This window comes from Motacilla alba, chromosome 3 (genome assembly GCF_015832195.1).
Source record: "Motacilla alba alba isolate MOTALB_02 chromosome 3, Motacilla_alba_V1.0_pri, whole genome shotgun sequence".
Taxonomy (NCBI): Eukaryota; Metazoa; Chordata; class Aves; order Passeriformes; family Motacillidae; genus Motacilla; species Motacilla alba.
This window is the reverse complement of record NC_052018.1, coordinates 57,341,755-57,484,996: the sequence shown is the minus strand read 5'-3', so window position 1 is coordinate 57,484,996 and position 143,242 is coordinate 57,341,755. Positions and strand designations below refer to the sequence as shown.

The window sequence follows — 143,242 nt, the reverse complement described above, 5'->3', positions numbered from 1 at the left end:
ATAGCCATAGTAACAAGCTTGTGTGAAACATATTCTGTTCGATTTCCTGCTTCCAGGGACCCACTTTGTTTGGTATACTTAGACGCTCTGCATCTCCACTTGTCAGTCAAGCCACCATCTGCTCCTACTCCCTGTAACCCCTTCCAGGTTCCTATGTACCCCCATATATAGCTTCAAATCCCTTCTACTTCAAAGAGTTTCAACAACCTCTGATCCTTTCCCTTCTGCTTTGAGCATGTCCCAGCTCCACAGTATGTGGGCTGAGAAGTGCTGGCCTGTTAAAAGGTTATGTCTACATCCTATTTTGAAGACAGATGCAAGTTTGCTTCAAGCTGGTGGGAAGCGAGCCAGTTTGGATGCAGAGGCCACGTGACTGCATTATCAGCATAATGCTGAGCTTGATGCAGTAAGCCTGACAGAGAAACAGAATATATTAGCAGAGCTTCAGTCAGTGCAGAGCTCAGGCAAAGCAAGCTTACATCTGTCTGCAATCTGTCAGGCAGCTCCATATTGTGCCTGAATCGCATAATTCCCCCTTCAGTCTTAATAGCCCACACACAGACTGAAGCAGGGACAGAAAGCCATTCTGTTTGCTTTCTACAGATGAATTTGCTGATACCGGGCTTCTGTCAGAAATGGCACACCTGCATGGAGCTCTACTCTGCTGTGCTGCCATTCCTATCATAGGAACCAGGTCTACATTTGCCAGAAAGCTTTTATACTCCACATCTATATTTACATTTGCTCAGTTACCAGTAAGAGATTATTTTCTGCACTGCTACCTGTCTCCACCCACTGAGAACCAGCTTGAGAGCCGCAAAACATTTATTACAAAAAAAGATTTGCAATTCTCTTTCCATTTTCAATCTGTCCAAAAGCACAAGATTTCTGATAAAATAAGACTCACAAAAGCACTACTTGCTTTCAGTGGTCCAGCACTGCTAAGGATGAAACCCACAGTTAGCCATTTTGAAACATATCAATAGAAAATAAAGATACTATTAATCCTTATGACCATATGCCCCTGGGAGACCTTACATGCTACCTTTCCCAAAGTTCATTTTCAATGTTACATCTAGTGATCATAAAGACTGGACACTGTTATATGTCCAGCTGCCACATATTCTGGCCATGGAAAGCCTTTCTTTAATAAAACTTGAAGATTCCTGGCTCAGAGTTCTCTGTGCACAAGCATGTTCTCTTTTTTTTCTCCCCCCAAGGAATCCCTGATATAAAAATGACTTCTTCAAGGAGACACAACCCAAATGCTTGCAGCTCCCCGAAGTGACTGCCTAATACGTAGATTACTGCACCGATCATATGAAAGTCTTGATCCCTTTTTGAATGCTGTTCTTGAATATGTCTGTAAATTCCTCTCTCAAATCACAGAAATCATCTTGGAGAAATATTCATTACCCGTGCTGCTTTGTTCTGTAGGAAGTGCGGGTGTTCTACAACAAAGTGTCTAGCTTCTCACTGGAGCTATAGAGATTATTAACCCTTAAGTACTATCCAAATTCATTGAAATTAAGAAAATGAGAAGATGTAAACAGGTTTCCAAGAACAGGTACCCACTACAAAATCTAAGACACAGATTATCTCCCCATGCCTCCAGAAACATGCAGTTGAAGTTGGTCCAGGCTGGAGCAAACCACACAATCATCTTCAGGCTAAAGGAGAAGGCAACAGGACCAGCATGTCCATGGCTCAATGGTATGTGGTTGTCTTTTATAAATCCTGACCTCATTTATCCTTGTAACACAGAATTCATGACCTCTCTTGCAGGCATGTTCATCTGGCTTGACTGAATTTCCACTGTGTCAATCTGCTCCTCAAATCTTTCAGCCAGCAAAGAACACTGGTGATACCTGAGACGAAAATGACAAAAAATACTCTGGGCCATTTTCAGTGGGAAATTATTTCATATTGTGTTTTGTTCAGAAAGGTCTGAAAAAAGTCTACCCCAAGAAACTTCTCTGTCTTACACATCTCGCTAGTTAAACACAAATAGGTTAAGCATGAAATAATTGCAAATTTTTTTGTGTGTGAAATGCCTAGACATCTGAACACCTGTGTGTTATTGACAAAAAAGTCTGTTCTGTGTAACGCTTGGAGTGGAGACAGGCAGAATTGCTCTTGAACTATCATCCTGTGACTATACTCTAGTGTCTTGCAGCCAGCTTTTCAGGCTGGAGCACTTCTGCACTGCTTTCCCAGCTCCACAAGCCCTAGGAGAGCTCTGTGGTATTGCCTACACACTAAATGGGTTTTCAGGGATGACTGCTTATCCCTGCAGCTCCTACAGAGTGAGATGACACCTGTGTATGTATCCCCCACAGCTCCCCAGAGGCACCCACCAAATTTCCCAAGCATGGAGAGACACACCAGCATTCACCAGACACAATCTGTGGTGGGCATGAGGAGTAGGAAAGGTTCTCCTCAGGAGCAACAAGGAGATGAAGTACATGGATGCAGCCATAAGCTTTAATGCTCACAGGATTCAACCCAAAGTGTTTTGGCTCAGCAGAAAACCACACCTGTCTTCTGCTTGAGAACTGTGATACAGGCAATGAATCAGCACTGCCATGGTCACAATGCCCAGATGCTACAAAATTGTTCTCCCAACCCTGCTTGGGGTGTGCTGAGACAGCTGCTTGACCAGAAATGAATCCTGCTTCAGCAAACGCCTGGCCAGGAGCTCTGCTCTCAGTTGGGTTCAATCCCACCCCCAGCCAGGAGCAGCCCCAACCCTGGGCATCTCCCAGGGGATGGGCACAGGGCCTGGTTTGATGGGGCTCGTGGCTGCAGCATGGCTGGGGCAGAGGCTGACAGCCCTGGGGGCTGATGTGGGGTGCTGGGCTGTGGAGAGCCTTGGGGAGCTAGCAGTGACAGTCAGGGCTGGGGGTGCCCCTGGGGCCCTGCCACCAGATTTTTTGGTCAAATTTCTGTTCTCAGAGACTTTTCTCTCATCCTGACATGTTGATAGTCTTTTGCTCCTTCTCCCTCAGCATTCCCTGACATTGCTTGGCTGTAGGAACTCACTGTGGATCACACTTGCTCATTAGTGGCAGTAAAGCAGCCATCTCTTTGAGACACATATGTTTGGCTGCCTTATTGCACAGCCCCCCAGTCCTGCATTTGGAGAGACTGGTGCCACAGCAGGGAAGTGCACTGCATCATGCCTGCCTGCAGCTCCAGCAACAGGAATTCCCCACCTTTCCCCCCACAGGCTTCCAGCATCCTGATGACTACTTCCCTTGTGAAGCACAGACTCTGGATCAAGAAAATCCCCATACCCTGGGTTCAGCAGCAGTAGTCACTGCCCTTTCAGTGCTGCACCCGAGGGATAGCTGCTGTGGCTCCCTTTCTACCCACCATGCCCCTGAGCTGCCATGGCCTAGGAGGCCATTTCACAGCCATGCCACAGCTCCCTGCCTCAGCACTGTGCTGTCTTTGCTTTACAACCCACTTTTCAGCCATCAAGTTTTAGTCAAAATTTTATACTACAGGTTACAACAGCTTCTTCCAGATGCTGGCTCATTTACAAGAAGTGGGTTAGCCTTCACCGGCCTTACTCACTGTTAACCCTCCCTGACCCATGCTCTAGTTCAGGGAGTTCAATCCTGTCGTGCTCTGATGACATTTTATTTTAAGTGCATCAATATTTTGAGTGGAAGGACCTACTTTTAAGTTAGACAGAAAGAGAGGAGAAGTGAAGGTTCTTCCCAGCTAAAAAGCCAACTTTGATACGTCCAGGGATCAAAGAGATGAAGCCTATTCAGCCAAGGATCTTGAGGAATTGAAAGCACTCCCCATTTTTTAAAGTAAAAGATGAAATCAGATATAGAACATCTTTTTGTCAAGAAAAGGTTAAAAAAAAAAAGCCATTGCAAAGGAATACAGACTTCAGCGAATGAATAGGCAGATGAAAAATGTGGTTAGGACCAGGCAAGGAGACATGGGGTGGGTGGAGGGGAATAATCACTAGAGAAAGCTGTTTCACAGCATCTGTAGCAGAGTTGAAAAGACAGACCTGCCACTCCACAGTTGATTTAGTCCATGCTGAATCTGAACTCTAATGAAACTGTCATTTTGGCAATATCTTGTAGCAAGGAGTCCTGTGTGGCAGTTATGTATTTGCCCTTTAGTTTCACAATTCCCTATTTTTAAATATATTTTGTTGCTATTAGTTTGACCTTTGCTAACACTAAATCGCTGCCGCTCCGGCATTCAGTGCCGAAATGCCTTGTGAAATGTCTCACTCAGCAATTGCCCCCACTGCCCTTTCTTCCCAAGGCCATCATTACTGTTTGCCTCCCAGGTCTGCAAATCTGCCAGCAGCTCCCGAAGTTGTCTCCCAACCACACATTTCAGTGACCTCATCTCTGCAGGCCACAGTCTCTCTCACACTTGACATAAACTCAGATCAACAAATCCACCCCCTAAAGCACAGATAATTATACTGCTTTACTGCCAGGAAGCTCTAGTACATCCTAGTGAATCAAATGTGGAACAAACCTAGATCTTTGCCAACAGGTGCAATCTTTGTTTCTGTAGATGTTTACGCGCATCTTCAGTTGGAGTGTGAAAGTCCTTGGGTCTTGCATGTGCAGCAGATCGTCACAGGCACCCTTTCATGATCACTGGGAGAGAGAAAATTTTTTGAGTTGTGACAAAAAAGAGTGAGTTTGGTTCTGTCTCCATGGAGTCCCACTCAGTTGCTTTTGGATATAACTACGGTTCAAATTACTTTCAAAATTATTAAACTGCATTTTCAGTGGGACAAGTCTTACCTGAAAGTAAATAACTTATGCTGCAATGAGTTAAAAAGAATGTACTCTCATGGAGAAATAAATGGTTAAAGGATAGGACACAAAGGATAAAAGTCCTTGGAGGAAGATCACCAATGGACTCCCACTGGGCTGTATTACATGTTGTTATTATTATACATTATATACAGTGTATTCCCACAGGAATGCACTGATTGATCTAGTCCTAAGTGACCAGGAAAGTGGGATGAGATAAAGGAACAAAGTTTGCTGATAATAATGAGTTTTTCAAAGAAGTAAATTTAGAGCCAACTTGCTGAGAGCTGCAGAAGGATATCATAATGCAGAATGACTTGGAAATAAAAATGCAGTTGAATTCAATATTGATAAATGTAAAGTAATGCACATGGGAGGAAAAACCCAACTATACAAATGCAGTGATAGTCACCAAAGTAGCTGTTACTACCATGGAAAGCAATCTCAAGGTTATTATAGAGAGGCCTATGAAAATGTCAGCTCAGTGCTCAGTAGCATTTAAAAAAGCAAACCAAATATTAGGAAAGAAATTAAGACCAAATCAGAAAATAGCATGAAGTTGCTGTACAGGTTTACCGTGTGACTTCACTTAAATAGTGTAAGCTCTTCTGTCCCCATCCTCGTAGCTCAAAGTGTGTGAGGGAAAAAAAACAAAGATGCTGCAAAATCTGGAACAGTTTTGGTGTGAGAAATGGTCAGCAATGTCAGAAACCTTTGTCTGGAAGAAGAGAAAACCATGGAGGGCATATGATAAATGTCTAAATAATCTTAAGTACCTAGAAGGAAGCAGATGGAGAAAAAGTGTTCACTGTCTTCCAATACAGCATTAAATGGAATCAGTAGAGGTAGTTTCAAGTCAAGTAAAAGGAGGTAACTTTTCAAGCCACAGTTCAGCTGTGTAACTTATTGCCACAGGAGGCTGTGGGCACAAAAAATCTTTGTGGGCTTAAAAGACAAAGGAAAAAGGGAATCAGTTGAGAATTCCTGGATACAGAGACTCAGAGTTTTCCAAAGATGCAGACCCTGGGAGTGTGAAAGAGGGGTCTGGCAGCATGGCTTGCTCTGGCTGCATCCTTGCTCTATTTCTCTATCCCTTCTTCTGTTGTGCATCCATTATTGCCCAGTGCTGATGAGATGTGGTGGACCCACTATAAAAGTTCTGGTGTTTTATGGTTGTTCCCTTAAAGGATGACACTAAGTCCCAAAGCTCACTGTTTCCTCCTTGGAAGTGAGTGAGGCAAACTTAGCTCTGATGCCTATTTTATGCTGGAATAAAATATAGTTTGGTCTAAGTCAGAAGGGAGGTGTAAGCTGTGTGACTTGGATTAATTTGGCATTCAGTGGGTGTGTGAATGATGACATACCCACCAATGGAACAGATGGTCTGGGCAGAAGAAAAAATAACCAGATAGCTATAAAATAAAGCAAGCTGCTTCCAGGCAAGTTCTTATCTTCATTTCACCTAAATAAACCTGAAACAATTTCATCAAAAGGACACAGCTGTTTACCTCTTTCACTTGAGGTCTATCTTTTGTCTTTGCTTAATTTGGACTCATGCTGGGATTTACTTGCTGGAAATTCATCTTCTTTCTCCAGCTTGAAATTGGGTCCTTACGTTATCAAATCTCTTGTTGAATCTCTTATACAGTGTCTATGGGGCATTATCTAGACTGACCACCAGAAAGCTGAAATCAGTCTTACATGAATTTCTCCTCATCCCTGTGCATCCTGGAGGTGGCAGCTGGGATGAAGAGATCCTGAGGCTGATGAGACAGGAGTGATACTTATGTCTCTGCAGGCATTGCTTGGCACCATAGGCAAGCAGAAAGTCTGAAACCTCCTTTACTTAAGCTAAATCAATCCTGAACTTGTTGAACGACAGCAAAGATATCAGTCCTTAAACAAAAACTACAACCCCACACTGCAGTAAAAACACATCCCTGAGAGATGCATCCACTGTCTCTCCTTTTCTTCTCTGGCCCTTTCCACGCACCCCACATAGCTCTTTGTGCTGTGGCTGTACTGGTGTCAGAGGCAGACCACACAGGTAATAGCCAGTGTTGCATAAGGAATTTATCAGATATGTCCCAAAGCAATAAAAATTTAACATGCCCTTAAGGACAGCAAGATAAATAATGACAATGTGATAAACAAAAGTGTTCAGATCTTGAAGGTAATACCAGAACTGAGAGCTCCTTGTCAGAGCTTTATCCCAGAATAATATTTTCCACATTGCAGAAAACAGTTTTCTCTATTTTCATGTAATCTGATAAACACAGTTTCTGTTATCCTAAGCATGAGTGTTTGTCAATACCAACTTTAAGTAATAAGAGGCTGATTTGGTTGCAGGAAAAAAGAATGAGTCATCCAGCTGAACAAAAAACACACTACATTCTTGCAAATGCATCCTGTATATCTGTACACTAAAAGAAGCCTAAGATATGATGATGCTATATTGTTTCCAAGTAGAAACAGTACCCAGCTCTCTGTGTGGGTGGGTAAGTAGTGGGTGGATATAATAAAAACCTCTATGATGTATTGTACATATCCCTCTGTTGTTTTCAAATACGGTCCTGAATTATTAATACCTAAAAATGGAATTGTCCAGTTCTGCCCTTATGCATCATTGTTTACTTTAACAAACCTAAATTTAGCAGGAAATTGTGAATATTTAATTGTGCAGCATAAATAATGAAGATTCCCAACCATTCTGGAAAGTCCCTGTTTCAGAGATGGCAAGTGCTTGATTTTATGTTTTATTGCTGTACTCTGCTGCTTAAGTCTTCTGATTCATGACTCAGCCACTTGATATGCTGTGCTGAACTCCTCACTTTCAAAGGGGGAGAAAACAGAAGGGTCCCTCACTTTGTTCTTCATATCTAGGGCGTTGTTTACTAACCAGGTGCAAACAAGTACCCAAAGCCCTAACTTTGGCTTATCTTTTACTTTGGGACTCACTAGTGGAAGATGCTGAGTCTTTTGCTCATTGTTTCCTTGACTGGTTTGTGCAAACCAGGCCCCCTTTCCTGTCCCATCTGTGCTTTCTTTGGGTGCTGCCTGGAAGGAGGGCTGTGTACCTGTCCATGGGAGAGGCCCAGTGTGTTTTTGCTGGCATCCCAGACAGTGCAGGTATGGCTGCCTGTGCTGAGGACACACCCTCAAAGCCAGACATGAATTTCCTCAAGTGGTTTGTAGTGCAGGATCTGCCCAGCTTGTGAAGGCAAGTATTGACTGATAGGAGATGCACTGACAGAGGGACAGAGGCAATGTTGATTTCCTCCAGGTTTTGTCTTCACTGCTTTTCCTCATTTTTCTCTCTTTTCTTTTCTTTTTTTTTTTCCTTTTTTTTTTTTCTTTTTTTTTTTTTTTTTTGGCACTGGCACATGTCTGATGCCTCTCCTTCAATCTCTTTGATCTACACCTGAGTGTTTTGCAGTTATGAAAATCTGTGGTTAAGGCATAATTGGGCTGTTTCCTTACTCTAGATCTTCAAGAAGTCCATGGCCTTTTCCAAACTCCAAATGGGTTTCATAACACTGGATAACTCAAGGAAAATATAAAAATGTGGTTCATCTTGTTGTTGTCCAGCATGCAAATGTGCAGCTGGATGCAGTGGGGCTATGCTGGAGCAGCTAGATTTGTTGAAATCACAAAAACATCCTGGGAGAGTTGTAAAGCACCTCCAGCAAGCTCTGCTCTCCCCCACAGCACAGCAGCCTTTTGCTCTCTCCTAACATAAAGGTGTTCTGGGCTGGGCAGAGGTTTCATGGTCCCTGTCTGGCCCCAAATGCATCCCTAGAAACATCAGAATCCTTCGACACCTGCTGACACAGGAGCCTGTGCAGTACCTGCCCCTTTGGGGGATGCAGCCTAAACCTTCTCTGCATGCTCAGGTGTATACACCTCCCCCTGTGCATACACACATCTAGAGGGGACAGTGCCAGCTGATACCATGCAATCACAGTTTTTTAAATAAAATAGGGAGCTGAAGTTGGCCTCAGACCTCAGCGTGGTACTGCTCAGTCTGGAAAAGTAAATATAGTCCATATTTTGTGTGTCTAAGGAGAATCATCCCTATGAATGAAAGGGCTTCACCACTCATCTACTCCCTTTTCTGTATAGAGCTACATCTACCTCTGTGACTTTAGTCCTTCTTTGTTCACTTCCATGCACTCCACTAAGAACCAGAGAAAACTGCATGTTTATTAATCTTTTTAAGAAATTGCCTGTGTGCTGCTGTAGGAGTAAGCCGGCTGGCTCTGGTTGCAACCTCCTGTTCCCAAACCCACAGAATCACAGAATCACAGAATTTCTAGGTTGGAAGAGACCTTTAAGATCATCGAGTCCAACCCATGTTCCAAGACCTCAACTAGATCATGGCACCAAGTGCCACATCCAGTCTTTTTTTAAACACATCCAGGGATGGTGACTCCACCACCTCCCTGGGCAGATGATTCCAGTATTTGACCGGTCCTGGCTGTTTCTCTCTGTAACCTCCCTTGCCCGCCCCAGCATCCTTGCCAGCATGGCAGTAAGAAAAGCAAAAAAGGCCTTGGCTCTGTGTGAGCCCTGCTCAGCTCTAACAAAATCATCTCTGTATTACCAACCCTGTGTTCAGCACAAATCCAAACCGCAGCCCCATGCTAACACAAGTAGGTAAGTGGCCTAGTCTACAGAGAGCTTGGATGCTCTTAACTCATGTATAATACATAGTTCTGGCTTCATATAGGTTAATTACAATGCATGAGGGCAGATAGTATAGGAAACTATTCTTTTAATGTATTACAGTAATCTTTTCTCACTCTCGGGTAGTTTATGCCTCAAATGCAAACCTGGGTTTTTTGGGAGTTTTTTGGGGGGGTTTTTTGGTGTTTTTTTTATTTTTTTTTTAGGAATTCATTCAACTGATATTGAAGTCAATTTCAGCTTACTGATGGAGCTTGCTGATAACTTTTTTACTACTGGCAGCATCCCAGCTAATGATGGTTATCAAGGGCCTAGACTTTTAACGGTAATTCTGGGGGTTTTGATGTTGGACAGCAGGTGGGAGGAATAGCACACTTACTCATGCATTTGTATAGGACATAAAGAGTGCCATTAAAACTCCATTCCTAAGATAAAGTGACAATTTCCACTGTGAGGATAAAGCCCACCTAACAATATAATCTTCAGGACAGGGCCTCAGGCTAAGGAATGAACTCTTGCATCCACTGAGAACCACCTTAAATATTATCCTCCCTGCCTTTGAAAAGAGACATTCCTCTTGAGCCTTGCCTTCTTTGGAAAAAAAACCCCAAAACTTTAATTACATTTACATAGGTTTATACATGCAAATATACACATATTTGGTTTATTTATTTATACATAGAACAGAAACAAGATCCTATTAAAAGAAAACCAAAACCTATTTTAAAAAAGCAGTGCTCCAAATGCACAATTTTCCCCAAGAGAGCCATGAGGCTGAGCTGTTAGTGGCAAATAGCAGATCTATCACTTCAGACTCGTACTTGGATATTGCTATGAAGAAAATAAAATGAAAAGCCACATGGAGCATAATGGAGCACTCACTCTCCATGTGCCAGAATCACTGAATGTGTAAGAGAGAACACCTTTGTAAGTATAGAGAGGTGAGCACAACCCTGAGCTAGAGTTCCAGGCTGCCTGCAGGCTTCAGGTAACAACATGCTGGGGTGACAATGACAATGTGCTTCACCATGTCACAAACATGCAGATTATTTGCATCACTCAAATTGAGGAAGCATGGGGACCACAAGATTTTCCACTCTGAGAGAGTTCACTCATTTCCCTCTTTCCCTCATTCCCTCAGAGATGGGGTAACCTGCGTGCAAATGGGTTGGCAGAAAAAAAGTTGGAGCACAAAGACTCAAGACCTGGCTAAGCTTCTTCAGCTCCTTTCCTTCAGCTTCACAGCTGGAGATGGTCTGGCTTAACTGAAGTCTTCTTGAGCAACTCTCCACACCATGGCAAGCTTGATACACAAACAATTCAGGAAAAGGGATGCAGAAAACTCTGGTCTCAATCTATGTCTTTCTAGAGCAGACCAGGATAAAAGTGCCATGTTGTCATTCCCCAAAGGAATAACAAGATTTTTTTCAATAAAAGCTATGGAAAACTATCAAACAAAATTTCTAAATTCTTATCCCATTATTTTAATGTAGTCAAAGTTCAGAGAGATGCACAAACTTGTCTTAGCTACACAAAAAATAGTGCAACAGCTCTGGGACCTTACTAGTGGAAGGAGGCAAAACACAGTCTTTTCATGACCTTGGTGGATGTATTCCTTTACTTTCCACTGTACTCTGTATAATAAAGCCTTTACGCCCAAAAGTCCCTCTTCTCTTTTTGCATAACTAGAATAAATTAAATAAGGAGTTGGGGTTTTTTAATAGAATTAAACCCAGATCACATTTAGCTGGGAGAAAGTTACGGGCGTGGAAGGGAGACTAGAGGGACACAAGCATGGAGGTCTGGTTGGGAGAACTGGTCCCAAAGTGCAGAGGAGGGAAAAGGGCTGTAAGGGTCTGTCCTGTTGGTGGCATGTGCTATGGAAGATTGTGGGAGGCAGGGCAGGAGAAAAGGGAGTAATGTGGTTATGTCCTGCTTGGGAAAGTGAGGCATGATGCTGGCTAGTGTAGGGAAGGAGAGAAAACTCATACGGGCTGTTGCCTCTTTAAGAGAGACAGGTGACAAGACTATTCATTATACGAACATGGGGTGTAAGGAATGCAAATTTATTTCTAGTACAAATTAAAAAGTGCAGGGTCAGACTCTTCCAACAGATCCACTTAGTCAGTGTCCTGATCCAGAGACATCCTGGGATATCCTAGGGAAATAACTGCAAGACCAGCACTGAGGATTTTCTTCAAGATGTCAAAGGTATGGAAGGAATTCACTTAGAGAGAAAGTCATGCCATTTTTCAAAAACTGTTGAATGTGAAAGTTGTTTAAGCAGATTTTCCATTTATTCTTGTTGTCTAACAAGTATTGTATCCAATAATGCCAAAATAATAGAATCCCCTCAGATGAATAAACAAAAAAACAACATGCTATTTCTCAAATACTAAAGCTGAAATTGTTGTGTAGGCTTGATCCCGGTGCCTCTGGTTTTGGAAAGGCAGCCCAGATTAGCATTGGCTGCCTGGATGTTGAAAGGCCATGAGTTAGCTGGGACACAACAGGGTGATGGTTGGGCAATATATTGTGAGGATTTTGCAGCTTTGTTACAGGAGAAAATTATACTGGGTATTCGTGCAGGCTATTGCTAAACTCTTTAAAGCAATACACAGATTAAAAAATAATTGAAACAGCTTAAAGGAATAGGAGGATAAATTTGCTGTAATCAAGGGACACGGTGCAAAAGAAGGCAGGATCCCAAACTCCATTAAGAATAGGTGCATGACTAAGTGGTATCCAAACCAAAGGCAATGCCAGCCCATGGATAGGTGTGTTACAGTCACTGAACAGCCTACAAGTGCTTAAGCAATTTTTAAATGTGTAACACATCTGCCATTCCTTTGGCAGGCCAGTGGAGAGTCAAAGAGAGAATATCCAGAGGCCATGGAAGACCCAGACATCATGGAGTCAGATCCCAGAGTTTAAACAGTCTTTACCTTGAGATGATATTCCATCTCTTGACACACTGAATATGGAGTAACACCAAAGAAATTATCCTCAGACTTGAAGTTTCAACAACAACTCATGGAAAGTGAGTAAGCCAATCTGAAATGTCCTATTAATACCATGACTGACAAAACAACAGTAACGTCTTTCCCTCTTTGCTGCGCATGCTGTAACTAAAACATTAACTGGCTAATACCACTACTCTTGAAAAAAATATTGCAGTATTATTATTATTTTTGAGGAGGATGCTTCCTCACAAAAATTTTATTTCCACTAGCGAGAGGAGAATTTTGCTGCAGGAGGTAAAAATTTTTTCTATGAAGTATGGAAATTACCTAAATATATTTCACCCTGGTTTTTCTTGAAAATAGGAGTTGAGTAACAATTACATAAATAAAATATTATGACACTGTGGGTAAATTGCTAATTCATGTAAGCATTAAATTACATTATTCTTCTGATCCTTTTCTTGGAAAAAAAAAAGGCTAAACATATTGTTGTCTCCTCTGGATTGAAAAAGTAGATGATAAAAATGGAAAAGCTATAGAATTAGGAATTCTAAAGGAATTAGAGGAAAGGTTTTTTTAACAACATTAAATAAAGCATATAAACTTTCCTGAGAGCTGCTAAAAATACCAGAAAACCCTATAGCACATACCATTATCACTTTAATCTACCTCTCAAACAAACTGTCAATCCCACACACTATCCAAACTCTCCATACCATCTGGCAGGAAGTTTATACAGAACCTGAGAAAATTCCTCAGATTCCAGTCTGGATGGACCCAACAGTGTGATTTTTGAAGTTGATCTAACTAAGCAACACATTTGAATACTGTTCCACACATAGCCAAATTTCTTAGCCCTTGGAGAAGACTTTCACTTTTTATACAGAGAAAGGAGAATGGAAAAGAAAAAGAAAGCATTCCAGTATTTATCTAAGTATTAGGAATCTGAACACTTGTAGACTGTATATTGGCAGAGAGCAAGAGGTTGAGGTCTGGCCTGGCTGGAAGAGATCCAGCAAGATCTATTCTACACAGCATACTTAGATTAGAAAAACAAATAAATTCAGTAATTTTATCAAAATGAGCTATTGCAGTGTGTTCGTGCTTTACAATCAAACCATAGTAATGAGGACGTTCTACAGTCAAGTAGCTCCATAATATCCTATAGCAAAACCTCAGTAACTGCTGAATATGATATGAGTTCCAGTCAGGACTACGAGTTACCAGCAAAAGAATCTCACTCAGAGAGCTAACATTATACCAGTGACACAGGCTCAGGATTAGTCCTTTGGTTTTTCTGCAGCTGCTGGGGATGTAAAAATATGGGCAGGCTTTCAACTCCAGAAGTGCCAAGCACATATGCACTACACAATAACTTGACTGTGCAGGGAAAGCCTTTTAAAATGGCTTCATGATGCAAAACCAATACACTCTTACTGTGACTTGCACCACTTCTAATCACAGTTTCCCAGTTTCAGGTATAAATAACTTCTGTACAATATTAGCAATGGGAAAACCACCAAACTGAAAAGTATATTGCTTAATGCATTTAAACTGTGTTCTGTCACAGCCCTTTGCACTGGCTAAAGCACTGCCTGGTTTAAAAGTAGGAATGTAGTATCTTCATGACACAGAACCATAGAATCATAGAAAGGTTTGGGTTGGAAAGGACCCTGAAGTTCATCTGGTTCCAAACTCCCTACCATGGGCAGGAAGAACTTCCACAGACCAGGTTGCTCAAAATCCTATCCAACATGGCCTTGAAAACTGCCAGGGATGGTGCATCAGTAAGATCTCTGGGAAACCTGTTCCAGTGCTTCACCATCCTCACAGTAAGGAATTTCTTTCTAATATCCAACCTAAATTTCCCCTTTCAGTGTGAACCCATTACTCCTCATCCTATCACTGATGGAGGGGTGGTCCCTCTCCAGTTTCCCTGTAGGGCCCTTTCAGATACTGGAAGGCTGCTGTGAGGTCTCCATTCTGTTCTCCAATCTGAATAGCCCCAACTTTCTCAGCCTGTCGTCCATAGAGTAGTTGCACTAGTGCCCTTATCAACTTTGTGGCCCTCCTGTGGATTTGCTCCATGTCAAGAGAGTTCCATGTCTTTCTTATGCTGGGGGCACCGGAGCTGGATGCACTCCTACAGGTTTCATGAGAGTATAATCAAGGGAGAACATTTTCTCCTTTGACTTGCGAGCCACACTCCTTTTGATGCAGCCCAGGATATATATACGTGTACACAAACATGAAAAGTCAGTATTGCTCAAGTCCAAGTATTTTCTTTTTCTCTCTCTAAAAGAAACACAAGAAGGGACAAACTGGTTTGGTCAAACCATGAACCTGCTGGAACCTTCTTGTCTTGATGTAACTGAGCTTTTCTAGGGGTCTGAAATAAACAGTTTCCAGATTAGCTCAGATAAGAAGTGCAGAAACTCTGAGAAAATGGTTGTTATCTCAATATTTCAAGTCCACATTTGAAGTAATAAAGAATATTCGTGCACTTAAAACGTATTTTTAAATATTATTACCAGCCAGTTCTGGAAATTGTAATATGCAATAGGTTGCATATGTATTCAAGCTATGGGTTCTTATAAAATAATAATTAAATCTGAAGTGCTGGAAAAATTTTGAAACTTACACTCCCTGAAAAAAAGTCTATACCACATTTAGACCTTTTATGATTAATGCAACCACTGATCTTCATTGCAGAATTATGCTGGGTAATCTGTATCAAAATGCAGTATTCTCCCACCATAGTGTATATACTGTGAGAACACTTAAATTACAGATTACTAAGATAAAATTACTGGGATTTTTTTTATGCTGACATGCTGTGTGTTATTTGCCTAGCCAAGTTTGTCACCTGTGAGGAAACATATGCATCCTTGGAGGCACATACTGGAGAACAGCAAGAAGAACATTGGAGGATTATTTACATTCAAGTCATTTGGCCTCAAGCTTCAATACAAAATCTGTGATTTGCAGTCCAATTTAAAGAAAATCCCACTCTCTCATCTGTCTAAGTTAATTTAACAGCCCTCCTGCTTTGAAGTCCAGAATGACTTTTTTAATGAGGATAGAAGTAAAATGCTTGGGATAAAACTCATATAAGTGCTCCAATTAACATGCCAGTTATGACAAATCCCATTTCTCCACTGGTAGCAAAGCAGAAACACCACTACACCACACCACTGATTTCATCTGGAGAGATCCGTGTGTGTGTGTGTGACCTACAATGCAACTGTTAGAATTACACAGTCAGGGTGTTTAAGATATCCAAACACAGAAATCAAAAGCAAACACAGTCAGATCAACAGCAAAAGAGGAACTGAATTGTACTGAGAAAGCAGACAACAATATTTTTAACTGCATCACTTAATTATTCAATGCAATGATCTCAAAGTGTGTTATTAATATTAATTAATTTTTCTATTGCAACTCTTGATTTATAGATACCTATTAGTATTTCCAATTTGCATATAAGAGATGCAGGTTTTGAATCTGACCCAAAGACAACTAAAGCCAGCAAAATACTTTTGTCAGAGCTGGGAGGACAAGCTATGTGATCTGCTCTCCAAGACAGAGAGAGGAGCTACCCATCTTTTTTGTACACCTTAAGACTAAGAAAAACGTTGTGCTTCCAGCTATCATAGGTTCATTTTCTTATGCCTGCAACAGAAAAATACATTAGGTCCTACTTCTTTGACAAAATACTAGCTAGGCAAACCAACGTGGCAAGGCCATAAGCTATCGCTTCAATTTTTAAAAATGAAGTGAAAAGCTAATAATAGTCTTCTACTGTTCTTTAACAACAAGGTTCAGAATTTCTTTACATTAATTTTATCATCTTTTCACCTAATCATGGCTGTGTGCACTTAAGACAGCAGAAGGATAGGAAAGCATCAACTCAGGTGTCTGACTGAACCAAACTGCACATTTTCCCAGTGCTAGCTAATTTATTAAACCAGCCAATGCATTCTCAGTGTTAAGAGACAAAGCTGTATCCAAGAAATTGCTTTAGCAATGTCAGAGAGATCTATTAGCTGTAACACAATGGGTTAAAATTATATGCAATGATTGCTACACACATTACCATTATTCAACATCCCCAAGAAAACAGCAGAAAACAGAGGAGTCTGGAAGAAAATTGAAGTATATTTGAGCTTACAAGGAGTTTTGTCTTTTGCAATGGAAGTTAAAAGGAAGCCTTAAAAAGAGTGGAGTAGAGCAAGCTGACTCCTTTCAGTATAGATCAAGCTGTCCAGTCAGGTCATGATTTTTACTGTTGCCAGTAAAGTAAACATTATTTTCATTATATTCCTGTTTTCCTGTAAAAAAGATACAAAGGCTCTGCTGCCATTGCAAAACATTCTTGAAGAGTTTGGAAACTGCCAAAAAGGAAGAAGTGCTGAGAATTTCAAAACTATTCATGTAAAAGGAGCATGCGAAATTATAGAGTGCATAAATGAAGAATTCCATATAAAACTGCTTCCAGTGACCAACTCTTTGGCTTCTTTTTGTCCTTTCTATGAAAATCATGGGGGATCACTTACAGAAAAGGGTGTGTTGGTAGTTACATCCAATGTATTTGCTAATTCAGCGGCATCTGCAGAGCCTGCTATTATTTTGCAACCTGTTTCAAAATCTTGACATTATTGATCAATGTCAGGGCTGCCACCAGCTCCCATTGACTCACTAATCATGAGCATATTACCCAACTGATTTTTATCACCGTGCTGTGCTTCAGAAGAATCCATGGCTGAAATAGCAATCAGTAATTTTTTCAGCTAGCTATTTCTCTTCTGGGAAGTGATCCTTTGTAGTTTTATGCATATCAAAACTTCATGCATTTCAAAAAAAAAACCCTCAAAAAACGCAAGCATAAAGGATTTAGGCTGTCAGTTTCGTGTATTCAGAGAGTACATGAAATAGTTTTCCACACTTTCAATATGCAGTAGGATTTTTTTTTCAGTGACTAGTGGACACAGCTTATACAAATCTTTGTTTGGCTAACACCTTGGAGCACAAGTTGTTCTGCTACAGTACAAATACAGACAGAGACAATGTCTTCAAAGGTTATATTATGCTGACTGTAAAAAAAATGCATATTATTGATTCATCTTTCTTCTCTCAGTTGTTCCCCTCTTAATAATGCTGTTTACAAGGCAAATTAATTTTTCTGCTCCTAGCTTAACCTGGGCTCTGGCTGTAAAATTAGGTTTTTGCTGTTTTTAAATCATTGGTGTCCTGTTTCTACAGAACTGGCTGAAATTCTGGGTAAAAATCTGCAGCTCTAATCCTAACTAAACCTTTCCCAGAGAAGTATCTTTTTTTTAAATAACTGTCCTTCATCCCTCAGAATGTGTTTTTACAGGTTTAATGCCCAAAGAAGCGGCTGCCACTGCTGTTGCACTGACCAGAAGGATGCTGAAGGAGTATTTGGTGGATTCCAGTTGAAAAGAAGTATGTTTTTCAAAGATCCAGCAAAGATATGTGGTAAGAGTGGTATTATTCTGTAAGCAATACTAGGATTTATTTGCTTAGCTTTACTCTACCTCCCTTTTTACCCTGCCTGATTTTGATTTTGGTGAAACAGTCAGTTCATCCTAGTAATTTTCTTAGGAGTAGACAGCAAGGACCATGATGATTATGTGACCTCAGAGGAAATTTCACCTTACAGCAGTTAATAAACACTGCTAACTTCACTTTACAGAAGTGGCTCCCCTCTTCTCACCCCTACCCATCCTTGTTCTTTACAAGGAGGGTTTTTTGTTATTTTTTAGGAATATTTCTCTCAGTAGCAGAACCTCAGTGCCTTTGCAGTCAGAGTATCTGTGCTGATACCACGTGGTGCCTGGCTGATGCTGTGCAGTCAATTATGCAGTATCTGGGCAGAGAAGCAATCGCAGCACGTATGAACGTAACGTTAAAGCAATCACCTGATGCCTCAGCCCGAGCTTTACCTCTGCTGCTAGTGGGGAAGCGTCTCTGAAATGCAATCTCCTGCCTTTTTTTTTTTCATTCTCTGTCTCCTTCCCAGTTTTGTAGTAAAATACTTGCTCTGTGTTAGGCACAAATGCAGTCAGGCATATAGAAAGGAGGGGGGGTGTTAATAATATTTATCAATCAGGAGAGCTCTCATTTTTAGTACATTGGTATTTAATACAGCAGTAGAAAGACAAACACAATTGTACACACTCATACACATTCCAAAGATAGGGCATGGCTATTTTTCTCTCCTTTACAAGGGCAAGGAAAACAGGTTTACTACACTTGGACTAAAACCATCTCAAGCTGGAAGCAGTCATAGTTTTTTAATTTATATCATAATGGGATGTTCATAAAATCAATATTATATGAAGCATTTTCAGGATCACATTTACATTTTTCATTCTGGAATTTGAAAAATTATTCCTCTGCTGTTTTCATAGCACTGGTACCACAGCATTACACAATTTTTCTCGAGAGGGATGTGAAATATTAAAAAAGACAAAACACAAAACCTGATTTTAATACCTGAGTTAATTCCTTTACCTCCACTCTAACATTTAACACCCTATCTTCTGTTATTTATGCAGAACTCCTCTTACTCTCACGGTCAGAAACCTGAATTATCAAGCTGCAAAGAAAAGGTTATCACTTCAATTCATTCGTGGGCAAATTGCTCAAACTTAGCTGTCAATCAACAGTCCACTCCAGCATCTGAGCTGATTTGTATCTATCAGGGGTGTTTACTCGACAGATTCTCACCAGCAAACTGGAGCAGAGAAAATGTGTCTAATGATAACATCACACCAGCAACACATTTTCTGCAGATAACATTTGCATTATGTGTTTACTGTTTGCAGAGCGTCTGGAAGACATCAAATGAAAAGGACGATATGTTTCTTTTTCTGAGCACATATTCCAACCAAAAAAACCCCAAACAACCAAAAAAAAAAAAATCATGACTCCACAGGAAAGCACTTCAGATGAGGATGCCTAGATATAACTTTGCCTTTTCTTCCTGCTCCCTTTCTACATATTCCATTTCTTTTCATCCTACTCCATTGCCTTTCTGTCCCCACTTTTTTAATTATTATTATTCTGTTACTTTGGGAAAAATCAACTAAAGGAAGAGAAAAGCAGATGCACTCAGACTCTATTCTCATAGTTTCAGCTATTTTATGAATTTTGAATATGAATAGAGATTGAAACTAATCAACAGATGGTTGGAAACATGAATATTCATGAATTCTGAAATCCTGTATTACTTTGCCAGGTATTGTTTGGATGTAAAGAATATATGTGTAGTCTAATCTCCACTTTTGGAAAAGAAATCTAGCTGTCCCATGCCTGTTGAAGTGGACATTTTGGACAATAAACTGTGGTACATGCATGTATCATTTGAAAAGGAACAACAACAACAACAACAAAAAAGTAAAACCTGAAAAATATATTTATGAATTTCTAAGGCCCTCTGCATGAAAATCAGCCATCACAAAATTAGAATTTGATAAGAAACAGGAATAAAATATTTTTAGTGTTTCTATAACCTATTAGTTTTGATCTGCAACTCCAAAACCCAAAGAAAAGCTGAGGCATTCACAACAATGATCCAGTAAAGAAATGTGAAATTAGGTATAAGTAGTTATGAATCTATGATTTCCCTTAGGCAGACATTGATGTTTAGCAGCAATCTGTTTTATATAAGTAATAAGCTGCTGCCACCTTCTGAAAAAAGCTCAGCATGACTACAAATGCCATCTTTCTCACAAGGCCAGGGTAACAACATACACATTCTGAGCCAAGAAAATTGGGCAACAAAACAAGTTCTCCTCCAGCATCAATACAAAAAAAAAAAAATCTGCTGCACTTAGAAATTCTTGCTCAAGAAGCTAATCAGAGAGTGGTGTCAACACTTCCATGCAAAAATCTAAGCATGCCATTGTTATACTTACTTAGAATAAGGATCCTACTAACTTTCAAACTGGTAAATGTGACACTAAAGGAAGACAACAGGACTGTGACCTCCCAAATCCTTCTTTATCTTTTAAATGCTCACCTGCTTGAACAAGAGTCCACTTTCCTTGGAGATGCCTTGCAATCACAGCTTCCTCACTATAAAGTGTTAGAAAGTGATCATATTTCTTTGTGTTTTTTGCAAGAACCTGCCACTTCAGTGTCACCACCTCTGACAACCAGGGATCAACTTTCTGGGAGAACTGGCTGCAACAAGGATGGTGGGATGAGCAACACTGTTCCCTGTAAATGGGCTCCCACTAACCAATGTGTGCTGATCCAGAGGAGGGAGCTTCTGCTCAGACAGACAAGTTCCAAATCTTTGATCATTCTGAGAAGGGATGACTTGGTGTATTTTTTCCTCTGCCAGCTTCAATGTGCTCCATGCTGGCGTGAGCTTTATTTTAGTTTATATTCTGGAAGCAAAAATACTGTCAGAGGGTACAACAGCAGGGCAGCAGCAAACCAGTGTCATCTCCAGCAAATCAGTGCATCACAGTCAGTACCTCTGTTATGAATAGACTGATCATCACTCCAAAATATTCCTAAAAATAAAATTTTGGCATTTTAGCCTGATTTTCAAAGCAAATGAGGATATATCATCTGACTGTCTAGCTCCTCCATCTTCCTGTAATCGTTGAATGTATTGATCAGTTTCAACTAAAATTGATGGGAAATTGAAAGTGTCAAAAATATAATTTATAGAAATTTAGAAAACCCACAGAGCACATAGCCAGAAAAAAAATCAATCTTCAACAGTTGCACTGCTGACAGGCCAACATGCTTCAGTGAATCACTGAGCTACAGTTCTGTGCTTTGGGAGAGGAGAAAGAGAAATCATAATCCAAACTACAAGCTGCATGTGAATTTCCTGGGTAACATCCAAGGCTCCATGATAGCAGAATATTAAAGTGGATTTGTTTTGGAGGAAATTCTGAGTTATGCTGGAAACATGGACTAAAACGAGCCAAAAATACGAGGGAGTACAAAAAAGTCTTAAAACCATTCCTAATCATGTCTTTTTTCTGCTAGTTATTTTAAGCATCCTGACATAATGATATTTTTGATGCAACTATTAAGCTTTTCCCAGTAATTAAAGAGATGAATGAGTCTGCTTGAAGATGCTTGGAAGAATGAACCAAATGAAAATGAAAACAAAAAGCTATCACTTGACCAGTTATGACAGCCCTTAGTATGCAGCTCAAAATTCACCACCACCTCTCTACACGTACAGGCAAGCTGATGTTTTTCAGTGCTTGTAGACAGGTCTCAGTGTGTCATCCTAGCACTTTGAGGCTCCATGCATTTGACGAAAAATAACAAAGCAGCTGTTTTGAAGGATTGCTGATTTTCAGGGATAAGAGTTAATTTGTGTTACAGAATCAGCAATATTTTCATGACAAAACAGATGTTGTTGTGACAAATGTAAAACTGATTAATTTAATTGCAAGTATTTATCTGAAACTCATTTAGCAAAGACTTAAAAAACTTGCATGGGTAATTCTTTACCATTGTTTTGCATGGTTAAGATCCTATCTGGGATTTTTATTTGCAGGTCAGGAGGTCACAGTTTTGCACATTATGTTTTTGACTACTGGCTTTCTTTTCTTTTTTTTTTTTTTTGTAATTTTTGAATAGAAATGCCATGACTGGGATGGAGTCTTCTGCAATTTCTTTTTTTTGTCTCTTTTTTGTTTCCTCAGGTTCCCAGAACCACCAGCAGTTTCAGTGACCCCTACCCAACTCTGATTATTTGCAGGTGTCATCTCCCGTGTGGGGTCACAGAACCGTCGAATCACAGAATGTTAAGGGCTTCCACAGAACGGAAGGGACCTAAAGGTCATCTAATTCCAATCCCCCTTCCATGGGGAGGGACACCTTCAACTAGACTAGACTGTGCAAGGCCTTATTCAGTCTGGGATTGGGGATGGAGATGGGGCATCCACAGCTTCTCTGGTCAACCTGTTCCAGTGCCTCACCAGCCTCACAGTAAAGAATTTCTTTCTAACATACATCTTAAAACTCTCCTCTTTCAGTTTGAACCCCTCGCCCCTTCTCCTATCACCGCGGCTCCTGAAGGAATGTCGCTCTGGGGGGCGGTCCCGGGGCGGGGCCCGCCGGAGCTGTTCGGGGCGGCGGGTGCTGAGCGCGGCCGCTCCGCCTGGTGCAGCCGGGCGGGGCCGGCGCCTCCCCGCTGGGGCCGCGCTCGCTGGGGGAGCCCCGGGGGGAGCCGCTCCCGCCGCCCGGGGCCATGGCGGCGCTGGTGCTGGTGCTGCTGGCGGCGCTGGGCGGGCGGGCCGTGCTGCCGGGCGGGCGCTGCGCGGCGCCGCTGGCCGACCTGCGCTCGCAGATCTCGGGCGTGGAGACGCTGCTGGAGGAGTTCCGCCGGCAGCTGCAGCAGGAGGAGCCGGGACCGCCGGCGACAGCGGGCGGCGGAGGGGGCGGCGGGGAGCGGTGCGGCGGAAGCGGCGGCTTCTCCGCCAGGCCCGACTCCATCATCCGCACCAAGGACTCCATCGCGGCCGGCGCCACCTTCCTGCGGGCGCCCGGCGCCGTGTCGGGCTGGCGGCAGTGCCTGGACGCCTGCTGCGCCGAGCCGCGCTGCACGCTGGCCGTGGTGCAGGGGCCCGCCCGCCCGCGGGGCACGGCGGCCGAGCCGGGCTGCTACCTCTTCAACTGCACGCACCGCGGCCGGCCGGTCTGCCGCTTCGCCCCGCACCGCGGCTACAGCTCCTACAGCCGCCGGACCGCCGGCGTCGCCCCGCCGCCCACGGGTAAGCGGCCTGCGCGGCGGGAAAGGCGGCGGGGAGATGGCGGCGCTCGGCGCGGGGGCGGCAGGGCCGCGGAGCCGCCGCCGCCGGCGGGGAGCGGGCGCCGTCCGTGCGGCCGCCCCGGCGCCGGGAAGCCGCTCCCGGGCGGTGGGGCGTCGCCGGTGGGAGCACGGGAGGAGAGCCGGGCTGCGCCGTGCCGTTCGGCGGGGTTCCACGGGCCGGGTGAGGCGGCCCGGCCGTGCCCAAGGGAACCGTAGGAACGTGTATAAATATCTTAAGGGGAGGGGGTTCCAAGAGGGTGCTTCCAGGCTCTCCTTGTGGTGCCCAACAATAGGACAAGAGGCATTGGGCAGAAGCTGACCCACAGGAAGATCCCGCTGAGCATGAGGAAGAACTTCTTTACTGTGCGGGTGACCACGCACTGCAGCAGGTTGCCCAGAGAGAGTGTGGAGTCTCCCTCACTGGAGATACTCAAAAACCGTCTGGACACAATCCTGTGCCACGTGCTCTGGGACGACCCTGCTGGAGCAGGGAGGTTGGATCAAATGACCCACTGTGGTCCCTTCTGACCTGACCGCTTCTGTGAGGGCTTTGGGGGTGTTTCGGCTTGGGGAAACCCATCCCTCAACGCCTCCCCCTCTGCAGAGCCCTTGGTGGGGCACTGTGCCAGCCAGCTGGTGGCTGGGAGCCAGGCAGTGGGATGTGCATGTTCACTGGCCCCACGCTCACTGGGGAACCAGAGGAGTCCCAGCTCCCCAGGAAGTGTGCATATTGGGCACCTTCAAAAGCATGAAGTGCTTTTTTTCCAGCTATGCCATAACCCGGTTCATAGACTGAGAGCAAGCACATGCTGTTCTTGGGGGTGCTGTCCAAATGTCATTGCCTAAAACAGCTTCTTACTTACTTAAATCAAGATTTTTTTTATGCTTAAGAACTCAAGAGCTAGACTGAAGAAGACAAGGATACCTCACCAGTAGTTCAGACACAGGATGGACATTCTCGACAAGCACCTCTGGAAACTGGGCCACATCAAAAGCAGCTCTTTTTCAACTCTGAAGCATATTTAAGAGCAATGTTAGCCAGAGCAAGCAGCTGTAGATGAAAACAAATCCGGATTTCTAAATTTGGAGTCTGTTTCCTAGCACCTGATTCAAAGAATTTGTTTGCTTTCCCCCAGCTCCTGTTGTTACACAGTCTCCTCTTAACTAATTTTGACTTAATTTCATTATCTCTGTGGATGATACTTTCCCAAATGTCATCTGCATCTTACTCAGTGATAGATCTCATCTGAAGTAAATTATTCACTGCCTGCAACAGGAGGAAGACCTGGTGTTGGTGTGGGTGAAAACAGTGCCCAGATGTGCTTGCTGTTACTGCTCTCTTGGGAGGGGAGACATCAGGCTTGAGGTCCATTCAGTCCTGCACGTTTCATGAGAATATCAATGGGAATCCCCTGGAAATACGAGAGATTGTAGAGGCATTGATTTGTAGAGGCATTATGATTCCTGAATATTTTTTGCAAAGTGCACAGGCAGGTAGATCAGAGAGCTGTAAGGAAGGATCTTACAGCAATAGAGATGAAGCAAGCTTAAGGTACCAGAAAAACCCAAGGTGTGATTTTGACATTTTCACCAGGAGGAGTATTGTTCCACAGTATTATTTATGTAGCAGCTTTGTGGTAGTTGTATTTCATAAGCCTGTATGCAGTTGCATGATAAAAGGCTTAAGATGAGATTTTGCATCAAAGTTACACAGAATTTGGCTTCATTTTGAACTGCCTTAATTCTATTAAAACCTATTAGGAACTAATTTAGGGTGCAGTTATGGCACAATATAAATAATATATTGTACAAATGATGCTCTGTTAATTAGAAATCTTGAATTTCTTGAATTCCTTGAGTTCTTGAATTTTGGAGTTCTTAAATGCCTTTTTGGCAGCTTTTCTGACTATCAGCACTGGACTTGCAAGGCATTTTCAGTTCCTAGTCTGCAAATTGTTCTGTGTCCTGTTTGTTTTATTTAAAAGTCAGCCTTGTGGGTGATGGTGGTATTGGAAACAGGGGATTATGATTTCTTAATGCAATTACACTGGAGCTGAAACAAAGCCACAAAGGAGAATGAACTTTTATTTAAACATCTGTCAGATGTGACACAGACCAGGAGAGATAAAATTTGGATTGAATTATTTTGCTCTGATGTTTTGTTACCAATGCATTCTTGAATTACATTGAAAAACAATCTGGACAACAGGATGATGAATGCATATCGCTTTTCCCTTATGTCACCCCATGAATAAGTTTAAGAAATTTAGGAAAGAACTTTTCATTTCAAGATTTTTTTTCCATGAGGGGAATCACATTTTAGCTGTTCCTTTTTTTTTTTTTTTTTCCTTTCAGAGTACTTTTTTCTTGAGTCCTCCACTGTTTTCTTTCTGATAATACCAAACCAACATTTACCCACAGATGTGGTGCCCTCATAATTCCAGAATATCTCTGTGCATTGGGATACAATGATCTCTGAGATCACTAGGGGTGGGCAAGGGCAGGATTCAACATCAAGGTAAACTAATACCAAACACATTCAGGAGCTGGCAGTGAAATAACCTTTTATAACCAAGCCTTCTTGCAGAAAATTAATTGGAAGCTTCATTATTGGCAGGACTAGTGTGTATAAAAGATGGAGAGAGCAGAATAAATAAAAGCAGGATGAAAAAAAGCCTATTGTTTTGGCTCCCAAAGAAAAAAGTGTTTCACCCCATTTTCTAGAAAGCAGCCAGCTCCAGCATCTCAGAGGGTTGACCTGGTATTTCAGTTCCATACTGCTTATTTACGTTCAACTTAAATGCAAGTTGAAAGAATAAGTTAAGAGATGATTTTTTGCTGACCTGTGGCTGATAGTGCTTTATTCCCACGAGTGGTGGTTGCAAGTGGCTCCTTGGGAGTGTGGCTCCTTGGAGTATGCCTCCAATGAGTTTGTCTCCTTGGTTTTTTATGCTGACTTCCTATTTCCCAGATTTGGAGGTGTTTCGGTAAGGATCATGTATTCCAAAACTTTGCTGTGGCAAAAGAATCTTCAGCTCAATAGGCTGTCTCCTCCCATGCCATACGTCTCTATCAGGCCAGATTTTCCTTTCTGCCATAGATTTACCTTTCTGAAGATGATCTGGTGGCTTACAAGGAAAGGGTGGTGCCTCCATCCTTTGGGACCAGAGGTTTGTGTGGTCCCTCACTCATCTTTAACAAAGGGCTTGAACTTCTGTGACTGACTTAATGTGGTCCTTCCTTTGCAACTCATGCTGCTGAAGTATAAAGTTAGTGCAGGGAGAGAGTATCCTTATTGCTTAGGGGAAGTGGGGCTTGTCTCTGCCCCTACAGGGCATTGACAGAGTCATTTAAACAGGACAGGTGACATGAAACCCCTTTCCAAGGTAGAAGCAGAAGACTGGGCTGTGCTGTTTGAGACCCAGGTCAGTTTCTTTTTGACAGTTATTTGTAAAGTAAAGTGTGTGAAGACTGTACGTAACTCATTTATATTAAATAAAAGCTGCCCTGGCACCATAAGGAGGGTGTTTATTAACAATTAGTTTTGGGATTTTATTAACAGTGAGTTTTGGGGTTTTTTTTGCACCTGGATTTTTTTTTAAACAAAGTTGGTTTTGAGAAGTGAGTGTATACAAATTAGGCAAGGCTGCCTTTGTCATCGGATGAGTAAGAACCGTTTTATACTTTCTGTTATTATAGAAAGTAGTTATTGTATGTTTTCCTAACTTTAGACATTTACCCTGAAATTTTCTATGTCTGACCTACTGCTGAAAAAAACCAAGAAATAAGAATTTTGCTGTTTAGTCAGAGATAAATAGTTGTCCTACTGCTCCCATGAGCTCCAAGGCTTCAGGCATGTTCAAGATACTGTTGAAGAGCACGTGCAAGGAGTGTTCCCCACACTGATGGGAAAGCACCTTTCCTTGTGCAGCTCTGCCCACATGGAGTGCAGTTACAACCTTGATTTCAGTAATTGCTCTTCTGAGCATAACATCAATGTCCTTTGCAGGGTATCCTTTGCAGAAGTTGAAGAGCAGAGAACACCTTGGCACTTCAGGGTGCCCAGAGAAGGAATGACACTTGAGTGGGGAACTGTACAAAGATACAATCCTTGGGTTAGCCTTTTGTTAGTCTAACCCAAAAGCTTGTGGTCTGATTGGCAAAAGTACTTAGTACTCACAATTTTAATCAATAAAGATTGTACTTTGAATGTAGAAAAATACTATAAATAAATATTCTGAATATCCTAAATATTCTGAAAATTGAGCTTTCAATATCTTAAATGAGGCACTTAAAATTGGTGATGTCTGATGAATTTTAATCATCATGCACACTGCTTCATCAGGGTGCCCCCTTATGCTAAGTAAGTCTTTCATTCCTATAATGGTGTATTATAAATAGGGACTAAAAGCGTGTTGAGTAAAGCAGAGTACTATGAAAGGTATAAAAAAGGTGCTGTAACTGCCATCTGTGTGTAAGTCATATTTAAACCTATTTTCCTTAGTTCAGATTTAAAAAGTACACTGATGCTAGTAATCTTGTTTGTTGTAACGCTGAAACATTCAGGTACCTAGAGAGCTTTTCTGTGCCACGAGCTTCTAATGTTAATTCCGGAAGACATCACAGGACAATTAACTAAAACAGAAGCAGATACTACTTTGCTTAACAAAATATGCACTAATGAACATATTCCTCTTTCAGGAAGTTGCACAGATATGAAACAATACCTTAACCAAGAAAGAAAAGTGTTTTATAGAAATAATCACTCAGCCTCCCCTCATAAATAACTGCTCTACTCTTTTTTTGTTGAAGAAGAAGAAGAATACGATGAGCCTCCACAGTGTAGAGCAGGCCAAGACATTGTGCTGCAGTCGCCTGTGGACTGGGTGCTTTTGGATGGCCGGGAAAGCTCCGATGACCATGGAATTGTGCACTACGAGTGGACACTGCTGCAGGGTGACTCATCGGTTGAAATGCAGGTACGTGTGCAGCCCCCCCTGTGGCCAGTTACTTCCATATTGCTGTGTTCAAGCTTTAAATGTACAGCTAAAAATATGAAATATATTGAAATCTGTCTGCCAGGCACCAAAATTAGGATACCTGTACAACTTGGACATTTGTTTCACAGAAATGTAGAGCGGCCCAGGTTGGAATGGACCTCAAAAGATCATCTGGTCCAGCTGTTTGTGGGACAAGGAGCCTCAATGAGATTATCTTATCTGTCCAATCCCATCCTGAAGACCTCCAGTGAAGGAGACTGCACTGTGTCCCTGGGTAGTTCCAGTGATTATTTCTAGTGGCTTACACAGTTAATCCCTTTCCTGGGTGGCATGGGACAGCCAGCAGTAAACAAGTAGATAATAATACTCCACTGGATTTGAGCTCTGCTTTATTTGTGCTCGCTGCACTTGGTTTTCAGCTTCTGTCACCCCAGTTAGAGACCCCTCAGTAATTCAGTTACTAAAAATAATAATGGATTTTCACCAACATAAGCTCCTGTCAGTGCTTATGGAGAAGCTACAAAGAAACATGATGAAAACCTTATGAAATATTTTATCCATACATTTTCTGCTGCACTTTGATTTCAAATTAAAATTACCCATGAAGAGAGAAATTCTTCATTTTAGTCTTTTTGTGAATGCTGTAGGATCAGCAGAAAAAGAAAGAAAAAATGTCTCAAGTCCACAGACTCTACTCATAGTCTGTTCACAGCCCACAACATCCCAGACACACTGGGAACTCCACGTAGAGCAGGAAGGATATGTAGAGATGAGAGAATGTGAAGCAAAATGAAGCTTTAAGAATAGTTGCTAGATATCATCTGGATAAAAGGAACACTTTATTATCAAAGACTTGGTAATTGGACCCATTGCAGCATTATTTTCATTAAAGAGCAATTAAATACTTTTTAAATTAATCTGTGATTTAGTTACATAGAGTAAAACAAAAATTAGAATTAAGAAAAACATTTAAAGTTTATATTTTTAATATTACTCAAAGTAACTTTATAAAATACAGACAAGTTGTATATCCATTCAAAGTTGAAAAATTCACATTAACCTTGGTGGCTTTTTTATATTTGTTAACAGAAAATGAATTTGACACACATTTATGCTTAAATAAATACTTTTCCATTGTGTTCAAATGAGCAGGGATTTCTCCTACAGTTATGTACCCTGGTGATTAACCATGATAATTTAAATTTTAGAGTTGAATTAATAGCTGTGATTTTTTTTCATGCATTCTTCAGTTGATGTCTTTAGTGCTTTAGTTACTGCCCTGAAGTTACTGGATTTTGTGTCATTTATTCTTTGAGAATAATGTATGAATCCATAGCTACAAGGAAGAAGGGAGTGTGTTTAAATAAGATAAAAGGCAGCTGTTGCATTGCTTTTATGTAGCAAAGAATAAATAGAAGGCAGAGGAGGGGGAAGGACTGCTATAAAGAGATCTTATCATATTGTAGAAGGAAACCTTTTTTTTTCCTGTTGTGACTGATTATTGCTTTTTTAGGTAGTTTGTTTCTCTGATTGCTACCCCCACTCTGTAGCCACACAGCTCCTGGACACTTGGGGACAGTAATGAGTTGAGTTTTTATTTTTAATGCTGATTATTAAATTTCTGTGTAATCAGATACAGGCCAGCATTCTTCAGGGCAGCATGAAAATAAAAAGGAAAGCACAGAGGTCACCAGGAGGAGTGGTGGCATATTCAGAAGTCAGTGGCATTTCTCTGTCTCTGCACTGGGAAGAGACTTGGGCTCCATGGCTCATGAGTTTTAAATACCACGTTTGCTCTCCCAGCAGTCACAGTGAACAACAGCAGGTGTTTTTTAGAGCATAATAATTTCTTTAACGCATTAAAGAATAAAATTGTAAGGGGTCATACACTCCATCAGGACGTACTCAACAGTCTGATCAGATAACTGAGTGGATTCATAAATAGATAAGGAAAGAAATTTCAGGTAGGAAATTTTCTCAGTGAGAGAAAAAATGTGTTTATCAAAACACTCTTCTATAATGGAAGGTCTAGGACTCTGGCCATATTAATCAAAAATTCTTGTTCTCTTTCAGGCATGAAAATTTATTTCTGTGGATCCATGTTATATTGTCTACAGACTAACTTGAAAAAGAGCAAAAGGCCAATATTTTACTGTCTATCCTCTAAAATTACATTTCTAATTACTCAAAAATTGATTTAAATGTATGTGACCATTTGTTCTCCATTTGTGTGTTGAGATTCACAGTTCCAGGTAACTGAGTAGATAATGAAAACACTACCTGTACATTGTGGGTTTTTTACAAATGGATTAAAAAAAAAAAGAGATCAAATGTTGCATGCCGAAATACGTGCTTGAATAGGCTGACTAGACTGCAGGGAGTATTTAATGTGCATGATGAGCTCCTTATTCCTGGAAGGTCATGGATGGATTCATTGTGCCAGTATGCTTTTTTCTACTGTGTGCCTTTACTCAGGTACCACAGCCAGGAACACTGAAACTGTCCCACATTCAGGAAGGCGGGTATATTTTCCAGCTGACGGTGACAGACACTGCAGGTCAGCGGAGCTCTGACAACGTCTCTGTGACCATTCTGCCCATGGTTCATTCTGCAGCAGGTGAGAAAATGGCTGGAGCTGTTGCCTCTGAGACACCCAGGGTGTGGTGCTCAGAGCAGAGCAAGGGTCTTGATAAAGGTAAAAATGTTATTCTCCATTTTCAGTGTTTTATTTTGCTCTTGCTCATTACATAATGACATCTCTTTTAGCTTTGAATCGCTCTTTCAAAGTGAGGAAACAAGCAAGCATCACTTGCCTGTTAAAGAAATAATACTTTCAGGCACTGAGTATTTGTCCTTCTATTGCTAATGAGCGTGCAGGGTTGGAAGAGTGAAATATTGACACAGGTGCCAGGTGCATTGTAACAGTCAGATGATGTGGGCATCATGACAGGGCTTGTGCTATAGGGAAGACCCAGTTAAAATTACTTAATAGTATGTTTGAGGCAGACTAAGAATAATACTGACCTGCATCTGTGTCTGAAAGTTGACATGGCTTTTTGTTTTAATGCATGTAAGTTTTTCTTTCTGATTGTTGTTATTGAAGCCTTATGCTACTGGGGAAGATGAAACTGGAACTGACCCATCATTTTTAAACTCTGAGCTTCAGAAACATGTGAAAAGCATAAAAGGTAGAAAGTAAGTCAGATTTCAGTGGCTGTCAGTCCTGCTCTTAAATGTAATAACTTCTAATTACATTGTAATTAACAAGTTGCTAGTGCAGATCTGCTGCTCTGGCACAAAGTTAAATAGCATTATCACCATGTTTAGCAGAACCAGTGAAAATCTTGCTCTGCCTCAGCACAATATCTCTATGTGAGAGGGTAGTCCCTGTGGCAATAAGCTGTTATTACGAAAAAATCTGCTTAATAATGCCTCTGTTCCAGTAATGGATGATAGAGTTATGTTCATTAATATTTAATTCAGCTAAAGCAGACAGAGAGGTTTGCTGCTTTGTTTATTTGCTGGTGTGGGTATCTGGGGTATCTTTTGTATGGAGCGCATAGGGGATTTGCTGTCTTTTATATTTTTCTATTTCCCCAGCTACATTAGCAATTCAAGTGCTACTGCTGTAGCCAAACCAGTTCTTGATGCCTTAATACGTGCAAGATCGGTGCTATTACTAGTGCTGGAGTTTGGGAGATGCATCTTCAGATTTTAGGGGTTTTAAACAGTTGTCTGCATTCCTGGCATCCTTCCCTTAGCTGGTGCTTAGTTTGGTACACAGCAGGATAACAACCAAAGGCTATGCTCCCTTATGCAAATTGATTTGTTCTTACAACACCAATCAAGCACTGAACCCGATAGTGCTTTACAAAGTGATGAACTGCACTGCTGTTGGAAAGACAAAAGCACAGATGTAAACACTTGGTAATTACAGAATCAGAATGGCTGTCAGGAGAGCTTTGAGTATGCAAAATGGGACATCCAGGGATACTCTTCATTTCCAGGGGAATCTAAATGTTAAAGCAGGCAGCAGTCAGTTCTTTCTAGTGAAAGTAATTTGTGAGAGTGTGACCTAGTCCTATTTTGGTCTGTGCTGTATTGAAGTCACTGATTTGCTGATGTCAATAAATGACAAGCACTCTTTGAGTATTTTAATTACGTTGCAGAAAATATGCCATAAAAGAACCCATGTGGTCCAAATGTGTGCATGTAAAGCAACATATTGGTGTTGAATGCATATGTAGTAGGAATTACTACTAAAGGGAGGAAGGATGCAGTTACAGCCACAGAGATTTCATTTTTTCATTTTCAGGGCTGGTTCTGCATCTTTTAAGCCTAGGAAGGTCTCCTTTCAGCTTAGGCCAGCAGAATTCAAAGCACTGTAAGGGTGCTGCACAAGGTGTAAGGTGCAACAGCCTCCAGGTGGAGTATTCCTGTAATAAACAGGTTACCAGGCTAGTGATGAAGGTGCCAGGAACAGCTATTGCCTATATTTGCTTCTGAGCCAATATGATGTCACACAGCTGAGTCTGGACTTTGTGCCTTGTTCATGGTGCTTCTTGACACAGCGTGGTTTTACTTTTTCCCCCGTGCTGCAGATTTTAGTCACTGACTCAGTCACTGACTCAGTATTTACTACTTGGATTTCTCTTTTGGTAATTTGGGAATTGTTTCTCAACAGCCTGTGTTGGGGTTTGCTCTCGCTACCAGTTTATCTGTGATGATGGCTGCTGCATTGACATCACGTTTGCGTGTGATGGTGTGAGACAGTGTCCTGATGGATCAGATGAGACTTTCTGCCAGAATCGTAAGTGAAGTGTGCCAAGCCACAGTGGCACAGCAGACTGTGAAGGTAACCACAGCCTCAATGACCAAAGGGGGACAATGCCACTTCTGTGGCCTCTCTCCCTGTGTGCAAGCAGTTTGCTCCCAGTCTTTCATTGGAATTAGCACATGGGAAGGTTTAATATTTGCATACTCAGGTGCTCAGAAATTTTCTGCAAAGCATATTAAAACTGTCAAGGGTCCCTAAGTGACAGGTTTTGTGTTCAGCAGTTAAAAGATCAGTTTTGCACTTGCATGATGATTCTGGAAAGAAGAACTGTGGTCTCTGTGTGAAAGGGTGTTTCAGAGGTGTGCCCTTCACTGTGCTGTTAGCCACCTTGCAAGAATCTGAAACACTGTGCACATGCAAGGGAACCAGTTGATTCACCATCATGCTATTTGCTTTCGTTAGTCATCCCTCAGCATGTGCCCATGCTCAGCTAAGTGAGCAAAACCACCAGAGGGTGAATGGGCACAATGGCTAACCACTCTTTCACTTTTCAATTTTAGTTGCTGGATTTCACTGTAGGGGTCATGAGTGCACTCTTGTGAGCAAGTGTTCAGTATCTGTGACTCACATTTCATCATTTCATCATATGTGTGAACCTGAGGAAGTTGTTTACTCTGCCTCAAGGCCCATCTTGGACAGTCTTCCTTAAGAACACTTCCATTGCCTTGTTGTACAAACCTTTTTTTTTTGGACAACAAAAACATTGTACAAAAATATTTGTTTCTGTTAACAGTCAGCTCGGGTCGGAAGACAGTGACACATGCAGCTCTTGGCACTACCCAGCAAAGGACTGCAGGACTGACTGAAAACACAGAGGAAAACTCTGCAGTGAACACCCTGAAAGCCACTGCCAGAAATCAGCCACTTCTCTCAGTGGATGCAGACATGTCTAACCAATCGCTTTCTCAGGGACCAAAGAAACAAATCAGTGGATTTGTGCCAGGTAAGAATTGAATCAGTTTCAATAAATCCTTCTCCTTAAAGAAAGGAAGTGTCTTGCACCTTAAATTTAATTTGTCTTTTGCTGCCTGGCTAAGAGGGAAAAAAAATTCAAATGTAAATAAATACAAAAGAAACCTGTAATAATGAAGTTCCAAGTAGGTTTTGATTTATTATTGTTAAGTCTGTTTTATACTAGGTGCAAAAAGAAAGTGGAAATGTAGGAATGCTAGAGAAATAATACAGTGTAAGGAACAAAATGTGCAGTGAACTAAATAAATATTCTGCCACAGGTTCAGCTGTGTAGGCTGGTGTATGAAGGCTCTTTAAATCTGTAGGGGAGTACTTCAGGAGCACATAATAAAGTACTGTTCAGCTTGGGTGAGAGTAATTGCTTTTCTCCTGGTGCTGAGTATTACTTCTCTCTCTTTTTTTTTTTTTCCCTGAACTAATATCTTTACTGTTAAAGGCGTTTTTTTCCCCCTGAACTCTGTCCCCAGGGCAGGAGCAGTCTTTCATCATTGTAGAAAGGTCTCAGGCTTTGGTAACAAGCTACCTCAGGTGTCCGTATACAGGTCCCCAGTATTGTTCTGCACAGTGGCTGCAAGCCTGTAGTGAGTCACTGTGTGATGTTATAGGCACAGCCCCAGCCCTGGCCTTGGTAAAGCTCCAGAAGCTGCAGTGAAATTAATGTGTCTTTTAAAGTTCATGCTGATGAATTAAAATGATCTGAAATGGCAATTAAATTAAAGCAAAACTGTGTGCACTGAGCCTGTAATCGGTACAAACCCCCCACTTTTATTTCTTCATGGTTTAGACTGATTCCCGTGCCCCAAGACACAGCTTTATTTTCCAGTTGCAGCAGAGCAGTGCTCAGTGCCCTCTGCTGTCGGCTCCGGAAAAGGGCACTGCCCTGGTTGGCACCTGGGCGTTCCCTTCAAGGAGCTTGCACTTCATCTGTGGAGTGCAGAAGGCGTGAAAAACTCCTTAAAGGGAACACTCTGAACACTCGGCAATGGAGTGAAAACAATGTTGACAAGAATTTGATGGCCTCAGTGAATTTGTGGGGACTCACAGCAAAATCCTGTCCCAAATGTTTTCCCCTTTTCTGGCAGTATAGATGATCTCTAGATGACTCCTCACTGCTAGATTAAAATTCTGAAGCTGCTTCAAACCCTTCTCACTCACATAGTCTTGAGTGACACCTGATGTGGGACCACCCTAACTGAACATCAAACTTCTGAAGGGCTTTGCAGGCTCCAGTGGGAAATCAGCTGATAAGTAGGTCTCAAAAATCATTTGGCTTGTGAATCCAGGCATAAAACCAGAACTGAGGTCACCACCTTCAGCAACTGATAATCAAGGGTTATAACTGGAAGAACAATGCAGAGGCATTTTTGCATAATCGTTTTCTGTGTTTACCCATTGCACACTGACTTGCACCAGTTTTACTCTAAAGGTAGCCTTTTGCACAGCAGTACACAAGCAAAGAAAAAGATGCTTAGAAAACTAAAGCAGCATGATGGGACTTCAGTGATTAGTGTACTACCAGTTGTAATCTTCTAATTTTCAAAAGGCAAGATTTCAAGCTGGTTTCATTCTTGTGGGTTTAATATTTTTCTTTTTACAGGGCTCAGTCAAAATTTAATTTTAGATGCTTAATTATTTCCCTGTGGAATAAAAGGATCCAGTCTTTACTGACCAGGAGCCCAATACTTCTAACCACAAAAAGCAGCAAACAGCTCAGTGAGGTTTAAAATGGCCTACGGATCGATTCCAGTTAGGGTGCATGGGGTGGGACGTGAAGAGGTGTTGGGTACCTGCTAGGTACATGGGTCTGAAGGGCAGCTGCCAAAAACTGCTCTGAGCTGCTGTCTTCTCTTGCAGACACTGAACTTCATAGAGTCCCATGCTGAGCATTAATGATTCACAGAGGTCCAGAGAGGCCCAAGTCCTGCCCCAATGGGAAACACCACAGTCTTTATGGAGTTGAAGAGACAGGCATCTAACCTATTCTTTAAAATCCCCCCAGATCCATTAATTAGACTTCCCTCCACCACTCCCATCTCAGGGAGGTTACAGACCAAATCTAATAATTATATGATACAAAAATGAGAGGCACAGAAATGCTGGAGCAGCTCCATGAAGCTCATCTGGAAACATGTCCAGGAGGGAAATAATGCTAGGTGCATTTTTGAGAAGAGGTTAGCAATGCTGAGCAGAAATCATACCAGCAGCCTCAAAAGTTCAGCAATTCCACTGGCAGAAATCCTGTTCTGGGAGGGATTTTCTCCTGCTGCTGGTGCCAAGGTAGAACCTCTGCCTCTGAATCACTGTAAAGGTCTTTGTTGGACCGAGACAATCATGTTCTTGTTGGCCTGGAGCTGACATTGCAAACATCCTGGCTTCTTATATACTATTTTACATAAATTTTGAAAATAAGCTTTAGTGCTGTTAATGTCACTATGGTGAAAAGCTGTCTACTTAAGATACGTATTAGGGGATATGGCTTTACAGTGGCAGCACAGGTTCTGGCTTTTCACTTGCAAGTGCTCCATTCAGGGCCACATTTTTCTTAATTCTCAGCTGACAGTTTCAGATCATCATGGGAATACGATCCATGGAAAGGAAAACGTGATGCTCTTAAATCAGGTGACTGCAGGCAGAGTAAGTGAAGGTTTTACCTACTGGAGACAGCATGTGGCACATTGCAGCTGGCTGCTAGACTCTGTGCTTGATACAGGAGCTTTCTGTTGATTTTTAAACAAGAGAAGTTTCTCCCGAGACATTATAGGACTTGGGAGTTTCTTTGTTTTCTTTTTTACATTTGTTTTCTTATTAGTAGTGGCTGAAGTACCAATAAAGGCCTGTCCCTTCTGCTACTTACCTCTCCATAAACAGCTTTCATCTCTGAGAATTCAATAAAGATATCTAATAAAGGGACTTCCTTGTCAAGGACAACCAAATTTATCTTTTCTCCTTTTCTCCAAAGGAGCTGGGCTAAGTTGTGATGTTTTGGACTGTGAGATAGTTCCTGATAGCCCATATATGAGCTTTCTACCTGTGAGGGTGATACTTAAGGGAACTTCCTTCTAGAATCCATTTTCTCTTAATAGATTCTCTGTTCCAAATTTCTCTGTTCCAATAGATTCTCTGTTCCTTTAACCTTCCTTACAGTGGCCCTTCATGCTTAGCTCTGACTTGATACAAGCTTTTTAAGGATTTGCACTGAAGTATGAAAATATGCAAGTCCAAGTTAAGGACTGTTTAAGACTTCTGCCTGACCAAACAGGGGATCTATTCAAAGTAGAGTGAAAACAACCACAACCAACCAATACAAAACCCAAAAATCATTGGTTTTTTACAATGGGTAAATCTTGTTCTGCACTCCTGCCTTTTCAATGGGATTCTTTTACAGGCAGGCACGTCCAGGGGAACACCAAGTCTGGCTTTGAGATAACCCACTCAGGCACTCAGGGCACTGAATCTTCTGCAACAGACTCATGGTCTACTTTTGCCCAAGCTGAAGGCTGAACATTTTCTTTCAAAGTCGAGAGTGGATGGAGGAAGAGGCATTTGATGTCAATGAAAGGGTCCTTTCTCTCTCTGCAGACATGTTTCCATGGTAGTAAAGTTACCCAGACTGCATCTCCCGCAAAGGCCAGTGGAGCATTTCTGCATGGCTGCCTCCAAATAGCCCCAGTGTCCTTCTCCAGGGAAGTTGTTATGCCTAGCTGCATATTCTGGCACTCCTGAATTTGCAGATGAATATAGAAAACACTCAGTAGCAGCACAGCACTCTGGAGTGAGCAGGGGGCTGGTTTCTAAGCAGCAGTGGCCAGTAGCAAACAGGGTCATGCAGACGGATTGAATTCACAAGCAGCCTGAAGATTTGTACTCCCCAGCACAGCCAACCCAAGTGTATAAATCACCATAACAGCTTTGCATTCCCCTGGCACAGGGCCTCTGCCTGTCCCAGGCTGCCTGTGCAGTGCTCTTCGGGGCTGGCATTACAACATTTGACTGAGTGCCCAAGCCTTAGTCATGTTTTCACTGCAGAGGCACCCACAGCAGTAGCCCTAACCTAGATCTGTAATTTAGGGTCATTGGAAAGGGCTGTAAGTGGCAATTTTCCTTGGAGACTAGAAAATCAAGAGAAAGTGAAAACCAAATTAAAGCCATATAAAATGCTTTATCAGGCTCCTAAACTACTTAGGGGAAATTGCTTTTTGTGTTCTAGAGATAACAGATAAGACACTGAGCAGCATTTACTCTGATCGTCTCTCCAGTCACGTAAGAACAGCCACAAGTCCTAGCAAAACCCTACAAGCTTTATTGAAAGGATTCTATTCTTCTACCCTTCCAAAAATTTCCCACAAAACTTTTCTCCATATTTGCCAAATTTCTTTACAAGCAGTTGACTTAAATATTCCTTTTACTTAGATGGCAGGGAAACAAGTTTCTAAAACAGACATTTAGATGCAGGCTGGAGCAGCTCTTGAAAAGAGCTGATGTCTTTTGGGTACTTCCAAAATAAAGACAGCTATTCATTTAGTTTAATTTGGGAAAAATAGCTGCTAGTTTTGACGTCAGTTACATTCAGGTGGTCCTGCACATCTCTTGATACCATTTGAGTATTTTAAGGCCAGTACATTCACTGTTAGGATTTTTCCAAGCCCACTTTACCAGGACAACTTTACCCACTTTTGCCAGGACAGCATCAGGAGCCCAACGAGGAGAGGGCCGTGGCTTGTTTCTACAGCATTCCCTGTGGGTGAAGTCAGTGTTTATGCACCCCAGCCAAAATGGCAGAGCAATAAAGCCACAGCCTGGGAGGCTGCCTTCTGCCTTGGAGTGGGAGCATTAGCATAGACTTTCATGACAGTACCAATGAAACAATTTAAGCTTTAGTTAGCAGTCGTGTGCATTTGCTGCTGCCACTGCCAGGGACACCTGCAGCTCTTCAGAGCTGGTGGTGGTGGGCAGGACTTACACACAGTGCGTGTTCCAAGCTAATTGACTTAAACACTTCCTTAGGACCCACCACTACATGTAATTCCAATTACAACATTTCACATTCATACTCTGCAGATCTCGTAGCATGTGTGTTTCTGCTAGCTCTGTAACAGTTCTGAAGGCTGCCAGCAAATGTATCACAGCACAGTCAAAGTGCCCTTGCTTTTCGTTGAGATGCATTGTGGTCTGGGATGTAAAATTGAATTTAAATTTTAGCTTTATTTTCACGTTATTTCAAAAATTCAGGTTATACAGTCGAAGTCAGAAGTTCTTAAACTATTCTTTTGTTTGTTTTTTCCCCATAAGTTTAAGTGTTTCACATTATTTAATACTAGTATCCTGTGGATAAGATTTCCTGAGTCACTGAACTGCAGTATTTATTTATCTTGCTTGATTTTGTGCAGATAACAGTTCCTCAGGGAAAAGAACAGATGATAAAAATGGGGATGGCATAATGATGCCAAAGAGAGATCAGTTTGGAAGTGGTCACCCAGTCCCAGAAACAGGTAAGACCAACCATATGAATTCATTTTGAATTATGTCAGTTTTTCAGTCAGGTGCTATAGATACAGATAAAGTGGTCAAGAATTGAAGAATGTGTTTACATATTCTGAACTGTCCCTAACATGATCTTGCAGTTTAGTTTCATAGTATGAGTTGTTCCAATTACTAACGTCTAAGTGGTAGACTAGCTGTATTTTTAAAGAACAATTTCAGGTTTTTTCTACCAGCGTCTCACTGTGTTAAATAAAATGTAATTTCTCTTAACCTCATTGTAGGTGCTGTGTTACCCTTAGCCTTAGGCTTGGCAATCACTGCTTTGCTGCTGCTTATGGTTGCTTGCAGACTGCGCTTAGTGAAACAGAAGCTCAAAAAAGCTCGGCCCATTACATCTGAAGAGTCCGATTACCTCATCAATGGGATGTATCTCTAAAACCTGGATTTGGGTCAGTTGTTTTCTCCCCTTTCTCCTGTGTCCATGAATCTCTGCCTCTACAAAAGGACCAAAATCCTTAGTTTATTTTCAAGTGTAGAAGAAACCTGTGAGATGAAGAACATACTCTTCCCCTTTGGTGATAATATAAAAAGTGGGTAGATGACATTGCTCAGAAAATAAGAAACATTCAGGCTCTGGAGAGTAGCTCTGGTTGATTGTTGTGCAGAAGACACTGCAAGGTGGGGAGACCCCAGACTGGGTGTGGGGTGCCTGTGCCCTCCCCACAGCACATGGGGTGTCAGCCTGGGCTGAGTGCACCCCAGGGCCCGTGCACTGGAGCAGCCAAGGCTCCACAGCCCGGCTGTGTTGGCCAAGGTGTGGGGGGAAGCCTGTGCCATCTTGCTCTTCTCAGTGCTGCCGCCACTGTGGGGACCCGGATGCTCCAGTCAACACGTTCCTTCACGGTCCAGCAGAGACAGCTGGGTTCTTTCCACCTGTTGCACTGGGAGTATTTTCATTGAAGAATGTGTCTTGCTTTGTTAATTAAAAGCAGTTGCTATCCAGGCACCAGCTTTTGCAAAGAAAATTGGGATTTAAGGAAGAAAGCATGTGATTTTCCCTTGGTTTAAACCTCTGCGCTGCTAGCAGACAGCCATGCTTGCTAAATGCTGAAATGAAAATACGCACTTCCTCAGCAGATGAGCTTGGACTTCCCAGTGCTCAACAGCAGTCATGTACTGCTGCCTAAGGAAGCTGTGGATGCCCCATCGCTGGCAATGTCCAAGGCCAGGCTGGATGGAGCCCTGAGCAACCTGGTCTAGTGGAAGGTGTCCCTGGCCACGGCAGGAGGGTTGGAGCTAAGTGATCTTTAAGGTCCTTTCCAAGCCAAACCCCTCTATGATTCCATGTACAATCCCAGAGCTGTGTCTCTCCCTGGAGCTCAGGGCTTGTTCAGCCTTTTCCACATCCAGCCCACCACCCTCACACAGTGTGAGAACAGCACACAGCAGTTTCTACTCGAGATGACGGAGTGTAGGATTCCTGCTGGTTATCCCATAGCTCCCTGCAAAGCTTGAAAGCTTCAGTGATCTGCCCTCACCCCAGAAAAATTCTCATAGAATTAGAGCAAGTAATTGATATGTGTGAGTGAACTGCAGATGTGTTACCAGTAAAATGTGTACAGTACATGTTATATATACATACATATATATACACACACACTGTGCTGTCTGTCTTGTTTGGCTGTCCCAAGGATGTCACATTCCTCATGGGTCTCAATAAAACCAGAGTCAAATGAGGCATGCATTGTTTTGTATGTTGTCTTTTGTACTTCAGTAACTTTGAGTCAGCAAGAATATTGCCATGGTATACAAATAGTTCTTCAAGTAATTTGTTCTTGATTACTTTATGTAAAATAGCTCTAATAAACCAATTCTATTCTTATATTTATTGCATTGTCTTTCGTTTCCATTGCCAGCTAAATTCTGTGCTACTAGACTGCATCATGAGAACAGACAGAATTTCTCCTTTCTGTGAAACAGCCTAACAAGAAGCTGGAATGTGTATGGTGGGGGAAGTTGTTGAGGTACTTGTTTCAGGGAGACAGAGAAGGACAGGGTATCTGCCTGTGTGACCTGTCTCTTAAGCAGTGCTTGAGCTGAGCAGGACAGCAGTTGCAGAGCTGGCTGTGCCAGCCACTCAGGGGATCTGGTTGCCAGTGCTCCTTGCTTGTGCCACATGAGGCAAAGTCTGGTTGTTTGTACTTCAGTGTTACAGTGCGTCCAGGAGACCGTCTGCTGATGCTGCCCATTTCCAGTTTGGGAGTACAGCCTCTCTTCCATCCCAGCCCCCAGAAGACATGGCAAATAGCACAAGACCCAAAAGGCCACATTTTAAATACAGCCTTTTAGGGAAGACTCACTGCCCATTTGGTTGGGGTCTTATTTTTCTTTATTGAAATTTGCATTGGGTTTAATTAAATACATAAATGTCCTTCAGCACTTTACCAAAGCAGTAAGAAAAGTGATCTTTTCTCTCTGTGCCCTCCATGCTCCTATTACCAAAACCCATTACCCTGGCACACAGCCAGAAGCAGAAAAAAGGTTTGGTTTTGTTCTACCAGGCAGGACAACAGCAAGATCTGGCACAAAGCACAAGCCAGCCAGTGCAGCCACGGTGCAAGAGGCTGCTCAGCTTTCCAGTCACTCTACCCAACAGCAGGCTTTGTTTCTGTGCTGCTGCTAGTGAATAAACCTTCACAGATTTTGCATATGACAGCTGAGAATGAATGCCTGCAAGCAGAGAGCAGCTGACAGCAAGCAAGGTACAGGAGTCTGGCTAGTGCTGCCTTGGAGTGGCCAGTCTTCCCAGAGACTCTTCTTTCTGGGATGGGAGATGGTGACAGTTGCTGCCCTGTGGGCCACCAGCTTAAGGCCTGTTACTTCCCAGGTGACAGCAAACTCCATGGCTAGAGTGAAATAAAAGAGTTGTTTCACCTTACCAGAGAGCCTGGGGACATTGTCAGCTGGATGGAGAGCAAGACAAAGTTGGCAAAGTAACAGATTGGCTTGGCAGCTCCTGCAATTAACACACACACTGGTCTCAATACCATGTGTTTGCATTTAATGGCTTTCATGCTATTTCATTTTAAATAATTCATACTGAACTACTGAGCTAGAGCACACCTGGGAGTAGCAGAAAACACTGTCAACATGCTCAGGATGCTTTTCCCCTTCTCCCCAGGCAGCTCTCAGTCACTGCCTCCTGCTGACACCACTTCTGTAGCCCCTCCCCAGCCACTCCCAAGGTTGGGGCTCTCCCTCTGATGCCAAAGGAGTGCTCAGAGCAGGCAGTGCTTCCAGTCCGTCTTCATGGCGGCTTTACTAAAACTGCATTCGTGGCCTCTCGTGCAGACCCCAGAGCTGGGGAGTTTTACACAGTCACAGAATATTCTGTGTCAGAAGGGACCTACAAGTGTTTATCCTGTAGAAGACATGAGACATGCTGTGTGAAAGTCATCAGTATTTGAAGTCTGTCAGATCTGTTTTTCCTGTCCTAAACACTGATGTTTGTCTATCCACATATCTGTGAATATGCTTATTCCACCTATTCTTACCAGTATCTTAGGTAAGCAGAGAATATTGACTACCCTGACTGCATAGCCCTGTGGATGTTGCTTCTTTGTACATTAGGAGAGGTCATTAAAATTTATTTTGTCAGTGTATTTTAATGTTGATCAAGATTCTTATTTCACTTAGACTGTTTTTTAAAAACTGCTTTGCCCTTCAGACAGCTAAAGGATACAAATTACTTCAGAGTAGCAAACAATAGAACTTACCTAGGTTTGATCCATATTTAGAAGTAAGGGGTTTTTTCCCATAATATGGGCTGCTTGCTGCTCACTTTTGCAGGGGATGCCAGCCTGAACATCTCGCTGTAACCATTTCATAGCATTATAGGATAATAGCAGGGGCAGTTCCAAGAGCACATTTGCAAAACAAAAAGGCTGAAATAGGTCAGCGTGATGCTCCATTTGCTTTTCAAATCCTAGATAAAGCGTAAGAGTTTCAGTCCCAAGCTGCACAGAGCCAGCCAGAGGCATGAACCAATAGCAACGCAAACACGCCACCCCATAACAAAAGGAGAGCCTTTCTAGTAAGCCCTAACAGAATCCACAGTCATGCATCACTGAGGTCTGTGCTGGCTGTTTTCATGTGCATCAGGAATTGGGATTTTTCAGTTTCTAATGGCAAAAGCTAAAAGAGTAAGAGCAAAGGGAAAAGCTGTAGAAGATTCAGAGAGTGCTGATGGGCATAAAGACCAGACAGAGGCAATAAACACAGAGTAATTAATATGAAAAAGAGCCCATGACACAATTGGTCTGAGCTGAGTGACAGGGAAACATGCTGTAAACAAGGAATATTTAAAGGGGGGGAAATTGTGTAAAAGTAACTCTGCTCTATATTTTTCAAGAAATAGTTACTTAAAAAAACTGAGAAAGGGAGCTGCATTCTGCACTGGAGCCCTGAAACACAAAGAGAAATCTAGAGTGACTGGATCAGCACACTTCAGAAACAAGTTTTTAAACACACCTGCTAAAATTTTAATTTTTGCAGTTATAAGGCTCCTGACTGGCAATTATAAACCACTCATAAATCAATGAAAAGTGTATTTTGAGCAAGCCAACCAGACACGGCAGAAAGGTTCAGTGAACAACTGAGAGTTGCCACTTCCTTGGCCAACAGAAACGTAGAATCCTGTTCTAAAGAGGGCACAGCAAGACATTTTAACATAGTTCTTAAAACTACCAGATCCTAATGCATTAAAGAGATAAATTTAAGATTTCTACACTCAAAAACAAATTACTGGGCAAAACAGATACAGAGGGAGCAGGGAACTTGAATGAGTGCAGGACTGTAAAGGACTGAAAAGGAGGCAGCCCAGTGGAAGATTGGACCCATAGGGAAAGCATCCCTGAAGGCTAATTCCATGCCCAAGAGATGACTGTCCTGAGGCTGCCTCTATATCCAGAGGAGAGGAGCTTCTCTAGAACTCTGATCAGAGCATTAGCCTTGGCAGGTGCTCTGGATGACCCATTTTCCTAACCAGAGGCCTTCAGAAGTGTCCTCCTAGTCCACAAGGCACCTGCAATAAAAGTTACTGCTTTATCTGATGCCACTTCTACATTATAGCTGAAAAAGAATTAGGCAGAATACAATAAACAAGAAGCACGGCCTGTTAATAGTACAAACACATAATATGCAAACATGAGCCCAACCATGGTGCAAAAAGGACTTCAGCTTCTCAGAAGCACTAGGGAATGTTCTCAAGAGTATCTACCAGGTCAGTTGCTCAGAAGCATATGATGAAAATGGCTGGACTACAAAGAAACCTTAGAGAATCAAAGTGAGATCTCAGAGTAACTCCAACAACAGTCTTTATGAAAATAGTCTGTTGTTGCTAAAAAAGTTTTGCTAAAAGGCAGAGAATTGTCTCAAGTTCTAAGTTTGGTATGATGAGACACAAAGTGAGTTATTTTCATTTCTCCTTCTGAAGCTTTCAGGCAATTCTCAATGGGCAGCTGGATCTCCTCCATACATATTTCAGCAATAGCTATGTCCATTCAATTCATAATTTAAAGAAATACAGTTTTAGTTCCCAAGCACATCCTGCTGAGCATCTCATTAACACCCTGCCAAGAGCATGAGAGAACAGTAACAGCCTTTCACAGGAAAATTCAGAGTGCATCAGCTGCAGCATGAATTTGTGCTGTGTAAAAAACTACTACCTGGAGCAGAAAGGAGCCCTGTTTGCAAGCATGAAGTGTGGGAGGTAAATAGGCCAGGTAGAGGGAAGTTTACATCACCTCTGCCAGCATAAGGCCAAATCCATGCTTATTTCCTCAGACCTGGCTGAGGCGTGGAACCCCAAACCTTGCCAGCTGGGGGGTCTGAGCACACAAGTGTGTGTTATTTACAGTAAAGGCAAAGTGGGGTTATGATACCTCAAGTGTCTGTGACTTACCACAACTGGTCTGCAGTTCACAACCTTTCACAGTTAAAAGCAGATGGACAAAACTCAAATAGACTCAACAAAGGCAAAATGTATGAACCCACAAAACTAACTTAAACCCCATTCTTGAAGCCATCTATTGTATACCACAATACTTAAACTCTAATTTACCCTTCCTGATCTATGAAGTCTGAACATCCTGAAATGCAAAAGACCAATTTCAGACGTCATCATCTCCTGAGTCTCCCTGTGTCATCTGTGAGGCAACACTTCCCCTCTGAATTTTTTTGTTTGGTTCTGCACAATGTGCATGTGTGACCTCACCATCTGCCTTTTTTCTAACCAGGACCACCCCTTATCCACTTCAGCAGCATACCTCTTCCACATTGCTTGGGACAGGGATCAAGGTTCCATAAAGGTAACTATTCATCTTTTGAACTGTATCCTAATATGTTTAAAATCAGCGAAATAGAACCAAAGTTACAAATCATGAGCATCTTTTGTGTCGTGTCAAAGTTCAGAAGGAATTGTCTCATGTCTTCCTTCTGTGAACTGCATTTCAATCAAAAGCAGCACAACCTAGGGCACATTAATGAGTTGAAGGAAGAAAACACTGCTACTGTAAGAATGGGTTAACACCCTTCTTCCTGGCAGAAAGGAGAGTGCTAGTTCAGAATTTTCCTCTGAGTATTTTACTTCTTTGTGCTGAGGGGTAATTACAGAGTCCCTCCACACTCAAAAATCCTGGAGCTTGTCACCCTGTCACAAAAACACTGCACATGTGGAAAGAACTGCTGCCAGCTGCAAGCTCCAGAGGCTACCATGCAGAGCCCCCCTGGCTCCAGGCATTATTGCCTGTTTCAAACTCGATGACCACAAAACATTTCAGGAATCATCCAGGTGGCTTCATCAGCAGTGCTTTGTGCTGGTTTCCCTCCAGAAAAAGTCATGTTACGGGCTCTGTGGCCTCAAGCCAGCTGACCAGTCTGAACAAAAAAGGTACACAAGGTCATTCCTGTTCACCAAAACACACAGATGTGTGTTTCAGAAATTCCAAACAGACACCAAAAACCCCACTTACATGCCAGGTAGTATTAACAGGCTTTGTAACAAATGCAATACATTAATTGACTGAAAATGGACACATAGTTCTGGTCAGTTAGCAAACCAGTATTTTTTATACATGTGTTCTTTTGGATATGTGAAATCCTGTTGAAGGTTAAAAAACAACAAAACCAACCACAAAATCAGGCAGACACCTAGATACAGCTTCCTCTCAATTTGTTTTATTTGGCAAAGTAGCAATTCAGACAGTTCACACAGCATTTATTCAAGCTCTTCAAGTCTTCTGCATTTCAACTTGTCCTCGTCTCCAAGTTTTTACTTCAGAACCATTGCTCCATCATGGAGGAGTTTCCATTTTCGACTCCTAAATGCTACTCCTTTCTGGATACTCCTTTCTGTCCGAGTACCTTGACTGTCATCAACCCCTTCAGTGGAATGGGTGCACTATTCCCATCAGCCTTGGTCCCTGAAGCCTTATGCCTCCTGAAGTGGTTCTCCCCCAGGACGTTGTCATCGGGTCTCAGCTTTAACACCACTTCCAAGTCAGGCTAGCTTATTACACTGTGTCCAGAGACAGGAATTTGGATACAGTTGAGCTCATATCTTTCATTTAACTGATTAAATTAGTGAGAAGATGTAAATAAAGCTGAACTCAAAGTGAAAGATACAGCGACCAAAAGGTTGAACGTTAGCATGCATCAGTTATTTCACTTCAACACCAAGAACTAGAGTCACAGTTGATTGTGGGTTAGTACAAATTTGTCAGACGCAAGTGGATTTTTCTGGATTGTATTTTCTAGAATACGTACTATATTAATTTCTTTATAAGATTAATCTTGTGCATGTGCTCCCAGGCTGCAGTCAGATCAGGAGGTGGTACATTAACTTCCAAACATCTAAATAAATTAAGTCCTATAGTATCTTTCACAGAGGAACAAAATGGGGCTGGCCTTCAAAAGGCAGGTTATTTAAAATGTTCCTTTTCCATATTCAGAGGCCTTTGAATTATAACCTTTATGCTTTCAGAGATTAATCCTATCACAAAATTATTGCTCTTCCACCATAGGAAGTTGTTTTGGGTTTTTTTTCCAGAGATCACTATGAGTTGTTTTATTCTATAATCCTTCCTATCATAAAAATAAAAGGATAATATGCTGTTTACTTTAATTCTGGGTCACTCAAATATGAGCAAGATGACTGAAGACACACTTCCCCCCTGTCCCAAAGCAGCCCACCTAAGTGTACTGCTTTGCAATTTGCTGATGACATTTTACAGTACCAAAACACAAAACTTACGTCAGAAAAAAGGTTTATAGCCTTCCAACTATTCTTCTATACAAAAACTGAACAAGTGCATCTATGTGTACTTAGGGCTCCGGGATTCTTTCCGATGTGTTCCTTTTACAGCAATTTAGAATTCACTTTCTAAAAAGTCAGAATTTTTCCTGGGTGCCCGCAGTTATAAAAACAAGAATGTTAATACAGCAAATGGCTTTACCAAAAGGACTTTCCTTTAGAACCAAAGGGGGTTTTGGCTTTTAATAAAGAACCTAGCAAACCATATATCAGACTGCCTACACATCCTAATCTTCCACACAAGCACAAAACCCCCCTTTTGCTTTTAACTTTATTTTGGCAAAGCAGCATTGCGTAAATTGTTCAGTGATTGGAACACACCTCACCTCACATTTATGGAGTTAGCTCCATGTGTATCACACCAGCACTGAGCTATAAACCACAACAGAATTTCAATATTACATTAATCTATTTTAGAAAGAAAGGGAAAACCATGTTTGTTATGTCCAGCTTGAACAGCAATGTTTGATAAGAGCAGCCACCTACCTCTGATGTCTTGAAATTTAATATATACAAATGCCTGGTTTTAAGGTAAAAAAGCAGCTGATTGTATCTACTACATGCTAGTCTATGACACCATGTCAAAAGCTTAGAAAGGAAGTTCATCTCCTTTTAGTAGCATCTAGCAGACGTTGGAACACAGAAAACCTGGTTTTACCTACGTAGTGTCGTAAGGTGCACAGAAGCAGTTTTACCAAGGGACACAGGAGCCGACAGAAGTGAGTGTTCAAGTTCCCCCATCAAAATTAGAGTTCACAAGCTACAGGTCTTTATCTGCAGTTTTGCAGAAATTCACTTTGAACAGAAGAAAGTGAAATAAAGGCATGTTAAATAAAACAGTGCCCACATAAAACTTTCCACCATTTCTTTATCAGATTTGCCTTGAGCATCTAAAAAAATAAAACAAACACCACGCTTTTCCATGCTGATAACAACGGTATAACGAAGTCCAAAACAAGCTGCAATGCTGTTGGTTTTCAAAAAGCTTTTAGAACGGGAGATGAGCAGTCCACTGTAACACTATGTTTGGGTCAAGATGATGTAGCTTTTACAATTCATCCCTGTAGAAAGAAAACACATGCAGTTATGTTTCTTCTCCCCTTGGAAATGGTATTTGAAAAGTTTTGATATTGAAACAGGTTACATTTAAGTGCTCACGCACATCAGCAAAACTTTAGAAATCTCTTCAAGCATTTGAGCAAAAAAAACAAACACCAAAGGAAAGGCAACAGCAATCCCATATCATCTCATACTACACAGTGACTTATTGTGAAATATGGGTCCCTCTATTTTACATTTAATGGATCACTTGCTTTAAAGAAAGCCCCCACATTGCACAGCTATTAACACAGCTACCTGCCATCCGTATTCTGCTGGCTACACACTGGCAAGCAACTGAGCCAACTTACTAGCTAGAGTATTGGCAAAACCCATCCTCTGCAGCTGCCAAAAAGGCATGTTTAGCTTCAGCTGCAGTCTTTCAAGAAAGTGGGAACACAGTCTTGCCTCCCTGCTATGCAGTTTGTATCAGTTAGTTTATTTATTTCTCAGAGGAACTCTATTAGCTCCTGAAGGAGCTACGATAAATCAGGAGTAGGTTGTGGAAAGGCTGGGGGTGTGTGTGTGAGCTAAAAGGAGATCTAGTCAGGAGAAAGGATGAATCAAGAAGTCTCTCTAAATCACTGAAAGGAATCTAGAAAATGCAGAGGTTTGTTCCTGTAGGACATTTAAAACACATTGAAACAAGAAACCCATAGAACCTATATTCCAACCATAAAGTTATCATATAGTATGGATTTGTTTAAGTATTTCTAAAGCATTAATTTTAATGCAAAACACCCATCAAATCTGAAAGCTGTGCACTGTGCCACTCTGAGCACTGGAAAACTCAAAAAGAAGTGTTTTGCCTCTTTTTTTGACAAGGCACAAGCAATCTAAAAATTCAGAATGAATTTGCTGCGACTTTTCTTTTAGTAGGTGCATCAGCCTCATTAGCTGAAGCAAACAGCATCTGAATTAGAAAAAAACTCGGTAATGTGATTGCTGGCTCAATACACAATAGTATTTCCAGCTATCATGCAAACTAACCCACAAAAATATAGTTCTACATGCACATATACAAAACCCTTAAGTTCCAAAGACATTATTATGCTCCAGGAACCATACAGCATGGAATGACAGCATGCAAAACATTGTAAAAGCAACTGAAAAGGCTGTAGAAACTAGTGCTTAAATGACTAGTTTTCTATCTAATGCAGTTGGGATGCAAACATTGTGATTTGTAAGTGATAAATATTTGCATTCTTTGCACTTTGCACTGCCTCCTAATAGTAAAGTACTAATCACACAGCTTTAGAGCACTGCAGTAATTACACACAGCAGAAAAAAGCAGGAGGTGGAAGAACTCATCTAGGCAGGGATAAAGAAAAATCTGTTTATAGCTAAAGGTTTGGAAGCTCTCCATATTTGCCTATCTCACAGAATGGGTATTTGCTTACTTTAAACAGATAAAAAGAAATTAACATCTGATACCCAGTTTAAAATGCAGTGCCAGTGAATTCAGGACAAGTGCTTCATTCATCCCTAACACTTCCAGGAGCTGCATCATCATTAATTTTTCATCTTCAAGAAGTGTATGTAAGTAATGACTACTGCTGTTGCTGGCTTAGTCTCATATGCCTAATTGTGGGTGTGATTTTAATCCTGATTCCTACCACACACTCACAGCTTTATAAAACCCTGGTCTTTTACTGTGACAAGCAATTCGTAATCCTTCAAATACAAGGCAGATCCTCAAGAAACGGTACGCCTAAAAAACATTCTGTATTTACTTTGAAACTATTAAACACAATGATTCTACCCAGCCACAGATGTTAGCAGGGCTTTTGCATAACGTTGCTAATGCACTGAAGGTATTTCAAGCGTGGGTTTGTTTTTTCTTTTCCAAAATGATATTTCTACTTAAAACATGTAAGTATTATACAAATATTTAATTTAAAATAAATTATATTAGCATGGCAATGTTTTAATTGTTGGTATTTTTTATTACTTTAACATATTCCTGACTACTACATCCTGTAGGTGACATTCAAAATAAGGATTTTCATATTTTATTTTTTAGAACATTTACTGTATTAAGGAGATCAGCTTTCCTCAAGAGGCTTTCCAATTGCTCTTCACTACTCATTAATCTAACAACAGCATGCCAGCCCAAACCAATCCCCAATATAAGTGTTAAAATTACACAGCATTTATTTTCTACAGATAGGAGTTGAATCTGTATGTGCTTTATTGGAGTGTATGTATTAAAAAGTGCCAGAAAAGTCTCAGATCACCTGACAGGTAACAGTTGTCAGCTTTCTCCCTAATGTACCACAGCTTGCAGACATAAATACGTATTGCAAACCATCATCAGCTGACTTGAGCTGATCCTGTATGGATCGGAAGCTGCCAAGCTATGAAATCCACCAGGTTTCAGCGACTGGTAAGAATCAGGATACATTATCCTATCCTCCCAGTGGTACAACAAAATCTATCCTGCTTCAAAGCTTAAAGGAGACTCAAAAGATTGCTCTTTCCTTGTTAAAACTGTCCTGTTGTCCTCTAGAACCACAGGAAAGATCTACTGATTTGTATTCTTTCTGGCCATAGCTATTTACTGTGACTCTTACACAACTCACGTAATTTCTCTTCACCTTCATATATGCACTCCTTCCAATCTGCTTACCAGCTCCTGCTAGGCAAGCGATATATATATTTAGGGTTTAAGTCACCACAGTAGTCCTTCTCAGCCTCTTGTAATTGCAGCAAGAGAACCACTCATCTATCAAATGAGGCATCAAAGCAACTTTGTGAGCTCAAGTTAAAGCAAATTTCAGAAGTCATTAGCTCAAAGTTACAATTCTTTAAAAAAAGTAAGAAAGTTTGAAAAATTTTCGCTTGCTACTAGGGAAAACATATACATGAATATTCTACACTTCCCATTATGAATATCCAACAAAAAAACCAAGAAACATTCTCAGAAAAAAAATCTGATAAGCAGCTTTTCAGGTAAATTACAAACTATAAAGAATCAATAATCTTATCAACAATAAGTCTGGGATACAAATAAGTCATGCAGCTTTGCAATCCCTCACTGCCACTTTAGTGTAAAGCATTCAAATTAAATATTTGAACACACATTTATAAATCTATCTGAAGTCTGTATCTCACTCTTTTAGATCCACTTCAATTTTCTTGTCATTAGGCAGCATGTGACTTTCCCTTCTCAATACATCATTCACCTATGAAAAATATGTTGTCATTACTGAAAGTGAAATTCAGAGTGTAGCCTTTTATGAATTAGAAATACAGCATCTACTCAGTGTTTCAGCAGCCCATTATTTCTCATTTTATAACTTTAAAGATGCAATATTTAGACTTCAGCATTTTAATCTGGAAAGCTATTATAAAATATTTATTATTTTCTATGATCAATCATAAAATTGAGAATAAACTGAAATGATAAAGGAATTTTTTCTGTAATCTACTGTATGAGATATATCACATACACTTTTACATAACTGTATTGGGTTTGCCTGGCAAGGTTTTGGTAGTAGCAGGGGGAGTGCTGCAGGGGTGACTTCTGTGAGAAGCTGCCAGAAGCTTCCTCCATATTCTACAGAGCCAACACCAGCTGCCTCCTAGACAGATCCTCCACTGGCTAACACTGAGCCAGTCAGGAATGGAAGCAACATCTCTGTGGTAACACATTCAAGAAAAAAAGTTAGTCTGCAGAGAAGAGTGAGGTGAGAACATGTGAGAGGAAAAGCCCTGCAAACACCCAGATCAGGGGAAGAGGGGCAGGAGCTGCTCCAGGTCCTGGAGCAGAGATTCTGCTGCAGCCCCTGGTGCAGACCATGGTGAAGCAGCTGTGCCCCTGCAGCCCATGGAGGATCACAGGGATGCAGAGAACCCCTGCAGCCTGTGGAGGAGCCCATGCTGGAGCAGGTGGATGCCTGAGAGGAGACTGTAACCCTGTGGAAAATGTGCTGGAGCAGGCTCCAGGTAGGGGCCTGCAGGCCCATGGATAGAGGAGCCTATGCTGGAGCAGGTTCCTGGTAGGACTTGTCACCCTGTGCAGAACCTACACTGGAGCAGGCTGTGCCTGCAGGACTGCATCCCAAGAATAGTGACCCACCTTGGAGCAGTTCATGAAGAACTGTAGCCCACAGGAAGGACTGATGCTGGAGAAGTTCATGGGGAACTGTGTCTTGTGGGAGGGACCCCACATTGGAGCAGAGGAAGGACCTCTCTCCCTGAGCAGCAGCAGAAAGGACGTGTGACTGACTGACTGTAAACCCCATTCCTTACCTCCTTGCACTGCCAGGGAACAGGTCGTAGAGCTAGGATGGAGGCAGAAGGGGTGCAGGAAAGGTGTTCTTAAGGTTTGTTTTACCCCTCATTATCCTGCTTTGATTTTGCTTGGCAGTAATTTCAATTAATATTCCCAAGTCAAGTCTGTTGTACCCATGGTGGTACTTGGTGAGTGATCTCTGCCTGTCCTTAACTCACAAGCCTTCCGTTGTGTTCTCTCTCCTCTGTCCAGTTGTGGAGGGAGCAGCTTTGGTGAGCACCTGGCATTCAGTCAGGGTCAAACCACCCTGATACATAATTCATAATTCTTAAATTTAAGCTAAAATATTTTGTGCAGAGATTCTTTTCGCCAAAGTAAAATAAAAATTTAAACCATAATCATTACTCTGCTTGGCCTGAGGAATTCCAGCAAACAATACCTGCTAATTTCAAACTAAATTGGTCAACTAGCTCATCAGGGGCACTTGAAACACTGAATAAGAGTTTCTAAGTAGAAACATATTAAAATGTATCCTAATAAATACATTTTCCAAAAGGGTGTTAATCATGGGTTATGTAAAGATAAGTGGGATACAGTAACAGCCCCAGCTTAGTCACTGAAGTTTTTGTTCAGAAAATTTTGTCATTACAATTTTGTATTTTATCAGCAAACATAAATTCAGCATGACATTTATAAATAATTTCTATTAATACAATATATAAGATAAAAGTAGTCGTTAACATTTTTTAAAAGCTGCTGGTCTGGAAATCAAATCCAAAATGCAACAGAGACTCATTGCTGTAATTTACATTGTTATTCTCTTATGCCTCTGTATCAGCAGTAGTGTGGCCAGCAGGACAAGGTATCCCCTGAAAGTGTTTAAAAGATGGCTTGAAGTGGCCCTTGTGAATATGGTTTAGCAGTGGACTTGGCAGCACTAGGTTAACAGTCAGACTCAATGACCCTAAACGTGTTTTCTATCCTAAATAGATGCCATGATTATGTGACACTTAAAATTATCTTTCCCCATAAGTAGTAAGTGAAGTAGTAAGTTTTATTTCACAGAGAAATAAAACCAGAGAGATCCTAATTTATACAAGATCTGCCAAAAAGGTAGCCATCAAGCCATGTTCCCAACTGTGCAACACCAGAGGCCCTCTCTCCATCCTATTTTTCAGTAAAAAAAAAACCCAAAACAATTGAAGTTTTATGTGAAAGGATACTCTTATCAGTATAATCACATAACTGGGCATTGACTGCTGGATGTCTGGCACACTGCATTGTTTTGTTTTATACCAGAGATAGGGTTCCTGTGTATATTCTACTTCTAAATGTCCCAGGGAGTCACATTTGAGAGGATTCACACTAATATTGGGAGCTTAAAAAAATACTACTGCAACTGAACCAAAACTACAAAGTCATGGCCTAAATTTAAAGAAATTTAACAGTATTCACAAATAAGATGCTTTATTTAGCAATGTATTGAAATCCAAGGAATCTTTTCCTTCCAGCTAGTCCAGACTTCCTTTTGCTACAAGTTTTACATAGTGAAGCATGATACAAAATACCTTAAGATGAGGTTGACTTCAAACACCACTTAAGAGTGTTGTGCTGCTTTGCAAAAGCACCTTACGGCCCCATTAAAGAACATTCCAAAATGTGAATGGCTCAGCAAAAATTTAACAGCTTGTTTCCTACCAACTGGAGGGTCTGCTACCCTAGAAAAATGCTGCTGGCCTATCAATTGTATTCTGTGAAAGGACACCCATTCTTCATTGAATGTGATGAAAGAGTTACCTGCATTAGGAATGAAATCACATAATGTAAACTAAAAGAATGACAAACTAAACACACAGAATTGTGCTAATTTTAACATGATTGTTGTTTAATGAATTTGAGATTTACATCAACTAGTCTCCCATACACTATAGATTTTTATTACAGAAACACTTAGAGATGCTTTTTCAGAGGAGTCTCTAAACTGTGAACTCTGCTCACAGATCTTGAGCAATTTAGAAAAGAAAAAATAAAATCTAGGAAGTGAAGAAAAAACAGCTCTTTCATCTTTGATGCCAGCATAGATAGCAAATGCTGACTTATAATCAGGAATTTCCTTAGCAGCAGCTGCCTGATCATATACTTCATAGCCACCAACAAGGAAAAACAAAGAAAAGAAAGATGTGACCTCCTGTAAGGTCAGCAGTACACTGACAGTTATCCTAGAAAATTGAATGGGAATTTTCTTCAAATCACAAAAAGGATAATTAAAGAAATAGCAAATGTTACAAGAAGAGGACTTCTGAGATTTTCTTTAACAGAGAGTTCCAAGACTGAACAAAATTTAAATGCACATAGCAAGATACAGCCTCTCTGCCACTGCAGATGAACCCTTCAGGCTAAGCACTTATATTTTCTGATAACACCACTGTAAATTCTTAAATTAAAAATAAATAAAATAAAGAAGTGTTTCAGAAAAGCACAGAAACTGGTAAGAATTTCTGGGGAAAACAATCCTACAGTATGCATGACTGAAGAAGGCCCAAAGACAAGCTATTAGCTCTTTCCAAGCTAGAAAACAAACTGAAATACCAAACTGCACTGAAGAGATGCTAAAAACTCAGAATTCTAGTCCTTAACACAGTACCCCACCACCTCCACTTGTAGCAAGGGATAAACACTGTCATTCAGGAAATCCTTCTTAAAGTGTTTTATGAACACACACTACTATCCTTTTTTTGGGATACCAAAAAAATCCGAATTGCTACTATAATCAGATCAGGTGGAAATAAAAAAAAATCTATGAAACCTCTCTGAGAGAAGGAAGGTTTAAGAAGATGACTACTCTTTTTTTAGAGCAAGCGAAGCATGTATTCCAAATTTAAACTAAACATTTGCCAGAGGAGGAAACTGACCACAAAGGAAAGCTTCCAAAGCCTTACAAGAGGCAGGAAATCCCTGAGTACCACACTGAGGGAATACTGGCAATATTGGAGGCCAAAGCATTCATTTGCATAACAAATTCAAAACATTTGAATAACAAGCACGCTTCACAAGCTTTGAACTAAGCAGTATCTCACTGAAGCTGTTTTAAGAGTAATTTGTACGTGGTGGCTATATAGTAATCCAAGAAACACTGAAATGAGGTTTCGCTAAGCAACAATATGCAAACTGCTTTATTTGTACTTTTAATGAATATTTTGATAGGTTAGACTGAGTATTTGTGTATTCAAATCACAGGCTACACTCCAAAATATCAAGGGGAAAAAAGCCAAAAATCTAAATTTAGGTCATAAAACTCAAAAGTTGTTTTCAGAGCTCAATGCACATCTCTGCACTTCACTAATGCCAATAATACATTCACAAGCACTTTCTGCCAGGAAGCAAAACAGCACTGCTGCTTTGTTCATTCACATACTAGCATGGCTTAAGCTGACAGCTGCATTAAGTCTATTTATTTATTCATTTATTACTGGCTGTTCAATTCAGCAAACTGGAAGGTTCCTACTTCTAGAAAGGCATTTAGAATTTGCTGTATTGGCAAACACAAATACTGCCCCATCAGAGACAGATAACAGACTTCTAATAACATGTCTGGGAAAATTTTCTAAACACTACTCAACTACATGTATACTTTAGGGAAGAAGGAATTATCTTTTCTTTTTGCTACTTGGAGGCTAAAGGAAAAGTGATTGCAAGATCATCTACATTTTCCACAAAGGATTTTGCAAAGATTTTTTCTTCATTTGTAGTGTTTCAGAAAAATAAAAAATGAACACCCAATTACCACTAACTTAAAGGACAAAACAGTATTTATTAAGTAAAATTTTACACTTCACCCTAATTATTGGGCAAAATAGTTATAAAAAATTCATTAAAAGTGAAGTTTAACCTTAGAAAATACTGTGTTTAAAACAACAAATAAGAATCTTCAAAACACCAAAGACTAAAGAAAACATGTCCAAAAAAGACAAAGTGCAACCCATGCAATATTTTTCTTCTGCTTTTAATTTAACTCAAACTTAGCATAACCTCCTTTGGGTGATGTAGTAATGCAGACTGAGTCACTTTTCATGGTATGGAGGAGCAGAAAGCAATGACAGCAGCAAAGGCAGGCCTTGCAGTCTATCTGCTTAAAATTCACACCCTTTCACCTTGCATGTGTGTGGAAGAAGTAAGTGGAACAGAAAATCACTTCCACCTGGACCACTGCTTCTCTTTATCTGTTAAAGGCACATATATCACTCCCATCAGAGGCTTCATTTTGACACTGCCATCTTCTAGTTTGTCATACTGTTCGAGCATCTGGTTTCCCCCAGCAGGGCCAACTGGTAATATCAATCTTCCGCCAGGTTTTAACTGGTCTATAAGCTAGAACACAACACAGAAATTAGAATGTAACCAGCCACTTCAGAGAAGCTGGATCCAAAGTTTGTTACAGTAGATTAATAGCTTTGCCATTATGTATCTATCTACTTTTATGCAGTAGATAACTACTTCCATTAGGAAAAATAAGAAGTGCACTGAAAATGAGAGTATCATAGCAACATGGTACAACAACTGGTATTACAGTAAAATAATTTAATTAACTGGGTGGGTTGCAGTTTTATTTTCTATATATGTGGGGGAAACATGTAAATCACAAATTATTTTTACAGCAGATTCAATCTTTTGAAACCGTTTAACTGTTCAATAGTTATTGTACATCAGTACAGGCCCATTGTCAAAAATTCTGGGGGTAACTCATTTCCCCTTAAGCCCTCAGAATAAGATTTGAGATTGGTGATTTTTCGTTATTTTGCTTCCTGGAAAAATTTTGTCTACAACACACTCACTATCCAACAGCTCTCCTCTTTCATTCTGTGAATGGAGCAGCCTTTTCTGAAACTAATATAAAATATATGAATATGACTAAGATAAGTGACACGTAAACATAGTATGTGAGAAATGCTTGCATTTTTTTTCCATAGTTAAAACAGGCTAATCACACAGTCTCAAGGAAAATTTCATATTTCCCAGATGTCATGAAAAAAACACTTAATCCCCATTGCTAAAAAAAGCTATAATTAAAAACTGTTTCATTTACAGATAAGCTTTCAATTACTTTTGTAATTGTCATCTGTCAACATTTTGCTGGGAACACTCTCCCATACACTCCCACAAAAAAAACAAAAAACCAAAAAAACCCCAACCAACCAACCAACCAAAAAAAAAAAACCTTCAAACAACAAAACCCAAACAAACAAATCCCCCTCAAAAAACAAACTAAAAACACAACTACTTTAAAAACATGAAGCAAAAAAAAAAAAAACCAACCCATCACCACTGGTCATTGTTTGGAAATGTCCAATCTATCTGTAACACCTCAAAGGCCAGTCTTTCACTATCCCTCAGTAAGATTTAAAAACCTTAACTGGCATCTAACATAAAAAAATCATGCTATGTATTACCATGTGCCTGATGAAAGAAAGAAAAAAAATCTTATCAGTAAAAATGGATTATATGTATGCATACTCTAAAGCCCCTAGTTACTCTTCAGCTTCTCTAGTAAGAACTGCCCTGTATCCATTCTGAAACCTACGAACAAATGGCACTGTTTGTACTTCCAGCTGAGCATTTTACTTTCAATAGACTCAGTGCTTTGGAACTTGGGAAACACACTTAAATTTTGTAACTCATTGTTTGATAAAACTGAACTATCTTATTAAATAAAATGCTCTAGTTCATTGTTGTAATAGAGGGTTGCACACATGTCATTTTAAAATATGTTTATTTGGAGCAGTTATTAGAACATACAGCTTTATCAAACCAACAGGAAGCCCAGTTGTAACAGAGACAAAAACCCCACATCATACAGTAATACCACACTGCCCACTGATACTCCCAGCAGTGCAAGTTACCAAGTATTTTACATATAGATGTATGCAAAGCATTCTCTACAGCTAAGATATTACAGAAACACACACACAGAACATAAAAGCTTACTGCTTGGGGCACAACTGGGGCTGCAGCTCCAACATGAATTGCATCATAGGGAGCTTCTTCTGCATATCCCATTCGTCCATCTCCCACTGCAAGAAAATAGTTTTTTAAAACATTTTCAAAAGGACTGGAGAAAAGAGAGGTTTCCCATATCTACATGTAAAAAATTAATACATTTGTAAAATAAATGCAACAAAACACCCTTATATGTGCACACACATGCTTATAAAATATACTAAATACTATTGAAGCAGCTAAAATTAGAAAGCATGGATTTATAATGAAAGTTCTTGGAAACACATGGTCCCCCTAGAAAAGAGACTAAAGTATTTATGTTCTCTACCAATTCCAATGCAAATGAACATACTTGCACTGGAACATACGCTTAGAACATACACTTTGCTTTGCCTTGTCTTCATGCACACCATTCCTACATATAATGCAAATCGTAAGTCCAAAGCATTAAATGTCAGAAGCACATATCAGAAGACTCCGAAGGTGAGGAAAATACAAAGGGAATGTTCCCATGGACTATATGCCTACAACTGCACTACCAGTTGGAACAAAAGCCCACAGCCATATGCATACATCAATGCAGTACTGCAGTAACCTCTGCACACCCCACATTCCAGCAGATGGGCCTCACTGTTCTTCCTGCAGACCATCACTGCTAACACAGAGAGCTGGGTCAGATTCATGGCTAAAGCTCCAGGTAGCTGCTTGGAAGATGCTAGGAGTAATTAAGGTGTTCAGAGGTTATCAGTGCTGCTTGAGCTTTGGTGGTGAACTCATGGAGAAGCACTCTATCACAGATGTCTCACACCATCCCAGTTAAGCAGAAGGAAAGAGTAACAGTTTGGAGTTTTTAAGCCAATGAAATGTGACAAACTAAACTGGACCTAAAGTTTTGAAAGAAGACAATGTGGATATGGCATTCAGAGAATTTACAGGAAAGCAACAGGAAATCAGAGCAAGTTAGGCAGGCTTTCTCTGGAGTTATTTAGAACAAATGTAATAAGTGAGGCTGAAGCATCCATAAATTCATACTATGTGATTACAGAAGTTCCAATAATGAGTAAGAAGTAAACATAGAGGTTAGTCCTCTGAGCAGCATAAGTAATTTGGGGTTTCCCATCTTCAGGCTGAGCTTTGACTTCTGTGCAAACACCAATATCACAGGTTAATTAAAACTGAAAGAGTCAAAAAGTGCTACACCCCAGTCAGAGGCTGAAAATCTGTTAACTTTTTGCTTTCCAAAAAACTCACAAAGCAGGAAAAAAACATGGTCACCACAGCAGGTTTCATTTTGACCTCCATGATAAGGAGGGCCATCTGGACAGTAAGAGCACCCTTAGGTATCCAAGACAGTACAGGAAGACCTGGATACGTCCTCAAAACAATTAAAACTGAAGTGTTTGTCATCCTCCTTATGAGATCCTGAAAAATGACCCTGGCAAGGACCTTCTGCATCCATGCTCTTTAAGAGAGCACATTTCCTTAGAAGCTGAGAAGCCTCTTAGAGGTCAGTGACATAAATACTGGATAAATACAATCATAAATAATGACAAAAATACAATCAATTCTGACCAGCACAAGCTCCAACTAAGGGCCACAAGCAAAAGCTGCCAAGCAAGAAGTACCAATGCTTCAAGAGAACTCATCCCTATCGATCACCACTTCCACTTCCAGATGGCAACAGAGATCATCAGTAATGAAAGTTCCAGTATTTCCAGGGTGTAATCCCTCTGACTGCCAAAGCGGGTCAGTCCTACTGGAACAACCACCTCAATGCAGCCAAGCATATAATTTATACTTATATCTTAATAGCACTGTAGAACTCTTCTAAAGAAGCAGCAATGATGTGTTACTGAATCAAGCTGCTGTTCCATCAGAGATGGCAATGGAGAAAGGCTTCTTTAGCTTATTCATACAGATATAGCTAAAAATTATGTTAGTTACACAAGGAGGCAGATCCTCATTCCCCAGGGTGCACAGCAGGCATTAGAAGCAGCGGTCTCCAGTATTGCTGGCAAAAGAAGTGATTGCCAAGTGGAAGAAGCAACTGTGAGAGAAACTACAGTCACTTCTGGAGAAGAACATCTATTCTGAGACATACATGTCCCTAGTGCACTCTCCAGAGAAGCTGGAATGTGACTTCTGTACATCTTATTACTTTACTGACAGCAGTAAAACAGACCCAAAAACAACTAATCCCTTTGCTCTCAGAATCAATAGCTAACATCTTCAAAAACAGCACACACCCAACCAAAGGGGGAAAAAAAATCATGCTCCTTCCTATGCATCATGCACAGCATGGCTCTTCCCTTTTAAAATCCACAAAAATTCTTATAGTTACAGAAGAAATATATCCACCCACAATGGTAACACAGTTTTAGATATCCAGAACATTTAAAAATCGTTAAGTTGGCATTCATATATTCAATTTCATTCAAATTATTATATTATTCAATGTCCAAGGGGAAAAAGCAGCCCAAATTTTCAGCTTGTGTTTCCATCCTGAATAATGTCCCCTATCCTACTCACATCTCCAGTTACATGCAGCCTGTTAGTGAAGTAATCGTGGTGGAGGGTTGCAGGTGGTGATGAGGAAAAAATGTCAGGACATTTTGATAGAAAAGGGTTCTGCAGCTTGATAAAAATCTAGACCTGCCGATCATAGTACCCAACCAAGCCTTCAGTGCCTCTATGCAGACCTGTTTCACACAGAGCTGTAGCATGAGCACAGAAACAGAAGAAAATTACTTCCCTCAGTCATTTAGAATCCCTCATCCCCGCTGGCTATGGCTGCATCAGCAAATAGTGCAGTACAATAGAAGCAGATCTGTACAGCAGAAGTTTTTGTTGAGAACCTGGCATCCATGAAACATATGCATTTCAGGATAATCACTGCAGTCTAGATCTGAGTCTTATCATCTTAATAAGCACATATCAAACATATTTGGCTGCTCCTTTTAACACATAATATTGTCTAGTTTCATCCAAAAGGAATCAAATTTTGTGCTTTCCAGGAGTACTCTTGTGTGAGTTAAAGAGTGGTAAATAAAAGCATTTGAGAGATTCACCTCAAAGGCTTCCTCCTGATATTAAGAGGAAACAAAATAAAAATCAAGTTATTAAAAAAAAAAAAGCCAAAATACCTACAAACTAACAAAAAGACATGTTAATCCAAGTACACCTATTCCCAGCTTCTCAGTGCAGTTCTACTGAGACAACCCAAAATAATTTTGGTGCTCCTGAAATGCAGTTATGGTATAGGTGAGATATGACAAAGCAGAGTAGAATGTCTGAAGCACACTGTGAAAAGCCAGCAACTGACACACCTTATTCATACAAGTCTTATTTCATACAGCTCCCATCATCAAGCAGCTGGTTTTCACAACTTTCTTTTTGTTTATGTGTTTGGGATGGGGGGTTTTGCGTGGGGTTTTCTGTTGCTGTCTTTTTGTTTTAAATTAACAGCTGTCTGGATTCTTGCTCCACATCAAAGAGCTCCCAGGAATCCAACACAGTTGAAATATTCTTCTCAATCTAATTCACAGAAATATTACTTGCCCATCTGTTCTTTTTTAAAACGTACCTCACAACAAAACTATCCGCAAGTTTCTTAGTCACCCTGCTACATAATCAAAAATAATATAGATAATAATGTTTACTTAGAATTCTAGACTTGCAAGAGCACCAGAGTTTGTTTTAAGCACAACCAAGAACAAAAGTCAAAATTGCTTTTGTACAGCATCAATGGAAATTATTCCCTCATTCCCCCTCTACAGCCCTAGCAGTCTAGCTTATTTTCCAAGAAGTTCTGAGACATAAGTGTTCTCAGTGAGATATGTTGCATTTTATAAATGTGTACGTGTTGATAAACGCATTTTAAAAATATTAAGAAAAGTCCCTCATTTACAAGAAAAGACCAAGAATCAAAATAGTAGTTAAGCTAAGAGCCAAACATCACATAATAATCATTTTTCCAAGTGTTCTTGTAAGAAGCCTCAAAAAACATCCAGACATTCAACTTCTTTTTTAAACTTAGTGAATAGAATGACACTTTCCTCTTGCCAGCCTTGCATCTTCTAAGAAGAACAAACAATAACCAGACAAAAAATCACAAACAAAGAAAAAATAAAAAACAAAAAAAACTCCTTTTTTTTTTAAGTAAAAACCCGTTATTTAAAATAATTCACCATCCTTCTATCATTTGGGCATTATTTCCTCTCAGTTACTCTAACTGAATTAAAGTACTTTGCTGCCAATCACTTCCCTAACATCCAACTACTGTGAAGTTTAAAAACGAGTGAAAGAAACATCAGTGGTGCATACTGCCAATCTAGTACTTTTTCCACTTGAATCTTCGCATGCAGCTTTCTCAGCTACCCTATCAGAAGTGTGAAGGCTTTGTTAAAACACTCAAATTCACATGACAGGGTATTTATTCAAGAACAGTTGTGAATTCAACCCCAATTTTAAATAGTAAATATAATGTGACAGACCTTCAGCATGTATTTTCACCAAAAAACCACTCCCCTGTTAACCTTTTCTAGTAGAACGATCACATAGTCTTTGAGATCACCAGAAGTCATATAGTGAAAACTGGGGGAAGATACTGATTTTCAAAGCCTAAAGACAATTCAAATTTTAAAGTTTTCATTTGGCTTCTCTTTCTTGGGTTTAGCTTATTAAATTCAAACTTTTAATGACATCTAATTCAGTCATTTTCAACCAGCTGCTAGAAAGAATATCAGTTTAATTAGTAAGTATATCAGTCTGATGCTCACCAATCAGTTTCACTCTTCCTGAAGACAGCAATGTGGGATCGTCTTTTTTGACATTATTTATTGAGTCATCTACTAGTTCTTTGATATGATCAATTCCTACAACTTGTCCTTTGGGACCAACCTGGAATAAAAATATACAGTTGAACAATTTCTGCTAGTTTTATTTACAGAATGAGTACTTATACTTGCTGAACTCATTTCTCTAAAATAAAAACAAAAACAGGAAAGCGGAAATATATTTTCCCAATGTTATTAAAACTACTGTTAGAAATGACAAATTCTGACTGCTTAAAGCACCTGATAATTAAAGTGTCTGCACGGTTTCATAAATAGTTGTTAGAGTGATCTTTTTGAGATGTTATTCAGTTGGGTTATAGTGTTGGTGGAGATTTCTTCTTGGAATTTTAAGAAGTTAAATTTGATCATGTTTGTTTTCATTACCTGCAATAAAAAGTAACATCAAGGACAAAGACTAGAACTGATCTCCTTTCACACTGAATAAAACTTACTAAGGATTAAGGTTCTTCTAGAGAAGACCTTATTTCAAGGATTAAATAATGATTTTTATTCAAAATCATCTCAAGAGTCCTATTCTTTCAGAAGCAAATGCTGCAATTACCAGTCACAGACAAGTTACCTTCCACTCACCCTTGCATTCATGAATCTGCTTTCAGATTTACAGCTCTCCTCCACAGGAAGAGTGGAACTTCAAAGAACTCTCAATTCAAAAAAAGTCACAAAATCTCTGTATTCTGAGAGGGGAAAAAAGATCTACTAACAAAAACTTCTCCATTACAGGTATTTCTTCCAGAATTTTGTCTTTAGTCCAGAAAAAAAAACATTCAAAACCAATCCAAATCTTAAAAAATCAGACCACTTTTAACAGGATCCAGCTCAAAGACCACAGCAGCAGAGTATGTCCAAGCAGAGCCCATGTTGCCTAACAACTGGCTTTGGATATATCTAAATGCATTGACTATGTTTCTGTATCTTACATTTTAATATTGTTATGACATGGAAAATTAGTAACTGGTTATCCTGGGGAATTTTTTTTGTTTTATTATGAACAAGTCCTATGTTAAAAACATTATAAAAGTAGTGTTAGCTTTTCTTGTTTGAGTAGAAGACCACCACCCCAGCCTTTGAAACAGAGCAAGACACAGAGCAAGTTTTCACTATGACAGCCATGGGTTGCTGTTTGGAGGAATGACTGGCAGTCAGCTGCACCGTAAGCTGGCAAAAGATCCAGTAGATTCCAAACAGTAACATCACAGAAATGAAAATTTAGCAAAATGGTCAGAGCATGAAATAGCCTGATAAAGTAAGAGAGCCTCCTGCTGCATGTGACAGCCCATTATTCTATTTCTGAGTTCTCATCAATTTCCTCTATTACCCTGGAACTGTGAAGCACATGCAATTGAGACAACACAAAGAGGCACAATTTTTGGATCTATATGTTAGGAATAAAAATATATCCACTTTTTTCATAAATCCAGTACTGACAGGGTGAAAACTGTAAGTCATTTAATTTGCCAGAAGCCTTCAAAAGTTAATAAACTTAAACTTATCTATATAGCTTGCAAAATTATTCCAGAAGCTTAACATGAAAATCTAAACAACAATGTTCAAGATACTTTACTAGCCTAAGTAAACATAAAGCTTTCCCAGACGTACCAAAAATGAGATTATCATCATAAGAGTAAAGTTGTCATCTATGAGCACTGAGGCACTTGTGCCACAAATATGAGCTACTGATTCTAGATCTCAATTACACTGAGAAGCAACATCAGAATAGTCACAAAAAGCACTTCTCCAACTGAATTTTTGGGGCAAAACACTCTACCATTAATTCCCATAATATACTTTGTCCTGGAGTGACTTTATGATGCTTGTATCCCCAATCATCTGTAACTTCTTTCAAGTTTTTGTTACTGTTAGCAGTGCAATCAAGCAGAATGAAAGTATTTACTCAATTTTTCATGACACACATCTGTAAAGCCATTCCAATGCAAACAACCAAGGAGGATTCATAAGAGGCACATGATATTCATATGGCAATAAAAAGATAGAGGGATTAACTTCAGGAAATTTGGAAGGAGATTTCCTTTTTGTGCTGATTCTGACTTCTCCACAGCTTTTTTTAGTAGAAAAAAGTGCACAACTACAATTTAGTGCATCCTATTGAAAATGGCTACTCCTTCATGCATTCATAACTTCAATGAGAAATACATACAGCCTGGACAAAAGTTTTAATGCTTGTAGGACTGGCGTTCCCATGCTGACTTCACAGATCAAAAATAATAGGCAGCAAGTTGAATTAAGTGCCATTTAAGATTTCCTCTGAACTGCAGTTTGGTTAACTTATTTCAACTTTTTTTTTCCCCCTCCAGATTTTGCAGCTAACACATAGAAACCTAAATACTTTAGCAAGTGTATTGCCCAGTCCTAAACCTCTCAGCTAACTCTTAACACTGGGAACAAAAGTGATTGCAGACACAGATTGGTGCTTGAAAACAGAAAATTAAGTAGCAAAGAAACCTAAATTAGAAATTATCATTTGTATCAACACATTTTAAATTAACTTTGTGGAAAGACAAAACAAAAAATCTAGCTGGCAGTTTAATGAGGGTCTCTACTAATCATAAAGCAATTATAAAGCCCTGGAACAGAGAAAGAAGAACTGATGATTGTATTCCTTTTCAATAATCAGTCTAAGAATACAATAGCTACAGCCACTAAAATCCAGTTTTTCAAATCTTTTACTTTTTCGACTTTTTTTCCCAATGTAAGATAGGGAAGAACACAGAAAATTCCTTAGGTACAGGTTGAATAACACAACTGAGATTAAGTTACTTGGCAAAGATGCAAAATTCAAATTAATATCTAACTTAAAAATGTTAATTGGACATTTATAGTAATGCTTGTGCAATATAACAAGAATAGAAAGCAATTAAATTCAAAGACAATTTATTATATACACAAGATATTTTCCTGTGGAAATAAGATTCTTTTAAAACCTCAATAAGCTCTCATTGTAACACTAATCCATGACAATTTATCACAATGAGAACATTCCCAGCCACACAAGATAACAAAATAGGAACTGTTCAAGACAAACATCTTCTTCCTTCAAGATATAAAGCAACAACTAAAATTCAATCATTAAAAAAACCCCAAAACAATCCAAAACCCCTAAACTTCCTCATTAGGGGGTTTCTTCACCATTACACAATTTATTGGGCTATTTAACTGGAACATCTACTATCAGTTACCATAAGAAATGAGTACCAATCACACCCAGGAGAGTAAATTATTTTCTGTACAATATACTTCAGTCGATTATGAAGGATGCTTTTTTCTGCCCTGTAATTCAGAGTTACGCTCGAGTCCAAGCAGTTCTGATGATCAAGCGATTAAACTGAACAACTCACCATTCGTGAAAAGCATGCTGTAAGAATTCCACTTCCAGATCCTACATCAAGTGCTTTGGCTCCTTCATGTAGCTGATCAGACAGAAGTTCAAGTGCATATGCATGCTAAGAGAACACAGAGAGAGAAAATTTCAAATTATTTTAAGTGTCTGTTTTACTCAATATATGTCAATTTCTTCAGAGATTTTGGGAAATGCCCTGAGCATTTGTGTAAGAAATTTCAGAATCATTTCTATTACAAAAAATGGGGCAGGGGAGAAGGAGTTAACTACATTATATAATAGTTGTTATTTCATTGGCTTCAACAAATTTCATGAGTGTACTTTTATTTTGTTAGTTTTCATAGACAAAGCCTCATCTGACCATTTACGCTTCTAGCACAGACTCGATTCATATATTAGGAAAGGCATTATAAACCAGTTTATTTCTCCTCAGATCTGGTGACTCTTAATATTCTGGCAGTACATGGCCAATATAGAATTTAGTTTATCATTATGCTATATGCATTGGAATATCCTGGTACAAAAGCTAGCTAGGAAGAAGGCAGCTCTAGAGCATCAAGGAAAATGGCTATTAAAACTACCTCCTGTATTACCTGCACACTTGCTGAATCAAAGAATAGGAAAAAGAAGTATTCTCTTACAAAGGCAGATAGCCAGGCTCATGGATGAAATGAAGTAGTCTATAGACACACTTGATAACTTTTGCTTTGCTATGTGGTGGACCAGTACACAAACTAAGCGTAGGCTGCACACTAAAAAAACAATTTGTTCTTTCATGTTTCAGAGATAGCCATTATCACATTCTTTCAGCTTAATCCAGCCCACCCAGAAAATATGAATAATTAGAATATTCTCTCTTAGAACATTCTTTGTTAATATTTGCTTAGAGGATATATTACCTTTTTGCTCTAACACTTCATATACTACTTGTGCTAAGCATTGCAAAAATAATGACTTAAGGGACTTAAAATTTTGAAGCATAATTAATATTTATTTTTCCCCTTAGCAACAGTACTTTCTTTTGGTCTTTTCTTGAGTAATATTGTTAACATCTCTATACAAAATTCCTGTTATTTTAATATTGATAACTAGGTAAATTCTAAGCCAACTACACTGTTTTTTGGTCAAGAGAAGCAAACTTTTACTATGCTTTGCCACCTTCACAGACAAAATACTTGATTCTAATCACCTTTAATCTCAAATAAAGAAACACAGAAAAATTATATCTGGGTTAGATGTAGGCACTGAAATCCCAACTGGAACACTCACCCTGGTCACAAACCACTTGGCAAAAAAAGCTCTGCAACTCAGTACAATGTATCTTTTTTTCCTGTCCAAAGATTTAAAGGCATTACTGTAGTACCATACTATAGGAATCACTGTCATTCGCTCCTGAATTCTTACAATTTTATATATTAAAAATATATCAAATATATATTTATAATGGAAAGGTCTCTGGAAATCTTCTGGTCCAGTCCTATTTCAATTTGTGGGCATTTTAAATTAGGCTGCTTAGAACCCTGTTCAGTCAGCTTCTTTGTCTATCAAAAAGCAGAATTTCCAGAAGCTTCAAAGCCTGTTTCAGTGCTTAACTGCTCTCATAGTTTTTTTTTAACTCTAGAAACTAATCAGAATTTCCTATGTTACATTTTTTTGCCCACTACCCCTCATCCTATTACTGTACATCTGCAAGAAAAAAATTGATCAATCTTTTCTACTTCCTCACAGTGAGCAGTTCACAAAAGTGTCGCTGCAATTGACTGCTCATTAAATTTACTAGGGTAAATATTTTATTTCAAAAGCACCTGGATGTTCATAAAATCAGTATACTAATCACCTAGTTTAAAGCTTACCATGTGTGGAGCACTGATTGTTGCTTGGAAACCTGTAAAACAAGAGAATGAAAGATGTTCATTGTTGTTCAGACAGCAACCTTACAATCTTTATTACCTTGACTGTAAAGTGCAACACCTTCATCGTCACCCTCATTCAGGGTACAACATCCAAACCCCTGCAGTGACACAGGTACTCTACATCAGAAGTGAGTTACAGTACCTCAGCTGAAAGCTACGCTGTGTCCCCTCTTGACAGAAAAAAAAGGGTTTTATCCTTGATCTCTGTTACAATCTCCATTTTGTCACTATACATTGAATGACTATCACATACTGAGCAAGTAGGCTTAATTCAGAAGAGTAATGTCTCCCAAAGTAATGTAATTCCTTTTTAGTCAGCCCCTATGTAAAAACCTGAATTTGTTAGTTTGAGTTTCATGTAGTGGAGACCATAAAACATCTGGAGAACAGCCTTGTGTGTTTTGCAAACAACAAATAAGAACACCTATAAGAATGGGAGGAACACTCACCTATATTTGTTTTTGTAAAGATATACATACTCAAAGGTTTATGTATCTTAAAATATTTTTAATTTTCCTATATAACTAACAAAAGCCTAATTAAAATTCACTCACCACGTACAATGAAAAGGCGAAGAGAAGATCAAGAAAAAAGAAATTAGTACATTTACATAGCTCATTCTCTTTTCTTGGAGAGATAAAACTGGGACATGGATGGGAAATTGCTGTCCTGTCAGTAGACCTGCCCATTCAAAGCTTATTTTAAAAGATTTCACATAATGGTTTAAGAAATTTTGCCTTGGTCCCAACTGAATAATTTCTGTAAAGATAGAGAATGTTTCTACCATAAATTGGATGCACATTTTTTTTATGTATTTACATCAGTTGCACCATACCAAGCTGCTGTGGTTTGAAAAACAAACATATATTTACACATACTAATATTGGCTGAAAAACACCTCTCTACTTGATGTATCCAAATATGCCAACTTCATTCCGCAAGAAATTGAAGCTTAGTTAAAAGGTATGCAATAAATTGATGAAAAACTAAACAACTTTCCAAATTAAAGAAAATATTTTCACATTCTTAACACATAAATGACAAAAGCAGCCACAGTTACACAAATGAAAACAATCTCAACCACTTTTGCAAGATGCTCTTACCTATAGACTGTGGAGAGTCCATGTAGGGGTTGTATTTTGCATAGTGACAACGGTCTGTAGCAAGCATTACTTCAAATACCTTGTCTGTTTTGATTATTCCATTTTCTATAAACAAAAAAATACATAAAAATGAAGGCATTGTTTCTCTTCTGCAGTGCCGGAGTCTGTGAAACGTGCTAACATATTCATAGCATTGTGAGAAATCATGTGCCTTACACAGATCTTACACTCTTACCCTCATCATCACTGGCCATGGCAAGGGTTGGACTACATCATCCTTAAAGGTCCCTTCCAGCCCAAACCCTTCTGTGATACTAAAATGAAATCTGGAGTCCAGAGATCAAATGATGCTTAAGCCAGTGATTGTTGAACAAGACTTTCCCAGCAGTTGCAAAAGCTTTCCTGAAACCACTTGCAAAGATCTACCCCCTAGGAAAACTCAACTTCATGCACACCTTTGATAAATCCTGAAAATACAGTCAGTAAGAAATTAGTATTACTATACACACCAAACAAGATATACTTCATATTTCTAAGAAGCTATACAAGTAATTATTGAATAATACACAAAAGCAAGTTAGAAATGTTAGAAAAAGTTGAAGCATCATTGCTCAGGACTTTAGTTTCCAGACCAGTTAGTCTTGTGTTAGCAAAGAAAAAAAATCCTTTTCTAAAAAACTCCCACTAAATCTGAATTCTTATGCTGGGGCAGAGTGAGGCCAAAACGTGTTTATATCAAAACATTCTGAATCTTTTTTCAATTTTCAAAATAAAATATAAATGTACATGCATGTAAAATGTCAGAAGCAGCCATTTTTCCTTGCTGTTTTATTGAAGTTTTTTAAAACATTGTTAATCCTATTTTTTTGAAGTTCTCAAGAGCCCATTAATGAATAACAGAAAACTTTGGAAAACAAATGGAAGAAATTAAGTAATAACTTGAATTAAAAGACTATATAAACTACAAAAAACTGACATTTCAATGATGGATTGCTTCATTAACTACTTTCTTTAATTAACTACTACATTAACTACTTTCCTTTAAATAAGGATTTATTTGCAAAATTATACTTTAAAAGGGAAAAAAAAAACAAGGTCATTTAAGCATCATTAATATCTAACCCAAACATGAAAATCAGATTATGGAACTTGTGTAAGATTGTCCTGAAGTTGCACCAGGGGGTTTTTTGAAAAAAATACACCCCAGGAATGGGCTAACTTCTGCAGAGACTTTACTGACTGTTTACTGGATGCTCCCAACTACACCCATTAATCATGGGATTTTCCTGTCTTCTTTCCTTATCTACAATCTGTGTCCAGAATTAATTATCCCATATAACATGCTTGAATTCAGAAAGGAAAGTAACTCCTCAGATCATATTCCTTTTTGGTCTGAAGACAAAGTATCACATAGAACTGCAAAACAAATATACTATTACTAAGGAAAATTTTAAGGAAAACAATTCCTTTTTAAAATATTTTTTTTAGAAATATTTTTGTATCTGGTAAGTCCCAGAAAAAGCATACACTCCACTCACAGTCCCCACACCTTAGATATATCCTGTTCTTTGACTTCATTTTGAACTGAATACTACAGCAGTTCTAGTTAGAGGAAACTCATTTCAATCCAAGGTTTCAAAGCTGAGCCAGTAGGCATTTGCAGCAGTTCATAAGTTTATTTACTGAGCAAAATTGTACCCAAAAGAAAACAAACAAATCAATCCAGTAATTGGCACTAACAACAGAGGATAGATAGTAAGGAAAAAAAGTTTTCCCTGACCACTAGAAATTAGTTGGATTAGTTGTACAGCAGTTCTGTGAACAAAGCATAGAAACAAACAAACAAAAAAAACCAACCAAAAATCAAACTTTTACTCTTAGAGTCTCGTTAGGAATCACTAAGAAGTTAGTATCTCCAAACGAAATATACTTTAAAAAAAGGAAAATAAGCAAGTCTAATTTTAACAGAAGTGAGGAGATAAAGGCTCTACAGGCTGAAGGGATGTCAAAAAGCAGTGGCCGAGAAGTACTCACAAAAGGTCTAAAATAGTGATTTATTTCTTTACATGCAGATAGGTGCATATATTCTAGAACTATAGGCCTGCTCTTTGCTTTTGTGCTTTGTGGAATAAACATGCAAAGAACAAAAAGAACAAGCTTCCAGCTCGGAAGTACGACTGCAGGGCCCTATGATAAGGCCAAGAACCTTCTCTAATTTCACAAAACTTAGCTCCAGTCAAAGTACATACAACTATCAAATAAGATGCTTACACTGACAGGTAACTTACAAAAAAAAAGCCCTGAAAACAGAAACTACTAATATTTTACAGATCTGAGCATTCAGGATGCTCTCATTCAGCAAACAATCATGAGATTTGCTGACTGTTGTACTGTCTTTGATTATTGTACTCTTTTTCATCAGTAAATAAGAATTGAAGAAAGTTACCCATACTTAGAACCTGTGGGAGAAGCTGAATCTGCTGTCAGCCATTTATTTCAATTATTGAATAATGCTCCATCATCAAAAAAACCAACATCCTCTCAGCTACGCCCCCCCCCCCCCAATAGATTAGGTCTGCTTTTCAAATTTGCTTATTATACAATGGAAACAACATCAAATTTTAGATGGGAATTAAGAAAAACAATCATGCCCTAAACAGTAAGGTCAATTTGACTTTGTTGACATTTTAACTGTGTTGATAGCAATAAGATTTTTTTTCTTAGTCACACAGCTGAATATAGAGAAACATAAAAAATGTAAGGTACGGAACTCCAAAAAAGTCCTTTCTTTCCTGCAATAGTCAGTCCCAAGATGACCAGCTGCCAGGATCTTAATTCTGCCTGAAACATCTCTATCAAATTCTCAATTAAGCCCAGAAAACAAGTATATCCCATAAAGAAGCCAATAATAGAAGCTTATATTGCAAAGAAGACATTCTAATTTCATGCCATCTCTACCAAAAAACCAAAAGAATTAAAAAAATTAACTATTAATAAAATGCTAACTAAAACCATTTTCTAAATCTTAAAACAATGCTGCATATTGCAAGAAAATAATTCACAATTAAATGCATAGTAGAATATCCTTTCCAATTATAATGTGCACAGAAATCTCTCCTTGAGGAGACTGCTGGGTTTCAAGAATGATAATCAGTTTGTACTGCAAAGAAATCAGATATTAAAGTGTTTACAAGCAAAGGATAATACACAAACACACTGATGGCTTGAAATAAAAAGTAAACTCAAATCAAACAGAGTTATATCAGCACAACTTCCAAGCTTCAAAGGGCTGAAGCTGAAAAGTAAGTACTTAACAGTGGAGCACTGCCTGCCAAGTTCAAGAGTTACTCTGTGCAGAGGCTGTGGCAATGACAACTTGACATAATTGGAGCATGTTTTGAAAACTCTCTCTGGTCTGCCTCTTTTCCACAAATAACACCATGAAAACAGGAAAAGAACTCAGAGCAGTCCTTGGACTTGAAGGTGGGAATGTAACCTGGGAAACTGGGCAGTTGGCTGTCAGAGGGCAAGGAAAGAAGAGTCTGAAAAGACACCATGGACCTGCAACAAGTAAACAACCTATCTTTTTATTTTGTCTTTTATTTAGCAGCAAATGCACTAGTGAAGTGCTTATGCTTCAAAGAATTGCCTATCTCACTGTCGGTATCCTGACTGTTGACCAAACATGTTTCTAACCAAACCATAAAATACTACCAGTCAACATTACACCAACACTGGCTTCCAGATCAGAAAAGAGGATGTGTCACTGCCACATGATTCAGCACACAAGCTTACTATACAAACCATAACACCTACTCAAACTCCTCCTGACTTTATGTATTAAAAAAATCCTCTTGCAGATCCCAAAACCATTTACTACTTCAATATCCACAAGTAGTGCAACTACTTCAGCATCCACATAGTTCAGCTTCTTAGATTACTTTCTCCATAACCACTGCAGAATACGTCACTTAGGAAGATGAATTTTCAGTGAAATAGAGATATTTTGAAATCATACAGAGATCTTAAGGCATGATGCAAAGCACATACAGCTTTATGTTACAAAAGATTCATTCATGTAGATGGAAATTACTGATGTGACGAATCATAGAATGGTTTGGGTAAGAAGAATCCTTCAAGGTCAACTAGTTCCTTCTTATGTTAGGGGCCCCAGAGCTAGATGCAGCATTCCAGGTGGGTGCAGCACTCCAGGGCAGAGCAGAGGGGTAGAATTGCTTCCCTTGCCCTGATGGCCACGACACTTTTGATGCTGGACAGTTTGCTCTCCACAAACTTGCGGAGAGTGCACTTGATCCGACTGTCAATGTCAATGACAAAGATGTTAAGCAACACCAGTCCAAGTGCCAACCCCTGAGGAACACCACTTATCACGGTCTACACCTGAACATAGAGCTTCTGACCACAACTATTTTGAGTGCTACCATCCAGCCTTATCTATCAAGTGGTCTACTGGTCTAATCCATGCCTCTCACTTTTAAAGATATGGCTATAGTGCAGGACAGTGTCAAATGACAGTCTCCACATGACCCATTAAAACCAGCTAGCAATTTTCCAGAGGACAATGGGCTGGAACAGAACCACAGCCTGATTTGCAGGCAATGTGAAGATTGTTGGTTTTAAGCACCTGATCAACTGACATTTTTAAAGTCAGGGTCTTTTTGTTTGAGCAGAGGAAGAAAAAAGATGGGAAAGAATGTGGTTCAGTTAATAGAATTTTATTTAGTAATGAGCATAGGAAGATTTCACTGTAAAGCATGAACACAAAGAAAGCACTTAGAACAAGAAGTGATGCATCAGCACCCTAAAATCCAGTAACAGACACTGACCCAAACCATACAAAGCTCTTTGTGCTAAATAAATTGAAAGTAGGTGTTTGTAAACAAGTGTTTCTTATACCACTCATACATGCAAATTTCTTGTGCTTTGCTGATAATTTAAGAGCTATCTGCCTCAAACATTCAGCTGTCCATCTGTTTTCACTGTTATTTGTATTCACAATATCCAAACATTATCCAAACAGGAGGTTACATACAGCTCACTGGAAGGAATCACTTGAGAGTCTATCTTTCAGAGACATGACAGAAAGACTGAGGAAAGCACAAATCCATCAGAGTTAATCTTACAGCCCAGAAATAAAGCACAAATATCAAGTCCCATGAAAATTCCAAAGTTACAGGTTTTTTTTTTTAATGGGAGTAATAATAGTAATAATAATAATAATAAATATTAAATTCCCATTTAAATGCTACTCAAAACCTGCAGAGGTAAAACATAGGAATCATAAGCTAGTCTCAACACAAACTAGTATACAGCCTCAATCTTCAATAAAATACAAACTTAGCTGTGAACATTTCACTTTTATTTTAAGGTAGTATTTCTTCCCTATTTAATAAGGATCACCTTCAAAAACAACCCATCCACGTTGGTGTAACAGATAAGAGCTTTCTATTCATTTTCATGGATCTGAAAGTCTGCAGTTAACTAATTTAGATATTTTAACCACAGCTGTATTGCCCCCTCAAATAGGGCAGTGTTGCAAAGTTGGTATTAGCCATTTTCTTCTCTGGGGGAGGAGAAAGGTCTGCTAAACACAGCCTTCCAGCACACAGGTTTATACAGAAGTTCTCTGTAATGTACTCACATTTATCATAATGATTATGTTGATTTCGTCTAAATATCAGCAGCTGAATTTAGAAACTTTGAGGAGTACATGAAAGAAAAAAGTAACTTTAGGTTGTTTCAGCATGCAAAAACATAGAACTTCATTTTCCAATGAACTTCAACATCCATATGTGGATGAGGGAGACTTTAACCTCCGAGCACTCCTCAAGCCCTCAACATTTGAGAAGGCTGAACTTCACTTACACATCACATGGGAAGTCAAAACTAAAGAGTTCAATACAAACTGACAACAACCATCAGTAATAATGAAAAAGTGTTGCAAAGGTTAAGATAAAGTTAGCTGGATCAGACAGATAGATGGGGAACTCTCTTCACAGTAAGGCCTGCGGCAAAACTACTTACAGCTTTGGTAGATCTGTAAAGAAGGCAGATGGTGCACATCTCACACCTTACTGAGCAGATTCCGTGCAACCACTCTGCAGTTTTCAGAAAAGCCAATGCTGTTAAGACCAGCAGCTAGAGCACATGAAGTTTGTCATTACGAAGGTGGTTTCATTAAGGCAGGCACTAGTACTACATGAAAGTTGAGGAAGATCAGAAGATCAGCAAAATATAACTCTGACTCTTGGGACAAAATGACAAAGAAATGTCCTACTAGCAGAAATTAGGAAGAATTTCTGAAGCTGTATTTCAACAGTGCAAGCATTTAAAAGCATTTTGTCCTCAAAACATTAATACAATTAACCTAATAAAAATTTTTAAAATTATTTACTTAAAGTGTTATGCAGCACTAAAGAACATGACTTCGAGGCATTAAGGGATAACATTCACATCAACAATCACACAAAAGAATATGAACATTACACATTTCTTTCTAGGCTTTCCAGTAGCTCTTGGTGATCTCCTAATACTACATCAGGATGAAAGAAAACAGTAGCATTAAAAGAAAAGCTTAGAGCTGTACTGAAGCTAAACCATAGAGGATTCCCTCTTTTTAAAATGCCTACATGCAGCTGTAATGACCTGTTTTGGACACATTTGCAATATCATTTCCACTTTGCTATGGACTACTAGGCAGCTTCAGACCACCAGGAAAAAATCGTATCATGGCATTACATTCACATACCAAAGTGAAAATATATCTTCAATCAAGCAAAAGAATCAAATATTTTTAATTAAAGTTATTTATTAGGAGTGATAAAGATTTGTGATGTAAATAATCAGCAAAAAATGCCCTCTTTTTTTTCTTGAATGATCAAGGACTTGGATTTTAATGCACTGAATTTAGGGAGTTTCTGGGAAAGTATGGATATGCTTTTAACATTACATTGACACCCTGTCTAACATTAAGTGCAAAAAACATGCCAACAACAAAGAACCAATTAAGAACACAATCTTAATTTACACACCAATAAAATGTGATAAATTATTAATTATTAAATTTAGGTTGGTTTTTTTTCTTTCTGTTATCAGTTCCTATTATTTGGGATATCTAGTTGTCTTGACTTACTTGAAGGCCTGCCTCTTAAAAGATCAAGGGTACAGAAACTCCTTCAAAACATTTTACTGATATGGGAAAATCATTAGCAAATACTTAAATCTTACTTTAAAAAAAAAAAAGTTGCACAGCAACTCCTTTAGGCGATTATTCAAATTACTTGCTAACAAAATTTTTTTAAATCTCAATGCTCCAAAAAAATAGCATCACAGATTTCAAGCCTGCCATCTGAGACATGAACTAAATTTAAGAAATTTTATATTCTTAAATTAACTTATCAGTGGATGTGTTAATTTTTTATTGAAAAAAATAGTTCACTTTCTAACCACTTTACTACCTGATCATAAATTACAATGCTTAGTCACTGAAGCCTCAATACATTCATGATGAAGGAAAGGGTGGTCACTGAATGCACACAACAGGCAGCAAAAGTGCTTGTACAAGGGAGTCATTAAATCTGGTCTAATTTTCCATTATTATTTCCCTTCTTCATGTACATCCAAGTTACATTACTCTTCCTTAAGCAAAATTAGACAGATGTAGAAGAGATTTGGATAAACCAAGGGGAAAGACATGACAGAGGGAAATAAACAAAACAAAACCAATGTTTACTGCTTGCTGAACCTAACTTAGGCTTACTATATGCAATGCTTTCCCATTCATGGCAGTTCCCAAAGAGATTTGTCCTCAACAACCAGAAACTTGCACCAAAGGTACAGATTCATTGCAGATAAGCCTTCATCATGATGAAGCACGCTAAGATCCCATTTTTAATTATTTAACATCTAAATAATTAAAACACTTGGAGAAACACCTTAAGCATATTTAAAAATAGTATTCTCAGATCCTGATAATATTTGAATATATACTGATTTAAAGCATCATTCGCGCTGAAAAATTAAGACTCTGATCTTATGTGAGGTGCAAAATTCTATGGAATCTTGCAAATTAGAGTTGCTAACTTTTGCAACACAAGTTTATTAGGTGCGGAAGGTAAAAGAATGTAGCAAGAAACAAGTCCACAGATGGTTAACAACTTCTGCCACAGCCAAGTTAACTCACCTTCACTTGCACTGAGAAATGTGGATTCAAGAGCAGGTATATGTGATGAAAACACCGTCAACACAACACGATCAGAGAAATAAGCAAAGCAAGCTTGTCCTAAATAAGCAAAGCAAGCTTGTCCTATGGCAGCATGACATTGACTGGAGGGAAAAGGCAGAATAAGGAAACTTAATGAACTTTGATTGCTTGTGAGCTGGACAGGGAACCAATTTTTGTGTCCTTCACATGGAAAAGAAAAGCTGATTTCTAAGATGTTGGCATGTAAAGTAGCAGGACTTGGCAAAATCCCGAGTATGAAAGACAGAAGATAAAATGATCTAACAGTAACCTATCAGCGAATAGCTGAAGATACAGAAAGGGGGGAAAAGTTACAGATTTATAATCAAGACTTTCAACCAAGCAAGACAAAAGCAAATAACTCACCAATTCTTTTCCTCCTTCCTCAGTACCTCTATATGACAGATTCATAATTTTTACAAAATCTCCTGTCAGAGTTATTTATTTAAATACAGGTAGTTATTTCTGTGTTTAGCACGATTTCTAACCCTACTATAACCTGCATTTACAGAGCTTCCTAGAAATGTGCCTACTAAAAGATCTTACTTTAAATATATTTTAGGGAGAAGTTTACTCAAGTTTGAAGGCACACATTCAACTATCTTCAGTTAGGAATAAACAAAGATTTAAATAATTACTCTGTGAAGGTGAAAAATATTTGTTTTAAGGCTTGAATGAAGAAAGAATAATTCAGATTTTAAAAAGGCATTTTTAAAAAATGAGATGTACTTTCAAGAATCCCTGAAACAAAGCAGCTGACACCTCATAGCAACAGCACATTCAAGAACAGCATTTTTGTTGGGAAGAGCATGTTTTAAACAAGTTTATTTCACATATGTCAAATTGTGCATCTATGATGCCTCAAATTAACAGCGCAAAAACATGTTTAAAATGCAACAAGAAGTTAAAAATCAAAACAACAAAACAATGTACTGCAATATTCTTCAGTCACTTGTCCCTAAGCATGTGCTGAAAAACACGCAAAGTTCCAGGGCCCTCCTTATTAGTTTGTCCCTTTTAAGACAGGGCAGCAAAGATACAGCCTATAAAGAAAAATTGCCTAAATCTGCATTGTAAACACCCAAAATCACTTGTCAGTGCCCTAACACAATGATTGTTACATTACAGAAAGTTGGTTCTATAGTTAAGGCAACAGTGAAATGAGCAGTAAAGTAAATGTCACAAACCAGAAGCACTAGTAACTGTCAATAACAGCTTATCATAAAGAATAATCTTCATAGCTGTTTAAAAGGAAAAGAACATGTAGCATAGAGGAATCTTCCAAAGATGTTTTCATTTGGAAGCAAAACCATTTTAATGAGTTCTATTATCCTCAGCCCTCATTTATGCACAACCAAGTCTACTGCTTCTCTATCCATAAGAGTACAACAGCTTACAGACATTGAGGAGCTCAAATCTTGATGCTTCACAAGTCATGAGAAAGCGACCCAGTCCTACAGCACTGCCTTCCTCACAAGCAATTCTATAAGAATAGTCAAGAGAAGAATTGTGGCATAAGGGCAGGGACAAGAACCACTCTACCAGGATTTGCTGCAGAAGAAAACATACTGTGTCACTACAACCTGCATTATTTTCTTTAAGTTATGCAAAATATACACTACATTACACACACATTTACTAAGTTACACACAAGACAAACACTGGACATCAAATTAACCTTATCCAATTTGCATTCTCACTTTTAGCATAAAATGCTGTAAATGCTATGTAGCTGTTTTTAGAGAGGGGGAAATACACTGATAGATCTACTACCCCAAAATAATTCTATGGAACATTTTAGTCTTTCTGTAACCAATAATTTTTAAGTTTGTTGAAACATATCTGGGAGAACTGTATCACAATTAACAGTACTTTCTTCTAAATGTTTTCCCAACTTTAGCAACAAGGTATCATCTTACCTGAGAAACTCTAGCTTGAAAGTTACAGTCTTAATTCAGCAGCTGCTCTGCACTGATAAAGCCCTACACCATGAACAGAGACCCACTGAAGCTGACAACACAATCTTCCTGCAAGACCAAAGGCCTCTTTGCTTCCACAATATGTTACTGCCAATCCACTATTTCCCTGTTTAACACCCCTCAAAACATTTTGACATGCATATGCAAAACAGAGAGGGGGAAATTACCATCAGTGCATGCTTTGAGATTACGATATGGAGCACTTCTATTTTACTTTCCTCTTCCTATACAACTATTGCTGTATACTAACTGCAATGATTTTAGCTTTGTCATCATCATTTGCAATGCCCTGAACAGTTTCCATGTGTTGAAAAACTGTCATTGTCTTCTGCAACAAAGAAACTGGTTTTGCCTTCAGGTTCTGAGTGCCATAGACTATTCTGGCAGTAATTGCTTTTTGGATGTATTTTGGAGTTTAACACTGATTCTTACGTCAGAAAGTTTTTCTCTGCTGTGTAAGAGAACAGTATTTCACTAAAACAGTATTTCTAGCCCTTTCAGTTGCAGAACAAAACAAAACAAATATACTGCAACACTTGTAACTAGAAAAGTTATTATCAATTTATTAAACAGAATTTTGACAATGAAACTCTACAATAATTTGTAGTTTTTACAGGGAAGCTGAAAGTCATTTCAGCATGTCTTATTCTGCTGGATTTAATAGTTTTCAAAGGAAAATACTGAGAAAGACCAGAGAAACAGATGATCTAGCATAAGCAGAGAAAAGGAGAAAACAACAAGGGTGATTCTCCTATGACACTAGAATACCGAGGAGGCCACACAGCTGAACTTGTCTGTGGTGTTGTAGTATCACTAAAATAGAGACAACTGTCATAATACAGGCTCCAGATCTACATCCTTTTACATCTAGGACACGAACTTGAGAAGAAGAAGGGAAAAGGCCAGGAGCAGAGAAGAGAGATACTATAAGTATATCTGAGAGAGGTAAATTCTATTCTAATATGAAAACTGGAAGATTCGAATACAGAAGGTGCTGTCTCTCCGTCCTCTCAGGACCTGCAGACTTCAGGATGTACTGAAGTACATCGGCGAAGAAGCGCCCGCCCAACACCTTCCGCGTTCAGCACGGGGACAGCACAAACCCTCGGCGAGCACAAGGGTGCGCCCAGCGCCGGGCAGCCACCGCACAGCTCGGCTGTCACAGCACGAGTCCGCAACCACGACAGCTCCTCTCCTCTCCCCGCGGTCCCAGCCCACCCCTCCGAGCGGAGCCACTCGGGACCCCGCCGGGGAGCGGGGAGGAGGGACTGCTGCCGCACGCCCCTTTCACCCAACACCAACAGCCGCGGCCTCTTCGGCGCGATTCCCAAACCCGGGCGGCTCCCGCTGCGTTGTTCAGCCCGGGCCTGAAAGACCGGAGGGCGCCCGCCGACACCACCGGTCCCGCCGGCCGAAGCGAACCAGCCGGGCGCCGATCCCGGTGCGTGCGGGGGATCACGGGCCCTCCGGCACTGCCGCCGCGGCCCCGCCTCAGCTCGCACACGGCAGACGGGAACGAGGCGGCGGGAACGGGGCCGGCGAGGGGGGGACGCGGCGAGTAGGGAACAGCCACGGCCGCCGCACGGCGCTTCCCCTCCGGGACCGCCATCGGCGCCACCCCGCCCGCCGCACTGCCTCCCGCAACAACAGCCCGGCCCGCCCTGCGACACCGGCCGCCGCCCGGACACACACCCCCCCCGCCCGAGCACCCCGGCACGCACGGACACACCCCCGGTCGGACATAGAGACACGCACCGACAGACACGGACGGACAACACGGACACACGCGGCCGGGCGCCGGTGCCGCTCCCCGTGACAGCTGGCGGCGGGTCGGGCGGGCGCCGCGGGAGCGCGCGGTCGCTAACGGTCACCGGGCGGCCGGTAACGGCCGGCCCGCAGCCCAGGGGCCCCGCCCGCCCGCGCCCCCGCCCCGGGACTCACTGCGGAGGTTGTGGATGAGCTCGGAGTGGCTGGCGCCGCCCGACTTCCAGGCCATCGCTAGGCACACTCTGCGGAGCAGGTACAGAGCCGCCTTCAGCGCCGCGACTGCGCACAGCAGCTTCCCCAGGAAGGACACAACCTCCAGCGCCGACACAGGCGCCGCCTCCTCGCCGCCTCCTCCCGCGGCCGCCGCCGCTGCGGCTGCCGCGCGCTCGCCGAGGGGAGGGGCCACGCGCCCACCGCCCCGCGCGCCCGACATGCCCCGGCCGCCGCCGCCGCCGCTCCGCCGGCCGCCGCCGTGCCCCCCCGCGCATGCGCGCCCACCGCGCCCAGGGGCGCGCGTGGGGGGATCCTCGCGCGCCGGGGCGGGGATGCACAGCGGCTGCTCCCGGCCCGCGCGTTTTGTTGCCGGGGCCCCGGATCCCGCGCTGGCGGCGAGACCGCAGCCCTGTCCTCCCCTCAGAAACGGCGGCGGGGCGGAACGTGTCTGGGGGCGCGGGTATGTGAACTTAGGAGCCGTGTTAATGAATGAGATAGCGAAACGGCGCCTCGGTGCGCACGCACTTTCCCCCCCGTCCCGGCCTTAGCCACTCCCGTGACACAAGTCGGTACACGCCGGGTACCGGAGAAGGCGGTGTCGGGGCGGGCGAGCCCCATCACGGTAGCTGCGCCGCCAGCTCGGGCTCCGGCCCAGCGCGCGACCCGCCGCCCTTGCGACGGAGCCAATTAGCGGCGTCTCCCGGCGCGGTGTTTTGCATGGGGCGCGCCTATTGGCCGCGGCCAGCCCGCGCGGGCCAGGCCTACGTGTTGGAGGCTGCCATTGGTCAGGTGGCGCGGGAGCTGCGTGTCCCGTGCGTGTCCCGCGCGTGTCCACGGCAGGCCACGGTGAGGGGACGGGGCCGGGCGGGTGCGACCTGGAATGTTGAATTTCCTGGAATTTCCATCCATGGAAACAACACGAGAATGGCAGCGGGTGGAAGGATATGAAGAGTTGGCACAGCCGTACATTGGCTAAAGGCCGCCAAAATACCGATGTTTCACAGGAGCATCTACCGGTGCAATGCCGATGACGTAGGACAAAGTTACAAATTAAAATTCCTTTTAAGAGGTGCCCAGGACAATAGCTCAGAATTTTGCAAATGTCAATGGGCCTTGTGTCCCAGCATAGGTCCATGATGAAGTAACAGTCTTAAGGGAAAAGTTTTAGCACCTTCAGATCTTCCCACAGCCTGTAACATAACCAGGAAAACCAGAGAATTCACTTTCTACCATCGTGTAGTATTTCTCCCGGCTCTGAAACTCCTTTATGATTAATTTTGCTGCCAATATTCATTTGCCACCTGTTATTTATACACGTTTCTGTATATACTGTCAGTACTGTGACTTCTGCACTTGTGCTACCTTCTGACCCTGCAAATGGACTTCACACACCTGGGAATAGTTGTGCAGCATTTCCTTCCTTAACCAGGCACACTGACACAGGTATTTCATCTACATGGTACCAGACAGCACATTTTTCAGTGCTTGGCTTTTAAAACCTGAGAACAGTGATACATAACTATAGATAGGTTGGCCCTATCAATAGTATATTGTATAAACATTGAGGAAAATAAGATGTCGTCCAGCAGATACACAGCCTAGGATACCCCCATGGGAGATTACACACATTGTATCTTCTGTGAGAGAGCCCATCTTGGCTGGGAGTGTTGAACCTGTTCCATCTTCACACAACACATCTATTTCATGCTGGTTCAGGTGAAGAGGTGAAGGTGGGAATCTGCTTCTCTTCTTTGCAGTCAGTCCAGGGCAAATCTGACAGTTGCTCAATGCATATACCAGATCCCATCCATAGACTTCCCATCTGGTTCTTTTAATCCTGGAGACAGATCTACTGCTTCATTCTGTGCTCTCCATCTAACAACTTCTAAGTGTGATCTTGCAGCTGCAGTCCATGTGAGGTTCCCAGCCTGTCCCAGAATATAAAAGGTCTCCCTGATACACCCAGTGGGCTGAGACAGAAGGAAAGAAACCATGGAGTGAGAGGAATTCCCAAAGGGCAGCAAGTACAGACAACAGACAGACATTGTAAAAGTACAGTACAGAAATACTTCATTGTTTTAAATGCAAAAGACATTTTCTGTTGTCAGATGCAAGCAAACTGCATTGCTGTCACATATCGAGGTTGCTGCCAAGAAAATAGCTGGCCCTTGTTTAAAAGCATTCCAGGGATACTTACCCCCTTGGGAGACCAAAACCACAACAGAAACCATTTACATACAAGCTGATGCTGCTTACCAGGACCAGCTTGAATTAGGCTTAGGCTTGTCACAGAGCACCAGGAGCAAGCCCGCATTTCTCTCTAAGGAGTTTGCAGTCTTGCCCAGTCGCTTTCTGACTGAGTGTACCTATTTGCCATGTTCTTGACATGGGTATTCAGAGAATGAAAACAAGTGTGGGCCTTCCTTAACAATATCTGGGGTGTCTTGGATGGATACCAGGCATGTGTGAAGGAAACAGCTCTTGGCTTGGCAGGCTTCCAGGAGCTCTATGACAAGCCAAGTTGCCTCGAAGGGCCCTGGGAAACTAACATGCACCAATAGCAGCAGGATGCACCCATTTAAGCAGTAAACAAATGCAGGAGTCCCTAACTCTTTCCACAATCCCAGGCCATGAGTACATTTTAAAAACCTATCAAGAGCACATCCGTTGAGACTAAACTAAAAGCAACATAGACATTCTTTACCAGTGTAAAATACGAGCAGAAATAATAATTGTTTTCTGGCCATCATCATTCATGTGGAACCTCACAATTTGCTCTGATACTCAGGATTTCTGTATCCTATGCCCTCTCACTTGTCCAAATCAGTTTGAGCACCTTGGTCCCTGGATATCCACTGTCAGTTTCAGGCACCTCCATTTTCCACATGTAGAGCCATTTCCCTGGACTCTCCAGGGAGCTGCTGCATGGATGGTCCTCTTATAGAAAAGGCACAGGAATGCCAGCAGCCAGAGTGGGCCACCATAGGATTGTTCTGACACGAAGATCCCACTAACGGTAAGCACATCGTCTCTTCTTCCTTCGCTGCACATTCACCCACATCCCAATCCTCTAGCTGTACTTACATACATATATATATATAAACCCCTCCAAGCTACTATTTCTGTTTCATTCCTTCCCTCCCACCACATAAGCCCATTAGATTTTTTTTAATTCTTTGAATTTAGAAAGAATTTGAAAAATTGCTCATCACTGTCTGCTCCCATCTGCTTCTGTATACCACAAGCAGAAATTTTCTTGTGAAATGTTCCTGCTGTACATTTCCGCAGTTATGTCCCAAACCCTACGCTAATTGGCTTTTACACCTACACTCCCTCCTCTTCTTGACTCCATTCTGTTTTTTAACTTAATCACTCTCCTTCATCTCATTTCTTTTCCTATAAGCTCAAGTCAGTTTGATGTGTACCATCCTTTTTTATTACCATTTCAGAAGTTTACATTATTTTGAACTCCACATCCATGTTTTACCAGCTCTGCACTGAAAGATGAGGTGAGAAGGACTCAGTCACATCAGTGACTTTCCCCATTAGGGAGCAGCAGAACTGGGACCCCTTCATGAAGGAAGGTCAGCCTTCCAGATGACACACCATCCCACAGCATCCAAGCAAAGCAAGCGGAGCAGGGCTGGGGACAGAAATGGTTTTGCCATCGAGTGAAGCCAGGCCCCAAAAGTCAAGCCAGCCACCAAGTTTGGGCAACATGGCTGAGCACAGGCCCTCCTACAACACAGCTCAGGCCAAGAGCAGGGTGTCCCAGCCCAGAGGGGAGCCCCAGCCAAGGGCAAGGATTATGACTGCACTCAGGGCTGGGCCCTCTGCTGTTACATCTGCTCTGCAATACACTGCACTGTAACTGTACCCGTTCAAGAGAATGAACTGGGCACAGTTCCAGGAATTCTTACCAGCTATAAACATTGTTTTGGCATCTCCAAATAACTTTCTTTAAATATTGTTCAATGATGATTGTAGAAAAGCAGATTATAAGCAAATCCAGTTCAGAATTAGCTTTATTGTGCCCTAGTACAATCACTGATCTAGTAAGTGCCTCTGTTCTCAGCCCCCCTACTTTCTCTCAGAGACAGGCAGGCTTTCAGTTTTCTTCCCTTTCACTCACACTCCCACCTTTAGCCATATTTAAGGGTAGTCTGTAGATGCTCCTTTTTGTCTTAGCTGGTATGTTTGGACCCAAGGCTTAGAGTCAGCTTCATCTAGACTTAACATCCTTCTTGAAAACCACAGAAATACTAGATGAGGGGATTTTCTCCTGGTGCTTATTTCCACCTTTGATATATTTATTTAAATCTGCCAATACTGAAATGCTATACTAACACAGTACACATTTTTCATAGGGATCAAGCACAGAGAATACATTTAAAGGTTTACAAAGCAGCCCTAAATCTGTCACAGCTCTCACTTCCGTCATACAACATGCTGCCAACATTTTCTTTAAAAAATGTAGGACAGGGAAGAAAAACTGTGACACTTCTTTTCCTCTAAGTGAAAATAAGCCTGTGTCCAACTTACTTCCCTTAATACTTCCCAAATGCTTTTGAACAAGCAATCCTGAGCAAAGAAAGAAATCATCCAAAAGCACAAGGTAAAATAATACACAAAGAAATCACAAACTAACCAACACAAATATTTGCCTAATAGAACTTTTCAATAATCCCAAAGTATTTTCTATTCACCTTTTAGCTCTCTGGTCTGTAGCTGCATTCTGAGGCTGCCTATTGATATTTCTCACAAGTGTTATAATTAGCTGAAAATACCCTTGGAGTCAACAGTGACTTGCAGAACTGCTGTGAGCAGCTTAATAAAGGGTGCCAGAAGCATTTGCTACTGTAGAATAACAACGCTACTGCCACATGCAACAAAGATTTTTTTAAGGTATGTTTGCAGTATGGTAGACTACTATAGCATCCAGCTTTTGGAATATGTTCAGTGTTGGATTCTGCTGAATGTAATTATGGAAGAAAAAGTTAAATGAAGTTCAAAAGATGCATGAAGCACATAAAATATCACTGGTTTGGTATCACACTTGAGGGATTACAAAACAGCATAGCAGACTTGATGAGGAATTAAAAAATGCTGTATAGAAGAAATCTGACAGATGCCTTTAGCAGGAAAACTGCAGTACACAGTGGAAAATTTGTCCAAGCCACTGTTAAGGTCATCTGACAGAACCTCCGAGACCTGGCAGCATCAGCTTTGGAAAAAAAAATGCAGCAGAAAATGAAGTTGTAAAAATCTTTGTGAGAAAGTCCCTTACTGTACTGCAGTGACTGGACCAATAGTCTCATCCCCTGAAATGACAACTGACAACACAACTGGGTCAGCCTTTAATTTTACAACTAACCTCTAAACTTTTTATTGCATAGCTGTTTAGGTTTCAAGTGAAATACTAGAAAGGAAGTAAATGTGTGCTCCTCTTTGATTTAAGATACCATTTAGGACAAAAAAAATACTCTGTTTATTTCTGTACACATAGGAATCTGTCAGAGCAATGAGAGTAACACTTGGAAGTACATTATCATGGTTTAAGCCCAGCCAGCAAGTACCAGGCAAATATTTGGTCACACAAACCCACTCCAGCCCACCCCAGGGGGAATGGGGAGGACAACTGGAATAAAACCAATGTAAAAAAACAATGGGTTGAGATAATAATAACAACTTATCTCTTAATACCTTTAATAATTCAAATCGAAGAAGATAAATAGCCTGTCCCTAGGCAGTAACTGGTCCCTCCTGGCCAATGTCCCCCAGTTTATACAGTGCGTGTAATATTCCATGGTATGGAATATCCCTCTGGCCAGTCGGCTCCCTCCTGGCTTCTCACCCACCTGCTCACCGGCAGAGCGAGGACTGAAAAGATCTCGATTTGGAATAAGTGCCACTCAGCAACAAGTAACGCATCAGTGTGTTGTCACCATTATTCTCACATGAAATCCGAAACACAGTGCTGTGGCTGTTACTCTGAAGAAAATTAATTCTGCCCCAGCTGAAAGCAGGACATACTTAAAAGCAGATCTTAGACCAGAAGTGCTTAGTCGCTGTGTAAGTCACTCATTTAGAGAAAACAGGAGTCGGTGCACGGCATGCACAGGTGACACACGGACACAGCGTGCCGGTGGTCGCGGCCCAGCCGAGCAGACAGGGAACCCAGCGGCACCATCGCGTCTTCTTCTGTTTCCTCCACTCCGGACCCGACCTGAAACCGACGCCGAGCCGATAGGCGCCGGTGCAGCGGCTCGCAGGGGCCAGGCAGACCGCAGCGCCGCCCCATCCCGTCCCGGTGCCCGCGGGCAGCAGGCGCCGGCCGGCTCCTACAGACGGCGGGGCCGCCGCCGCCTCAGCGCCGCTCCCGGCGCGGCGCGGCACGGCCCGCGCACCCCGCCGCGCCCCCGGCCTGTCCCTCCGCGCTCGCCGTCGCGCCGCAGCCAATCAGCGCGCGCGGCGCGGGGCGGGCGGGAGCGGGCGCGGGGCGGGCGCGGCCATGGAGGACGTGAGCGCCAAGTTCGTGTCGCAGAAGATCAGCCGGACGCGCTGGCGGCCCCTGCCCGCCGCCGCGCTCCAGCCCCCCGACATCTTCGCCACCGGCTCCTGGGACAACGAGGTACCGGCCGGGCGAGCCCGGAGGCGCGGCACGACCTTCCCGCCGGAGCGCGGGGCGGGTGGCGGCAGCACCCCACGCCGCCTCGGTCCCCTGCGCCTCCGCCGCTTGGTGCGGGCGAGCGGGGCCGGAGCCGGCCGTGAGCACTGCCTGGCTCGGCAGTCCCGCCCTTCGCTTGACCGTGCCGTGCTCGCGTCCGCAAGGAAGCCGTGGGGCCGCCCCGGCGCTCGGCAGCGTTATCCCTCTGGGCAAGCGCTTCCCTCCGGCCGGCGGCGGCTTCCTCGGGAGCGGGGCGCAGCCCGCAGCCTATTGCTTTCCCTGGCTGAGCCTTACTGCTAGGTACTTTCAAAAGCGTTTTCGAGTAATTGTGGTATCGTTTCCGTTCAGGATAACAGGATCTCCGTTTGGTCTGCTGGCGACCTTGGAAATGCGGGCCTCAACGGTGAATATCATGGAGAACCTCATTTGCTGTGTGACATCCAGCACAACGGTGATGTTATGGATATGCAGGTAAAATAGCTGTGTTGAATAGATCCCTATTTTTTTAAGGGCTTCTCACTTAGGAGAAGTTGAGTGAGAATGAGCTGTCAAAATGCTGAGATTGGCCAAAAAATTCTTAGGAAGAAAAAGGACAAAACCAATCAATATTGCTGTGGTTTTTGTGGGTTTGTTTTTTTTCCCCTACACGTACCAATAATTTAGATTACTCTAAAATCAAAATTACCACCTTGGTACTAACACTGGCTAATAGCATTCTTGTTATCTCTGTCTAGTTTTTGGATCAAGAGAGAATTGTGGCTGCCTCATCAACAGGAACTGTAACTATATTCCGTCATCATCCAAATAACCAGGTATGTGACATGCACTGGCTTTAAGATACTATTCTCTGTAATACAGGTTGCTTTGATCTTAGCATAAAAAACATCTGGCTACCAAAATTAATTTCTTTTTAAAGTCTGTTAAAAAAAGCTTTGACTTGACACATACAAGGAAAGAAAAGAGCATTTTACACACATGCTACATAAACTAGATTCCAGAGTGAGAGAGACTGGGGTATCTCCTTGTCTGTATCTGTAGCTAAACTGCCCATTCATTGAAAACATACTTTAAGACATTAGAGTGTTTTGGGGCAGTAGATATTAATGGACTTCTACCTGCCTTATCAAGTATAATTGAACTGAATTACTTCTTTTCAATTCTAACAAATTATGAATAAATTTTCATGTGTGCCATGTGAAGGAAGATATGTAAACTCAGTAGTCTTTTGCTTTGATTATAAATCACTGGAAATAAATGCATTATTACCTTTTTAAATATGTTCACAATGACACAGTAAAGGTGAATGTCAGTTAATAATTTGGTGTGGTACCTAAAATAAACTAAGTTTCTTGCAATCAAGATTTGAATCTCACCTTTTATTTTCTAAGGGCATCAGCTCCTTTCCCCTGTCCTGAGGAAATACTGAATACATCAGCCTAGTGAAAGACATTTTACAGTACATAGTGTTATTTCTAATTGCTAGGTCATGTGAACACAGTGGTTCAGAGAAGAAGTAATTACCATATCATAGAAGGGTTGTTTGCTTAAGAGTTGATGAAAACTTAGATCTTTTGATTTGTATTTGTATAGGAGGCTCTCATTCCCACAAAAAAGTGTGGCTTTCCTGGAGCTTGTTTCTGGTTTCATGAATATGCTGGAAGATTTGTTCTACTGGGTTCATTACTTAAGACCATAATTTCATGTCTGGTTACTACTTAGACATTATCTGCCGACCACCGGTGGGAGAAAGCTCATTATCACGTGGATCAAGACACATCTTGTGGTGGAGCAGCCTGTACAGGAGTCGTCTGCAACAACCCAGAAATTGTCACTGTTGGAGAAGATGGTAGAATAAATCTCTTCAGAGTTGACCAAAAAGATGCAGTAAGAACAATAGGTATGTGAAATATCTGGGTTTTTTAATGAGTCTAGTTTGGAAGGGGTTTTTAACTCAAAGTTAATTGAGTATTGATTTCAGTATTCCAGGTTGAACATGTTTGTTCCAGATTATTCCTATGTCCCTCCAGAATTCAAATACTTGAAGTATATTTCAGATGTATTTCTATATTCATCTAGGTATTTTTAAATTCATGGTTTTACAGTAAAAGTTGGAGAGAGAACAGAGAACATCTTGGAAGATGCTCTCATGTTCTTCAGAATGGAGTTCTATGGTGTAAGCAATCTGTTTTGCTGGTTCCCAATTCAATAACACCTTGACATTTTCCAGGCACTAAGCTGAATCCTTGACAAGAAGATAGAACTCTTGTACCTCGTTCAATACTTGCAAACGAATGCTTTGGTATTTTTGTTATTGTTTAGTGGATTTTAGAGTACAGTACAAAGTGCATAGGTTTGTAGTCAGTTAAGGCAGGAAGAAAAATCTCTAAAGTTAGAGATTATGTAAAAGTCTTTTGGAGCCACAAAGGTGTATCATTGCTAAACCACTTAGTGTTAGTCTGTCATAAAACTTAAAATCCTCTAGAACCTCAGTATTCAGTAATCCAACATTTCTTTTTAATGATCTTTTAGTGAGTTTTTCTTCCCCTCTGCTTTCATTTAAACAGTAGGTAGAAAAGTAATTCAAATATTTGTAACCAGGCATCAGTGTAACTTTTTTGTCTCAGTATCAGAAAATATTTCCATCTTACGCAGAAAGATAATAATTTGCCTATATTTTCAATATGGGCTTACACAAATAATTTTAAAATACTTGAGGTGCAAGTAGACTTAACAAAGTTACCCCATCATAATCAAGATGAAAAGTTTATATATAGTAACAAATAAAATACAAGAAAATAGTGTGTGTTTTTCAGACGGCTTTAAAAGTTTCACGTCAAAGCTGTGAATTGTTTGAGATTGTAAATTAATGTGACAAAAAGAGGCACTGGAGAAAAGGACCTGAAAGAAAGGGCCTTGTTATTTAGTTATTAACAAGCACAGCATAATTTGGGTTTAACTTGATACCATATTGGCAGTTCAGAAAAGGTATAAAAGTTGGTAAATTAAGTGTTTCTGTATAAAACTGCTTAATGCTGTCAGCCAGAGTTACTGTTCCTTGTGTTTAGAACTCCATTATGAAAAGCTCCATAGCTCCTTCCTGTCAATAGGTGCTGGTTGTATAAAGAAAACTTTTGAGAACCATAAATTTGGCTGAAATTATTTCCTCTTCTAGGGACTACAAAAAGAAATCTTACAAATCAACGAGTAGTTTTGTAATCACCAGAGCTAATTTAATACATCTCCTTACAGATTGGTCTCAGTAGTGTTTCATATAGTAAGCAAGGGCTTCTTTTTCTCAGGGTATTTGCAGATACTAGAGGGTCTCTGACCCTGAACTGCAGAGGTTATGCACGTGTTTAAGCAGCTGTGTCCTGTTCTCTATTAAGAGTTACTTTGTGGCAATTAAATGGAGACTAGCATTCCACAGGTTTACCTGAATATTCTTCTCCTCTCTTGCAGACAATGCAGACAGCAGTACACTCCATGCGGTGACTTTCCTTCGCACAACTGAGATCTTGACAGTAAACTCGATTGGACAGTTAAAAATATGGGACCTCAGGCAGCAAAGAAATGAGCCATCTCAAATATTTTCTTTGTAAGACCTCCACTTTTTTATTATTTACTGAAAAGCATGTGCTACTTTATATAATCTGATTCAAATCTTTCCTAATGGCTTCCTAACAACAGGATGGTAAATTACTGAGGTTTTTTGAAAGGATTTTAACTTTTTGGTACTTAAATAAGCAAAAGGCAGACTGATTAATGGCTGAGACTCAGCATTGTGCTTAGCAGGTCTGTTTTATGATTTAACTTTTGAAGGACTATTATACCTATACACTTCTCTTTTTTGAGAAAAAAACTTTCAATCCTCAACCCCAAACTCTTTACCTATTTATAATTGCTTTTCTCCACAGGCCTAATGTAAGGTTTCTGGCATTTGGAATGTATTTGAATGGTAACTTTGTGCCTTACAAGGTACTGTGAGAAAAGAAAATGGACTAAATTTAAATCCTGTTGTTGTCTGTGTAATAATTCCCATTGCTCCTTCCTGGACTGTGGTTTAGGTACCTGATTTTGTTACTGCCTGGTCTCCCTTTTTAACTCTTAGTATATACTAAAACTATAATTATATCATGCATCAGAATAATATTATTATAGGTATTGTAGAGTATTATTTGCCTGCATGGCTTCTCACTCCTATAAAGCTGTCAGATGCTGTGTAGATGTTCCATAGGGCACGGAACCCAACTGTAGCTTCATGTTATTGCCATACCTCTGGTTTCCAGTAGATGTCATGTGCCTTCAGCCCGGGGTGGTCAGATATTACAGGAGCTGAAGGTCCTGTCAATATTAATACCTTGCTTGTCAATGCTCCTGATGCTGAATTTGGGATTAAGAAGGGGGAAGTAGAAGCTGAATAAAAAATTTGTGTTTGGGTTATTTGGTTGTTTTGTTTGTTCCTCTTTGCAGGGCAGGTGACAGAGTTCCACTGCACTGTGTGGATAGGCATCCCAATCAGCAGCATATTGTAGCCACAGGGGGCCAGGATGGAATGCTGAGTATATGGGACATCAGGCAGGGTACTATGCCAGTGTCCCTCCTGAATGCTCATGAAGCAGAAAGTAAGTATCTGAAATGGAGGGGGGAGAAGAAGGTGGCATTTTAGAGAAGTTTCTGATTATTGTAAGAATAAGCTGTTGTAACTATGTGTAGAAAACAATCACATACTTGCTACTTCATTGAATCACAGAATGGTTTGGGTTAGAAGAGACCTTAAAGCTCATTTACTTCCAACCTCCCCTGCCAAGGGTAGGTGCACTTTCCACTTGACCAGGTTGCTCAGAGGCACATCTAACCTAGCCTTGAACGTTTCCAGGGATGAGGCATTCACAACTTCTCTGGAAAACCTGTTCCAGTGCTTCACCACCCACACAGTAAAGAATTTCTTCCTAATAACCTAATCTAAACCTACTGTCAGTTTAAAGCCATTGCCCTTTGTCCTATCACTACATGCCCTTGTCCTTCATGTGTTTTAATATAGCTTCTAGGAGGATTTGTTCCATGTATTTCCCAGGACCAGAGCTGAGGCTGACAGGTTGATAGTTCTCAGGGTCTTCCTTTCTGTTCATTTTAAACATGGGTTTGTGCCCATCTTTCCCTTTTTCCAGTCCCCTAGTTCTTCCCCTGACTGCTGTACCCTTTCAGACATGGAGAGTGGCTCGGCAACTACATCACCCAATTCCTTCAGGACTCTGGGAAGCATCTCATAGATTTATGTACATTCAGGTTCCTTAGGTGGTCATGAACCTGAGCTTCTCATACAGTGGGAAGCACTTTTCTTCCCCAGACCCACTTGAGAGGTATGGGAACACGGGTTGCCATTGAAGACTGACAGAACAAAGTTGTTAAGTAGCTCAACCTTGTCCCTGTCCAATATTACCAGTTTTCCAGCATTGATTATTGGAGGGCATACACTTTCTTGGACCTTCCTTTTCTGGCTGACATAGCTGTAGAAGCCCTTCCTGTTGTTCTTTTCATCCCTTGCCAGCGTCAGTTCCAGCTTCTCCTTGACCTTCCTCACTCTGTATCCCTAACCTTCATCTCTGTACTCTTCCTTCAACTCTACTCTTGCCTACTACTGCTCCATGTTTTCATCTGGAAAATGTGGCTTCCTTCTCTGTATAGGGAGACTGTTTTTATCTAGAAGTGAACTCTGCCTAAACTAAAAGTAGACTTAGTAAGCAATTCTTTAATGAGCTGTTAGATGCATTTGATCAGAATGGCTGTGTTTCTAGCAGGGTAGGTGTATAAACAGCCATGGAAGCTGTGCAGTGTTAGGCAGATAGATTAAAGCAGAATGCAGATACTAACACATTTAAAAACATGAAGAAGAAGGGGAGACTCAACATTCATTTGGTGTCTCCACAATGCTGAAATAGCTCACTTTCCTGGCAACTACATGAACAAGACAGCAATTAATTTTATGCTGAAAATTTTGTGATTTGATGCTACATTTAAATTAAAGGACTAAAAATACTTCTTGATATTACATTTTACTAACTTAAATGTCTTCTGCAGTTGTGGTATTTAGACACAAAATAATGCATGTCCTGAGAAGGAATGCATGCTATGTGTGGATTTAAATGTAACAGCAGGGAAGATGACATGCAGATTGCCTGAATTCAGATAAAACTCCAACAATTTTCACAGTCCTGAAAATGCAACAAAATAGGGTGTTTTTCTTTTTTTTTCTTCTTTTTTCTTTCCCCCTTTCCCCCTGCCAGCAGAGGGAAAGCTGCAGTATATAACTTAGGATGGGGCTTGGGGTTTCCTACCCACACATTAAAAATAAAAGTTTTGATGCAGGCATGAGTTCTTGTAAATACATGTCTATATCATGCTATCCAAATGCTTTGATCGAAATACTTGAGACTTGTTCTGAAATGATTTGGTTTGATACTTCCAGTGTGGGAAGTTCACTTCCATCCCTCTGACCCTGATCATTTATTCACGTGTTCTGAAGATGGATCTCTTTGGCACTGGGATACTTCCACAAACGTATCTGAAAAACCGTCTTTTCTTCATCAAGGTAAGGATGTTTGAAGTCCATCTGCACTGAATTTCTCAGTTGGTAACATCAGTACAGTCAGTGTTCTCACATAACCCAATTAATAACACTGTCTTAATACAGAAAATTAAAAGCAGCTTGCTTTTCTTAGAAAGCAAACTTAGATAAGCACTTTTCTTAGATAAGCACTTGAGAAAAACTACTTATATGGCAAACAGTTGTGCAGGGTTTCTCATGGTCTGGTTTGGGTTTTTTTTAATCTGCTACCCTCTGACCAATGTGTGAAGGGCACATCTATGATTTCAAAGATAGACTGTATTCACTTAAAAATCATCTGTGTGTAGAAAAGAAACAGAGGCAGCCTGACTGACATTATTGACTCCCTGAGGGAGTTACACTAACTTAGAATACAAAAATAATTGATAGGTTAATGAGATAGTAGAATTATGAATTTGCAATTCAGGGTAATAACTGAAACTTTCAATAAATGAAACTGGATCCTTTTGCATGGTGGCAGGATTTTAAAGTTATGATACTGACTTTTAATGTAAGCATTTATTTTCACATTCTAATCACAAAGACTTCTAAGTGCTTGCCACATTAGACAATAGTGGGGAAACTTTCAGATGTCACCTCCTGCCTTTGGCCTCCAAGTTGTCATGCAAAGTTAAGTTTTATCTATGGAAGTGATAGGATTACTAATTCAAGTTGGACTCTGCATGTTTTCAAGTGAATGAAGTATAAATCCTTTTGCATCACTTCCGATACCTGCTAATCTTATGCTGAATGATGGTTCTTACAGTGTGGGACTTCAATTTGAATGTAAAGTGTTATGTGGGAAAAATTAAAAGTCAAGTATAGGTACATCACTTGCTGCAAAGTAGGGAGGAGGAGCAGAAGGCAATAAATGTTATTGAAGCAAAGCTGAAAACCCCAAATAGAGCAAGACACTCTATAAACAGACTTGTGTTCTTGTACCTTTGCTTTAGTATCTGGCTAGAGAAACTAGGTACTTACACTGTCCAGTAAGATAATAGTTGTTGTGATATATTTGTCTTAACTGAGGGTAGAGCTGGTAGATAATTTTTGTAATTATTTCATGTACTTGATTCTTTAAAGCTATTTTTTCCTTAATTTACCAAAGAAATGACATCTCAGTTACTCTGAAAACTGACTTAAATGTAAAATTATATTTCCATTATGACTGACCCATATCTTTTGCATTTCTTTAAATTTTGAGAATATATAAATGAAATTGAAACTTACTTCTTTGTCTTCCTTCTTTCAGGAGGAAGAAGCACTGCCTATCTTTCCCACAGTACCATGAACCAGTCTGTAGTAAGTGCCTGGCTAAGCAATGATCCTACCAAAGACCGCATGGAAATCACCAACCTGATTCCAAACCAGACTTTGTCTGTGAATAGTTTAGATGTTCTAGGACCGTGCCTGGTGTATGGTACTGATGCAGAGGCTATTTATGTGAACAGACAACTTTTTGCATGAAGTGACTGTGGTATCCCTTTGAAGTATTGACCAGCTTGAACTACTGGGAATTGTCAGGTTCATTTTAAAGCTACTCGCTAGTCTCTTATTGGCGTGTGTGGGAGAGGCCTCAGCTTGGTCCTGGTGCTGTGGAAGAAGTGAGGTGCTTCACATTCTGACAGCTGTCACTTGATGCTCCAGGATGGGTAACTGAGCAAGCTTACATGCCATTTCTTCCCTGCTGCCTGCTTGGTTTTGACAAGCAGGAAAGTAGTCACTTAGGGCAAAATCTTTGCTGTAAAGTGATGTCCATAATACACATGCACATAAAAACAGAGGAAAAGGTAAACCCTGAATTTTTATTTTTCCCTGTAAAGGTATTTTTCAAGTATCATTTCTAAAGCGAAACTGTGGGCTTTGTGGAAATTCTTTTTATGTCACTTGGAAGAGATGGGGTTTTTTTTTAAACTGAGTTTTTATATATATAGGGGAACATAACTGTTAATGTTAGTTCATGAGTTGGAAGGAAAACTGTTAAAGCTATGAAATGTGAAAGGTTCTATAGGAATCTAAGCATTCTAGCAACATTATTTCGAATTATTCACAGCTTCATCATGGATGCTACATGTTAAAACTCGATAATGCACCAGTAAATCTCCCAACAGAAAAGTGGGGTTTATAATTAAGAAGTCGTAATTGACAGATGTGTTGGCTGTGTTTTCAGGTGTAAGAATAAGAGTTTCTAAACTTGAGACATAGTCTTTGTCACAGATTCACATCTGGTTTATTGAAATCTTTGAAAAGTTTTAAATTCTGTTACTAGCATTGTACCTGCTTTTTGTTACAGAGAACCCTTTCTCTTTTTATTAAAAAGTTTTGCACAAGAGTAGTGGTCTGACTTACTAAAATAACTCAAATAGATGTGCTTGCAGGAACTTACTTGGATTGAGCCTGGGTATTGAACCTGAAGGATGGAAAAACCTCTGTATTTGGGCAGGAACAGGTTAGTTACGAGGTGTTATGTGGCATTTCCACCATAACCCCTCTAGAGTGTATTTTAATTCACGGTGAGTGCCCTGGGTCTGCTGTGGCAGGACCACCTTATCCGATGTACATTCCGTGTGTCTGGCTGCAGGAGCTGGATGGAGTGCTGGGGACAGGCCAGTCCTCCTTTCGCAGGGCAAGGTGTACTGAGTTGCCAATAAGTTCCTTAGAGCAGCTTATTTGAAATTTATTAGAAATTCAAAAGATGGAAATTAAATGGATCACTCCGAGTGCTAACCTGTGGGTTTTCCTTCCTGTTGGTCTAACGAGTCCATCGTTCGGGCATCAGCTGAAACACGAGGCTCAGCGGAGCTTTCTACCCCCCATTAAAAGAAAATCGGAAAATTGGAAAATGGGAATTTGTCCGTGGTGCTGGGTGCTGGGCGCTGGGCCGGGAGAAGCCAGCCGTGTCCGGCAGCGCTGTTGTGCGCTGTGCTGCGCCGTGCGGGCGCGCAGGGGTTACAGGGCGCTGCCGCTCCCCGCCGGGGCGGGCGGGAGCCGCCGCTGCTCCATCCGGGAGCGGCAGGAGCCGCGCGAGGCAGGCCGGGATCTGCCCATATCCGGGCGGCTCCGCGGCGGGGACACTGACAAAATGGCGGCGCCGAACTGAGCGGCCCGAGGCGGCGGCGGGCGCTGGCGGAGGGACCGAGCGGGCGCTGCCGGCATCGCCGAGGGGCGGAGGAAGGGCGGAAGGAAGGGAAGGGCCGCGGCCGGTCGGCGCCGCGCGGGCGGGGCCGAGCTCCGAGCGCCCGGGGCGCTGCCGCCGCCTTCTCGCCTCAGGTAGAGTCCGCCGTGCGCGGGGCCGGAGGGAGGGTCGGGGCGGTAACGGGCCCGCTCCGGCTCGGCCCGGCGTGCTGGGCCCGCTGCGGGACGCGGCCGTGGCAGGAGCCGCCTCCGTTCACGGCCTGGAGCCGGCGAGGCGACTGAAGCGCAGGTGTCCCAGCGGGGCACGCTCGGGATACTTCTCCTGGCGGTGAAACCCTCCTGGCCTGCGTGGTCCTTGGGAGGCCGGGTCCCGCTGTCTTGCAGCAGTCCGTGCCGGCCTGAGCAGCGCAGCGGGGCTTTGGCTGCCCTGCAGTTGTTAGCCGTGAAGATCGCTCCGAGGTGCGCCTGCAATGACTCCTGCTGCTCCCGGGAATACATGTATGTGTACGTAGGAGAGCTGTATCCTGCTAAAGGACATAGCAGAGCGTAAGAATGGAAGCAAACCGAGCGAATGCACAATGTTCCTGGTATTCAGCTGGCCTCTAGCTCTTTCCAGCTCTGGCTTCTCTGACCATATGTAGCTGTGCTTATGTGCTAATTTCGGGGTCCAGTTTTCTCCTCATCTTATGAAAACTTTTAGCATCGGAAATGCATCCTTTGGGAAATTGCTGTTGCAGCTCAATGACTTGTTACCTGAAAGAAGAGCCTCCTTTAGTTGGTCTGAACCAAGTCCCTACAAACTTAATGACTTGTCCCTACACTTTATGACTTGTGAAGTCTCTGTTACTTTCTTTATCCCTAGCAGTGAAGCATTGTGATTTTGTATAAAGTAAGCTGTTAGAATAGGTACATGAGGGAGGGAGCCTATATGCATTAATATGTGATGTTCACTTCTCAGCTGGAAATGCGGGCATTGAAAGTATTTTTATAAGGAATTTTAAAGTTAGATTAAAAAGTTGTGTAGTTTTTTTCCCTCAGAAAATCATGGGAGTCATTGACAGTTGCGTGTTGCCATTCAGAGCATCACAGACTGGTTGGGTTGGAAGGGACCTCAGAGATAATCCAGTTCCAGCTCCCTGCCGCTAGACCAGGTTGTTCCAAGCCTCATCAGGCCTGGCCTTGAATACTTCTGAGCTTTCATTCAAACACTTATTTATGTATAAGTCCAATCTTTTATGATTATAATGTAAAAATAACAAGGTGGGCTTTTTTTTTTTTTTCCTTACAGTTTGACCTGTAAAAGAAAATACTGCATTCCCATATTTTGAGAAGAAGTGAAACATTATTTTCTTCAACTCCTTTAGGGAAGAGAATTTAATCAGCAAAAACAGCTGCATTAACCAACAGATTATTTAAGGACACAAAACTACAGGAGGGAATAGCCATCAGTTCCCATGGATGCAGTTGATGTCTGGTAGTTTTTGAGATCCATTTCTTACTCAGCAGTCAACACTCTCTTCCTTTAAAATGTGTGCCAATGTCTATAAGCAGAGGTGACTTGTGAATTTTGAGTTTCATATATAAAGCAAGGTAAACTGTAGTAATTCCTGTTTTCTGGAGGACTAATTTAATTTGTTTTCTAAGAATTAAGGCTTAGTTTTACATGTACATGCTGGTACACATCAGTGCTGCCGAAAGGAACAGCCCACAAAAAAAAAAAAGTTATTTATTTGGGTAAGTTCCTTAGATTGATTCTGTGTGGCCTTACAAACAGTTACACTGTCTGTGGGAAGTGGTGGCAGATAAGTAGAGTGGCTGGTTTACACTCCTAAACCTAGACTCCTGCTAAAAATTTGAGTGCAGCTTTATTTTCCAAGACTGCTCCTGATTTATGATTTTCGTCTTCTGTTAATTTAACCTTGATTTCTCTTAGGAGGTGTTAGATTTATCTATCCCAGCTACGCGAGGTGTAACCATGAAGTGAATACTGCAACACAGATGAAATTTGTAAAATATGTAGGTGCAAAACCCCTGTTTTCTCCTGAATTCCAGGCCTTTGGAATTTGGTATAAACTTATGTAGGGGTATTTTGTCAAGTTCTTACTTCATTTTCTTTGGAAAAAGTATTTTCAATGTGGTCTTAAATACAGCATGTTTGGAAAATTATTTTGAAAGTGGCCAAAATTAAATTACATTTTAATAGTTCTCATGCTGTACTTTTTGCTGATTTCTGGATTTCTTAATACTTTGGGCAAAATTTCACTGTTAATTATTAAAATTCACTCATGTCTGATGATCTCTTCCTTATTCAGTGAGCACTGAAGAACTGTATGCTATCAGACTGTGTTAAGCATAAATACCCAACTACACTCAAGATTTCAAAGCTATCACAGTGCAGAGAAGGCTTGTAGATGCAGTTATACCCCTTAAGATCTAGCAAGTTTCATAAGAGAAATTATGTTATTCCTAAAATGGTTCTCTAAGGACAATGGGATTAAGTGGATATCCCTTAAGTGTTTCTTTTCACAGTCCTCATTTATGCATTACTTCCCAGCTTTCGGGTTTTATTCATATATGGGTAGCATGAGTATTTAATTCATATAATTTGCATGTGTTTCAGAGAGTTCTTTTTCCTATTAACTTGTCATATTCTTCCTCAGTTGCTGAATCACTAATTGCTTTGTGACAGTGCAAGTATTATAGAAATGAAACCTGAGTGAAGAAAGAGTGACTTTTTCGTAGACTGTGTAAAATTTGGATACTTGTTTAATTTATGTCTAATATGATAAATGCTTAGCAACACAGTAGTAAAGGAGCACTGTGAGTTGGGCTTCAACATTTTTATTGCCTTTGAGGAAAAGACTGAGCTGAAATATTTAGTTTACCTTGCACTGTCTTAGTAACTTATCTTCTACTGTGAAGCAGTAGAGACTGACAAAGTTTAATTTCATGATACTCTGAAGAGGCAAATGCTCTGCAGTTTCTTCAGTGTTTCACTGTGGTTGCTTTATCCTTTGCCATGCAGTTGCCATAATAATTGGTGCCCAGCCTGAACACAGAGATTTGAGTTCTCTGCAGACACGGGGCTCTTTCCCTGATGAGTCAGCGCCTTCAAAACGCAAACGTTTTTTATTTGGCTTTTGGCAGAAAATTCTGTTTCCCTTACCAAATGTCATAGCTATGCTCTCAGCGAATTTGATGCTTGAGTTGTTAAACAATTTTACATTAAAAAAAAATCTGATTAAAATTTTCTTTGTTTCTTTTCCTGCTCTCATCTTCTCTTATTTAAAATTAATTTGAAAATTACTTAACTATTGATGAAAACTGGTTCAAGGAGACTTGAGCTAAGAGACTGTGAAAGCCTCAGAATCTGAGCCCTTAAACATATGCAAGTAGCAGATGATACAAGAAGTCATAAAGTTGTATGTGATGAGCCAGGCAAGTGTTTAGTTTTAACAAATGTGACTGCTAGAGAACGGATAAAATCACTGTAACTACACGCTCTTACTGGTGTACTTCTCACTCCCATCTTTTGCTGGAGCTGGATGTCAGAATCATTGAACAGCAAGGTTATTTGATCCATGTCCTGGCTGACTGGGTAGTAGAGTTGGCTGTTCTGGCTACAAAGGTGTTGATGGGGAGAACATAGGTGACAAATGGACACAGGAGAGGGGGGAGGCAAAGAAGCAGTGCTGGTGCACACCAGTGGTTCATATCTGCTCTTGAAAGCTTTGTCCACCACACAGAACCCTTTACTATGCCCACATCCTTTGCAATTCAGGACTGTTTAGACTTGAGGCACCTAAAACATTAGTTGTTAACAGACGGTTAAAAGCCCAACGTGGTTTGTAAATCAGGTTGAGTAAAGACTGCCTGAAGAATTCGCTTAGCATGCTTTTAGTATCCGTGAAGGCAGTACTGCATGTGAATGCTTCACTGCTCCAGTGCTATATTGTGAATTTTTTTACTGCTCTGTTAAATGTGATTTGTTTTGTTTTTTTTTAACAGAATAGCAGTTTTGGATTGTGACAAACTTCAGCACTACAGGAACCAAGGTTTCACAGTGAAGAGCCACTGCTTTCACAAGTTCTGACATCAGCCAGTCTTCCTTGAATTCTGGTGTGTGCGAGTCCTTGGTGGAGGTTGCATATATACATGTTTTCATGAAGAGAAGTGAGAAGCCAGAAGGTTATAGACAAATGAGGCCTAAAACTTTTCCTGCCAGTAATTATACTGGCAGCAGCCAGCAGATGCTACAGGAAATACGAGAGAGCCTCAGGAATTTGCCTAAACCCTCAGATGCTGCTAAAGCTGATCACAGCATGGGCAAAATGTTACCTGAAGATCCTAGACAAGGTCGAAATCCTCCCAAATTTGTAACATATCATAAGGTTTTGCAGGAGATAAGAAACTCACTTCTGCCTTTTGCAAATGAAGCAACCTCAGCTGTCAAAGGAACATCAGAAGTTAATCGACAGATGCTGCAAGACTTGCAAGCTGCTGGCTTTGATGAGGTGAAGTGTTTTATTTTGAAGATTTGGTGTCCTACTAGCCATAAACTATTAGTGCATGTTGGAGGGGGTGTTGGTCGGGGAATGTTTGAACAGCATCATAAGCAAAAAGCTTCAAAATCTGGTAGGTTTCTGATTAGTACATGAAACTGGTAATAGTGGGGGATGTAGAAGAGTAGAAGAGGACTTGAAGGATTTAGAGAGACTTGGCTTTGTTATTTTAAGTATCTTGTCCAGATTGTTCTTATGTGATAGGTTGTTTTAATTATTTATATAATTTTAGGCAGAGAGGACTGGTCTCTCTAGAACATGGATTTTGCCTCTGATACTCAAAGTAGTTTTGGGTTGTGCTCAATTAAAATAAGTTGATAAAATATGGCTATTCTAAATTGAAAGGCAATACCAAATATTTTGGAAAATAATCTGAAATGTGGTTTCCAGAAAGGGAAAATGAATACACTTACAGCTCCTGTGTTTTTACTGGGACCCGTGCATCACATAAATCACACTTGTTTTCATGCCTTCTTTGTAAACCTGGGTACAAAAGCATGTTTAAAAAGAGCTAGCAAACCACTCATCTTGCCAAAGGAAAAAGGCATAGTACCACAACAGGGATTAACTTTTCAGGCGTGCACTGCTTGCAATAGTGACCAGCTCATGAGTTCTGCTGTCTGTGATGCTTTGGTATTTACAGAGATCTACCTCTGCCAAGAGTGAGCTTCTCCAAAACTACCAACTGGCTTTTCTTCAGCAGCGTCCCAGTGTCAAGCACTAAAAGTGGCTTTTCATGTTCCTTTCACTTGATCAAATACACAGTCCAGACTGTGTGTCAGGAAGAATGGAAGGATTTTGTAATGATAAATGATTTTTGTAATAATTTGCTCCAGCTCTGTGATTCATTGCTGAGGTTGAGGAAGTTTTGTGTGGGATTTTGGGGCAAGGAGGGATGTGCATTTGTTTTTTTCAAAGTAGATTAGTTCTCAGCTCCATTTTTACAGATTTGAACCTGCAGCTGGTTTTGCAAACTAAAGGTTGTGGTGTGTGGCTGGACAATAAATTAGAAAGGCATCTTGAGTTGGTATTTTTCTTGGATCCTTTGTATCTTGAAGCCTTTTGCTTCTACCCTTTGTTCTTGGATACAACTGCAAATTCCCATGACACTTGTGATTATATGGGGCTTTTTTCAGGCACTCTGCCAGCATAAGCCCATTCTGCCATGTGTTAACCTACAGTTGTGTTGCCACAATAGCCCATATGGCACTGATCCACGTATGTCCCTAGGAACAGATACAGCTGAAGTAGGAAAGCATTTTTCTTGGTTGAGAAGTTTCAAAATATATTGAACTTTTTTTTTTCCAAATGAAATATCAACAAATGTTCTTGTTTTTTCCCCCCACCTCTCAGGTAGTAGGTAGCATTAAGGGGTAAAGTGGAACAGATAGATATCAATAAGTGTCAGGTGTGTGTATATAGATAGTTTTATATGTATGTATGTATGTATAGTAATCAGGGTAGAATGCTATTCATTGTATTTGGTTTTTTTTTATCCTAAATATCTTACAGAAAATCTTTTTTGCTTACTATGGTTCAAGTTAAATCCTCATGTGTTCTATGTATAGTGATACTCTTTAAGACATTGACTACTTCATATCGCATAGGTGAACAAATTTTTGAGCTGAAAATGTCAGCTGTCTGTAAAGATTGCAACAACTTCATTGTATAGGGTTTTTTTTGTTATAAAGTCCTTTTTTAAGGGTTGTATGACCAAACTGTTCTATGAATAGCAAGATGACATGATTTACATCAGCCTGCAGTGCTTCAACTGGTTAACTTTTCTTCTGAACATCCAGATTGTGGTACTATTTCAGATGAGCTCTTCTGGAGAGGACATTTTAAAATTAGTTCTAAAACAATTGAGAGAAATTGATACTTTGTAAAATTACTTTGATGAAATTACTGGAGGATATTTGGCTAAATAACCATGGTTTTTGGAATTTCTTGTAAATATTTTTTGTGTGTAATTTTCTCTTTAGGATATGGTTATACAAGCTCTTAGACAAACTAATAACCGTAGTATAGAGGCTGCCATTGAATTTATAAGTAAAATGAGCTACCAGGATCCTCGTCGGGAACAGATGGTTGCAGCAGCAGCAAGACCTGTAAACGCAGGTATGAAACCACCAGGTAGGTGTATCCATGGTGACTCAGTAACTCAGAGTGTATTCTTATAGGTGAAACAGAACATAGTTAATTTTGCCTTCACGTGCTCACAGTAGAACAGTAATGTTGAGATACAGGTTTTTTTGCTTTTAAAAACAGCATTTTACATATCTGATGTAATCATTCTGAGAGATAGGCGCATTTGACTTAAGTTTCTTAAGCATTGTTTTATAACTGCATGGTTTTATTACTGTACGTAACATTTTATACAAGGAATGGCATTCAGATCTCATTTTGGTAATTCTTGTTACCTTGCTGATGTGGAGCCTGTGTTTTGTTCTGTGTCAGGCGCCACTTAGAAATAAGTGCTGAGCACTGAATTCTTCTTAAAATTTTTTGCCTCTCTTCACATGCCCTCCCACACAACAGCATTCTGTATGTGTATTTTTGTGTATGTGTATTTTTGTGTATGTGTTTGTCTGTGTGTGTATATTTATATATCATATAACTATGGTATTTGTATTTTAGGATGTGATGTTTCAGGATCCCTCTCTACTTAATTTCCTGCTTGGTTCCAGCTTTTGTTTCTATAGTTTTTAAGGCAAGCTTCATGTTCTTAGAGATGTTAGAGGATGGACTATGTCTTTACTAGCAGAGTCAGAGTTTTGCCACTTGCCATTATTGCTTTCTACACAGATGCTAGCACATTTTTATACAACTTGATGCCTTTTTTGTAGCATACACCTAAAAAAAGAGTAACTTTTAAAATGCAGCAGAAATACTGAACTTTTATATGACTAAAGTTGGGTGCTGAGCTGCTAGCAGTGGAGTTAGATTTTAAATCAACAATATAGGTAGGAGGAAAAATTAGTCAGGAGTTGAAAAGAACAGCATCATTTTCCTTTAGTCTGTTAAGCAGGATTAGTTGGTGCTTGTATGAAGTTCATAGGTAAATTCCACCATTTAGACATAGTTTTCATTGTTACCTGCAAAAATATAGTAATTAACATGTTCTTTAAGTGAGGACAGGGTGATTTTCAGCAATTAAAGTACTGCATGTGTTTACACATATTTTAGTGTTAACATTATAAAAACCACAGTAAGACTGCCTGCACCATCAGTTCCTCTTATATTTTGTTTATATGATGCAAAATAGCATCTGCAAAATAAATATATAGCAGGGTTTTGCTCTGTAAATTTTGCATTCAGACAGTTCTAATTCTTGCCTCTTTATCTACAACGCATTTAATCAAAAAGATACAACTTTTAAAATTAAAGTACTTAATCCAATTCTGTCTTATAGGAATATAACAAGTCTGGGTAATCTGTATGCATATAAGGGTGCAAGCCTTGATTTTACAACATTCAGTTAAATTTTAGTTTAGGAACACTAAATGTTTTGCAAATGTTAAATGGAGGGGTTAGCAACATAGCATATTTTTTCATGCTATTACTTTTTTTGCATTTGTGCCAAACATTCTGAGAGTTTCTTGTTCACACGATTAAAAATACATTGTGTGACTAATAATTGTGCACATTACCATTTTTTTCAATTACATTTTACATTTTTACTGAAGCAAAATGCATTTTCAGAAAAGTGATTTCTAAAAAATCACTTTCTGGTAATATAGTTTTATAGTTTCAATGTGGTTTTTTTTTTCCCCTCTTATATGTTCACTGAGCATATTAGCATGCAGTGCTGTGTATTAGTAGAAAAAGTTTTCATATGAAGTACAGCGGATTATATTGTGTCAGAGAATTCAAGTCCTGTTTCTGTAGTAATTAACGCAGAAGAACAAAATATTCAAAGCAGTAAATAGGAATAATTTCCAATAATGTAAATGTTGTGTTTTGTTCTTGTGGAAGCAGGGGCTGTCCAGCAGTCAGTTAACCGCAAGCAGAGCTGGAAGGGTTCTAAGGAGTCCTTGGTTCCTCCGCGGCACGGCCCTTCCCTGGCAGAGGGTGTCGTTTATCGCTCAGAGAGTCCCAGCTCGCAGCCTGATGTAGGAAGGCCGTTATCTGGATCTGGCATTGCGGCGTTTGCTCAAGCTCATCCTGCCAATGGACAAAGAGTGAATCCCCCACCTCTACCACAGATAAGGAGTGTCACTCCTCCTCCTCCACCTCCTCGGGGGCAGACACCCCCTCCAAGGGGGACTACTCCTCCACCTCCTTCCTGGGAGCCAAATTCTCAAACAAAGCGGTACTCTGGAAACATGGAATATGTGATCTCCCGTATTTCTCCAGTGCCACCAGGGGCATGGCAAGATGGTTATCCACCTCCACCTATGAATCCTCCTCCTATGAATTCATCTGCACAGGGCCAGAGAGGCATGAGCGCTGTCCCCATTGGCAGGCAACCAATAATCATGCAGAGTTCTGCCAACAGCAAATTTAGTTTTCCCTCAGGAAGAGCTGGAATGCAAAATGGCAATTGTCAGGCAGAATTCATAGTTCACCAGAATGTGGTGTCTGGAAGTTCGGTGAGTCGCCAGCCACCCCCGTACCCAATGAATCCAACTAACAGGCAGAGTCCCACAGCACTACAGATGCAGGCAGGAGGATCTGCTCCTCCTTCAGCATACACCAATGGGAATATTCCTCAGGCAATAATGGTGCCAAACAGAAACAGTCACAACCTGGAACTTTACAACACAAATGTGGCTGGAATACCTGCATCCTGGTCACAGCCTTCCCCCATGCAGCCGCAGTCGTCGCCGGGCAATGGGCACGACATGCCTGCGTGGCAGCCCAGTATACCCGTGCGCTCAAACTCCTTCAACAACCATCACGGCAGCAGGCAGAGCCACTCTGGCAGCTCCCAGCCTTCAGCCACCACAGTGACAGCCATAACGCCAGCTCCCATTCAGCAACCAGTGAAAAGCATGCGAGTGTTGAAACCAGAGCTACAGACTGCCTTGGCACCCACTCACCCTTCCTGGATGCCGCAGCCCGTGCAAACTGTTCCGACCATTCCCTTCTCTGACAGTCCCTCTACCAATATGGCAGTTATGTCTCCTGTTGCGGAGGCTCCAAATTACCAGGGTCCCCCACCACCTTACCCTAAACACTTGTTACATCAGAATCCTTCCATCAATCTGTATGAGGCAGGACCCAAGCTCAACAAGGAGGAGCCACCTCCTTTATCCAGGGAGGATGAGAATGAAAAGAATTACGAATGTGTTGATTCAACAGATAAAGAAAAGAAACAAATTACAACCTCACCTGTTCCTGTTAGAAAAAACAAGAAAGATGAAGAAAGAAGAGAGTCTCGCATTCAAAGTTATTCCCCTCAAGCCTTTAAATTCTTCATGGAGCAGCATGTGGAGAATATACTCAAGTCACACCAGCAGCGTTTGCACCGGAAAAAACAGCTAGAGAATGAAATGATGCGGGTAAACTCTTCCTTCTTTCTAAATCTATGACTAAACTCTTCTTGTATTACTTTTATGAGATATGTCTTAATTGTAGAATGAAATAGTACAGATAAGTAGAAGAGTTAGAGCTATGGTATTGAAATTTATTTTTAATCTTTCTATTTGAGATGTGGCAAGTTTCTTCCATGTCTTGTTTATGTATTTAATTTTCTTCTTAGAAATTGATTTTTAAGTAAGTTTTTTGGATGTCTAAAGGTAATTTGTATGGCCTACATACAGTAAGGTGGCAGAAGCAAAACAATTGTTGCATGAACTGAGATGTAGCTACATGGTTCATAGCTGGGTTCTACTTAATCTTGATTTTTGATTTATAGGCAATATTTTAATGATTTTTAAAAATATTTCTACTTTTTAAAAATAAGTACTGAAGGTACAAGCAAATTGGGGACAAGTTGCAGGCGGGCTAGTGCTTTTATATAGACATGCAAACAGTAATATTTTTTACATTCTGCAGTTTGTTACCAGTAGGGATAGTTTTTTAAATTTCAAATGAAAAAAACCAAAACTCTTAGAGGTAAGATGGGGTTTTTTTTAGAATGAAAGAGATGGTATCTTTTGTCTAATTATTTTGTAATCAGTGCTGTAAATGTATCTGTTTAAACAAGAGCAATTGAATGGCATAATTATAAAACAAATACGTGTGAAATCAACTTTTTTGTGCCTGCATGGAGTCAGTGGTCTATTTCTAGTGTTTCAGTGTTCTCTTAAACCAAATCAAAAGGGTAAAAACTGGAGCTGACAAACATGTCAATTCAAAAGAGAAAACAGTGAGAAGTAGTGAAACTAAGATTTTTAGAAAGGTGAAATGGAGATGTGTCACACAAATCTATTTCTTAACAATTGTAGTTGAAAGTTTGACATAAGTATGATGTTCTTTTTTATTTATTCTATGAGGGTATGTATTTGGCTTATATCACTTTCTTGACATGCTGTTTTTTTAATCTTTGAAAATTATTACTGTAAGCTGTAGTCTTTTGTAAGTGTTTGCTTAATCACAAATATGTAAATGTTTGCAAGATTTCATCTTGGAACTCTTACTAGATCTTTATTCTTAGTCTTCTCTCTTTCCTTTTCACTTCACTAACAGCTGATTTAAACTGTTAAGGTGTGGGAAGCTTTCCTGAACTCTGTAGCCTCCATCCCTGTGTAGACAAGTAAGATTCTGAAGCAACAGTGTTTCTTAAGAATAGCATGATCCCTTTTTCGAGGGCTTTGCATGCAATCCTGCATCAAAATTAAGCATGCATTTATTTTGGCTATTTTTGAGTACTTAAATGTAAGATTATAATTAATGTTGATTTGCAAACTTCACTTCCCCTGCTTACTGTGTTGTGTTCTATAGTATCTCAGAATAAGTATTACTCATATGAAAGCACTAATTTTCTTGATATTTTTCTTGTGCTTTTAAAGCACCTTAGTGGGGGTATTTTATAATATTTATAATGTTAATGCTAGAGTTTTAATTGTTTATGCTGGATTTAAAGCTGGGATGTTTAATTACAGGCTGGAGGGTGTAAGATGGGTTATTGTGCTGCAGCAGACCTCTCCTTTTTCATAAGCATACAGGAGAGGAATGCCACAACAAGAAAGTATATTTCAGGCCTTCATGAGAAGGAGAAAGGGAAATTATTTACTTTCAGAAAGTTTTAAGAAGATTAAGCAAGTATTGAATCCCTTCTTTTCTGCCCTTTGAATTTTGAAAGAAAAAACCTCAGAATTCACCTGTGAAAATACCTGCTTTCACCGGATGCTGTATTTCTAGCACATGTGACGTATTTCTGTGGTGTCAGGTCTCCTAGGAGTTGAGTGGTCTCAAAAGCGTTTGATTTGGATGTGTGACTTTGGCCAAGAGTTATAATAGGTGTCTTTCCTGCAAAGAGAAACTTAAGTCATCCTTTAAGGCACAGCAAGATGAGAAGGAAGCAAAATGAGACAAACTGTGTGACGATAAAGAGTCAGGAAAGTTTCGGTGTCTGACATCTTCTTGAAATAGTTGGAGATACATATGCAGAAAGGTTTGTGCAGCTGACAGTTTGTTAATTTTTGGTGAATGCTGAAGCTGAGGAGAGTTCTGGGGAAAATACAGCAATGCAGAGAGAAAGTTTGTAATTTCCATTTGGTTTAATGGATGACAGGGAAGGATGAAGGTGGGTTGAGAGAAGAGATGACAAATCGCAGTACTTGGGCTAGTTTTTTACTGTGAAACAGTTCAGATGCAAGAGCTAGAGAGCAGGTAGAAGAAAGCAAAGCTCTACAAAACCAGGGTTTTGGAGACTCTTTGTATGTCTTGTAGTGATCAATTATTGTATTGAGTCTCATTCCTAGGGGGTTGTTGCCATCTAGGTTTTATTCTTTACCAGCTTTGTCAGTGATGAGTGGGGTTCAGTTTGTGTCAAGTGGGTCTGTACTGAGACAAGCTTTAGGGTTCAGATGGGCCTTAGGAAGGTGATCCACCATTGTCTGAACTTTACCAGCCTCAGGTGTTCAGCTGACTTCTTGACATTTGTAAGTCTTAAAAAAATCCTTCCTTCTGTGTTGAAGTGTGCCTTCATTCGAGGAAAACTTCAGAGGTTTCTGTCTTGGAAGATGCAGATGTTCCTGCAATAAGACAATTTTTTGATTCAAAACATGTAGTTGAACCTATTTCCCACACCAGTCTTGAAACTACAGCTAACCAGTCCTAACTACTGCCTATCTGATGTCTACAAAATTGGGATGTCTCAAATTTGAGACAGCCTTCCCCATTTAAATCTTACCAAATTTGTATAACTTGTGAAAATAGTTTGGGTAGCCAAACATATTGTAGGCTTTTTCCTAATTGCATCTCCTTTGAATCCATTTCTGCTATGATGCCTGTAAGAAATGTTATGTTTTCTAACAGTATTTCCTTTAATAGGTGACATACAGTATCTTGTGAAAGCATTTTTAAGATACTGAATGATATATAATTGAATTTTTTTGCCTTTTTTGTCAGACACATCTATTACTTTTTGTTTCAAGTTATGTTGGAAGTCAGGCAATGCCAAAGTCATCTATTAACATACAGTCTATACAGGCCTAGACCAGTTACTTAGTCCTATTGATGGTTCTGAATACTGCTATGCAGACAGTATCTCACATATTTGAAGCTTTAAAGAGATGGAAGCAGCAAGATTTGGTATCAAGAATCAGTAAGATATTATAGTTAGAAATGGAAAGCTTTTAGAATAGTGCTTGAATACAGTTGAGATGTTTGCAGGAGTTCAGTGTGACCATGTTTGAGTTTATGATCAACATGTCCATGAAAAAATAAGGAAGTATGCTACAGGTTGAACTTGAAAGTCATTGATGTGGGATTGCAAGGCAGGTAGGCAGATAAAATAATTGAGATGCTTTGAGAAAAGTAGCATATAGTAATTTGAAAATGCTGTCAGAAAACAAAAGAAGGAATGAACATCAGGCTCCATGGCAATAATGTCACAGCGAAAAAATATTTTAAAAATTGAAGACAGATTCTATTCACATTAAATCAAAGAAGAAGGATTATTCTGATTTCAGGCCCTGAAATTTGCCAAGAAAAATGGCACCAGAATTGAATGGGACTCTTAAGGGAATTGAAACCAGCAAAAATATACTGGGAGGGCACGCAGGTTGGAGTACAATGAGTGTGATCTATGTGGTTCTTGTAGGTAAGGGTTTCCATGCTGTAGGTGATGAGCTGTGTGTGGTCTGTGAGTGTTTCAGCTGTCAGAATGTTGGTGGCATTGGCTGGAACACCAGGGATGTTCAATCAAAATAGGGATATGTACACAGATAGGAGCCAAGAGAAGATCCCGTTGGGAGGAGTGAGCCACTTCAGAAGGAGGTGCTCTGCTCAGCTGGTTCCTAGGTAGAGTGGAGAGCAGTGGTGAGAGTGTGAGCAAAGTCCTGTTAGAAAGGGGTGCGTTATGTGAGAAGAGGGAATATCAATTGCTCCAGGTGTGTGGCAGAGGTGTGGGCAGGCAGTAGGAAGCAGTGCCAGTAGGATCTGGTTTGGATAGTTACATGTGGAGTGAGAGAGAGTGCATGCTCCCTCCTGCAGCTGAAATTCTAGAGCATGGTCAGGAAGTTCAGTGACTTCTGCTCCAGTTAGTCTGCCTTTCCCATGGCAGCTCCTTAGCCCTCAGCAACTTACAGCTCCTAGATGTGTCTTGGCTTTCTTTAACCCTGTAAAGAGTATCAGTGAGGCAGCTAATGCATACTGTTACTCAGATAATATTATTTGCAGTGGTTTTTATCAGTAATTTGTAAATTACTATTCTTAAGAATGTAGTAGTCCCTTCTCTAGAACCTCCTGGTGCATGGCACCTTGTGCATTTTGCTGTTGAAAATGATCACATTTCAGTTTTTTATCACTCTTATATGTTTTCATAGAATCCTAATGTGTAAATTAAAACAAAACCAAATCCCTTTAAGTATTATTTCTTGTGCAATGTACAAGTATTTAGTTTGCTTTACCTAAGCCTTGTAATTAATTATGAGAAGATCACCAAGAATTAAGAGTACTGTTCACTCTTCAGATTTAACTCTGTTTGCTGCACAGGTTGGATTGTCACCAGAAGCCCGGGATCAAATGAGGAAAATGTTGTGCCAGAAAGAGTCAAATTACATTCGGCTAAGAAGAGCTAAAATGGACAAGTCAATGTTTGTAAAAATTAAAACCCTGGGAGTTGGTGCCTTTGGAGAAGTTTGCCTAGCAAGAAAGGTGGATACTAATGCTCTATATGCAACAAAGACTCTGAGGAAAAAAGATGTCTTGCTTAGAAATCAAGTTGCTCATGTTAAAGCTGAGCGGGATATCCTTGCAGAGGCTGATAACGAGTGGGTAGTTCGCCTGTACTATTCATTCCAAGATAAGGACAATTTGTACTTTGTAATGGACTACATTCCAGGAGGTGATATGATGAGTCTCCTAATTAGAATGGGTGTCTTCCCAGAAAATCTGGCACGGTTCTACACAGCAGAACTGACGTGTGCAGTTGAGAGTGTTCATAAAATGGGCTTCATCCACAGAGATATTAAACCTGACAATATCTTGATAGACCGTGATGGTCATATCAAACTGACTGACTTCGGGCTCTGTACTGGTTTTCGATGGACCCATGACTCAAAATACTACCAGAGCGGTAAGAGAGATACAAGTATTCTTTACAAGGAATTAAATTATAAATGAGTAGAAACATGACTGTGCTGTTTCCTTTATGAGAAGGTTTAAGTAGGCTTTTCAAAATCCTACTTGATTACTGGCAACAACAGCTAAAGAAAAGGTTGGAACAAAAGAGAAGTCACAGTTTTGAGAGGGGTAAAATACAGATTATGTGATAACTTGTTTTTAGTTTCCAAAAATAAAAACATACCTTCAAAAAAAAGGTTTAAATTACTTCTGATTAGTTTTTCTCAAAATGTTATGTATCTTAGCTCAGACTGTTACACAGTCTCTGGTGAGAAGATAAAGATTTGTAATCTGATTATTTTTTTTTTTGCGATTTAAATGTTAGAGGTTTATGTTTACGCAAGTGTTAAAACAATATACACCTTATACACTCAATGTGGTGATAAGAAATCTGAAAAGTATAGAGATTGGTATTTTCTCTTAGTTATGTCAAAAATTTGCTTAAAAAAATTGTGTCCTCAGAGGTTGGTATTTTATATCATAAACATAAATCAACATCTTGATATTGATTTCTGTTTGAACTCTCAGGTTCAGAATTGAAACTGAAACAGATTCTGTCTTGTAACACAGAATGTTAATGGATAAAGAAAATTTCATATTAGATAAGAACTAAAGTAATCGTGCTCAACTTTGCTATCCTTGTCACTCCATGGCAGGTGATCACGCCCGTCAGGACAGTATGGATTTCAGCAGTGAGTGGGGTGACCCGGCGAACTGCAGGTGTGGGGATCGGCTGAAGCCGCTGGAGCGCAGGGCTGCACGGCAGCACCAGCGCTGCCTGGCCCATTCCCTGGTGGGCACACCCAACTACATTGCACCAGAAGTGTTGTTACGGACAGGTAATGAATGTGGTTTGGTACTGCAGTGTCACTGCAAAGTGACTGGTACTCAGGTGTCCTGCTTCACTTCTCCCACACTCCCACTTCTTCCCAGGATGCGATATTTTAGCAAAAAATAAATATTTGTTAATATAGAAATCTTAAGTATTGAATTATCTTCTAAACTATGTTCTTAGAAATTTGAGATTAAAACTGTACAAAGGCTTGACTACCTTATTTCAACTTCATTTCAGGTTACACACAGTTGTGTGACTGGTGGAGTGTTGGAGTAATTCTCTTTGAGATGCTCGTGGGGCAGCCTCCATTCCTGGCACAAACACCACTGGAAACACAAATGAAGGTAACTTTAAAAATCTGGTATTACCAGTCTGAAAAAGGCTTGAAATTTACATAGTCTTACTAATTTGTAGTGAAAACAAAGGTGATGTTTGAGGGCACTGCCTGTCCAAGGCATGTTATAAACTGAAGATTTTAAACTTTACATTACTGGGGAGGTGCACTTAATTTATAAAGAGACTTTTAGAATCACATTTGTAACTTATCTGGTTGTACAGTAAACATGCCAACTAAAAATCACATCGCATCTCAGCCTTTCACTGTTTGTATCTGTTCCAGTTGTTGTTCCCTTTCCCCATCCCTCTTCCAGTATTTGTGTGTTCTTTTCTCACCTCTTGGCTTCCATGCCTGTTTGCCTGCAGAGGATTTCCTTTGGTGAGGTACCTGCAGGTGCTTAGCATGGGAAGGTGGAGGAGCAGCAGATGACTGCCTGCTCGGGGCTACTGACAACTCAGAGCCTTTTGTCCTTTTCTTCCTGAGCCCCTGCTGTTTCAGAGAAGGCATCAAGGCAGTCTTCTGCAGGTGTCATTTTTTGCAAAATTATGTTCAGGTGGCTCAAATGTAGTACAGTGTGGATTTTTTTTTTAAAACTTGAAATCTCTTAGGCTTTATAGTACATCTTATAACTCAAAACTCATCTGCCTCATCCTTTTAGGATTGTAAGCCATGTGCCTAATCTCAGTTCCTGGGTGCTGGATTTTATGATATCTTTGTTGGTTTATAGCTGGGGTCTTCCATGCCACACTCTAGTTTAGATTTGGAATGTGAATAAACTTTGCCTGCATTTTGCCAGATTTCCAGACAAAATATTCCTCGTCTTTCTGGAAGAGCAGCTTCACATTTTCTCTTCTTCTGTGAAAAACCTTAGACGTACTGAATTATTTCTTTGTGATCAATTGTTTTGTTTTGTTGTTTTAATGTGTTTTTCCTTTTTTTTGAAATTATAAATAAATAACACATCTTTTTGCTTTTAAGGTTATCAACTGGCAAACTGCACTTCATATTCCACCTCAGGCTAAATTGACTCCAGAGGCCTCCGATCTTATTATTAAACTCTGCCGAGGGCCTGAAGATCGTTTAGGCAAAAATGGTGCAGATGAAATAAAAGCACATCCATTTTTCAAAACAATTGATTTTTCAAGCGATCTACGGCGACAGTCTGCTTTCTACATTCCCAAAATTGCTCATCCTACGGACACGTCAAACTTTGATCCAGTTGATCCAGATAAATTGTGGAGTGATGATGATAAGGAGGGGAACAGAAATGATACCCTTAATGGGTGGTACAAAAATGGAAAACATCCTGAACACGCTTTTTATGAGTTCACCTTCCGAAGGTTTTTTGATGACAATGGCTACCCATACAACAATCCAAAGCCCATTGAGTATGAGTATGGTAGTTCCCAAAACTCAGAACAGCAGTCAGATGATGATGATGATGATGAACAGGCAAGTAGAGGAGTTCAGAGTCGTGATCTGGTTTATGTTTAGTAGAGCAGTAAAGGTCAAAAATGAAATAATCAATTCTGTAGCTTTAGATTTTGAAAAGTCTCTTCCTTTAAGAGAATTGAAAGAAGATTGCTAGTGTAAATATATGCACACTTCTTTTTAAATGCTAAAAAAATTATTTCTTGACTTTCCCTCTCTGTACATTTTGTTTCCCTAGAATACAGGGAAATGCTTGTCGAGAATTAATTTATTCCAGTGATGTTAATTGTTTAATTTAGAAGAGATTTGATGTTAGGTTAAAAAAAAAAATCACTTGAATATTGTTCTTGGTCCTCTGTACTCTAAGTACTCAAAATAGGAAATAGTGATTTTTTTTCCCTAAGATGCCTGGTATCTATTTATACATATAGTGAATAATTTTAGAGAACAAATCTCTTACTCGGAATTTTTAATCACAGTTTTTCCATGCATTGACCAAATACAAAACCTACTTTACGCTAATAAAGTTCTCTGATACATTTCTGAAGAGAAAAAAAAGGCTGCTGTACCCTCACTTCTCAGTGTATTTAGCCTTATTATTCACAGTGTTGGAAAAACAGCCACCTATCTGGTGAAATGTTTCCAGCTGCTGTGGGGAGTGCCCTAGTTCTCAGCTTTGAAACAAGAAAGTGTCAGTCTTGGCTATAGTATGATTGTAAGATGATAAAGCATTAGAACTAGTATTTTATTAAATTGTAATTGGATTTGATATTAGTAACACTGTGGCATGTGACTGGTACTCTCAAAGCAGGACTGCTCACTCAGAACAATTGATTGTCTCTTATCATCAGTTCTCCTATAGATGTAAGAGGAAAAGAAGCCTTAGAAACAACACTTTCTGAAATCTAGTTAAATTTTCTGACTACAACCAAACTGTAAAGTGTGTACAGTGCTGCTTTAGTTGGAATTTTTTGTTTGAAAAATAAATTTTAGAGTAGTATCTTTATGATAAATTTGAGATAGTAATGGGGAAAGATTATAAATTATGATTTTTGAGACTTGTTGTGGAGACCCATTTGCCTTGGCTGGAACAGTTTGCTCCTGGTTACACAGGCACTGAGGCTGTGCACAGGTCTGTCTGAGCTGGCAGTACAGTTTCAATGCTTTGTCTTTCACAGCCTGGTTCAGAACAGAATTAGGAACTTACTGCTGTGCCTGCTGCCTTCTGCATTACTGTTTCCATAATTCCCAGCAGTAGATGCTCAGGCGTCTCCTAGGGTCTCATAGTGGGAGGGCACTGAGCCTGTTGAGGTTATGTGGAGCAGGGATGGGACCATCACTCTAAGCAGCTTCACTGAGACCAGACCAGAAGTTAAGTGTTGAAAGGCAGAAAGAATTACGGTTTTTGCCACTATCCTTCTCTTTCTTAAAATAAACACAGTGGTGAAAAAGATGCACTATTTTTAGTAAACTTAATGTCTTTTGAAACATTTCTTCTTCCTTGGAATTGAATTTCAATGGATAATCTAATAACATGTATGTAAGCATTACTGCTTTCCTAAATTATTATTTTTGCCATTGCACTGGCATTGCAGCTCTCTAAACATCATGAAATTTGTGTTCATAGCTGTTCTTGCAGCCAACATCAGTTACCAGTTTACTTTTCTCACCAAGCTGGTTTGTTTGCTTATGGCCATTTGTTCCCTTTCTGTGCTCCAGGCCAGTGTCTCTGTTTGTGCCAGTGCAGCTGTCTCTAGTACTGTCCTAAGTACTGGATCACTGAAGGAAGTGCTTGTTGGTTAGCATTTGGAGTTTCCTTTCTTGTGAGTGTGGTCATTTGAGCGATCCAGTTTCTAGTGTGGTCCAAAAATGATTTATTACATTGACATAACTGAGGGAGCTGCAGCAGGTTGGCAGTGAGGAAGCTTCTTAAACGTACTTTGTCACAGAAGAAAATGTTTGTGGAAGTTCACCCCTCTGCTGTGAAGTGTTTATAATGGTTAGAAGATGGTTATGAGAAGTTGTTTTCTCAAACAAAGTAGTTAGTTAGTTGCTTACAATAATGAAAATGAGTTTGCAGCTTAATAAAACAATTCCTGTTCTGCCTTTCCCACAGCTGTTGAAATAGTGTAGCTTTTAAGATTAATTTCATTTAGCTTAATTATTATAAAATGGCTGCAGTGCATAACTACTCCATTTTATATATTATGTAAAAAAGATTGCTTTTCATGTAAATAAACTTTAAAGATTATCCTCCTTCATAGTAAGTATCCCAGTAAAACTGGTCTACTTGTCTTGGAGCAAAGTATAATATATTGCTGGTTAAAGGTAATTTAATCAAGCCTCCCTCACCTTTTTGGAAGTGTGCAGAGAAAATAATGTTAATTCATTAAATTGACTCTTAAAATTGCCTTTTCATCTGAGTATATCTCTCCTCTGCCTGCACTATACTATGGTGTATTCCTGTTTAATACTATTACTTATCGTAGGCAATTTAAAAATAATTTTAAAAAAGAATAAATAAGTGTCCTGTAAAGGCACCATTGGTCAAAAAAGAAATACCAATTTCTTTTATTAAAGGAAATAATTTATTCTTTTAAGGACACGTGTAAGTACTGAAATACTAAATACTCTTTTGCCTTTTTTAAACAAATACAGGAAGTGCTCACAACTTGAGAATTTGGTAGATGCTTCTGGCATTCTCTAATGTAATGTGTTAGAAGTTGCAATGTTCCTTGTTTGAATTTCGCCACCTATATGCTGCAGTATTATGTATTTCCTTGCAAAAAGTGCAGTTCATTACAGTCCAGGTTCTCCTCTGAGAAGGTTAGTTACACATGAATGTTGTCACGACTTTCCAGCATACTCTGCCTTACCCATGTTTCGAAACTTGACGTTTCATGCATAGATTCAGAGTCTGTTGAGATTCTTCATAGTTGCTGCTTAAAACATGGGTGTTTCACTGGTGACCTACAATGGGGATTGGTTTGTACAGGCAGTGGAGAAGAGAGGCTCCTAGCCAGCAGCTGTGGAATTCTGCGGTAAGTTTTAGTTCAGGCTACCTTTACTTTATGAAGCATAAAAACAAGTTTCTCTTTTATGTGCCCTTGTATACATATTAATTGTATTTATAAAATGTTCTATAATCCTATAACTTGTACTGTAAATACTATTTGATATTCAGTGGCATTCTGTCCTTGGGCAGGCCCTCTTGCTGTATCTTTTCTATCATCAATTTGTAATAGAATCTATAGAATTTATGGCTAGAAAGTCTCTTTGAGACTGATGTATCTTCCGCTGTTGCAAAAACTGTGAGTGGGAATGATTTATTTAGACTCCTTTTAATATTATTCAGCTGATAGGCAGTGCAGTGGGTGGGTTCTTCGATTATGCTGCTGTCACTGAAGATACTGTTAGGCTTTTGTTTCAGATCAGACCTTTAAATATGTTTGCTTTATTTCAGCCAAAGCAAAAAAGATAATGAATTGGGTCAATGTCATAGTAAAATGTTTTGGATGCCTTAAGATGGTCATGATAAAGGCACTATTCAAGTTTACTGATTTATATATATCTATATAGATATATATAGACATACTCTGTGTGTATATGTATATATAATGTCCTTTTTGTATTATAAGACTGTCAGTTCTTTTGGATTCTCCTATTAAATACATAGACCATCCCACAATTCTGCCAAAGCGGATCATTCATTTGTTCTGTGACTAGCTAGTAAATTTAACAATTTCACATTATCTCATGGCCATAGTAAGTTATTCACCAGTTTTTTGAGTATTCTTTACTTGTCTCAGTCATGACCTGGGCATCCGCTTTTGCCAGGTCTCTGCATTCCTGCAATCCTGCAAACTACATGTGTGCCATGTGATCTCTGAATGCCCGTTGGCACATTTTGGTCTTAGGGGCTTATGGAGTGCTGGCTTAGACCATCATCTCCAAGACTCCTGATGTTCATATGAAAAGAATGTGATCTTTGTTGACTTTTCCAGTAGGTTCACTGGAGCATCCATCCACTTCATCCAGGAGTGCCAGGTGTCTAGTTTGTCAGTACCCAGCAGTTGAGCAGTGTAGGCTTCCTTGCACCTGCGGACTGAACGCACAGCATGTGTGTTTGACCTGGGGGATGGGATGTGAGTGGGTGGTTGCACTGACACCTTCTTAAAAGTTATTTCGGAATAAGAGAAAGAATTCCAGCTCTCGTGAGCAGCGTAACTGAATTATCAGCTACTGTTTTCTCAGGATCGGTTTCTGTAGTGTAACACTTGTTGGAATAAAAAACCCCACACTGGACCTTTATAACAAGTGAAATCACATTCTTATTTTGGCTATTCGGACATGAAATGTAAACATTAGTTGCCCAATTGCATTTATTTTTCTCTCCTCCTTCACATCCCTCTTCTACAAGTCCCGTTATGCTGCAGCAGCTGTACTGTTTAACAATAAAATGGCACAAGTGTAACGGCAGGAATGCTATTGTACTTGGCTGTCACCTCATGTTTGTAACCTGTTCTCAAAAGTATACGTGTTGATGTTCAAGAATTCAATTTGTTGGTGTTCTTTCCATGTCCTCTGCTGCCTCTTTCATCAAAATAAGTAAATCTTATTAATTACTATTATTATTTTTTATTATTTATTTTGCATACATTATGTACTGTGAAGCTGTTCCTTAAGAGGACAATGTATCATGGCTTTCATCTGTATTTCTCTTTGTGAAAATCCCTGTACATCTCAAAGTGCTAAAGCAGAAACTAACGTGTTATTGTTGACACTGAGTTATATCCTAATTTTTCTTCACTTGGGGAGCAGGTTGTGGAAGTACACCACCATTCTTTATTCATTAGCCCACCTGCAAAGGAGAGAAAGGAAATTCCTCCCGCTCTCGTCAACCAAGTGATGTGATACACTTAAAATTTGAGAAACTCATCAGCAGCTTTCTGTGTCTTTACAGCTCAAGTAATGTAGGAATGGTTGTTTTAAACGTAGACGTTTGTTAAAGGGATAGACTAAAACTGCCAGTTAAGAATGGGTAGAAACAGAATAACAAGACGAGTAAGAATGGATGTGATACACTTAGTTAAAGGATGACATGCTGCTGTGGGGGTTTGGAGTTCACCTGAAGGACTATCATAAACCTCCTGCATTGTCCCCAACCTTTAGATCCTATTTGTTGCTAAGCAGCTGAGTCTATTTAGACAGGTGACAAGGTCCTGCTGCATCAGGGACACTTAAAGCAGTTTCCTGGTCTGAAGCCGCGCGGCAGCAGGTTTTCCTCAGCACTCTCAGATGCGTTTTCTTCCCCAGAACAACACCATCTATGAAAGCTTGACGAGGTGCGGACAAGTTACAAATAAAAAATACGTAGATAAAAGTGGGTGCTTGCTATTCACTCGGCAAAATTCACATTTGTGAGTTACAGTAAAGGAAATAGCTAAAGGAACGCCCTCGACCATCAGGGCAGGATCTCAGACAGGTGCAGTGGGGCAGGGAAATTCGCTTTGTCACCTTCGAGTTATGAAGGCAAAGACTCATGTCTGCGCAAGCATTGGTGGTTCAGTGGTAGAATTCTCGCCTGCCACGCGGGAGGCCCGGGTTCGATTCCCGGCCAATGCAGCTGCTGTTTTCTCGCCGCCTTTTAAATTTTTTTTTTTTTTTTTACCGCTACTCTTTAACATTTAAAACCAAACCAGCTCTTCGCTTTTAGTAATAACGCTCAAACAGACGCCAGCTCCCTGTCGGTCCGGCTGCGCGGACCTTCTCCCCCGTCCCACCAGGCTGGAAGTGACGCAGCCGGATTTGCCTTCAAAAATTGCCGGCGGCGGCGGTGGCGGGAGGAGGCGGCGGGCAGGGCCGGGGCGGGGCCAGCGCCGCTGCGGGAGGAAGGGGGCGGAAGAAGTGAAGGGGTCGTGGCTGGTGCCGCCGTGAGGTGCTGCCGCCGCCGCGGGTGCGAGCTCCGGAGAGGAGTAAGTGAGCGGGAGGGCCTGGGGGGTCCGGGCCGGGCCGCACGGACAGGCGGGCCCGGGACGGGGGGTGATAGCCGCGTCCCGCGTGGCGGGGCCACCCCGAGCGTTCCCGGGCACGGCGGGCTCCCGCTGGTCTGCCCCGCGGCCGGAGGGCGAGGGGCCACGGGGCTTGCTGTCGCGATAGGCGTGACCACGGAGCTCATTGTGTCAGGGCTGGGGCTCACACGTGCTGGGCGCCGCACGGGGCATCGCCGTCGGGGCTGCCGCTGCCCGCAGGTGTGCGGCCGGCGCTGCCGGCCCCGCAACCCGCCCGGGTGGGCTCCTGGGGCTGCTGGCACTGGCCCAGGCACGGAGCTCTGCTTCCTAAAGCTCCCTTCACCCTCCACCTGCATTGTTGTTTTGGGGTTTTTTGTTAATGTGCAGTAATCTGCGATGATGCAAGTTTTCTCTCCAGAGAGAGAGAAGCGGCAGGCAGCAGTTTCAGATATCTGTTCAGCCGCGGACCGCTCTAAACTGCCAGAGAAATTTGTTAATTTAACATTGATCGTCAAAAAAATTGCCAGCCCCCATGAGGTGGGGAGAAGCCTGTTGAATAATGCCTTCTGAAGGGCTTAGCCTGGAAGACCTAAAATTACATGCCACCCATGTATCTCTACCTAGTGATTGATTTTTGTAATGTTTTTTGTTTTCCACAAACTGCCAGCCGTGCTTATGTTTGTGGCTGCTGCTGGTTGTTCTGCTAACCGTTACTGTCAAATACAGCAACTGCATGAGAGCCATTTTGTTTAGTATCCAGTAAGTCTGGCAGCTCTCCTTCCCAAGTCATCAGCGCAGTCACTTGTTGATACCAAATGTTGCATGCCATGGATGTTATGATGAAGATGAGTATTAAAGGTGGAAGGAAGCCCAGAGGTGATGCAGGCCATCGTGTCACCAGTAAAAACTGATTCCTGAAAGCTGTTACTTTGGGGTGGTTTTTTCTCATCTGGCTTGCCAAGAGAACTTTGCAAATATTACAGGGTTGCTTTGATGTCAGAGCCTGTATAGCAGGCTGAAATAATGGAAACATGTGCGCTCTGCCAAAATTCAGGCTCTGGCTTAGTCCAGACATTAAGGTTGGAGTGAAGAACTCCTTGAAAGTATTCTCCATGTATGGCTCATGCCTTCCAGTCAGCAGGTCCACCACGGTAATTGACACTCTATCAGTCAATCTCTTATTTTATTTTTTAAGTACAGGGGACTTCTTTGTGTTATGGGGTTGATGCAGTGTTCCTGGATTCTAACATATGACTGTGAGCAGAAATTACTTACAGTCATTTCTACTGATGATTTCTTGAAATTTTTATGGAAAACATTAAGTATCCCCAGGGTTTCTTGATAATGGTTAGGCTGGTATCTTTCAAATGAAAAACAAAAATAAGTTCCAAAACCTCATTCTCACGAGTTGTAGGGATCTTGAACTTCTGTTAAGTTCAACCCTTGCTGGACTTGGCTGTTCTATACTCTAGAAATATTTTAGGTCCTTGGAGCAAATGGTAAAATGTATTTTGTAACTAGAGGTGGGTTAATTTCAGGGAACCTTATATACCCACAGCTGGTGTGGAGAGCGATTATTCTTGTTGTGAAGTCTGTGTGTTTGTACACAGTGAAAAATTAAACTTGCAAGACAAAGTGCTCAGGTTATTTTCCTTATATCCTGTTCACTGTAAACTTTATGAGCTCTTCACTGTTTCAGTGGCTGTTGGAACGTAGATAACTTCACTGGTCATGATTCATGGAAAGGTTGTGGCTGATAAGTACAGACCTGCTGCTTTGACATCCTGTTACATGATAGCACCAAGTATTTGTAAACATGTGTGATATTGCTAAGTATCTGTAAATACTTCAAAAATTATTAAGTAGTGCAGGATTAGTTTTGTGAGAGTTTTAATCCCTTCAGTTCTGGTTTAACTCTGGATTCGTGTGTAGTCATGCCTCTCCCATGTCCTCCACCCTGCCGAGCTGCCCCAGTATATTGTCACCTTCTACCACAAACTTCAGTCTGCTTTCAGATTAGTACTCTAACTCTTCTTTTTCCCCCTTAGAACTGCTTTACCATCTTCACTTACAAGTGCAGCAGACCCATGGACTCTCCTAAGTGTATCAGCTCTGACACTGCCTGAAGTTGTGGCAGCGGCCATGGCATGTCCAGACATAAGCAGAGCCAGCAGCTTTTTCTGCCTCTCTTGTACTCAGGAGCCTTGTATTTGGAAGCCACTTCAAGCTCTTTTGCTCTTATGAGTCAAGATGAAGCAACAAATTAAATTTGTTTTCTAGTTTAAACCAAATTATCTTGAATTTTCAATAGCACTGATGACACAGGTAGATTCCAATAGCATTATAAGCTTGAGTGAGCACCTTCTTTTTTCTTTTTTTTTCTTCTCATGAGTTGCTAGCTTATTCTGCTTATATGTCCATTTCTGCTTTCTGTCCTTACATTTTCTGCCCTTTCTAACCTGAAAATGTCCTTGACTCTTTTATTATGTGCAGTGCTATCCTTTTGGTCCCATGCTTTCATTTGTTTCTGACTCTGCCTCTTTAATTTTGTGTTGTTTTTTTTTTTTTTTTTCTAATTCTAGTTATTTTCACATTTCCAGATGAAAACTATTCTTATAATTTTTTTCTTTTTCTGTATACCTAAAGTTGCTGTTCTGCTTGGATTGCTCTACAGCATTCTGTTAAAAAAGTTACCTATGACTTCCCTCTGTATTTAAAAGTCTAGTTTGGTTTTGGTAACTTGATTTTTAAAATGCCTATTAGCATCTTGCTCAACTTGTGATTTCAGCAGTGTTAGTCATTGGTTTGAATTCTCAGGACAGGCAAACAGGTGTATCTGGTAGGATGAGCAGGAGTGGAAAAGCTCGCTCTTAAATACAGCAGGGAAAACTTAGTTAACATCTGTGTGATGATCCATACAGCCGTTGACAAACATCTTCAGGCTCTTTCTCCTGAGGTTAAAACCAACAAAACTGCCCAGCCAAACTGTGTCTCCTAATTAGCTTGGGATTTGTTAATCTTTGTAGTTGGTGGTCACATTAACTGTATCAGCTTGTAGCCATCCTGGCCAGCTGGGCGAGTGTCCGGCTGGAGTGAGATTAGACCCTGTAGGTTCTGTGATAGCAGGTTCCCTGCTCACCCCGCGGGTCCCCTCTGCAGGGATGGGTGTGGGCTCTGAGGCCCGGCTTCAGCTCTGCTGCTCTCAGAGTTTTGCTGTTCTGGAGTGATAATTTTGACAGCGGCTATTTGCTCTAATGGAAGCTGGGGAGGGAAGAGGAAGGAAGCAAATAAAGAAGGAGATGTTGGCTCGGGAATGCCTGAGCTGTGTTTCTGTGTGTGAAACTACTTGGGACGGGGACAGAAAAGGAGCGAAAGCCCTCAAATGTTTGATTTGTACTCAGCAGCCCCTCTTTACAATGGAGAGCTCACATTTTAGCCATAGGTTGGCAGGTGTGTGCAAAGGGTGGCTTCTGAAACCTCTGGTAATGTGCCTGATCTCGACCCTGACCTGGTCCTGAAATATATTCAGCCTTAAGTCTGTTTATTGCGCATGTGAATTTAGTGCCTCTTACATTCTTTAAATAGTTGATCTGTATCAAGTATGCTTCATCCCAGGGCTTAACTGGAGTTGCTTGTCTGCAGTTGCTTCTTCCTGGCACTGGGTACAGGTACCAAAATGAGAGCAGGATGACTCTCTTGCAGGCGTGTTTTTTTTGCTGATTTTAATGTTTTCTGTGCCTGGTTAGGAAATTATGAGGAGAGTGGGGAAATTCTTGGCGTGTAAGAGACAAGAAAAGTGCAGACTGCACGAGCTTCTTGGAGAAGAAGAGGCTGGGGCATGTAAGACACTGACAGTAACTGTTCCATGGACAATGGCACTGTAAAGAATGAGTCTACTTCTACTGCTTCTACTTATACTGTATTTGTATAAATAATACTTCTGTACCATTCTAATCTAAAAGTGCTGATTCTGTTAGGGCTGCAAAGTGGAAGTAGTCACAGTCTATGATGTTTGCTCCAAAAAACCATAAACAAGCACCGCTGACAGGGAAAAACAGCGTGGTTTGAACAATGTGTTAAATAAAATGGGTGGTTGCACACTAAATGTTTAATTGTGGCTTTTGCTTACCTTTCAGTGATAGCTTAAACAGCCTTGATGTTTTTCGGGGGTTTCTTTGTAGATGGAAAAATGAAGGTGATAGGAAGGTGCAAGCTAGGCATGGAAGGTGGATAATCATTTCAAGGAAACATTAAATAAAACTGAAGAGTTGTAAAATCAAGCTAATGGAAGAATAGTGTTTTCCACAAGGCAAAATCAGACTATTTAAACTCGCATGCACAGAATGTTAAGGTGAAAAAAAATTAACGAAACATAATGCATTAGTAGAAAGAAAGGCTTTGCTTTATTGCTTGTTTGGTGTTTTTTTTTTTTTTTAAAACCATACCAGACAGCCAGGCACAGTAAAATATTAATTTATCTTACAGTAGAATAAAGAGGTGTAAGGAGAGTATGGAACTGTGACTTGTAATAATGCATTTAAATCTGCATATCTTACCTGGGCTTTTTGACAGAATCTCCATGACAAGAAACAAAGCTGTGACGTGAAAAGCTTAATTTCTACTAATAGAACATCAATTATCTTTTTATGTGTATGACATTCATTTTAGGCCTTTTTTTTTGTAACCAGTGTTTTCTCAGCTTCTATGCTTTGATATGCCAAATGAGGTAATAAGCATATGAAAATACTTGCAAGAAAATTGTTTCCGTCCTTGGTTGGTTTTTTAATTCCTTAATACTTCCTGGTGTTTTTCAGCTTCATGTTGAACATGAGCCTTGTTATGATCATTGAGAATGTGAAGCTGGCCCGTGAATATGCCTTACTGGGAAATTATGACTCTGCAATGGTCTACTACCAGGGAGTTCTTGACCAAATGAATAAGTACCTGTACTCTGTGAGAGATACCTATCTGCAACAGAAATGGCAGCAGGTAAATAGCACTTTTCTGGGACACTTTGAGGGAAAAACATTGAAGTAGCAAGAATTATTGCAAACAAAAATGTAAAAAGACTTACCCCATTCTCTCATAAACTAGTGTTGTTATATATAGGCTTCTTTTTTGTTATACAGACTTGTTTAAGTCATCTTTATGACTTCTTTGTCTGACAGTGGCAGAACACTCAGTAGAACATGGCTCTGAGGAGCAAGTGCACTGTCTGCCCTGAAAGCTGTGCTGATGAGTACACCTGTTATGCTCAAGTTTTTTAGCCTGGTATCTTCAGGGTCTTATTTCTCTCAATGTTTTAGTGGGACTAAGGTCCTTAACAGCAAGTTGATAATTTGTCCTCAACAAAACCCCTCTTTTGTTTTCATTGATATTCTGCCTATTAGGTTGATACTTTTGATTGATATTTAGTCTGTTAGGTTCTGTCGTACCTGTTTAATGTGCAAAATTTGTCATAAGTCTCTTTGATAATGAATCCAAAATCTCTTTGTTTGTTCTTTAAATGTGCTGAGGAAGGCAGAAAAACCTCCTTAATATCTAATGTGCATAATTCTTGTTTATTGAAGTAGAATTAGGTAGCTCATTAAACCCTGTGGAATCCATCCAGGCATTTCATGGGCTTGAACAGAGGACTGTTACAAACTTATTTCCAGTGTGCTTAATCTACCTTTTTTTAAAATCAGGTTTGGCAGGAGATAAGTGTGGAAGCTAAGCATGTGAAAGATATAATGAAAACACTGGAGAGTTTTAAACTAGACAATACTCCATTGAAAGCCTCACAACAAGAATTACCAGCTCACGATGCAGAAGTCTGGTCTTTGCCAGTACCTGCTGAACGTAGGTAAGAGGAAACCTGAAGACCTAAATTAATATTTATCAGGACAAAGTGTGCTTGGACTTCAGCCTGTTGTGGTGTAATTTTTGTTCTTGAGCTTAGGTGTGTAACACTCACACCAGCAGCTTGACACCATTTGTGGTGAAGGAGGCATCAGGTGAATGTTCTGGGGGTTTTATCTCACACAGTCATGACTAATGTCAAGGTTCTTCCCTCTATGTGCTGTTGCCCGAGTTATTTGGTTTTTGGGTTTGAATTTTTATTTCACTTTTGTCTCTGTTGGCATTAATTAGCTGGTTTTGGATGCTAAAGATATTGTTCTGTGTGGTGGTTTGGGTTTTTTTTGCCTTTTTTGTGAGTAGCTATTTGACCTGGAGGTTCACTGGAGGTTCTAACATGTGCCAGTGGTAGCATGAAGGAGGGGACAGGAGTACATGCAAAGCAGGCACAGAACAGTGCATTTTGACAGAAAATGGCTGTTAGATTACTTTAATTGTATTGTCAAGTTATTGTTTGCTTGTTAATTTTTTCTGAGCTCCATATTACTTCTACTGATGAAATATACAAAGCAAGGCACTTTTTTAGCCAGGTGGACCCTGAGCTTGTGGCACAAGGAAAATGGATTTTTAGTCACTACCTAAAAAAATCTGTTGTGTTTCTGACATGCAGATTTTTATCTTGAGCCAAATGGCTTTTCAGTTTGTAGCCAGTTGATTTGGTTATGTGGTGGTCACCAGTGGCTTTACACTGAGGCTTTTTGCATATGTTACAACTAATTAGACCTTCGCCAGGACCCAGGAAGCGTCAGTCTGCTCCGTGCAGTGATTGCAGAGGTCACAGCAATCGTGTGAGTGCAGCTGTCAGAGGCTCTCACCGTCCGTCCTCTCGGAACCCCAGTGATAAAGGGAAGGCAGTCCGCAGCCGGGAAAAAAAGGATCAGCAAAACAAAGGAAAAGAAGAAAAGGTAAACTTGAAAATAACTTTGTGGAGTTGAGATGCTCAGTTGTGCTTTCTTACTACTGAGTGTATTATAAAATGCGTCTTTTGTTCATGTCAGCATGCTGATTTGAATCTCGCCTTGTAAGATGTCTTTTCTTTGTGCACAGTGTTGGTTATGGATTAATTAAAAACAAGAAATCCCTCTGGGAAGTTGGGGTCTGGTAAATGTGTCTGAAGGTGGGTGCCAAGAGAATATTTCCAGGCTCTTCTTGGTGATTACAAACATAGGACAAGAGGCAACAGGCAGGAACTGATGGACAGGAAGTTCCACCTGAACATGAGGAAGCACTTTTTTACTGTGTGGGTAACCATGCACTGGAACAGGTTGTCCAGAGGGGTTGTGGAGTCTCCCTCACTGGAGATACTCAAGAACGGTCTGGACACAATCCTGTGCCATGTGCTCTGGGATGATGCTGTTTGATGAGGGAGGTTGGACCGGATGACCCACTGTGGTCTCTTCCAGCCTGACCCATTCTGTGATTCTGTGACATGATGACTGCAGCTTGAAGGCAGTTGTTTAAAATGATATCACTGGATTTCTGAAGTCGGGCGTGGTGGAGCTCATTCACTTAGAACGTCTTTGTGGCATAATTGTTTTGAGTATAATTTAAACCAAGATTGACTTGCCTCTTCCAAAGCATATCAAGATTAACTTCATCCTTAGATGAGACCCTTGCCTTTTTTTTTTTTCCCTTTTGAGATACATTGCTAGCTCCATGCTCTCTTCAGTTGTAAACAAACAAAATCCCAGTATACTTGAACTATGATTTGTTCTTGGCAGAGTGCTTTAATTTTTGTGCTCTGGTCACCATAAATTTAGCAGATGACCAAGGTAAGAGACCATACAGGAAACAGCAGATTCATTGTTTTCCAGGGTCTAAAGAAATCAAGTGTCCATGCAATAGTTTGTTAGCTTCAGCAACCTTAAGTTGTGGCAAGGTGTAGTGGCCTGTGGAGGTAGTATAATCTATGGGGGTGGAATTGTTTAGCTGTGTAAGCTAACTACTTTTATTAGGAGCTAAATTAGATTGCCTTTGAGTGATAATCCTCTCCCCATCAGAATATACCCACAGAGAGACAGGATAGGTCTCTTTTTCTCTTTTACAGTTGTTCTGTCATCACCAGTGCTTGCTGTTAAATGTATAAAACCAGGGTATGTCTAGTGCATTTTATTTCCTTTCAGTTGCATGGTCTCTGCTCTTTGAGCCCTTTCAACTATGTAGCTTCTTTGCTTTGACTCTGCTGCAGAGCTGCTTCTCTGCTGTTCATGTCCATGCTTCTGTATCAGTTAATTGCCTCTGGTTTTACCCCTGTGGTCTCCCTGCAGATCACCATTGCTCATTCTACATACAGAAGTCATGCTTAATTTTTTTGTGTGTGTCCCACATACATGGCATATTTGTGACACTTAGAGAATTTGAGATGCTCTCAGTTGTGACACTTTGTGGTCCAGTCTTACACATAATTTTTCCCTACTGGGTCTCAGATAGTTTCAGATTTCTGTGGGAGAAGAGGCAGAAGGTGTTACATTAGGATAGGTGTATGCAGTTTTGATTAGGTACCAAAACAAAGAAACTGCATCAGTACAACATGCTGGCTTTGGGGAGAAGGAAATGGAACCAGGGCAGGACAGAATCTGGGTGAAACACACAGATCCATCCTGCAGTGCAGCTGTAATACAGATGCTTCATAATTTTCATGCTGGTTTATGTTGCCACCTTCTGAAAACACGATGCTGTTGTGGACTTGTGGTAAAAAATCATTAGTAGCGTGACCATTGTTATGTATTTACATTGTTATATTCTTTATATGTAGAACAAATCCACATCTGAGATTTCAGAGTCTGAACCAAAGAAATTTGATAGTACTGGATATGACAAAGATTTAGTAGAAGCTTTGGAAAGAGATATAATTTCTCAGAATCCCAACATCCGATGGTAAGTTTGAGTACTGCTGCTAGTCTCTTGAGCTGTTTCTGTTTTCCTCTCACATGATATGACAAGAATTAAGTATTTTAACAGATACTTATATACAAAAATGTACAAACAGGTTTTCCTTACTACCTTTAAATAGGTAACTAAACTTTTTATGTAGTTGAATACTTCTAGAGCTCAAATATTTTTTTTTCCACACATAGATTCATATAATAGTTTGGGCTGGATGGACCCTTAAAGATCAACTAAAGCAGTCCCCTGCCATGGCAGGGACATCTTTCACTAAATCAGGTTGCCTGAAGTCCTGTCCAACTTGGCCATAAAAAGCTTCTCAAAATTTTCTAAGATCAATTTTTGAGATACTCTTTTTCAATGTAAAAGTTTCCAATTTCTGTCAGTGTCTCTTCATTTGAAAATCTGTTCTGCTACTCTGTGGCATATCAAGACAGAAAACTGATTAACAAAGAAGTTATGTCAATATAGGAACCCTTTGAAATACTGCTGGATGTAATGTGGCCACTAGTATGAAATATAACCCTCTGCCAGTACCTTTACATGAATGTGTTAAATATTAAACCTTATATAAAGGTTGTTTTGTGTTCCAAATGGTTTCCGAGCTTAGGTGGTTTTGTGAGGATTAAATGAGCAAAATTCTTCTGGCAAATAAAGTAGGCTTTAAAAAAAACCAAACAGTCCCACAAAACACTTTGTGTGCGTGCAACTGCCTTGTATTTCAGTTTAATATTTTAATATATGTTTCAGTTTTTATACTGAATCTTAAATTACGACTTCAGATTTTAAACTAGTTCTTCATATAGGTGTGTTTTGAAACCAAAATGTTACTTGGGCACATGCTGATAAGAGGAATGCCCTGAAAGTTACTTTCAAGGAAATAAGATCAGCCTAAAAGGTATCTAAGAATTAATACTTTTATAACTCCGAAAAACAATTCTAAAAATTCTGTTTAATTCCACTCCATTTACTGGTCTTCAGCAAGTTGTTCTTGTAACAATGAAAGATGGTATTTAAGTTTCAGAGACATCCAACCTCTCAGCAAAACAAGAAAGCATAATTGGTAGTTAGCCTAAGTTTAACCAACCTGCTTTCTTCTGCTTGTCTTTCTCTGAATACTGACAGTGGTGCTCCAGTGAAATAGTTCATGGTTTTCTTTGCTTTTGCATCCATCTGGAGTCTGCCAGGCAGATGTTAGTTGTAGCTGTTAGAGGCTTTTGCCTTTAGAACATAAATAATTCAGGAAAATGAATTAGATTTATGGGAGAACCAATGCGTAACAATAAGTTTAATTGTGCAGTTTTTTGAGCTGTGGAGTGATTCTTTTGCCTGCTGTCTGAATCTGTCAAACAACTTTCTATTTCTTGTCAGGGATGACATTGCTGATTTAGTAGAAGCCAAAAAGCTGCTTAAGGAAGCTGTAGTTTTACCAATGTGGATGCCAGAGTTCTTCAAGGGGATTAGAAGACCGTGGAAGGTATGAAAAAATCTGTTCCTTTGATCATAAGTACGATTTTGAGATTGGATCTTGGCAGAACAAGAAATTTCAAATGTTTTGCAGTTTAAATAAATTCTTCCTGCATTTTAGTAACAAAATTTATTGTAAGTAATAACAAAATAAAGATGTCAGATACCTGCACACTGTCTTCAGCTAGGTGTTTGCAAGTAAGCAATGACATTAATTACTTACCTTTGAATAACTTTTCAAGGGAAAATTTACACCCAGTAGTTTACTATTACACTAAACAAACTGTAAAATTCTGTTTTAATTCTTGCCCTAAAAGTAGTTCTTTTTCATTTTAATAGGGTGTGCTGATGGTTGGTCCTCCTGGTACTGGAAAGACCCTCCTAGCAAAAGCTGTAGCCACTGAATGCAAGACAACTTTTTTCAATGTTTCTTCTTCCACACTTACCTCAAAATACAGAGGAGAATCTGAGAAACTTGTTCGTCTGCTGTTTGAAATGGTGATTTAAGTTTCTGAACATGAAACAGGGTGGTAATGAAGTAGAATCACCTTTGGAACAGTGAAACCGTACCAAGGTTTCAAACTTACAGCATATATAAACACCTCTCTAAGCTTGGAATGCTTGGGGCATTTCTGATTTGCCCATTTGCATTTCAATATTATTCCTAAATGAATTTTTAAAAGCTGAAAAATAGATAGTCTTTTATTTTCAGGGTTAGCTTGCTACATTAGAATTAGCTCACTGTAAGCTGGTGAGTGCTGCAGAACAGACTGGAATGGAAATCTAGGGATGGAATTAATTGCTTTCTGGGTGAGAACCCTGTTTAGGTTGTGTGCTTTGTTGTTTTTGTGGGTTGTTTTTTGTTTGTGGTTAAAAGAAGTGGCCTTCCAAACTGTAGTTGGCTTCAGAGCACATAATATTTGAAATAATACTCAGAAAATAGTTGTTTTTTTTTCCCATGTGTCACCAGGTATGTGTGCAGTGTTTGCTAGGGTGCCCAGTACTGAAGGGGAGAGCAGAGTTACAATTACAGTAGTCAGAAAAGGCAAGAAGTAAAAGATCTTTCACATTATAGTTTGTTAGGCAGGATACCAGCTCATTTAATGTGATTGGTCAAAAATGCAGATAACACAATGAACAGCATCTCAACTGCTCTAATACGGTATCTTTTATTACCCTGGGTTCTTGTCTTTAAATGCTCTTGTTTTCAGAAAGGTCAGTTATTTTGCAGTTGACCTATCTCTTGGACAGGCTCCATGTCATGATGTCCCAGCTTAACATTCATCCTGGCTTTAACTGAAATATTATTCAAGCATTCTGTGATGACTTCCACAGTTTAAAATGTTACTCCTAATGTGGGAAACTGCCTATAGCTTGTGAAATATTTGTTTTGAGCTCTAACAGCTACGGCACTTAGCCAAAAGCTCTCCTGCTCAAAGGCTCTGAATGAATGCACAGCTGCTCAGTACCTGAGTGCTGGGGTCCAAGAGGGAAGGGTGGGGATTGTTTGGTACCTAGGAGCTGGGGTAAATACATCATTACTCAGCTCTGAATTTGCTGCTGCTTCTTAAGTGGGAGTGAACTGCTATTTCAGCTTCTGCTTTATCTTTTGCTTTCTTCAGGCTCGATTTTATGCCCCAACAACCATATTTATTGATGAGATAGACTCTATCTGTAGCCGCAGGGGAACTTCGGAGGAGCATGAGGCCAGCCGACGTGTGAAGGCAGAACTGCTAGTTCAGATGGATGGTAAATAACCTGCTCACTGGGAACTGCTGGACTGGAGGAAACTTTAGGGACCAAAAAAGAAAAAAAAGGAAAACTTCATTTTCCAGAAGCAGTTTTTCAAAAGCCTTACATGAAATTTGGGTTAAAAGCCACAAGTGACATTATTTAACAATCTTTTGGCCTCTGAGCTATGATCTTGTATTAGTGACTCAGAATAAGGAAGATTCAGTGGAAAATACAAGATTTCAAAAGAGTAGCAGAAAAAGAACCTGCTTCTCTCAGTCTTTGCCTGGCATATCACTCACTCCTTCAAAATTAAGTAAAAAGTGCTTCAAAAGAACTGTTACCTATTTTTATTTCAACTTCAAAGGCAGCATTACATTTCACTTCTTTGGGATCTCTTTTTCTCCTAAAAATAGAAATAACAAGTGAAGATCTTCTGTTTTATAGAAGTGGTTGGGAGAGTTTTAATTTTAAAACACTGATTTCACTACAAATATGTGGCTAAAATTTCACAAATCAACAAAGTTCAAAAGTAGGTAACAATGCAGAGTTGCTACAGAGGCCTCCATTTTATATTCTGGGGAGCAGAGAGAAGGAAAGGAGCTACTGAGAAGTGCTAATCTATGGACTGCTTTGTGATAGAATTCCATGAGTCAGAAGATTTGCATATTTATTTCTCCTTCTCTGATGTTGGTACCCTTTTATTTTTGTCTTTAAAGAGCAGCACAGCTCTAATACTGTTCTCATATCAAGTATGTACATAATCTGATTTTATTAGTAAGAACTATTTTAATCCTTTTACTTAGGCATTAATAAATTGTGGTTTTTATGCAAACTCTCAGGCAGACTAGGTACAGCACCTATCTCACAGCCCAATCCTGTTGTTCTAAGTTAAACCAGTAGATAGAGAGAATAGCAACTTTAACAAAATTACCTTCTTCCCCTTGTAGCAGATTCATAGTATTGAGAAACTGAGGTGTTCTATCTGTCTCTAAGAAGTTGTGATTTAGTCCACCAGATTTAAACTTTCATTTCAGCAGTTTGCATAGTCCACCTGTACATATGAAACCTTTGGCCTGACTTCAGAAGCGAAGACACCTTGTAGGGGAGTCGTGCCGCTTTAGCGTGGCTGTTGGTGAATGCTGTGGGGGATGTTGGTTTTTGGTGTGGTGATGATGTTGGGCGTTGCTTTGTTTCCTCACAGCCTACTACAAGGTGTTGGGGTGAAAATTGAGCCACTCTTGTGGCAGAAGTACAAACAACTCTGCTGTAAAGCCATTCTGGCCATGATAGAAAAGAACTTCCTGGTCTGAGCAGTGCCCTATGCCCCTGCTGCTGTTCAAACCAAGCTTCCATTTATGCTTGCAGGCTGTCCTAGAGATGAAAAAGTGAACTCTGTTGCGCTTGGTGATTCTGTTACGCTTGGGCTCATTGGAGTGCAATAGAGTACAATTCTGCTTTAATGCTGCAGGAGTGTTTTCTCTGTACATGAAATTTCACCAAAAAAAGTATATTTTACCTCCTCTTTTCTGCACTGCAGGTGTTGGGGGGGCTACTGAAAATGATGATCCTTCTAAGATGGTCATGGTACTTGCTGCTACTAATTTTCCTTGGGATATTGATGAAGCCCTAAGACGGAGACTAGAAAAGAGAATTTACATTCCTTTACCATCAGGTATGAAGAATTGGGGAGAGGAGTGATTAAAAATTCTAAAATTGAAACTTTATCAACATTCCTTTAGTTTTGACCACTTGGTTTAAAAATCTAATTGATATGTATATGCAAATTCACTTATGGATTCAGGACCAGCTTAAATCTAAACATGAACATTTACCCTTGTAGCAAGTACAGCGTACTTTTTCTCATTCTTCCCTCTTATCCTCCTTGAATTTATTGTTTACCTTCAGAAAGCAAATTGTACAGATTCAATTTTCTTTTCTGTGATTAGCCAAAGGTAGAGAAGAACTCCTCAAAATAAATCTGCGAGAGCTGGAACTGGCTGATGATGTTGACCTTGCAAACATAGCTGAGAAAATGGAGGGTTATTCAGGTGCAGACATTACCAATGTATGCAGGTAAGCTGACATTGCATCATTTATGTTACTACTGCTGCAAACTTTGGGAAAACTGTTTGTAAGGTAGCCAGTTTACGTGATTAAAGTTATTGGATAAAAATGGACTGTAACTTGTCTTTTATGTATGGCTAAAAGGTGAGATACTGCATTAGTATTTACTTAAATTTCCATTTGAAGAGTAGTTGCAACCTAGTAATCTAATAGGCTGTGATTTAGGTAAAATTCCACCTTCTTTCATATAGGCTAAATTCTGTGCATGAGGATTATCCAGAGGATGGTAAACTTTAACTTGTGGAGTTGCAGTCATTCTGCTTGGGCTATATGACTTCTGCAGAAATCCACATGTGAGAGGCAACAGTGATAGAGGTTGGAATAACTAAAGTAAAAACATGGAGTTTTCTTCTTTCATGACATGGAAAAGGTGTAGAGTCTTGTGTGATGGTACAAGAGCGGTATACTTGGCACACTGGTTTTTGTGATGAGACTGACTAAAGTTTTCTGCTACCTCCCTCGTTTTCCTGTCACCTCAGTACTGTTGGCATACAGTTGTTTGTGGGCCTATTCTCTAGCCTAGATTCCTGAAATAATTGACTAAAAATACCTTCTAATTGTTCCCTCATGTTTTCTTTGAAAAATTGGAATGGGGAGAGGACTGATCTGTTAAGAGACAAGAGTCAGTTGTCCTGTTTACATCAGAAGACTTGCACTGGCACAGCTGTGGCAGTGGCAAGCTCTGAGACCTGCAGTACGGGACAGAGAACTGGAGCTGCTTGAGATGCTGTTGTCATCTGATGAGCACCTGTGGAACGCTGCTTTCAGGCTTTGGAGGTAGCACTGAAGCATGTCCAGGCAAGGCTTGAGCTCCTAGCTGTTCCAGCCCAGCTTCTGTGGGCTTTGAGCAGGGTGAGAGAGCTGGAGTGAAAGCACCTCCTGGCTGCTCCCTCCAACGCGGATCCGTTTCTTGCCTAGATTCCTAACGCGGCTCTGCAGACACGTGTCAGCACAGCTGAGAGGACAATGTGCTGTGCCACAGGGATGAAAGCAAGCAGCCTGTACACAAAGCTGCCACCAAAGGCTCTGTCAGCAGGGCTGCTGCAGGCTGAGCTAAAAGTTTGGAGCCTCAGTAGAGTTTCCTGAACAAACCTTGCACGGTGTCTGGGAAAAGAATGGTATGTTAGTTGCTCTGAATCTGTGTTGTGGAGATTTGTTTCATTTGTAGGTCTGTGAGATGAATTTCTGGTGTTCTTTTGATCTTTGGTTCTGCTTTGAAAGGAGTTTGTGCTAATAGGTTCATGTTATATGAAAGTGAGTTTATTTGGTCTGTTGCTTTGTGCATTTTAGCTGCAGTTTGTCTCCTCCAGTCTGTTCAGTGTTTGTTGTTTGTAATTAATTTTATACTGAATATCAATACACTTATTTTAGAAATGAAAATACTTGTAATGTTTTTCAGTGAATTTTGTGTGTATGTATTTGTGCACAATTACATTTGATATTTTTTAACCTAAGCCCCTTTGTACAAATACTATTAAACAAAAAAAAAAAAAAAAAGGCAAAAAAGATTTAAAGATTTAGGAAAACACAAAGAAACATCTGAATCTTCTGTTTGTGGCAGTCTCTGCAGTGATGATTGAGGTAACAGGAAGCAGAAATCCAGATGAACTGAGATTTGGATGTTAATGGTTTGAAATCACTAAGAAAGTACTTGTATTAGCCTGTGTATTTACACTTTGTTCATGGTGTCAGGAGAAATAGCTCTTGGATATGATTGCTTCATTTACATTGAGACAAAAAGATGTGTACGATTTAAAAGTGCCTTTTTATGGTTCAGGCTCTCAGGATATAAACAGAGTAAAGTTCAAACCTGTATACTATGACAGTCCTTGCTAGTGATGCAAGCAAAACATAAGAATAAGTGGACCAAGAGCACTGGTTTACTGAAATTGCCCTCCTATCTTAAAGAATTTGAGGTGAAGTCCAAAGTTTGCTGAGCCAGAGTGAAAATCAGTCAGAGGTAACACTACAGTTCTTAGCAGTCAGCATGCAACTAGGGGGAAATGAAGGTGAACCTTCATTTTAAAATTCAGGAAAAACAAAATGCATCCAAATTGCAGATTAGATGTGAGAATGAACTAACTTTGAATTGTTGTTTTGGGTGGACTGTCAGTGTTGAAAGGCCTTTAGAACAGAACTGGTCCCTGCTGTGTCTGGCAGTGGGTGGCTGCCTGCTTTTTGAATAGAGCTTTGGTGCTTCTTCTGGCACCAAGAGTGCATTTGAGAAAGCACCAGGAGTTCTGTTTGGAGTACTGGACTGTCCATAAAATGATTTCACGAAAGGAAGTGGTGGCAGCTGCACTTCAGTTCTATCAGTGTGTTAAGGTATGATTGGCTTGTTGGTGGGTTAGCTGGATTGTTTTTGCTGGACTTTTTTTTTTTAAACTGCTGTCTGGAAGCAAATTAGATGCATGGAATGTCCCCTCACCCCATTGTGTAACAGTAGCTTATGGTTTGCAAATGATGTTGTAACAGCGAAGCATGGTGATATTTGGTTGAGATGGAGTTCAGTGAGGCAATCTTTGGGTTGTTCTGAAATTTTAGCTCCTGTATTAAGAGATTTTAATTTATTAATTAACACTGAGATGAGCTCAGTTGTTCAGAGCATGGTGCTAATAATATCAAGGTTGTGGGTTCGATCCCTGTACAGGCCATTCATTTAAGAGTTGGACTTGATGATCCTTGTGAGTCCCTTCCAGCTTGGAATATTCTGTGATTCTGTGAATCATTTAGTAAATTCCTGAAGTCTGACAGTTATGGTTTCCTTTAGCGGGAGGGGATGGTATTGAAACAGAACATGCTCAAACCATTTTTCTAAATCTTTCTGGAAGACAAAGTGTAAGTTTTTCTCTCTTTGGAATCTCACCTTCTGACATGACACAATATACTGTTGTGATATCACAGAGATTGCACTTCCATCTTCTTTACTGCTAGACAGATTAGCAGCATTTCCTTGTTATTATAAGATCTATAACAATGAATTAGCAGGAACTTCAGCCTTCCAGTGTTACCTAATTATCACCTCACTAGCTCATCACCTGCTGCTACCAGATTTACCGCTGGAAATCTAAATGTAGTGAAACCTAACACTAAAGAAAATGACACGCTTGTAAAAGTGCTTGGTGCTCATTAAGGCCTGAAGTTTGAGGAGCTACAGACAGAACAGATTTTGTTATTTAACATTTAGCTCTTGAGTGTAGAGGTTGGAGGTAGATACTGTTGGCTCTGTCTTTGAAGTGGGATTCCTGTTCAAACCAGGAAACATTCAAAACACTCCAGCTACTCCTTTTGTATCTAGGAGGAGTGAAATTGTTATTGCCTTGTTCCTGTTTAAAAACACTGTAAACAGCAGCTATATCATAGGCATGCAGTGACATCAGCTTGTCTTTACCTCTTTTGCCTAGCCTATGAATAGTAGCTCTTCAGATATCCGGTGAGGATAATGCTGTGTTTGAAAAATATGGAAAACGTGGTGTTGTGGCTTGTACAAGCACTTGAGATCCTCCCATAAAAGTTTACAGTTCTTTATTGAATCCCTTTGAATGTAGCAGTTTAACTGGAATGCTGTGTTGAGCCTTTCAAACAACTGAACTCACCATCCTGCACTGAGTAATGATTTTATTTTCTTACCTTCCTGATTAGAGATGCATCATTGATGGCTATGAGGAGGCGTATCGAAGGCTTGACACCAGAAGAAATCAGAAATCTTCCCCGAGATGAAATGCACATGCCAACAACTATGGAAGACTTTGAAATAGCTTTGAAGAAAGTTTCTAAATCTGTTTCTGCTGCGGACATTGAGAAATACGAGAAATGGATAGTTGAGTTTGGATCATGTTGAGTTGTGTTCTCTCGAAGAAACCACCTTATGTCTTAAAACAGCTTTAGAAGTAATTGGTGATGTGTCAGTGCACTGCGTGCTCTTTTTAACTTTTGTAATTTAAGAGCAACAGATGTTGAAATAAATTTTTTTTCTAAAATGCAAGTTCTGCCTAGCTCTCTTTGAACTAGCTCAGAAGTCACCCATTTGTCTCAAATGCTGATGGTTTCTGATTTGATTTTCAAGATTTTAAAATTAATACTAGAATTCCTTTCATCAGTATTTACTCTTAAAAAATTGCTTTTGTGTCAATAAAATCCCCCAAGCTAGCCTTGCTAAGTGAGTCAGGGATGCTGCGAACTTGAAAATGGGTCAAACAAGATGCAGTTACACAGAGTTTTCCTTGCTGATCTTGGAGAATTGTACCATTAAACTCTTGTTAAAGAACCTGTGCAAAGGCTGAGATGTGGAACGGCAAGCAACCCTCGTGCTGGAACAGTCAATGGAGTTAGTGAAGTTTGAGCAAGGGGTTAAGATCATTATGGGTTTACATTAGCTGTTAAATAATATTAAAATACATCCAGCTGGTGTAAACCAATTCTGTGCAGCCAGCAGTGATGCTGTCACATGTGTAGTTTCCTTGTTAGTCTGAGAAATCAAAAGCTTTCTGGCATTAATTCTGCAATAGGTGTTTCTCCCTTGACTGTCTGGCACTGCAAGCAGCAAAACGCTAGACCGGTGAGTTGGGTCCTGGTTTACACAGTTATTCTGGTGAGGCAGCATGTGTCGTGTTTGTACTCAATTTATAAACCTGACTTTACAATTGACATAAAATCTAAATTCTCATTTTTTGTTACTTAACTGCTTCTACATGCCATTTATTATCTGAGAATGGTTCTGCAGTAACCATCCAGGTAATAATTTTAGATTTTGCTGAACAGTGGTAATTGTAACTGAACCACCTTTAATTTCTATCCATCTTCTACTGTTTGGGAAACACTTCTTCCTGCTAGCTCCTCCCAGTGCAGCCAGCTGTAGCTCTGCTTATGGGTAAACTTCATTATTTTTCATTAATCAAATAGGTCTGGACTTGTTCCAGCTGGTAGATACATGCTGTATAAAGCTGGCGGTGGAATTCCTGTTCATAATGGAAATGCAAAGTTGCAGTCTGAGTAGGAGGCAAGTGCATCTCAAAGACACAGCTGTGTCAATGGCAGTATTGTGAGCATCTTGTTCATGTGCCTGAAATCCGTCGCTATGTTGTGAGTGACAGCTGGACACGCTGAAAAGGGACTTCCAGCAGAGTCAGCAATGAGAGCTTCAAGTGAAACACTGATGTCTTGTGAGAGCTCCTGAATCCCTGGGTGGACCTGGCATGATGAACCCAGAAATGAAAGGAAAAAGTTGAGGTGAGTACACAGGCATGTACATTTATATTCTTCCATTTCCAGAATGGAAAACCAGTTCACTATTTTTGGATAGTCTTATGTGTCAGAGTTAATAAAAATGTGCAGTACTTTGAAGATGGGGTACTCTTATTTTTCTGTTTGTATGTAAGGATGAGAGTATAGCTGTCAGGTGGTGTTGCAGATTTCTTCACCTAATTCACTGCAAACAAACCAAATACTTAATCTGTATCCCACATAAGAAGGGAGAGTAAGCAAGCTTTGGACCTTGGCAGCAGTCCATTAAGGGGCCACTTAGACTAAATGTGATATATTTTGAGAACTCCTAAAGTAACCTCAGCTTAAAAGCAGTAGTTTAGTACTCAGCCAGCCCTGTTCACTCTGGTGGGACAAAATTAACATCTCTAATGCATAGTACAGGAAAGAAAAGGTGATAGAGGCTGAATTTGTAGCTCAGAGGTTCATTTTGGTTTGGAACACACAATGTGGTGATACACAGTTCTGAGGGCAGGAAGGGCTGCAGTGAGGTGCTTGTGAGGAGATGATGTTCCTGTTTCTAGGATCCTACCACTATCCACACCAGGGATTTTTTTGGGTAGATGGGTTTTGTCGGGTTTTTTTTTTTCAGTTCCCAGTCCCCCCACATACCTTCCCCTAGAGGGCACATCAGTTCCGTCCTGGAAAGATGAGACCTACCATGACTGGCAGGTCAGGACAGTTGCCCTATCCTTACTGTCTTAGTTGGGTGAGGTGGTTTTTTAATCAATGTACAAAATAGTTCAGAGTGGTGCCAGCTCAGAGTAGCACTCGTCTGAAAGGCATGAGACTTGTGATTTGGGAAAACCATGTGCATGCTAAAGCAGAAACACAAAAGCTTTA

General features: G+C 40.4%; 5 protein-coding genes and 1 non-coding gene across 18 annotated transcripts; 5 read left to right on the top strand and 1 right to left on the bottom strand.

Annotated features, from left to right (window-relative positions):
- Positions 1-22,693: 22,693 nt before the first annotated feature.
- Positions 22,694-41,444, top strand: LRP11 (LDL receptor related protein 11). 2 transcript variants are annotated; one of them, XM_038131632.1, is made up of 7 exons: positions 22,694-23,232; positions 28,086-28,249; positions 30,746-30,887; positions 32,955-33,080; positions 33,841-34,050; positions 39,467-39,568; positions 39,842-41,444. In XM_038131632.1, exons 1-7 carry the CDS (start codon positions 22,710-22,712, stop codon positions 39,994-39,996), a joined length of 1,422 nt encoding a protein of 473 aa, XP_037987560.1. In that variant the 5' UTR covers positions 22,694-22,709; the 3' UTR covers positions 39,997-41,444. The 2 variants fall into 2 exon arrangements, with proteins under 2 accessions (XP_037987560.1, XP_037987559.1); XM_038131631.1 differs by having other exon boundaries at positions 28,083-28,249.
- A 5,330-nt stretch (positions 41,445-46,774) lies between these two features.
- PCMT1 (protein-L-isoaspartate (D-aspartate) O-methyltransferase) lies at positions 46,775-82,894 on the bottom strand. Of its 4 annotated transcripts, none has more exons than XM_038131634.1 (8): positions 82,671-82,893; positions 70,488-70,592; positions 69,325-69,356; positions 67,470-67,574; positions 64,039-64,159; positions 59,249-59,334; positions 57,465-57,634; positions 46,775-48,992 (listed from the first exon to the last, which is right to left on the bottom strand). In XM_038131634.1, exons 1-8 carry the CDS (start codon positions 82,723-82,725, stop codon positions 48,980-48,982), a joined length of 687 nt encoding a protein of 228 aa, XP_037987562.1. In that variant the 5' UTR covers positions 82,726-82,893; the 3' UTR covers positions 46,775-48,979. The 4 variants fall into 4 exon arrangements, with proteins under 4 accessions (XP_037987562.1, XP_037987563.1, XP_037987565.1 ...); XM_038131635.1 differs by having other exon boundaries at positions 57,418-57,634; positions 82,671-82,892; XM_038131637.1 differs by lacking the exon at positions 82,671-82,893 and adding an exon at positions 82,485-82,635.
- A 6,285-nt stretch (positions 82,895-89,179) lies between these two features.
- On the top strand, positions 89,180-98,312 carry NUP43 (nucleoporin 43). Its single transcript, XM_038130749.1, has 8 exons — positions 89,180-89,340; positions 89,725-89,847; positions 90,111-90,188; positions 91,096-91,273; positions 92,836-92,971; positions 93,847-93,998; positions 95,843-95,965; positions 97,233-98,312. The coding sequence occupies exons 1-8, from the start codon at positions 89,221-89,223 to the stop codon at positions 97,445-97,447; spliced, it is 1,125 nt and encodes a 374-aa protein (XP_037986677.1). The 5' UTR covers positions 89,180-89,220; the 3' UTR covers positions 97,448-98,312.
- Positions 98,313-98,451: 139 nt separating this feature from the next.
- LATS1 (large tumor suppressor kinase 1) lies at positions 98,452-120,702 on the top strand. 5 transcript variants are annotated; one of them, XM_038130744.1, is made up of 8 exons: positions 98,452-99,250; positions 103,124-103,629; positions 105,660-105,795; positions 107,656-109,181; positions 113,785-114,367; positions 115,071-115,253; positions 115,487-115,593; positions 116,565-120,702. In XM_038130744.1, exons 2-8 carry the CDS (start codon positions 103,279-103,281, stop codon positions 117,078-117,080), a joined length of 3,402 nt encoding a protein of 1,133 aa, XP_037986672.1. In that variant the 5' UTR covers positions 98,452-99,250; positions 103,124-103,278; the 3' UTR covers positions 117,081-120,702. The 5 variants fall into 5 exon arrangements, with proteins under 5 accessions (XP_037986672.1, XP_037986671.1, XP_037986670.1 ...); XM_038130743.1 differs by having other exon boundaries at positions 107,653-109,181; XM_038130742.1 differs by having other exon boundaries at positions 105,660-105,810.
- A 1,869-nt stretch (positions 120,703-122,571) lies between these two features.
- TRNAG-GCC lies at positions 122,572-122,642 on the top strand. Its single transcript has one exon. It is a non-coding gene; the product is annotated as a tRNA-Gly (tRNA).
- A 58-nt stretch (positions 122,643-122,700) lies between these two features.
- On the top strand, positions 122,701-141,122 carry KATNA1 (katanin catalytic subunit A1). Of its 5 annotated transcripts, none has more exons than XR_005256187.1 (12): positions 122,701-122,992; positions 127,843-128,017; positions 128,716-128,873; positions 129,648-129,831; positions 131,682-131,803; positions 133,184-133,289; positions 133,619-133,777; positions 134,902-135,028; positions 136,551-136,685; positions 136,960-137,086; positions 138,056-138,255; positions 140,780-140,908. XR_005256187.1 is itself a non-coding variant. In XM_038130747.1 (12 exons), exons 3-12 carry the CDS (start codon positions 127,847-127,849, stop codon positions 140,976-140,978), a joined length of 1,488 nt encoding a protein of 495 aa, XP_037986675.1. In that variant the 5' UTR covers positions 122,857-122,992; positions 125,077-125,353; positions 127,843-127,846; the 3' UTR covers positions 140,979-141,122. The 5 variants fall into 5 exon arrangements, 4 of the variants coding, with proteins under 4 accessions (XP_037986676.1, XP_037986673.1, XP_037986675.1 ...); XM_038130747.1 differs by lacking the exon at positions 138,056-138,255 and adding an exon at positions 125,077-125,353 and having other exon boundaries at positions 122,857-122,992; positions 140,780-141,122; XM_038130748.1 differs by lacking the exons at positions 138,056-138,255; positions 140,780-140,908 and adding an exon at positions 137,329-138,048 and having other exon boundaries at positions 122,702-122,992.
- Positions 141,123-143,242: the final 2,120 nt, after the last annotated feature.

Bases quoted from the DNA above. Each gene is read 5' to 3' on its own strand.
- LATS1 (XM_038130740.1), top strand. From the start codon at position 103,279: ATGAAGAGAAGTGAGAAGCCAGAAGGTTATAGACAAATGAGGCCTAAA. The intron at 103,630-105,659 runs GTGAAGTGTTTT...TTTTCTCTTTAG, and splicing joins AAGCTGCTGGCTTTGATGAG to GATATGGTTATACAAGCTCT. The intron at 109,182-113,784 runs GTAAACTCTTCC...TTTGCTGCACAG, and splicing joins TAGAGAATGAAATGATGCGG to GTTGGATTGTCACCAGAAGC.
- NUP43 (XM_038130749.1), top strand. From the start codon at position 89,221: ATGGAGGACGTGAGCGCCAAGTTCGTGTCGCAGAAGATCAGCCGGACG. The intron at 90,189-91,095 runs GTATGTGACATG...GTTACTACTTAG, and splicing joins GTCATCATCCAAATAACCAG to ACATTATCTGCCGACCACCG. The intron at 92,972-93,846 runs GTAAGACCTCCA...TCCTCTTTGCAG, and splicing joins CCATCTCAAATATTTTCTTT to GGCAGGTGACAGAGTTCCAC.
- PCMT1 (XM_038131634.1), bottom strand. From the start codon at position 82,725: ATGGCCTGGAAGTCGGGCGGCGCCAGCCACTCCGAGCTCATCCACAAC. The intron at 70,593-82,670 runs GTGAGTCCCGGG...TTTTGTTTATAG, and splicing joins GCTCATCCACAACCTCCGCA to AAAATGGAATAATCAAAACA. The intron at 67,575-69,324 runs GTAAGCTTTAAA...GTGTTCTCTTAG, and splicing joins CAATCAGTGCTCCACACATG to CATGCATATGCACTTGAACT.
- KATNA1 (XM_038130745.1), top strand. From the start codon at position 127,847: ATGTTGAACATGAGCCTTGTTATGATCATTGAGAATGTGAAGCTGGCC. The intron at 128,018-128,715 runs GTAAATAGCACT...TTTTAAAATCAG, and splicing joins TGCAACAGAAATGGCAGCAG to GTTTGGCAGGAGATAAGTGT. The intron at 128,874-129,647 runs GTAAGAGGAAAC...ACAACTAATTAG, and splicing joins CCAGTACCTGCTGAACGTAG to ACCTTCGCCAGGACCCAGGA.
- LRP11 (XM_038131631.1), top strand. From the start codon at position 22,710: ATGGCGGCGCTGGTGCTGGTGCTGCTGGCGGCGCTGGGCGGGCGGGCC. The intron at 30,888-32,954 runs GTGAGAAAATGG...GTTTCTCAACAG, and splicing joins CATGGTTCATTCTGCAGCAG to CCTGTGTTGGGGTTTGCTCT. The intron at 39,569-39,841 runs GTAAGACCAACC...ACCTCATTGTAG, and splicing joins TCACCCAGTCCCAGAAACAG to GTGCTGTGTTACCCTTAGCC.